Source organism: Elgaria multicarinata, chromosome 6 (genome assembly GCF_023053635.1).
Source record: "Elgaria multicarinata webbii isolate HBS135686 ecotype San Diego chromosome 6, rElgMul1.1.pri, whole genome shotgun sequence".
Lineage (NCBI taxonomy): Eukaryota > Metazoa > Chordata > Lepidosauria > Squamata > Anguidae > Elgaria > Elgaria multicarinata.
The window spans coordinates 101,544,407-101,646,211 of NC_086176.1; the positions used below are offsets into that span (position 1 = coordinate 101,544,407).

The window sequence follows — 101,805 nt, forward strand, 5'->3', positions numbered from 1 at the left end:
GATGGAGAAAAGGAGACCACAAATCGTAGTCAGAAGATGGTGAGAAGTCACTCTGTGATGGAGAGAGCCGCGTGGACGAAGAAGAGGAGGAGGAAGAAGTGGGGCCCCGGCAACAGTGGGGAAGCGTGGGCGGCACACGGCCCGGAGCGGTGTCGAGGGGGGAATCCCCTACGACGGCGGGGAGGGGGCGGTTCCCAGCCGCCATTTTCTCCCTCCCTCGGATGCTTTCCCTGCCCCCTCCCTTTCTTTCCCAACATGGCAGCCTCGGGGCAGCCGCGCCTCCTTCCCCTCCCTCCCTCCCAGCGAGAGGCCGAGTGTGCCCCACAGCCAGCTTTCCCTCCCCCCCGCCCCCTCTTCTCCGGAGCGGGCGGAAGAAGGACACTCCCCCCGCCCCCTCCTTGAGGGACTCGGGCCCCTAGGGCCACAACATGGCGGCCCCAACCGTCCTGCCCCGCCGCGCGAGCGAAAGGAAGGCCCGCGTTTCATTCCCCCCTCCCCTCTAGAAACAGCCCCAAGGAGGAGGAGGAGGAGGGGGCGGCTGTAAGAGCCGCACTCACGTTCCGCTCGGCGCTCGCTGCTCTCAACTGCCTTCCTCTTCTGCCTGCCTCTCGCTTATTCCCTACGCCACTGGAGAAGTGGAAGTGACGTCCGCGCGTTGCCCCCCCCCTCCTTTCCTCCTGCGGCCACGTGAAGGTGCCCGCATAGCCGCGCGCGCTGAAAAGAGGCGGGCGCTCGTAGAGCACGCGAAGCCTGCGCGGCTGCTCCGCTTTTAAAAAGCTGCCGCTGCTGAAGCTCGGTTAAGTAGGACTTCGCGTACCCTGAGCGCTTTGCTTGAGTACTGAGCCGTCTCTAGGCTTTGACGAGCTCTTGGGTAGCAAGTTATCAGCGTCCGTCCCCCCCCCCTTTTTTTTTGAGAGAACGTGGTTTTAAATTTTGTATCTCGAATTTTACTGTTCAGCGTTTTAATCTTTGTAAACCGCTCAGAGAGTTTCGCCTATGGGGCGGTATATATAAATGTAATAAATAAAACATTTATAACAACAACATATGATTAAAGACAATTGTACCTAATGTTTTTATTTTCATTAAGTAATTGAATTTCTATGTTGCCTAACTGTCAGATGACTTCAGGGTGGCTTGCAACCATAAAAAGAACAATAAAATTATCAAAACAGTAAATGCAACAAAATATTAAAATGTTAGTGGTTTTAAAAAGCCGGCAGTAAAAATAATCAGAGCAACAGATTAGAAATTAAATACCTGCTGGAAGAGGAAGTTGTCTAAATGTAAACAGTAAAGATGGCAGGTGGTTCTTGTGAAAAGAATTCCACAGATGGAGGCCACTCTGGAAAAGATTCTTTCTGGTAGCTGCCCATTGTAGGTGATGGCACCTGGAGACGATCCTCTGAAGAGGATCTTTGTAATCCAGCAGGAATACATGGGAGAAGGCACCCAGGCAGACTAGTCCTAAACCGATTAGGGCTGTAAAGTTCAGCACTGCTTTTTGTTTTCTTACCACTGCTTAACAACCCATCACCACAATTTCTGAGATAAGGGGAAGAGAGGCTCCCAAGCAGATGCAAACAGAGACATCCCAAGACATTTCATTGCATGAGACAGCAGCAAATACCCATCCCACCCATTAAAGAGCATATACCCTAGACTGGTTAAATTATTTCATCTCATGAAATAATCCCACAAAGCCCTGGTCCCTCTGTGCCACTATAAATTGTTGTTTATTCGTTCAGTCGCTTCCTACTCTTCATGACTTCATGGACCAGCCCATGCCAGAGCTTTCTGTCGGCCGTCGCCACCCCCAGCTCCCCCAAGGTCAAGTCTGTCACCTCCAGAATATCATCCATCCATCTTGCCCTTGGTCGGCCCCTCTTCCTTTTGCCTTCCACTTTCCCTAGCATCAGCCTCTTCTCCAGGGTATCCTGTCTTCTCATTATGTGGCCAAAGTACTTCAGTTTTGCTTTTAATACCATTCCCTCAAGTGAGCAGCCTGGCTTTATTTCCTGGAGTATGGACTGGTCTGATCTTCTTGCAGTCCAAGGCACTCTCAGAATTTTCCTCCAACACCACAGTTCAAAAGCATCTATCTTCCTTCGCTCAGCTTTCCTTATGGTCCAGCTCTCGCAGCCATAGGTTACTACGGGGAATACCATTGCTTTAACTATGCGGACCTTTGTTGTCAGTGTGGTGTCTCTGCTCTTAACTATTTTATCAAGTTTTGTCATTGCTCTCCTCCCAAGAAGTAAACGTCTTCTGATTTCCTGGCTGCAGTCAGCGTCTGCAGTAATCATTGTGCCCAGAAATACAAAGTCTGTCACTGCCTCCACGTTTTCTCCCTCTATTTGCCAGTTATCAATCAAGCTGGTTGCCATAATCTTGGGGTTTTTTTTAGGTTTAACTGCAACCCAGTTTTTGCACTTTCTTCTTTCACCTTTGTCATAAGGCTCCTCAGCTCCTCCTCTCTTTCAGCCATCATTGTGGTGTCATCTGCATATCTGAGATTGTTAACGTTTCTTCCTGCGATTTTAACTCCAGCCTTGGATTCGTCAAGCCCAGCACGTCGCATGATGTGTTCTGCATACAAGTTGAATAGGTAAGGTGAGAGTATACAACCCTGCCGTACTCCTTTCCCAATCTTAAACCAGTCTGTTGTTCCGTGGTCTGTTCTTACCGTTGCTACTTGCTCGTTATACAGATTCCTCAGGAGGCAGACAAGATGACTTGGTATCCCCATACCACCAAGAACTTGCCACAGTTTGTTATGATCCACACAGTCAAAGGCTTTAGAATAGTCAATAAAACAGAAATAGATGTTTTTCTGGAACTCCCTGGCTTTCTCCATTATCCAGCGGATATTGGCAATTTGGTCTCTAGTTCCTCTGCCTTTTCTAAACCCAGCTTGTACATCTGGCAATTCTCACTCCATGAATTGCTGGAGTCTACCTTGCAGGATCTTGAGCATTACCTTGCTGGCATGTGAAATAAGTGCCACTGTCCGATAGTTTGAACATTCTTTAGTGTTTCCCTTTTTTGGTATGGGGATATAAGTTGATTTTTTCCAGTCTGATGGCCATTCTTGTGTTTTCCAAATTTGCTGGCATATGGCATGCATCACCTCGACAGCATCATCTTGCAATATTTTAAACAGTTCAGCTGGGATACCGTCGTCTCCTGCTGCCTTGTTATTAGCAATGCTTCTTAGGGCCCATTCGACCTCACTCTTCAGGATGTCTGGCTCTAACTCACTGACCACACCGTCTGAGCTATCCCCAATATTATTATCCTTCCTATATAGATCTTCCGTATATTCTTGCCACCATTTCTTGATCTCTTCTGTTTCTGTTAGGTCCTTGTCATCTTTGTTTTTGATCATATCCATTTTTGCCTGGAATTTACCTCCGATGTTGTCCTTCCTATTCTATCGTCTTCTTCCACTTCCGTGCATTGCTTGTTTAAAAGTAATTCCTTATCTCTTCTGGTTAACCTCTGGAATTTTTCATTTAATTGGGCATATCTCCCCCTATCACTGCCTTTTGCTTTCCTTCTTTCTTGGGCTACTTCCAGTGTCTCAGCAGACAGCCATCTTGCCTTCTTGGTTTTCTTTTTCTTTGGGACGTTTTTTGTTGCCACCTCTTGGACAATGTTGCGAACTTCTGTCCATAGTTCTTCCGGGACCCTATCTACTAAATCTAGTCCTTTAAATCTATTCTTCACTTCCACTGGATATTCATTAGGAATATTAGTGAGCTCATATCTAACTGATCTGTGGGTCTTCCCTATTCTCTTTAGTTTGATTCTAAATTGTGCAATAAGAAGTTCGTGATCTGAACTACAGTCAGCTCCAGGTCTTGTTTTTACCGTCTGTATAGATGTCCGCCACCTTTGGCTGCAAAGGATGTAGTCAATCTGATTTCGGTGTCGGCCATCTGGTGAAGTCCATGTATAAAGCCGTCTTTTAGGTTGTTGGAAGAGAGTGTTTGTTATGCACAGTGAGTTGTCCTGGCAGAATTCTATCACCCTATGTCCCGCTTCATTTTGTTCTCCTAGACCATGCTTACCTGTAATTCCAGATGTCATTTGACTACCCACCTTGGCGTTCCAGTCTCCTGTAACGAAAGTAACATCTCTTTTTGGTGTATTATCCAGTAGGTGCTGCAGATCCTCATAGAACTGATCTACTTCTACTTCTTCAGCATCTGTGGTTGGGGCATATATTTGGATCACTGTGATGTTAAATGGCTTACCCTGAATTTGAATTGAGATCATTCTATCATTTTTTGGATTGTATCTAAGCACTGCTTTAGCCACTTTATTATTAATTATGAAGGCTACTCCATTTCTTCTGTGATCCTCTTGTCCACAGTAGTAGATCTGGTGGTGATCCGATGTGAAGTGGCCCATTCCAGTCCATTTCAGTTCACTGACACCCAATATATCTATATTTAATCTTGACATCTCACCAATAACCACATCCAATTTGCCCTGGCTCATAGATCTTACATTCCAGGTTCCTATGGTGTGTTGATCTTTAGAACATCGGATTCGTCGTTCACCACCAGCACTGTTGGCCGCTAGCCGTCCTTTCGGCTTTGAGCTAGCTGCGTCATCACATCTGGGGCTAGTTGAACTTATCCTCTGTTCCTCCCCAGTAGCATTTTGACCATCTTCCGACGTGGGAGTCTCATCTTCCGATGGTATACCGACATATCTCTGGTTGTACTGATCCATTAGTTTTCACGGCAAGAATACCGGGGTGGGTTGCCATTACCTTCCCCAGGGATCGTATTTAGTCTGACCTCTCTACCATGACCTTCCCGTCTTGGGTGTCCCTTCACGGTTTAGCTCATGGCATCCTTGAGGTGCTCAAGCTCCAGCACCACGACAAGGTAACAATCTCCTTTGCTGGAGGCCACTATAAATACAATAGTCATAGTCATAAATAAAATAACTAACAATTTGCTGCCCTTTCACCATACCCAAAATCAGCTGCCTGAGGCTACTGCCTCACTCTGCCCAGGGCTGGCCCTACCATTAGACAGGAAAGTGATCACCTCAGGTGGCAGATGATGTGGGGCAGCAGTAGCTGCCTCTCAGCTGTTCTCTCTGGACTCCAAGCTGTTCTGCTCTGCTGGTGCTGCCTATGCCATTCTAACTTTCCTGACTCCCTAAACTAGTCTTCTGTCCTCAGAGGTGGAGGGTACTAACTCATTGCCAGTGTTGAAGTAAGAGTCAACTGTCAGACCAGCCAGTTCCTGTACACAGGGTCAGATTAAGGCCAGCTGATGTCCTAAGCACAGCCCAATAAAGGTGCCCCCTTGGCTCTTCCATTGCTTAGCCGGCAAGACATTAAGACTCAATAAGTGCTGAAGGTGAAATAAGACATTAAAAACTCAGTTTTCTTCAAGGCCAGAACACACAACTATATTAAATATAAACTGTTTTTTATTATATTTATTTAACACTAAATAGTAGCAAGCAATATAAGCCAATTACTTATAACTAGGGCAACAGAAAAAAAATACAAATTTTCATCACTGTTTTATGCATTTTTTAATAAAGCTGTAATAAGGGGGAAATGCAAATACAAAAATTTATTGAAAACGATTTTTAATCTGGAATTTCTTAAAATTAGATGGCTACAGCTATAGTACTGGTCTGTGGTGCCCCCTTCCCTTGGTGCCCTAAGCACGTGCCTATATTGCTTAAAGGTTAATTCAGGGCTACCTGTACATGAAATGGAGAGAGGGTATTATTTTGTCCTTTGCCTCAGAGCAGAATGTCTTGGGCCAGCCTAGATTCTACCTAATCTAGATGCAAGCTCTAGGTCCTAGGCCTCTCATTGCAGAAGTGTATCTTTAGATATACAGCAAAATGGATCAAATGCAGGCACAGCATACTTGTACCAAAGGTTCCACTTGCTGCTAAATTGTAGGAGATGAACTGAAGTGCCTCATTCAGATGAAGCAATGGTCTGCAGCATTCCATCAAAAGGTCCTTCCTCAACCTGAAGATCTGACTCATCCAACAAAAGCTAATGTTCTGGAGGTATCAGATGCCACCGATACAAATTGCAATCTTCCTATTCAAGGTGATGGTGATGGTTGGAAATTAGGTCCCTCGTTCACGTGTGGAGATGTCCAGTTATACACACCTTTGTAGGTGAAGTTAATTTAGTACTGAAAACCATATATGTTAGATTTTTGTTAAATTATATCCCCATCATATGGATCCTGAAATTTATCACTAGACCACGAACTAGGGAGCCACACATGCATTAGGCACTGCTAAGTGTATGGTACTCCAATACTGAAAAGCGAAGACAGCATCATACACGCAGCAGTGGATTAATGATTTGCACTCCTTACCCCTATTTGAGCTGGTTATGAATTACTGTTAGCATGAAGATAAAGGTGATGATATTTGGTCAGCTGTTCTTGAAACTTAGGCACAACAATGGTCAGTTGAGTGTGCTTGAAACATTATTCCTCTTTTAAAATATTATTTGTATAGGGTTCCCCATTTCCTTACCTCCATAGTCAAGTTGGGAATGGGAATGTTATGAAGGGTATTTTCAATCAATACTTTACTCAGAACTTTGGGGACTAAGAAAGAGCAACAGGGCTGGACGTAGGTAAGGGTGGGGAAAAGAAGTAACTATGAAGTCTCAGGCCATAGCTAGACCTAAGGTTTATCCCTGGATTGTCCAGGGGTCAAACCTGTTCATCTAGGTGACACACAGGGGATCCAGTGCTCAGGCAGGGGAGAACCAGGATAAACCTTAGGTCTAGCTGTGGCCCCAGGGAGTTTTCAAACTGGAAACTGCCTGTACCTGACTAAAATATCTTTGAAGAGTAAAAGAAAAAGAAAGTGCCTTTGAACCAATGACATGAAGACTTCACCAGCCACCACCCTTTCCTCCAGTCCTCACCCACACCCCTTTTTGGATGATATCATGAGTACGTAAGATTGTAAGAGCTAACCTGCTGCTGATGCTTGTGATGCTTCACACTGCAGTAGTCCAGGCATCATCTCAGTAGACAAGACTGGAGAATAATATGATGGATTTCCTATCAGATTTCTGTGAGTAATGCAGCTACGAGTGGGTTGCCTAGAGCAGGAGTGGGCAACTTCCAGGGGCTATACCCATAGGCGTGCACAAAGGGTATGCTGGGTTTTCCCAGGCACACCCTAATGTCTCGAGCAATAAGCGCTGAATTGAGGGGGCCATTGAGTAGGGATCCAGACGCAGTAGAAATGGCCCTCCGGTGCTTCGCTGTACCCAACAGTGTGCCATTGCTCCCAGCAGAAGGAGCGAAAAGGAATCATCATTCTGCCAGAAGCTTCTCTGCCAGGAGCTGCACTTCAAAGAGGCCAGGAGGAGGCCCCACAAAGCTAATATCACCTCATAAGCCCCTCCTCCAGCCAGTGTCACCACAAAGCCCCACCTGAAACAGCCCTCCCACAGTCAGGCAAGCCAAACGCAGAGTAGGCCTCAGTGTCTACAGTGCATAATAAATGAATAAAATAATGTCCTTTATGATTGAGTATTCAATAAATGTTCACCTTTTAAAAAAATATATCCCAGGGTGCATACCCTAATGAAATGTGCTGCGTATGCTTATGACTGCACCCCTCCCTGCCGCTGCCAGTATGAGGAGTGTAAACCTTGTTTTAAAGAGAAATTGCTGTTTTTTTGCCATTGCTGCACTACTGAATTACAGCAGCAAATTGGGCGGGTTTCCCCTGCCCGGCAATACATGGCCAGAGACTTACCAAAAGAAAAGATTGACTGTTAATAGCCCTGTGATGTGTTTTCCATGGGGACTGATTTAGGCTATTTCTCTAACTGAAGCGAAATGGTTGACCTCTCTATAAACACAGCGTCTTTGGTGGGTTTATTGGTGTCACTTGCCTGTTGTTGATACTATTTATTCCGCATGCAGAGGACTAGCAAATAACACTTCAGAAGAATGTATCATTATCTCTGCTATGAAATGGCAGCGCTCCATTCCGCCGCCCATCCCTGCTTCACTAGACTCATGCAATAAGAAGCAACTCTTTGTAACCTTGCTCTCCCTCTGCCCACCCCTTCATGTCCGGCCTTCCTAGTTTTCTCAATGCCATATTGGCTGTCAGTATATTGCCACATTTTTCTAAGTGAGCCACTCATACCAACCCTGATCTAACATCAAGAGTGTGATAGGCTGCATCCATGCAATGAATAGAAGACGACCTTGCTGAAATTATAGTTACGCGAGTGTTTCTTCTTCCACGTGCAGAAAGTGGAAGTGGAGTGAATTCAAAATGAAAAAAGGCGAGTGCAGTCACAAAGTTTCAGTGTTCTCCTTCTTTGCCTCCTTAAAAATTAAGGTCTACCTGAGGAGCAGAACAGGTGAAGCGTAGAAAATTAATAATAGTAATAATAATAACCCAGGGATCCACAGGTGTGGCTTTCCCTGGAATGAAGAAGAAATGGGAAAAGCTAGACCTATTGGTTTTTGCCTTTAATTTATGCAGCTGTTAAAGAGAAGCATCTGTTTATAATAGTTATTCATTTATTCGATTTGTACTCCACCTTTTTACCAAGAAAAACGGCAGTCAAGGCAACTGTAAACCGCCCAGAGAGCTTCGGCTATGGGGCGGTATAATAATAATAATAATAATAATAATAATAATAATAATAATAATAATAATAATAATAATAATAATAATTTTAAGATAGTAGACTTGATGATCAGGAAGGACTCTAGCCTGCCTCGTTTTTTATCTCTGGCATTGCAGAGAACTGTCCAGGATCTTTGCTGTTCGCATATTCCACTTTCTCCGTCCGTTTTTCCTTCGAGTCGCTGATCGCTATGTTTTATACACTGAGTTGCTGGCAACGCAACACCCCCAAGGACTCCCACCCACCAATGCTTCTCCAAGGTAATAAGATACCGTAAGAATGGAGAAAACGGGGGGGGTCGAGACTACATTTCCCGGCAGTCTCCGCACATCCGTCGCACGCGCACTCAGCTGCCTTCTAACCGCGTCGCCACCAAGGGAAAACAACCAAAGCAAAGAACTACATTTCCCATCTCTCCTTTCTCTCTCCACCCACCCCCCACCCCCTCGCAAAGCCGCGCATGCGTAACAACGAGGCCTGGCTTCTCAGTTCGCCGTTGAAACCTTGTCGGTGGATAGTGTGGGAGGGGGAAGGAGAAACGTCTCGGCAATAACGCGCGTGCGACGGCAGCAACAGCGACGACGGGGAGAGAGTGAGCGACAGACGGAGAGTGTTTTAACCGTCGCCATTTCTGTCAGCCCGGACCCATGATTCCCATATGCCCGGTAGTCTCTTTCACCTATGGTGAGTAACGGCCGTGGGCGAGCCGGTAGAAGGCAGGCGGGGGGGGGGGGCGCTGAGGGAAATGGGGAGGGGCGACACATTGCCTCAGGTACTGGTTCTGACTACCCCCCTCTTTCTCCCCCACGCCTCTCTCTCCCTTCCCCCTTCACAACATGTCGCTGCTGCAGTGCCCAGCCGGCTGGGGGAAGATGCCAAAATGGCCACCGGCAACTACTTCGGATTCACCCACACCGGGGCTGCTGCCCAGTATAGGTAAATGGAGGCTGGTGCCGCCGGGTCGTGGAAATTTCCACCTCCTTTCTTGCGAGGAGGGTTTCTGCGGAGGCCTTTGAAAGAAGAAGCGCTTCTCTTTTCTTTCTTTCTCTCTCTCTCTCTCTCCCCCCCCCACCGTTTTCTCTTTACCCCGCCCCATACGCGTGTGTGTATGTTTGCGCGGACATGAATATTTATACGTGTGTGGTTGTGCCACCCTGCTGCCGTGAGAGGGCGGAGCCTGCAGCGTCGGGCCTCCTTACGACCTTGCATTAAAAGGAGCGTTCGAGGTCAAGAGTTGGATCTGCCCCATCCAAACTTAAGAGCCCGCTAGCTGGGCTTCACTCCCCTGCGCCTTTAGTTCTTAGTGCCTTACAGCCCAATCTTATGCATGCATACCCAGGAAAGTGTATGTCCTACAGTGGGGCTCGCTTCTAAGCAACTATGCATAGTTTTAAGGCTGCAGTCCTGTCACACTTAACTAGGAGTAAGCCCCACTGAACTGAACTTCCACTGAGTAACGTGCATAGGATTGTTGCAGTGACTCCTGATTTCACATGCGCATACACACTCGACAACACCCAGAAACAATGGCTGAGTAGGGATGACATGCTAATCAACAGGGTGGTGGTGGTAATAGGAACAGAGTGGGAAACAACCGTTGATTAGCGTGGCCTCTGAACTCAGCCAATGTGTGCTCTGACTTAGTTATCCCACCCTGGCCACCCAGTTCAAAGTGACCTTGTTCTCTGATACATTCTGAACAGATTTGCTACTGCAGTTCTGCCCCCAAAACAACTGCAAACTTAACTTTCTGGAAGTTCATAAATGATCTAAAAGCTTAACAGTAATACATGTCTACTCTGAAGTAAGCCCCATTGAGTTCAGTGAGGACTTATTCCAGTTAAGGATTGCAGCCTTAAGATGGTTTATTATAACTCAGGGCTTGGATCCAAAGGTAAGTTAATATAAGCATGTTTACAGAAGGAAAATTTTCTATCTCCTTCCACTTGCAGCTATCTGCACACCCTGAAAAAACTCTCTGGAGGACTCAGGGCCACTTAAACAATGTGGTGGGTGAGCTGTCTGCCTGATTTGGGACAATTCCTCCCCAGAAAACTTTCCTTTCATCAGCTTTCTTAATTGAACTTATAATATGATCCAAGTTCAGTTAAATACTTGGTGCCCTTCTGTGAGACTGGAAGGTGACTAAGAGAGAGGCTATAGTATCACCTACTATCTTTCATACAACTTCCATCTTCAGTATGTTTTTGTTACTCTTGGAGTCTGCTCTCTTTAACTGGGATAGTCAGTGAGAGAGAGTTAAAAACATCCTTGATCTTAGGGAGTGTTTTCTGGAAGAGGTCTTTCTTTCTACACCTCTCTAGGTTTTCCACCTGTAAGAGAACGAGTGCAGTATGATGTCTTTCTACAAGGTCAACACTTCATACATCTGATGAAGTAGACAGTGTCCATGAAAGCTTATGCCAGAATAAATTTGTTAGTCTTTCAGGTACCAAAAGACTCGACATTATTTTTGGTGCAACAGACTAACATGGCTTCACTTCTGGAAATTTCCATTAAGTTATCCTCAATTTGCATAAGGTTGAATAGCACATAGGCAATAGAAGGGTAGATTCCCCCCACCCCCGTAAATAAATAATGTTTTTGCTGCTTATCATCTTGTATAGCTTGCGCAATAACATTGCATGGCTTTTGAACTATTTCTCAACACTTGTGGTCTTTCATCACAGAACAGTGATGGGAAGTTTTTTGTTAATAGATTTTCCAACCTTCATCAATGAGCACTAGGCGAGCGGGTCCTGTCATTGTAGCCACATCTGGAATTGGGCAACACCCCTTTTCAGACTGACAAAGTGGTGTGACAGTGGAGGCTCCTGTATGACAACCTTCCCCAACCTGGTACCCTCCAGATGTTTTTTTACTTCATCTCCAATCAGATCCAGCCAGCATAGTTAATAGTCAGGAATTCTAGGAGTTGAAGTCTACAACGTTTGAGGGCAGCAGTTTAGGCAAGGCTGCTATATGAGACTAGGGTGGACATAATTTGATTGATTTCTGTAATGCACTATTCTTGTGGCTGCCTGTATATCTAGTTTGGATACTCCAACTGGTGCAAAATATGTCAGCCAGGTTGGACTCTGGGACATCCTGCAGAGATCATATTACACTGGTTTTAAAATCTTTACACTGGCTTCCAATTTGTTTCCAGGCAAAACAAGGTGCTGGTAAGGCCTTACATAGCCTAGGTCCTAGGTACCTCAAGGAGTGTCTCCTCTCCGATGTCCCAGTCCACCACTAAAGGTCCTCTGAGGGGTATCTGCTGTGGCTGCTTAATGTGAAATTGGCAGCCACATGCGAGAGGAGCTTTTCCTTGCCTTTCCTCAGCTGTGGAATGACCTGCTGATTGAAATGCACCAGCTGACCTCTTTGAATGTTTTAAGCAGGAATTAGACTCTATTATTCTGGCAGGCTGTCCCTTTTTAGAATTCTTATTTCTCTTTGCTGATTGTTATATAATGGTTCTAGTTGTACTGTTGTTATTGTAGGTTTTTGTTGTTAAAATGTTTTTAAGTCTGTATGCACCCTAGAGTATTTTGTATATAGGCAGGTTATAAATTGGATTGATGATGAATATGATGATGTCAATGTTTGGGCATAGTAAACAACATTTTCAGTGTCTGTAAACAATTCAGCCTGCCAAATACAGATGGTGAGTATTGTGCAGGTTTGACATGCATTGCTCCCACTTACTAGTCTAGATATTACCTGTAGTTTTGTATGTGTGTATGTCCACAAATTTTTAAAGATGCTAGTTTCTAGTTTTAAATGCTAACTTTAGCTTTTAATCTGAAATAAAAAGATTCAGCTAATTCTTGCTGAATCAGGACCAAATAAACTGAATACAGACAAGACAGAGGCTCAGTTAGTAGGTGGTTCATCTGTCTGGTTAAATGGCTTTCAACCAGCTCTAAATGGGTTGCACTCCCGTAGAATGAGCAAGCCTGTAGTCTGGGGGTGCTTATACGTCCAGCTCTGCCACTTGAGGCCCAAGTGGTGTTAGTGGCATGAAGTGCCTTCTGTCAAGGTTGGGCTGATATACCAGCTACAATCCTACCTCGACAGAGATAGTTGGCTACAGTTATCCATGCACTGGTAACTTCCTGCTTCGTTTATTGCAATGCTTTGATACATTGGGCTACCTCTGAAAATTATTCTGAAACTTCAGTTAGTGCAGAATAAAACAGTGAGGCTGGGACTGTCCCGTTTTGAACATGTTACCCTAATGTTGTATTATCTGCAGTGGTTGCCAATCAGTTTCTGGGCCCAATTCAAAATGTTAGTGCTGACCTTTAAAAAACCTTTAGGACCAGTCTACCTGATGAAGCACCTTTCCCATATGTTTCTATCTCATTGCTAAAATAGTCTTCAGAGGCTGTTCTCTGGATGCTGTCCCCACAATGGTGCATTGGGTGACTCAGTTGTATTTTGATACTTATCTTTTGAAAAGCCAATAATAGGAGCTTTTTTTTAATAAGTTAAAAGAGGAAATCTCTTATCCTTTCAGTCCCTGCTTTAAGCCTTGCCTGAAGAGGAAATGGGCGAGGGATGGCAGTATCAAATACAAGAGAGCAAAAAAAGAGATAAGCCTGAAAATGGTAATAAAAATAATAGGGAAATAGTGAACCTTCCACATAAATACTGAAAGAACAACCAATCATAATTCAAAAAATATAAAAATTCATCACACAAATTGTATGCAACATGCATAATGATGAATTATAAGCAGTCCTTAACTATGCTAGTAATAAAACAAACAATAAGTACTTTGAAGATTAACTCATATAAATGTTTTTTTTAATTGACAATATTTCCTTCATTTTGGGTGCACCTAAACGAATAGTTCAGTGTTCAGTATGCATTTTCCTTCTTTGTCCTCAATGCTGGTAAGATTCCAAACCTGGAGGCTTATGAGTATCCAGAACAGGGCAGGAGGCGCAATGGAGGCGACTGTTGCCTCTGCTGCGCCTCACACTTTGCATTTTAACTAGATGGGCTCATCTGGGATATTGTGGAGGGGTAGAGAAGGGGGTAGGACAGGCTTGGGGATGCAGCGTAACCTGGCCTGTCTAGCTTTTGCAACCTCAGATAGACAATATGGTTTGAGGGGGAGGGTGTGGGGAGCATAGATTCCCAGCCCCAAAGTAGGAGCACTGTCTCCGACCTCAGATTCAGGAATCCTAACTATCCTATCCACCACCACCCCATGCCATCTAGGGGCCTCAAGATTGCCCCTTTAATTATGTGAACAGACAGATAAGTGGAAACTTGAAAATGATTGACTTGAAAGACATGAGAAGTTACTTAACTTCTAAATATGATTTTATGTTTAACACCCTTGCCTACCTTATCTGAAACCATCCTCAGTGAAAGGACGGCATCAATGAACAGCTACTGCTACATCCATCTGTACACAAGTAGACTTCTACTCACTTGAGGGGAGTTTCCTTTATCTTCCTCCCTTCTGTATCCGCCTTTGCACACCCCTGATCTGTTCCAGAAGAAATTTCGATCCACCAGTGATTTCTGTCCCATAGCAAAAAGACAGCACTGGATACAGCCAATAAACTGGAGGGCAGCCCCCCCCCCCAATTAGAATTGAGACATTTTGTTAAGTTATTGACTGGGAAATAGTCCTTCAAAATAACATCGTTGCAATTTTATTGGATCAAAGCTTTAAGATCTTGGCACAATACAAATGAATAGAATGATAGCACTGGTATTAAGTGTTGCTTTATTTGTACATTTACTAGATTAACTTTGGCCTTTTGTAGAATTAGTAATTATCAGAAAATTGCTGCTGTATATTGAAAGCTAATAATTTTCTTACCCTAAATGAATCCCTAAATATAATGCTTTTACTGTTTCTGACTCGCTTACAGATGTTAGGTCACATGGGAAGTGAACTTCTTGTATCTGTTGGGTTTTAACAATTGGGACTGTATTTTATTCACTTGAAGCAGTTGCTTATTCACAGTATACATTTGCGTATTTTGTGGCACTGTTCTCTGGCTCTGATTCAGAGAATTGCAAGTGCAAAGTGCTTCTGTTCATACATAGGATGGGTTCATATGTAATGTTAATGTAGAATCATAGAATAGTAGTGTTGGAAGGGACTTATAAGGCCATCACGTCCAGCTCCCCGGTCAGTGCTTATTTTATCACTGATGCATGCTGTCCAGTTGGTCCAGCTTGGGCTCTCCTGTCAACAGCAGTGGCTAAACTAACTAGCTAGTCACCAGAAAAACGAGTACAAAATGTGCAAGTCCTGGGCATGATTGTAGTTGAAAAGAATCTTTTAAACTGTTGATTCAGTAATGAGTTCTTGCATGTGCATTGAATGGGAGAAGAATGGAGTCAACAAAGAACAGTTTAGGAAGGCATGGATAAATCTGCCATGTCCAGACCAAAGAGTAGAGGTTATTCTCAATGTTACTTTGTTATTTGATGTTCAGCAAGCAGTCTCCTTTTGCATGCCCAGTTTCTGAAAGATAAGTAGAAATTACTAGTTCTTGCTATTGTGCCTAATAGTAAAATTTAGAAGAAGCCTCTGTTCTCAGTCTCGGGTACAGCTATTTCAGTCCTACAATGTTTGAGATCTTGCAAACTCGATCACTGGCTCTGCATGCTGTGGCAGAAGCAAGGGGAACAGGTTTGCTAAAGTAATTATGGTAACAGAACAATAATGGTCTTAGAAATAATAATACTAAGGCTGTTCATTCTGTGCCATAACAATACACATTTTTCTCAAAAGAATCACTTCCAACTATTTCTAAAATACTATATTATTGATTTGCTGCTTATTATGATGCATTTCTTGAGTATTATATAAGCATACTTATCTTGGGCATTCTATTTAAGCATTATAAAAAGAATATAAAGATACAGACTTTATGAAGCAGAGTAACTACCATACCTTTTTTGGAAGGGGAGAGAGGGAAGATCTAGGTATAATTTTTATTACCATTATTTTCAATGTTTCTTGGATCCAGGATAGATGGCGCTTTCAAAAAAACTTGTCTGTTTGGGTTTATTATTGGATAGTTCAGGTCTAAGAGTTGTCACTGACTCCATCTCCCAGCATTCCTGACCATTGGCCAAACTGGCTGGGGTTGAAGGGAGGTGGAAGTCCAAAACGTCAGAACCAGGTTGGGGAAGGCAGATCTATAGACTTACAGTTATATGAATTAATTACAGCAATATGGTGTACACATATATTTTCTCTGTAGGTGTGGGAGCAGGAGATGAAAACATCAGGAAAAACTTCCTGACTGTTAGAGCAGTGCGACGGTGGAATCAGCTACCTAGGGAGGTTGTGGGCTCTCCCACACTAGAGGCATTCAAGAGGCAGCTGGACAACCATCTGTCAGGGATGCTTTAGGGTGGATTCCTGCATTGAGCAGGGGGTTGGACTCGATGGCCTTGTAGGCCCCTTCCAACTCTGCTATTCTATGATTCTATGATTCTATGACCATGCAGCTCTTTAGGAATACTTAAAAAAAATGACCTTCAATTTCCCAGGGGAATTATAGGAATCAATTTCTGATCTGTGTCTATGCTTGGGTATTATTGCACTGCAAAACAACTTGTTAAGAAGTACTTGGTTTACAATTATAGTTTTATATTAGAATGGAGGATGTCAAGTAGTACTGCAATACTTTTCTTAGAAGATTCATATTGCTACAAAGCCTAATAACTGACAATGATCTACAGGTCTGTTTAAATCAGTGCTTGTTTACATACAACTATATCCCTTCAAAATACTGTTGTTGGTTTTATTTAAAATAATGTTGTTTAAAATCAATTAATCCTGGAGGATTAGGTCACACAAAATGGTGGCAAACCATGGGTTAATTAAATAACCTATAATTTGCAAGATTGTGTGCTGGGTAGATGTCTTTCCTGCTTTCGACATGCGACCTCTGATTGGCCTGATCTTACGTTGCTTTGTGATGTGTGAACATGGACCCTATTAGTTATTCATGGGTTAAACAACCCAAAGTTAACCTAAGAACTAATTGTAGGTCTTCAACTTTCCTGTCCTCTCTTCCTCCCCCGCCCCCATGTGCTCCCAAATTTTTTTTGTAGAATCTCCAAGCCTCTGGAGCATATTTAGGCGGTTGTAGGGGGAGGAGTAATCTGCTCCATTGGTGGATGATGTTCTGCTGACAGTCAAACACAACTGGATGTCTCCTTAAGACTCACTTTATACTGTTGTTCAATCAGATTGTGTTTCTAATGTAGTATAACCTTTTTCAAGTCTGCTTAAACCTGGACAGTTTTTAAGAGCTTACCTATTGAGTATCAGACTTCATTATTTCATAGTCATACTTCTTGTCCTCTTCCTGTTACAGCCAGCAGCCAGCTTCAGGTGTAGCTTATTCCCATCCAACTACAGTTGCAAGCTACACTGTCCATCAGGCTCCTGTAGCTGCGCACACAGTTACTGCTGCCTATGCCCCCGCAGCAGCAACAGTTGCAGTAGCCAGGCCTGCTCCAGTGGCTGTTGCAGCTGCTGCAACAGCTGCAGCCTATGGAGGTTACCCTACAGCACACACAGCAACTGACTATGGTTACACACAGAGACAACAAGAAGCTCCGCCGCCGCCACCTCCAGTCACTACACAAAATTACCAGGTAAGTGCATTTAATGGAGAAATGTTCATTTCTTATTTTTGCTGTTCCTTTTCCTCTTGAGAAGTGGTGCGAATAAGATAAGTACAAAATAAGCATGTATATGTATAATCCCCTCAGATATCTGTTTTCTTCTGCATGCAGTTAAGTTAGTAACTAAATTCTGGAAACATGCCAGAGCTAGGATGTGCGTTTTGTTCCAATATTTAGGACCGCATAAGAGATTTTTTGAGTCATCGCATATTCTAATATATCTTTGAAATCAGGGAGGTTAAAAAATGAAAACAAAATTTCTCAAAAGAAACCATATAATACAGCCTTTCTCAACCTGGGGCGCTCCAGATGTGTTGGACTACAACTCCCAGAATGCCCCAGCCAGCTCTGCTGGCTGGGGCATTCTGGGAGATGCAGTCCAACACATCTGGAGCGCCCCAGGTTGAGAAAGGCTGATATAATACATGAAAAATCATAATGAGGGCTGCAGATTGTACAGATGCATTTTGAGTTAGTTGTCTGCTCCACATCTTTTTTTTGAATTCCAGGGCTGAACATGTAAAGTAGGTGTATCTCTGAGTATGCAGAGAGTACTTTTTCCATATCGTTGGCCTCCTTCACTCACCCAGTTCCCAATGAGATTTCATTAAGCATTGCCCTCACTTCTTTTAAGTCTGCCTTAAAGTCCGAAAGAGTTGGGGGCCCAACTTGAACAAGTTTGGATTGCATGTTGAGGCGGGGTGTGGGGGAATAGTCCAAATTTGGGCTTGCATACTGAGATATAATAAGGAAGCGCATAGAAGGGAAGTTTCCCATCCCTGTCTCATCCAGTGCTATTCAGCATTCCAGGGATACTTTTCGGGGATCATAAGTGCCTGTAATGGGGAGAAGAGCAGAGGAAACTCCTTCCATGAACTTTCTTACGTTAACTTATCTTAGGGTCCAAGCCCATATGCTTATGGGAAAAGCTAATGTCCTCAGTTTCCCCCCTTTTATTTCAGGACTCCTATTCGTATGTTAGATCCACGGCCCCAGCTGTAGCTTATGACAGCAAGCAATATTATCAGCAACCCACAGCAACTGCAGCTGCAGTGGCAGCTGCAGCACAACCTCAGCCTTCTGTAGCTGAATCGTACTACCAAACAGGTAGGTTGTGTGCTTGCTTTGAAATCCTTTTAAATACATTTAGTTGTTTTTTCTTCTGTGCAGAACCTAATAAAGAGTTAGAGGAACTACCTTTTAATGGTGAACTCTTAATGTGCTGTAATGCTTGTAAAGCAGTGAAGGACTAGGTTTGCATGTCTTGCATTCCTCAATGTGCAAAAGCCAGGGAAATGCAAACATTTAGCTATTAACTGTGTCTGCTCTTTCATCCCCGGGAAGATGCTAAATATACATAGCAGAGTGGAGACCGTGTAACATAATAACTTCCAGAACAGGGCTGCTTGAACGTCAGGGCCAGGAGTCAAATCCAGCTCTCCTGGGATCCCAGTCAGGCCATCTGGGCTCCTCCTAAGGCTAATGCCACCTTTCCTTTGCCCCAACCCCTTCCCCACAACCACAATCTTTGGGTGGCTTCCTGGCTTTTACACAGTGTTTCCCCCATTCTAAAAGCTTGAAATGCCTCTCTTTAAGCTTAGTTACTAACAAGAGCTTTAAGCTAAATTGTGCTGGTATTTTTAACCCTGCCCTCCAAACCCTGGAATGCAGCCCCTTGCGAGGTTCTTAGAAATGCAATAAAGCTCTTCGGCCGGCAGAGGTTCTGTACCCCTGTCCCAGAATATGGCAGTATGACTCTTAGTCATTCCTTAAATTCATGGCTTGTGATACTTTGCAACTCTACTGCTCATCTCTAAATGCAGTACTGAATCTTTCTTAGAATGCCTGTGTCCACTGTGGACAAGGTGTGCCCTCAGGTAGTTCTTTCTTGATATTCTTGTAAGCATGTTGCTGCACATGTTGCAGCTTTGTCCTTAGATTGGCAAAGCAGAATTGTGTACGATGCTGAGATAGCATCCTATCAGTTTTATAGAACGTCTATAAATAATGAGAAAGTGGTAATGCTCAATTATCAGAAACTTGAGGTTGTATACTGTTATGAAGTGCTTTGAAAATACTACTAGGATCAAAGGACTTGAGTTCAAGATTGACATAAACTGGATTTAGGAGTCTAGGTTCAGATTAGGATGATTAGTTGACAGTTTCTAGTGGCATTTTTTTAAGGAACACAGGCATTGTATTTTTGGAAGCTGAAGTGTCCCGTGTGTTTCCTCTTTAACATGCATAATTGATAAGCAGTTGTAATTACAATAATGTGGTAGAGTTTAACAACAGTTCTCTAAGTTTCTCCTTTGTGGTCCAGCTGTTAACAGTTCGAAAACAAGAAGTATACACTTCACTAGTATAAATGCTATATTCCGATTTAATGTGCAGAGCACACAATACTCAAAACGTTCACCTCAACAGAATGTGAAGTCTTCACAATTGTTGGGTTTTCAGTCTGAATTGTGTGTGTCTATACACACACACACATATAAGTATATATACACATATGTAGACATATATATATACACACACACATTTAGATGTGTGTGTGTGCGTGTATATACATATATATATATATATATATGTATATATACATATATGTGTATTTATTATTATTATTATTATTATTATTTATTCATTTATTTATTCATATAGCACCATACATGGTGCTGTACAATATACGTGTGTGTGTATTTATATTATACTTTTTAAAAACTGGCTGGGATATGTCATTATTGTTTCCCAGCAATTTTGAGATGGCCTGCAGAGTCTCCTCAGTCTATTTTCTTAGCACTCAGTAGGTCAGGCCATTAGTGTAGTACCCACTGAGCTGGAAAGCTTGAGAAGACTTCAATTCATGTTCACCATCTCTAGTGTCATTATCATAAATACAAGACATTCTAAGACTGAGTAAATCATTCTAGACTTTACTAAGCAAAAACAAAGTCCTATTGCGTAGATAGTGAATTGACACAATTATTTATCAAAAAGTATAGCTCTTGTTTTGTTCTCCGTACTTGGGGGTCTGTTTGCTAAGTAAAATCTTCAGCCATTCTAAATTTTAGAATCCTGGAGGCCAAACTTTTCTGTGACTGTGCCATAAAACATGGCCAAAGCATGAGAGAGTTCCAGTCTTATGCACGTTACTTTGCATATGCCTTGGCGCTATTTTGTCTCCAGTCTACTGAAATAAGGAGCAAGAAGCAGGCAGAAGTTCCTCAGGCAGGTGTACACACTTGAGGCTGTCCTGTAGCAGGTGCTTTGAATCTTTGCTCTAGAAAGATAATAGACAGGAGCAAAGATAACATAATTTTTAATAAATTCTTCTAATCCCATTAGTCTAGTGTTTGCAATAATAATGCAGTGTACACTTAAAAACCTATAGAAGTGCCATGTGTGGAACTTAAAGGTAGGGAGAAATTTGTGCCCTTAGTTTCTGCCTTATTAAGTGATAAGATCAGGTAAAAAAATTACATGAAATTGTTTTTTAAATTGCAGTTGTTTATAGAATTATTGAAGATTTCAGTATGTAACTTTGTTCTTTTATCTCAATTAGCTCCAAAAGCTGGATATAGCCAAGGAGCAACACAGTATACTCAAGCCCAGCAAACTCGACAGGTGACAGCCATAAAACCAGCCACTCCAAGTCCGGCTACCACTACTTTCTCCATATATCCCGTATCTTCCACTGTGCAACCAGTTGCAGCTGCAGCTACTGTTGTTCCCTCATATACCCAAAGTGCTACATACAGTACAACAGCGGTTACATACTCGGGTGAGTAATGCTTAAAGAGAGAGTATTGCAGGCTAGAAATACAATTTGGATGTCTCAGTTGATGAGGTTATTGCTGTACTAATACTGTACCAAACATGTATGGATTCTTCAAGATGAGACAGTTGTAGACCTGTCAATGTTGGTGTTCTTCCAGTACAAGAATATGTTACTTTTGTAACTTCCAAGTAACTTACTTATTTATTTATTTATTTATTACATTTCTATACCGCCCAATAGCCAGAGCGCTCTGGACGGTTCACAAAAATTAAAAACATTCGAAGTATAAAACAACAGTATAAAACCATAGTACAAAATACAATATAAAAGCTCAACCAGATAAAAACAGCAGCAATGCAAAATTACAAATTTAAAACACCAAGTTAAAATTTATTTATAGACTGTTAAAATACTGGGAGAATAAAAAAGGTCTTCACCTGGCGTCTAAAAGCATATCACTTCTCTCTGTACTGTCATTGCTTGGCTATCTGGATTGAGATGAAGAAGCTTGGTTTCACATTAAGTACCGATTTTGTGCATATTATGTTAATGCTGAAATACTTCTTATTTAAAGGATAAATTCTAGGCTATATCCAGCATAAGCATTAGGTGCTTAATCTCAATATTTTTGTTGTCTAACTTTAATGCACAAATTCAGATCTTTTCTTTTTTTATCATTTAAAGGTACATCTTACTCTGGCTATGAGGCTGCGGTCTATTCAGCTGCATCATCGTATTATCAACAACAACAGCAGCAGCAGAAACAGGCGGCGGCAGCTGCTGCTGCCGCTGCTGCTACAGCCGCCTGGACAGGGACCACCTTTACTAAAAAGGCACCATTCCAAAATAAACAGTTGAAACCCAAACAACCTCCCAAACCACCCCAGATCCACTATTGTGATGTTTGTAAGATCAGCTGTGCTGGACCACAGGTACCATTATTTTTTTTCCAGCATGAGGTTAATTGTTTTCTAAAATGAAACAATTTCTATATTGCAAATATTGAGGAAGTGTTCAAGGCGTTTTTGGCTCCATGGCTATTTCAGTTAAATTGGATTACAATTGAAGTTGGTTCTTTTAAGTACCAACTGTGCTTGCTTTCAGGGCAGGATCTGAAGAGCTACATTAGACTTGCCCAAGGACTAATGTACACCCAATAGACTTGTTAAAAAAACCAAAAAAACCACACCCCACATGACATGTCACGAAGGACGTTTTGCAACTTTTTTTATATTCAAAGGCCTTTTGCAGTGAAGGGACTCCCAGCAAACAAGACCAAAGCATGTAATTGTCATCACCAGTAGGTTGTACAGAGGGAGATAAGCGGGGAAGCAGGGCCATTCTGCCCGCCCTGCTAAAAGTTTACTTATTTTTTTCCTCTTCCCTTGTTCCTTTTCTCTTGCATGCCGTGTCTTTTTTGTATTTTAAGCCTATGAGCAGGGAGTGTTTTGTTTTACTGATTGCATGTAAGCTGCTCTGGGAGCCTTTTTGGCTGAGGAGCAGAATAAAGATACTTTAAATAATAATAATTAATAATAATAGGAACTATTTATACTGATCTGTGGGTGCTAGGCATTGCTTAGTGTAATGTCAAACATTCTGGGTATTGTTTCTTCCTTAGATCAAATAAATCAACCAGTTGGCCTATAATGCTTAAAGCGGGGGGTGGAGGCACAGTTTTCCACTCCCAACTCCAATTTTAGAGAAAGTAGACTGATGAGGCTCCAAAACAAGTAAATCTACCAAGAAATTTGAATATAATGCAGAGATGGGGTCAGAGCCCCAAAGGGTAAATCACCTATTTCCCTCCCTGCAAACATAACAGAATGCCCATTTTACAGAAGACAAACTGATGATGCTCAAAGAAACACACAAAACACACAGCACACATCCAACAAAAAAACCTCTACACAAAACAGACATGTCAAAACAAGCCAACAACACCCCCTCTACACAACAGTGCACAGCCGAAATACCCTCTTGCTTCCCATGCCTCTTCTAGCCTCCTGGGATGCTCCCTGCCCCCATCTAGCCCCACAGAACACTCTTTTTTCTAGGTGGTTGGACATACTTCAAAACAAAGTACTGGGCTTTAGGCCCCCATTATGGGGCTCAAAGGCATTCTTGGAAATAAATATGGTGCTGGAGGGTAACACTTTGCCTTGCTGCATGCCAGCCTCCCTGTTATATTATTATTATTATTTTATTTATTAAAGCACAAACAGGCACAACTAAATCAGGAAGGGCAGGGATCCTGGTGGGTGTCAAGCGACGAGAATTGTCTACAGGCATGTTGAAGACCCTTGGCTTAAAGCTTTTCCTTAGAAATTATTTGTGATTGTTCTCTTTGTCCAATTTGGAAATGGTTGAATGTAACAGAAGGATATTGAGAAATAACTGAACAGAATAAAATTTAAATTGAACACCTTTTATTTTACTTAACTGTGAATCTACATACATCTTATATGGGCAGGGTTTTAGGATTGGTTCAGTTGGTGTTGTTGGGTTTTCCAAGCTATCAAATCAACTGTAATTATGTGGATGATTAGGAGACATGTATTTTCTGGGTACATTTCTGCCTTTTACTGTTGAAAGACATGATGGATGTAGCTTTTCTTTTTCCCTGGTAAAATTAAGCTGTTAATATCTCTTAAGTCTTGTTTATATGTTTTGCTTTTTCAGTGACATGAATAAGATGACACATGCACTAATTTGCATATTTTATACTTTTTGTGACAATTTAAACAGACTTACAAAGAACATTTGGAGGGACAGAAACATAAAAAGAAAGAAGCGGCGTTGAAAGCATCACAGAACACCACCAGCAACAGTTCTTCTGCTCGTGGAACTCAGAACCAACTACGCTGTGAGCTCTGTGATGTGTCTTGTACGGGAGCTGATGCCTATGCTGCTCATATCCGTGGAGCCAAGCATCAGAAAGTAAGTCCCCACCTGCATCCATCAGTTATTTTTCTAAAAGTTTGTTTGGTTTGGCTAGCAAAAGGTTTTTTTGTCTAGACTTCTTATGACCACAAATGCAATTGGGATGATTTACACTGTGTAAATCATCCCAATTGCACTTGTTAAGGCTTTTAGGTCAGCTTTAGCTGTTGTAGAGGCTACCAATCTGCTGCCATTATGAAGCTGCTTCTTAATGGCAGCAGCTTCACACAAGACTGTAAAATTTCTATTGGATTCGATCATTTTATTAACTATTTTTATTGATGATTCTAGGTGGTTAAGCTGCACACTAAACTTGGTAAACCCATTCCTTCAACTGAACCAAATGTTGTCACCCAGGCTACGTCTGCAGCTTCTTCTTCCAAACCAACGGCTGTCTCTTCAAATATTGCAAGTAGCAGTAGCACTGTGAATTCTTCTGCTGCATCTTTGGCAGTGAAAATTCTCACTCCCTCTGCCAATGTGCTGCTTAGTACAACATCTAACAACAAAGCAACAATAGTTCCAGCTAACATTGCTGTAAAAAAGATATCTACACCCAAAATCAACTTTGTTGGCAAGTATAGAAGTCTTCATTGTGAAAATTAGCAAGCTATATTATATTTATTTGTATCCTGTTTTTCCCCCAATACTGGGACTCATTTTAAACCTATTCATATATAATCTTAGACCTTAGGCATTATGTAACATCTTCACTGTGATGTTGACTGCCAATGGGAATTTGAACCCACCCAACCCTGGAAATCTTTACAAATTATTGTCTCCAGTGTTGTAGTCACACACAGTCTCAAAAGTTGTAGGAAAATATTTTATAAAATCTGCACTGTTTCAACATAATCTTTATTAAAGATAATATTGCGTATGGAGTTGCCATTTAAAACATCTAAAAGTTTGAATAGCATTTTTTCATAGATGTACTGTTGATTAGACCTTGTTCAGTCAGTATTTAAAGCCTTGCACACAATTATTTGACCCCCACTGATAAAAGTCCCAGTGTCATGAATACAGTTTGCAATACTTAAAACATTGACTATTAGTATGTCTCCTGTTAAACTAAATCATACTGTTTTTAAACTTTAGCTGTTGAAAATTTCTTATCTTTATAGAATTAGTGCAAATGTGCTAGGTTTTATTTTAGGTTTTATAATGGATTTACAGAATATCTAAATTACCTTCTTATGATGTAGACCATCCTACACCTATCCAAGTTATGGCAAGAAATAGTTCTAAATGACAGCTTTGGCTTGAAAATATCATGAAAATTAATTTTCACAATTAAATATTTTGTATTAGGTGGCAATAAGTTACAGACAACAGGAAGCAAAGTGGATGAATTAAAAGCAGTAGAAAATATCAAGACTACTCCTTCTGTTGCTGCAGTGCAAACGCAGGAAGTTAAATCCGAAACATCCACAGAACCTGTAACTCCTACTACTCTTGCTGCTTTGCAAAGTGATGTCCAGCCAGTGGGTCATGACTATGTGGAAGAGGTATTATCTGAAAACTTTATTCATGAAATCCAGTTATTTAGCATGGCATAAACTGAGAATGAATGGGTTAAATTAGTTCCTGCGGCTTGAAAATATAAAATCATGCTGATATTTGCAACTTTTTTGCCATTGTATGAGGAAGCTACTTAAGTTCTGGGCACCACACTTCAAGAAGGATGCAGACAAGCTGGAGCGTGTTCAGAGGAGGGCAACACGGATGATCAGGGCTCTGGAAACAAAACCCTATGAGGAGAGACTGAAAGAACTGGACATGTTGAGCCTGGAGAAGAGAAGATTGAGGGGAGGCATGATAGCACTCTTCAAATACTTAAAAGGTTGTCACACAGAGGAGGGCCAGGATCTCTTCTCAATCATCCCAGAGGGCAGGACATGGAATAATGGGCTCAAGTTACAGGTAGCCAGATTCCAGCTGGACATCAGGAAAAACTTCCTGATTGTTAGAGCAGTACGACAATGGAACCAGTTACCTAGGGAGGTCATGGTCTCTCCCACACTAGAGACATTCAAAAGGCAGCTGGACAACCATCTGTCAGGGTTGTTTTAAGGTGGATTCCTGCATTGAGCAGGGGGTTGGACTCGATGGCCTTATCCAAATCTACTGTTCTATTGTCTCCTTTCTACCTCTTAAGTGCCCTTGCTAGATGGGCTGAAAAGCCTTCCTAGTGAAAACAAAACAGAAAACAGGGAGGCAAAGATTGCCTCTGCCGTTCCTACCACTTCGTTGGTTTCAGCCCAGCAGGGCATAGGAATCTCAGAGACCTCCAGGTTTGGAGCCTTCAGAGTACCAAGCCTTAAGCCCGATAGAAGTAGATCCAGAAAACTGGTTTCATCTAAAGGTGACTAGAGTTGATTAGTTAAGCACCTTGCCTACTTATTTTAATATAGGTTTTCAGTTGCTTAATAGCATAGCTCTGAGTGCTTTATGATAAGTGCCAACCAAATTTAACACAAAACAACAAAACCTGTAATGTCACACTGGAAGGAAAATGAGTCAAACTCCTCTACCAGGGAGTTTCACAAGTTGAGCAACAGTAACTGAATTTTATAGCTTAAATTGTAGATGCCTTCACAGGCATGCCTCCTGAGAAAATCTTAAAAGTAGGGGTGCACAACATATCTTCGGAGGGGGGAACTCTCCCCCACCAAGCCCTGGATAGATTTAGGTTTTAAGAAGAGCTGTTCAAAGACGCAGAAGTGCTTCCTTGCTTCTTTTGGCTTTGAGAAGGAAAAGGAAATTTAGTATTCAGAGGTTTCTCTCATCCAGAGCTGGAAGCAGGAGATTTGGAACACTGAGCAGTATCCAGTGCTGGCAATTTTTGAGTGCTGAATACGTTGCGCTAGTGGGAACAACTTTCTGAGAGCTCCTCTGACTTGTCCCATTCCAAAAGCAGTCATTTCAGCTACTTTTCATTGTGCTAGCCAGCACTAGCTTCCTGCTGTGCTAGCAGTCATTCCCACTAGCACAGTGACCAAGTTGGATTCTGCTTAATAATTAACTGGAAAATGGTTGGTTCAACTTTAGTAGCAAAGGTGGGAATAGATTTCTGTCTCAAATATTTGAGCCCAGCCGAACTTTGCTAAGGTTGATTAATATAGGTTTTCTATTGCCAGTAATGTATAAATCGTATGCTAAAACGTATGTTTGTCTGAATTACAGCAAGAATGATTTCAGATGATTATAAAGACCAAGTTGCACTCAGCAACAATTTTTATACTACATTTTCTTTATTCCAAAGGTACGAAACGATGAAGGGAAGGTGATTCGTTTCCATTGCAAACTTTGTGAATGCAGTTTTAATGATCCAAATGCCAAGGAGATGCATCTAAAAGGAAGGCGACATAGATTACAATATAAGGTGAGGTGATATTGGAACGTAAATGGTCTGGTTGTAACTGTATCTGTTTTAGTCCATTTCATGATAGTGGAGTAGTTTCTATTACTTGGTTTCTTCTGGGATGGAACTTTGCTAACCAGGGTTTTCTGCATGTGTGTATGCCCTTCAGTTGTAAAGGCCTGCAAATAACAGTTCTGTATTGTAGATCTGTGTATTTCAATCAATTCTAAATTGCTGACATCAGTTTACATGGATTAGGAATAGAATAGCTGAATATCATGAGGTTATTGCTTGCTTTTCTCAGTTTCTAGCCATTATGCAATTCATGGCTATGGGAATAAAAATAGATAAGTGTGGTATCTGATGATGGCTTAAATAACTGGCCAGGAAATGACAGTGAAATCCTATGCATGTTTACTCAGAAATAAGACCCATAAGTAATCAGTGGAACTTCCTACTAGCAAGTGAGCACTGCCTGAATGCCCTACTTCCTCCCCACTGCCATTAGTGCCACACAGACTGCTCTGTTTTTCCCCAGTGAAGGAGAGAAGGTTGCGACACTGGTAAAGAGTGCATTCGTAGGGCTGGGAGATAGGGGGAAGTTGGGAAGTACATCAGAAAAGCCATGCTGGATCAGACCAAGGATCCATCTAGTCCACACAGTGGCCAGTCCAGGAATCCACAAGCAAGACATGAGAGCAATGGCGCCCTCCTGCCCATGCTCCTTAGCAACTGGTGTACATAGGCATACTGCCTCTGATACTGGACTAGCCTCCATCCTGCCCCCTAGGATGTGTGTTACAGTTTTGATTTTTTGTGATTTATTGGCTCTGGCCATGCAGAATATATCTTAGAGGAAAATAAAATAAAATCACAATCCTTCACTTCTGAAATAGAAAAAAGTAAACCCAGACTTGCAAGTAGAAGTGAAGCCTAGCATCCGGGCAAGGAAGATACAAGAAGAAAAGATGAGAAAGCAGATGCAGAAAGAAGAATATTGGAGAAGGCGTGAAGAAGAGGAGCGGTGGAGAATGGAAATGAGGTAACTAGATTAACCTTCCCAAGCCAGTGGGGTTGCTGTTGACCCCACCAGCTGTTTGGAATATTTATACAACTTATTTAGGAAATCTGAACTACTTTCTACTCAAATATACTTCTCCTTTAATGGGGGTTGGAAAACCCAAGTGGAGGCAGCTAAGCACTTAGCTATAAGATCAGCTAAAACAATATTATCTTATGGAAGACACAAAGGAGGCTCCTTGGTTGCCCCTACCCTGAAGCTTTTTTAGCCAAAGTTCTTCCTCAACTATTGTATGGGGCGGAATTATGGGGTCAAGATTCCTATTTCATCAGTAGAGACTGTACAGAACATGGTGTTGAAGGAACTGTTAGCACTTCCATTAGGGGTCCCTGCTGCCTTATTAAGAATGGGTGTGGATTTGCCCTCCTTCAAGTCAAGAATCCACAAGAGTATTATACTTTATGGGGAAAAGTTAATGAATCTAGATGAAAACAACTTAGCTAAACAATGTTTCATTGAACAGTTGGAAAAGGGTGGGTGGGCTCATAACTGGTTTACCTTGTCCCAGCCCTATACCAAGGAGGTGCAGGAATTGCTAGCAAATAACAAAAGGAGTATTGGTGATAGAATCTATGAGGCCCAGGGAAACGCAATAGCTAGTCAATTACAGGCCTTCTCTCCATGGTTCAGTCTTATTAAGAAAGAACAGTACTTTTCACAATATTTGCTTGACCTATCGTTTCCTGTCCTGAGAAAGGCCTTTACTGCCCTTTGTTTTCAGACAATGCCCTCTGCTTTTTTGGAGGGGAAGTATAAAAAAGTCCCCTATGCCCAGCAGATCTGTTTTTGTGGCTCTGGGGAGATCGAAGACTATTCACTCACTACTTCTTACTCCATGTACTAGTCAACAATAATTGACTAGTACACTCCATGTACTAATCAAACTGTCCTGTGGTGGTTAATCCTCTCCTCTTTTCAAGTTAATAAAATGCATTTAATTTGATGTACTTACCCACCAGGGTTCTGATTTACCACTATTGAAGCATTTTTGTATTCTTTTTTTTCACTGTACATTCCTGTGTGTATATAAAAAAATTACCCTATTACAGAATCCCCTTGGGTTTGTTGGGCCCCAAGAGTAAATTTCAGTTCTCCAAGTTGCTTTATATTGACACAGGTACAGCTGTGATTTCTTCTAATGTTGTTTTGGGACTAAAAAGTCTATTGGAGTGAGGTATATTGGACCACTTCCATTATTTACCATGAGTCTACTATTTATTTCATCGAGGCATATTTTTCCTTTTCTGATAATGAGCCCATTATTTCATTATGCGTTTTAAGATTTTGTTTTGCTTTCTTTCTTCCTTTTTTCTCCTCCAGGGCTTCCTGGTAGCCCAATAAGGAATGTAAATTAATAACATGGGATCCAATGTACCTCAATAGTTTTAGTGTTAAGTTATTGTTTTGGAATGTGGTATCAATAACATTATACTTTAATGTAAAACAGGAGTGATTTTGAAATCAAAATTCCGTTAATTAATTCATACTATATTTTAAAAAAATGATGTGTGAGGGGAGTATATATTATATACTCATGAACTTCTAGCCCATGTAAACTATATTCCTGTGAATGCTTGCCTTGGAGAACTTTGGTTAGACACTAAGCATAGCTAACTTTTAAAAGCGTAAGAATTATTTTCCATGGGTGCAATTCTTCTCCTGCCAGATTCAGTAGCAAAACTCCCATTTATTTAACAGAATGATAGAAGCTGCAACATCTTGTTTCTTTTTAAAAATATTTTTAACATTAACATTGACAACACCTGAAATAATGAATATATAGCAAATAGAAGTATTTTTATATCAACTAAAACCTTAATGTGATTTGATTCATATACTTCAGACGTTATGAGGAGGACATGTACTGGAGGAGAATGGAAGAAGAACAGCATCATTGGGATGATCGCCGTAGAATACCTGATGGAGGATATCCTCATGGACCTCCAGGCCCTCTTGGACTTCTTGGTGTTAGGCCCGGGATGCCACCACAGCCCCAGGGACCAGCTGTGAGTAATTTGAATGGATTTAAAAGCTTGCTCACTGATTACAATCTAATAGTCTACTGACACTTTGTGTATCTTTCCATCTGTTTGAAGGACTATTCCCTACTTGAAGGTCAAAGTTGCAAACTGTTTTGACAGATTTCTTTAGTTAGCTTGCGTGGTCATAAGAGAGCTTCGGCTATTGGTCGGTGCAGAAAAGAAATAAATAAGTCCCAGCCAGTGTGAGGTGTTGCTGTGTAAAATATGTGCAGATCTCCTGGAGCTGATAGCCATATCTTTCCTCATTAAAATGCATGCACGGTGTTCGCTCAAGATACAGCTCTTGCTTTGCCAAAAAACCTTGCTGGCTGGTTAATAAAGAACTATAAACAAAGAAAATACTGGGTGGTGTGTGGACAACATTTGTATCTCTGCAACTATAGCTAGAGTGCTAGAAGGAAAGCAGTCCCGTCAAAGCTAACTTACAAGTTTGTGATGGTAGAGAGTGTGTTCTTTACTTAATAAGGGTTTATATTAAGTGTGTGATTTTATTTTAAGTGCTTACTTGCTATAAGACCATGGTAGCAATAGCAAGCCTATTCTTGAATAAATCATTTTCTCTTTTGTGTGCCTGTGCAATCACACATTTGAGTGTGTGAACACTTAGGCACAAATACAGGAAAGTTCTAGAGATCTGACTGAAGCCAAAGCACTCGTGTCCCCACCTGCTGACAATCAGGCAAGAATCTGTTGCTCAGGTGCTAAAAAGTAGCTAGAGCACTTTCTCTTTTCTTTCCTAAGCACTGCATAGTAAGCATAAGGCTTTTTATTCTGAAATACTTTTGCTTCTAGACCTGCTTTGCTTGCAGATTGGCGAAACCAGCCCCACCCACCCTTTGTCTATTCTTGATGGACGAGTTCAATGTATGGAGCTGGGGAATGAATGAATATATTTACTATGGAGTAAAGGTCCCTACCATTGATATCCACACCTTGTGCCCTCTGCTTGGAAAAGCCATGCATCATAGAAATACGGCAAGAGGATTCAGGCTTCCAAAAAGCACCAAAAAAGAACCAATTTTGGAGGCATTCAAATATAAGTGACACAGATGCCACCACCTGAACGCCCAGCAAAGCCCCTTTAGGAAATAGAGAAGGCAAGTGCCTCTTCCTTGGGGTTGTGGGCAGTTCGATGAAAATGTCAATCCAGTGTGCCAATGCTGTAAAGAAGGCAAACTCCATGTTAGGCATTATTAGAAAAAGAATTGAGACTAAAACTGCCAGTATCATACTGCCTTTATAAAAATCTATGGTGCGACCACACTTAGAATACTGTGTACAGTTCTGGTCACCCCGCTTAAAAAAAAGTTATTGTAGTTTTGGAAAAAGTGCAGCTAAAATGATTAAGGGGCTGGAGCATTCCCCTATGAGGGAAAGTTAAAACAACTGGGATTGTTTAGCTTGGAAAAAAGGAGGCTAAGGGGAGACCTGATAGAGGTGTACAAAATTATGCGTGGTGTGTAGAATGTAGAAAGGAAGGATACAGACAAAATAGTGCACAAGGCACACAACTGCTATAGTATATTAAAGTCAAAGACGGGGTGAACAGTTATAACAAACCAAAGGTTTTATAACAAGAACAAAAATTCATCATTATTATTATAACAAAAACAATCTTTAGCAGATAACATAAAAGTTATAAACAATTGCAATATTGTGCAATTGTAATAATCAATAGTATTGAGACACGGATAGGTTCTCAACTTGGCTCCTGATACAGAAGGGTCAGTGCTTGAGATCAAAGAGACAGTCGCCTTTGAAGAAGAGATGTTCAGTATGTAAGTACACACAGCCCTCCAAAAGCTTAAGAAATCCAGGTCCAGTGTCAGATTTATGGAAGTCTCTCACAGTCCATTACTCCTGATCTGCTTCCACGTTTTTCCTCGAATAGTTTACAATCAATAGAGGGATGTCTCCTTATGGGAGTCCTAAAGTAGATCATTGGCCTGCACTTGGCCAGTCATTCAGGAGTCGAAGTGCAGACATTCCCAGTAGATATTTGGACACTGCTGTTCTCAAATAAATGGGCTTGCTTGCCAAATTGTATTTTGTTCTTTCACAGATTAACCTGCAGCGTCTAAGGAAAGCTCTTGATGCCACCCCAAGCCAAACTTTTAGGCTAGAGCTGCAAACCAACTGCAACAATGGGCTCCACATTTCAGTGCTTGGAGAAAGGTTCTTCATGTACAAATGGACACTGACTTTCTGATTAGCAAGGCTGTGCCATAGAATTAATTCCTTTGCGGGCTTTGCTTCTCTTGAGGCGGCCTAATGGTTCTTGAGGAGGACGTGCAGCTACTAAGAGCAAAAGGCATCATAGAACCAATTCTCCGATCCAAACAAAACAGGATGTTCCACTCTATGTATTAAGCAGTCCTAAAAGGAGAGGGAACTGTCTTGGAGGATGAAAGTCTTCAGTAATATCTTATAGTTCCGGATTGTGCACCCTCTTGTCAGGTGGTGTTGGTTTGCAGTTCTGGGCCTAAAGATGCCTATTTTCACAACTCAAATGTGCTAGCTCACAAGTTTACTACAGAGGGTAGACACTATGTGTATCCAGTTCTGCTGTTTGGTCTCCACAGCACCCAAGTGTCTGGCTGCAAACAAGTTATAATGTGCTACCTTGAATAGGATATCTTCTCCTATTGCCAACATGAATAATGTTTTCCATTGGATTCTGCATCTTGTGAGATCTTGGGTTGGTGGTTAATTTAATGAAGCCCTCCTTTGTACCTTCACAATCCAGTTTGTTGGAGCCATTTGCAGTGCCAAAAGAGGGAAGTAATGTCTGTTCATAAACAGAACACTATTCTGACAATCATCCAAGTGAGAATATTATGTGGCTACTTGGGTTGATGGACTCAACAGCCATTATTCCATATACTTAGTTGCACATGAAGCCTTTGAACAGTCTTCGCCAACCAGGTGCCCACTACATGCTTTGGATTACATTGTCCAGCATTCCTGACCATTGGCCATGCTGGCTGATGCTGATGGGAGTTGAAGTCCAAAACATTTGGAGGGTACCAGTTTGGGGAAGCCGGCCCTAGAAAACATTACTACTATAGTGCAATGACTCTTACGGGATTTGATGATGAGATCCCATCCAGTACGAAGGAAATGCACTTTGCTCCTCCAGTTGCTATTACAATTGGTAACACACCTATACAGCTGGTTGGGGCCGAGTGTTGGGCCATGCTTTATGAGTTAAAGAGTTAATGAGACCTGGGCAAATGCAAGCAGGTGTTTCTGGATATTGGCCTTATTTCAGCCTGTGTTGCTAAGGGGTTGCCGCTATGCAGAATTGTAACTGAAAGCATAGTCATGAAGTACTATATATTAACAAGTGTCAGGAGAAGAGAGAATTGGTAGCCTTCTCGCTGAGCTGAACAGTCTTCCCCTTGTACTAGTGTTTGCAATCTCATCAGTTGCTATCTACATAGCTGCATTGGCATATTCACTGAACAGCAAAAACGTTCTGCTCCACAAACGTTGCTTAATCCCTGATGATTTTTGTTTCATCTTCAGGAAGGGCAGCAGAGAAGAACCAAAGAGTGCAACTGTTCTGTAGCTAAGTGTGATAAAGCCAATGATCCCTGTGGGGTTGAGTGCTTTCATGATGTCTAGGCAGAGATCAAACCTTGAATTTTAGATGCATGCTGATCAGCAACTTTGCCTGGCTTTACACAGCTGCTCTAGTTACTATGAAGGATATACACTGGTAGACACACACACACATACACAAACCTTCTCTACAAGCAAGCAGACAAGGGCATAGAGCTTGATGTAAAGTTTTTCCTCTAGTCCTTTCCAGCTCTTTGTTCAATAGGATTACACATTGCCTAATTTTTAAAAAAAAAAAACACTCAAATTTTCACCTAAAGGGGAACTGTTTTCAAAGATCTGTTGGTTCAAAAGCTGGTGTATAAATCCAAAAATGAAACATATTCTGATACTGGTCCTAACACAGGGAGCTTAAGCCTTTGAACAAGAATCTGTCTGTCTTTTTGTTATCCTTCCTAAGGCCCTGGCCTCCTTTAACATCTACCCTAAATTTATTTTTATTTTATATTTTATTTAACAACTTAATTTTCAAATTATTGTTATTATTAAATTTTTTACTCTGTCAAAGTTCTAAAAGCTTTTTGCATTTGGTCCTGCACATGCATACTTGTGATTGCATATTAGACACTTAGAAAAAAACAGAAGTATTATTATTATTATTACTATTACTATTATTATTATTGAAGTAAGCAGCTTCTATCGCATGAGTGACCAAGTTTGAGTTTGTCTACCTAAATAAATGTTCTGTTTGCCTTTGAAATTGGCACTTTTTGTTAGGAGAAGCAGATCAGTGATGTCTACCTATTTTCTTATGCATTTGCAGCCACAGACTTTGGAGACAGAGGGGACATAGTATGCCAATCAGGGTTCTGCAAATTATGGCTGGGCTTAGTAGCCAAGCATTAGTTTCTAGTAGCCAGGTTTGAAATCAAGTTCCACAATGCAACAATTATATACATGTATCAATATTGTCTGATGAAAAGTATGAATCTTGGCCAATAAGGCGCCTATTTTAATTTTCTGTCTAAGCAACTTTATTACATAAATAAAGAAAAAATGACTAATTTCTCAAAGAGGAATCCTGTTGCACCTTAAAGATTAAACTTCCTTTGTGGCATGACTTCAATCTTGTGCATATTTACTGGAGAATATACTCCATTGAACCCAGTAGTGCTTACGTCTGAGTAAATATGCATAGGTTCAACTTGTAAAATATGCTGGAAAAGTTGCTTAACAAAGGATTTTCTCCTGCTAGCAGTTATGCAACCTTTTGTTTTTAATTAGAAATAAAACAATTTTACAAAGAAGTTTTACCATTCACATTGTTAATCTAACTAGAAACTGGATCAAAAAGGAAATAGATATCTAGCCTATTTGATTACTTTCCTCACTCCCTATTTTGTTTATTTTTGGTGTTTTATTCTGTGCAATTCAAGTTAGTTTGACATGTTAGAGCTGAACGTGTTTTTCCCTTCATTGACTGCCAGAATTGCAGTCCAAAGAGGGAATCTGCCTACATTCCCCCCAACCTTGTTTTTAATCTGAAATCTCTGCTTCTGCCATTTGATTAGCATACGTAAGACTGAACAAACATTATTCTACTGAGAGTCTGGCTCAGATTCCTGTATTTCTACCTTTTGTATTTGAACCAATCTGTGAAAGCCTTAGTCTTTATCACCTCAGCTATTTGCCAGAGCGGGGAGGGCCTGTATTTCCCTGGTGTGTGGTTTTGTGGAAGACTGATGCCAACAACTTAATTTCTTTGTAAGTGCTCTAATTCTGTATATAAGCTCTCTTGATATGCTTTGTTTTAAAAAATCTTGGGGCAATAACTTAAATGAAATAGCAAGGAACAGAAAGCAGTAAAATACAAAGTGTATTAGGGAACATAACTGAATTTAAAAATCACTTTCTTTTTTTTAGCCTCTGCGTCGACCAGATTCATCAGATGACCGTTATGTAATGACCAAACATGCTGCTATCTATCCAACTGAAGAGGAACTCCAAGCAGTTCAGAAGATTGTTTCTATCACTGAGCGTGCACTGAAACTTGTATCTGATAATATGACTGACAATGAAAAAAGCAAGAGCAAGGAAGGAGATGAGAAAAAAGAGGGCAGTAAGGATAGGTATGTTTTGTTGTTGTTTTATTACATCACACTTGTTCCGCATTGAAGTTGAGTTTCCAGCAGTCATTGTGTTCGGACAAGGAATAAGACAAAATGGAGCTATGATTTGGCCTTTACTTCATGTTGCCCTCTTGAATTCCCTGGGCAGTATCCAGCAGGGCTGTTAGCTTACACAATTAACATAGTGCTTGCATAAATGACCTCTACTGCTTCAATTGTATAAGCTGGTGCAGCGGGGTTTCCTAGAAAACCTGTCACACCAGCTTATGCTATTAGCATTGCACTAGAGGTCAGTTACGCTGGTGCTAGGTCAATTGCAGAAGCATAGTAGCCCCGTTGGACATTGCCCAGGAAATTCAGTGTGAGCCTATTATCTAGGCTCTTGGCTTCTATGCTCAGAATAATGAATCCCTCACTGTTTGCCAATGGAAGAGTTCCTTTGTTGGCTGAACATTCTCCAGAAGCAGCCAGGAGAATGAAAAACAGCAACTGCCCTTTTACTCCAATGAAAAGGTATTTCAGCAGAGCAATGGATTCCTGTAGGCTGAATCCATAGTTTTGCTGATGGTGGAGAAGAACTCAGCCCAGAGCCCCACTCAATGCCAGAAGCACCTAGTGGTTGACCAAATGTGTTGTTACCCTACTTAGTTGATTGGTTCTCCCACCCACCCCCCAAAAAACCTGTGTAATCTGCACAAATTCAGAATTTGGTGTGAGATACAAGACATGAAAGAAAGTATTACTTTGCACAGCGCATAGTTAAACTATGAAATTCACTACTACAAGAAATAGTGATGGCTTGAAAAAGGGGGTAGACAAATTAATGGGAATAAGGCTATCAGTGACTATGTATTAACTCCAATATAGAAGGTAGTTTACCTCTGAATACTAATTGTTGGGGAAGTTGAGCAAGAGGTATTGTGCCCAAGTCCTGTTTGTGGCCTTCTCAAAGGCATGTGGTTGGCCACAGTGGGAACGGAATGCTGGATTAGACGGACCTTTGATCTCCAGCAGGGCTCTTTCCCCCCATAACGGTGCCAGTATCTGCACTGTACATACAGCCCTGATAATGATCTAGAGTATTCTATATTGAGATCTTTCATTGCAAAGGGATTGGGTTTTTTTGAAGTAATGATTAAGATTTGAAATACCTGCTCCTCATAGAAACTTCATTTTTATACAGAGCTTTGAAAGGAGTCTTACGAGTGGGAGTGTTGGCTAAAGGCTTGCTTCTCCGGGGAGACCGAAATGTCAATCTTGTCTTGCTATGTGCAGAGAAACCCACAAAGACATTGCTGAGCCGTATTGCTGAAAGTCTGCCCAAGCAACTTGCCGTATGTATGGTCTTGAACTTTGGTCTGTGCCTTTTGAAAGATCAACTCGGTTCTGCCAGTCAAATTTCCTGAATGTCCTAATTTACTTTAAAGTAGGTGTATTAGTTATTAAATACTTTCTAAATACTAGCGGGGACCTGAAAAACAACATTGCAGCTAATCACCCACCTCTAACAAGAATGTTCTTATTCATGGCTCCACCCAGCCTGGAGAACAGGGGATTTGTACTCCTCTTCTGACTCTCCTGAAATCTTCCCCCACTGTGTTATAAAAGTTTTGGTGCTAGGGGATGATGGTGAAGGCTGAAGTTCTGGAGAATGGGAAAGGGAAGTGTTCTTCTTTCTTCCCCCTCTTCTGACCCCCCACCCACCCTAATATACCATGGGAAGAGGAAGCTTTGAACCTCACAATGCTCTTCTAGTAAATTCATATGGGCTCAGATGGAACCTGTTGTTCTCATACTCCATTTTCCTGGCCTCACCCCCTTCCAATTGATGCCCTCAACATTCCTTGAATTTTGAAAGAAAACAGGCTGTCGTTGGGCTGGGTTTTTTAATTACTAACATTTTTTTAAACAAAGTAATATATCTGCATACTTGGGGAGCCCCCTGAGTGTGCAGAAAAAACTACCTTATCTTGGGTGGCCCCAATTCACTTACAAAGATCACTACCCAAATTTGGCATTAGAGGGAATTAATTTGATGTTCCATGGAAAGTTCTCTCCAAGATCCATTGGATAACCAAATTCAGTGCGCAAGTTCAAAACTATTGTGTGTATCATGAAATTGACTCTTTTCTGTTTGGCTATGGTAACTTGTTTTTTGCAGGCTAAATGTGGCTCTCTTATACCTGATTTACTATTACAGCCCATATTAACTCAGGGCAAGGGTGAACGAAAGTAACTATAGAACTGTTTATAACATGTTTGTGCAGGAAGCAAAAATATTTTTCTGCAGTAGAACTAGAAGAATGGCCCAAAAGTTTTCAGTGTAACATTTTGTACTTGTGGATTGGCTTCTGAAGGAATTAAGTGAGCTCCCATACATACAATGACTTGATAATCATTCGTCCCTTTAAAGAAGGAAAGCAAGAACAGTCTGTCAGTAGGTAGTCAGACTGATCTCAGTTTTACATTAGGTCTTGCTACACTTGGAAGCGGATTGACTTTAAAAACAAAATGAAACATTTAGACTGGGGGAAATTCTGCTTCAGAATAAATTCTAACATTCCACTAGGACAGCTGGGGTGGTCCGTTCTAGCAGCAGTAGCAAAAATCTTATGAACTCGAAAGATTTCACAAATTTATTGTGGCTTATGCTGCTGGGCTAGGGCCAAACTACACATTACATAGGATATCAGTGATTGGATTTCGCAACCAACATATTTTTCTTCCAAAAACAGTTGCAAGTGCCTTCGGTTTGGATTGAGGGATGTATAAGACTCCCCCACTTCTGTGCCACGGCCCTGATCCAAATTGCATATTTTTTTCTACCTCCTTCCCCCCTTCTCCCCTTTAGAACTGCTCTTAATCAGGCACAATACTTGTATATCTGTATGTTTTCCCCTCCACACTTCATAGCAACTTGGCAGAGAGTGATTTGAATCAGGGAACCCATGCAGTGCAAAGGGAAAGGGCTAGGATCTCCCACACGGCAGGCCCAATTCAAACTGGGGTACCTCCACAGCTGCTCACAGAAGAAGAATATCATAACATTTACTTCAGACCTTAAGAGTCCAGATCCTCATATGCATGAGGTATTTTTAAAAGTTGATACATACTTACGTATGTGTGTGTGGAGGGGTGGGGGGAAGGGGACAGAGGGAACAGCGTGATTATAATGCAATAGATGTGTTCCAGAGTGTGTATTAATTCAGAGTATGTATTAAATAGTCAGGAATGTGTCCCCCTTGACTTGAAGAGAGAGGTTATAAGGTGTAACCTGACTTGCAGCAACTCCTGATATTGAGGATTAGTCTCTTTACGTTCCCCTTCTTTGTGAAAAAGTTTAGTAGATGCTTCATATCTTCCCTTGTTTAGGTAATAAGCCCTGAGAAATATGAAATAAAGTGTGCTGTACAAGAAGCAGCAATCATCTTGAATTCATGTGTGGAACCGAAAATGCAAGTGACCATCACATTGACATCACCAGTAATTCGGGAAGAGAACATGAGGGATGGAGGTTCGAAATTTGTTAAAAGATGTTGTTTTAGTTGACATAAGCTTTTATTCTGTTCTAAGATGGCATTAAGTCCTGGAAGGCAACATGCTGGCATGTGATATACCTTGAATGGCAATTCAGTCATCACCCAGTCTTGCTAGAGTGTATATTTCCAAAATACTTCTTATTTTAGACTTATTCACTGCAACCAACAACCTCAGATTTCTGGAAAATGTATTTTTTTAAAAAGTACAAAACTCCATTTCTTTGGAAAAGTAGATGTTCTATGGCAAGTACTTACAGGCTGATGATCAAGGAGGATTCCTTCCTAAAAGAAAAGAAAGTGCATCAGGCAATAACACTGTACGTTTGAAACTGGATCAGTCTTGCCATCATTTATATGGCTTTACTGCATATAATCTATAATTGTACAATTGATTTTCAAGTTCAAAGTGATTCTGACACTGCTTCGAGCAAGATGTGTATTTTTTTCCAGTTTTTTGAGGTTGTTTTTTGGTTTGGAGTGCAATACATGGAGCTCCTGGTGTTGATCGGAGTGTTTTAATTGAACAGTACACATGCAGTGTGTTATAGTTAAGAGAGGTAGCTGAGGTCAGTTAAAGTAGACGTTAGAACTCTTTAAAAAAATGTATTTATGACCTGTGCAATCCTACTTGTGCCAGCAGTGTTGCTTTAGGGTCTCTTCTGTAATTATTTGAAAGCTACAAATGTTTTTAAGCCAGCAAGCATGATAATTTAATGTTTGCAGTAAATTGGCTCTTTTTATGGGTCAGATAAAATGAACTTTTGTTTTCTTTCATCTTGTATGTGCAAAAACGTTTATTTTGACAGACACAGTGGTATTACTGGTTAGGAATCTAGCATGGAATGTAAGGCTGTATTAAAATTCTTGATAATGGGGGGAGAGAGAATGGGCGTGTGTATGTATGTACAGCCATAGAATGCATTTTCAGTATTATGCTTTTGGTAATTATTTAAGTATAATTATCCTGGAAGCAAGTTCAGTGTTAAAGAAAACAAAGCTTGGAGATTATCATACATAATATTTTCTTCCTGCTATTTAATGGTTTATATGCACTATATGCTTGAGTTTACATAATACCATTCACTTTTAAATTCTGATATAATCTAAATACCTTTGCTTACTTGCCATGAATTCAATTTATTTACTCAGCTTTACCAAAGAACAGAATCACATTTGTTTCTATGCTACTTGCAAAGATTTAGCCAAAATAAAGGAAACATTATTGATATAAAATCACACGCTACTTATTTTTATACATGAACTTAATGCTTTTTCACTGTGGCAAAACAAATTAATTTTGCTGTTGCTAGAGTATTTGAACTCCGGAAAATTTGTTCTCTGCCTTTAAAAGAAAACAAAACTCTTTTTTTGTCTGACCCAAACTAGAATTAGAGTTGCCATTCTAAGTTTGATTCACTTGCTAAGTATTACCTTGAGGGAAGCAGAGCTTTTATTTTGAATAATTTCCTCAAGACACTGAGCAGCTTAAAATGAATATGCAAAAACGTTTCCTTCTGAAATGTGTAAGTGGTGCTATTAATCTGCAAATTTGCAGTAAACAAGGCTTTATGAAGATCGTTGCTTATTTGCCGCAAAAAATGGTATGCTCTTACTGCAGCGCATAATGCTCGGTGTCTTAACATGGTTGATGGAATCTAGCTGGCTTTTGGAAGTTGAATTTAGGTGACAAGGAAGGCTTTGCTGGAAGAACCCAATTTTAAGTAAACGTACTTTCATTTTCCAATAGAGTTGAATGACATCTTAATCCTATATAATCCTATTCAGTTTCAAACTGAAGGGGAGGGGAGAGGAGGAGAAGGTAAACACAAAACTGTTAACCATGTAGGAATTTTGCTTTACAGTTTTGTGTATCTATCAGAAAATTTTACTGGATTTATTCTGGATATAATAGTGAAGATGCTCTAACCTGTGCTGTGGAATGTGTTTCTTCAGCAAAGTGTATCTCTGTGTTTATGTTTTTTTATCCTTAGCTTCTTAGCCCCGGTCCAAAGCCTTCTAACAGAGATAATTGAATCTGTCAGGGATTGCTGCCAAGACATCGGAAGGATTTTTGACCAAGGTTTTCTAAAGCTCAGTGTCACACCTGCCATATTTGAACAGAGGGGGTTTGGTTGCATAGTCCTAGCATTTACTGTTACTTTTGTGTTCTGTCTTTTTTTCTTGTCTTTGTCTCTCTCTTTCTCTAGAATTAAGCAGTGTTCACACTAGCTTTGAAATAGTTGACTGGGTAGTACTTAATTCACATCTGGAATTTAAAGAGCATGGCATACCTGTTAACTTTTTAATAATGAAATAGTGTGGACACAGCATGTCTTATGGAAGATTAACCCCTTATGTATAGAATGCAAGAAAAGTAACCTGTACTTCAAAAAACCAGTTGAAGCTAATAGGGTGTTCGGCTATTTATTTATTTATTTATTTAGGACTAGTCTTTAAGGGGTTAATCCACTTGGAGTCTTAAAACAGATGCAAAAATCCACAAACAGGAAACCTTCTTTAATGGATATCCAGCCCAGATGTCTTCCCAATTTCTATAGCTGCTTTGGCATCTTCTGATGGCTTCAAGTTTCAAAGTTGTTTCATAATGGATACAATCTATCTCCCACTGAGGTCAATTGCAAAACTCTCATTAATTTTAATGGAGCTAGATCACACCCATAGTCTTACTTGTTACTTATATATGGGTCGCTTTTGATCATTGCTTCTATTTCTTTTTAAATTAGTGCTTTGAAATGCAAATATTTAGTACTGTTATTGTAAAAAAAATATTCAAGACTTCCGTTTAGAGAAACTGGAGTCATTAAAACTATTTGTATGCAAGTATTTTCATGAGAGTATAAATAGTTGGTATGAGACATGAGAACTTTTTTCTCTCAAGCTATTTTAAATAGAATAAATTATCATTGTTTTGTCAGTATTCATTGATATAAACTTTAAATGCTTCAATTATAAAATCATACTGCCGACTTTGGCCTCAGTTGACCCTTTCCCCTTTAAATTTCACTCTCCTTTCCCCTGATATAATATCATCTTTCACTTGCTTTTAAATCTCTAACTTGTGTGACTCATTCTTTACTCTGCTATGTTGGTATAGCCCGTTAAAGTCACCATGTAAAAAATGACATAAATCCCATTGGTAAAATCTTTGTATAAGACTCATAAATGCCACTGGTAAAATATTCATATAAGCAAGAACAAGCACATTTCCTATGAGAGGTGAACAATTTAAATATAACATTCTGATGTAATTGAAATGTTCTGTACACAGATCAAGTGTGACATAAATTAAGGCTTGATGTACCCTTTTGACCTGCTTCTCTTCATGTATACTTTGATGGCTTATTTTCAAGCCTGATCTATTAATTTCTTGGCTTATGTTCTTTTTCTAGTTGCTGTGTTTCATGAGTCTTTGATTTGCTGTTACTAGTATGTTGGCTTACATTAGATCACATTTTAATGTTCAGTCCCGTCTGCTGAATAATCCAGACAAAATCTGATTGCATTATTCCTCATGGCACATTAAACATTTATTGTAACAGCAAATTTATTTTGGCAGAAAATTAAAAACTAGCTAGAAAAAAACTTTAATGATAATCAGCAGTTATAGAATCAGAGGCAGTTAAATCAATCAGTTGTAAAAGTTATAGCTGCCCTAAATATAGGCACAATCATTGTAATTGACAAAATCCTTGTTTAGAAAATCTGAATTTACCAAATGCAGTGTTTTTCTTTCTATCACACTGCTGTTGCTTCTACTCTTTATGGCTTTGGTTTTCCTCTATAACTTCTCTTATTAAGACCTCTCTTTCCAGCTTTCTCTTGGTATTCTTTTGGATGAAATTGGGATGGATATACATGGCATGTACCTTGATGCAATAGGAGCCTACGGAGTTTTAAGAAATATGAAAATATATAGATGGGCTTGACTTGAAATTTTACACAGTATTTCACATTCCTTCAGACTCCATAAATTCAAAATAATCTGGATTGTTTCTAGAAATATATTTTTACCTTGCCTTAACGTAAGGTAGTGCTCAGTAAGAATTTGACCCATTAACTAGGACTATGTCTGAGGTAGCGTGTGGCCATTTTAAGTTGTCCCAACAAACATATAGAGCACAATCCACTGGGAAATTCTTCTGCACAAATTTCATTAAAATGAATGGGTGCTGAATACAAATGCCCATTTATTTCAGTGGGACTTGCACAGGAAAACTTCACTATAGATTTTGCTCACAGTTTGTTGTAACTTCTGCTTCATTCAAGTGGATTTTTGTGTTCCTTCTGTCTTGTGTTTCCTGTGCTGGTGCACTGTGTCCAACCATTCTTCCTTCAACATTTTAATTTTAGGGGGAAATTCATTTTTCCAGAGGATGTTTTTCACAAATAGTTCGGCATAAAAATAAGATTAAGAGCTAACCTTGTATTATGCTCTTGATTGTCTTTCATATTGGGCTCAATGACCTCATACAGCTTAAGGGATATTGCTGACAACACTAATATGTTGGAGACAGGGTTTGCAATATAAATGGCATGTGTGACATGGAAGCTATTTTAAGGAAGTGTCTTGCTCACCTGGTCAAACACCCATTCCTCACTGCATTTTGCCAATTCAATCCATTTTAGATGTAACCTCGGGTATGGTGAAAGACCCACCGGACGTCTTGGACAGGCAAAAATGCCTTGACGCTCTGGCTGCTCTACGCCACGCTAAGTGGTTCCAGGTTCGGAACATCATTTTACTTCCTTCTTGTAGCCTTATGAGAGAGAGTAGTTCAGTTGTTCAGTTGGATGTTAAACTATGTGGAAAAAAGGTTGCCCATAGTAAATATATATGTACACATATATAAAATTAAATGACTAGGGGGGAAATTAATTAATCTTGGAAGATTTGTATAGAAGAACTGCTTTATGCAGTTCTTGCCAATTTGACATCAACTTGTTTTCTGGACATTGAGATAGCGAAGTTAAAAGTTTGACTCGCTTTGGGGGAATCGTATGTTTTGTATTTGTAATGTATTCCATAAGGCTGCAGATTAACTTTGCTTTAAATAACAGAATGTGTGTTTAAAGCTTTGTGTTTTTAGATGTAAGACTTTTACCCTTTATTTCTTTAAGCTCATAAAGTGTAGGGAATGAAAGGTGAGAAACTATTTGGTTCAGTGACTTTGCACTCCAGCAAAGGCACAGCAAAGAGACCAAACAGATTCCCAATAGCCTTTCAATCTCTCTACTTGTTAGCTCTTCACTTTTGTATTTCTATTTTAGGAAGATAATTGTCTTTGCTGTTACAAATGAACTATAGGTCGAAGTGTGCAGGAATTCAAGGGATATTAGTCTTGTATAACCTGTGCACCTTGACTTGTTAAGTTACTAACCTTGGCATAAAATGCTTCTGTAAATGGCAGCTCCTGGAATGTTTTCAAGTGCTTGTTTCTTTTCTGTGTCTGAGCTTCCATTGAACAGTGGCGTTTTAGCTCTAAAAGGCCTCTTTTTCTATTGGTGCTGGGATTGATTAACTTGATTTTGTATTGCTCTCAAGGCTAGAGCTAATGGTCTGCAGTCCTGTGTCATTATCATACGTATTCTTCGTGATCTCTGTCAGCGAGTTCCCACTTGGACTGACTTTCCAAGCTGGGTAAGTAATGCTTTTAAAGCCACAACCATATTGTTACTAATGAAATAATAGATTTCCAATGCTGTATTTTCTCCAAATGCACTCCTCCATATTAACGTAATTTACTTAGTTTCTTTGAATTTGTTAATTTGTTTCAGAAGTGACAGTATCAATAACAATAGGACAAAGGAAAACATTTCTTAAATGTTTTCTCTAAAGAATTATACCTGTAGGAGTGAGAGAAAGAAAGATTCTGTACTAAAGGACCTCAGGATTGTCTTCTTATAATTATGCATGAAATGTCCTGGAATATCCCTGCAACTCTGGGAATTTGTGACCTAATTAAGCAGCTACTATGTAATGTTAAAAAGTATGAGACAGTGGCTTGGATCCAAAGAGCCCCTTGAGCTTGTACAATGGCAGGGGTTATCTCTGATTTCTGCCAATCCCCTGTACTGGGATTGGAGGGTCCTCCAACTTCAGCAGCTTTTTGGAAGCACAAGCGACTATAGTGGAAGGAAAGCCCCAGCATACACACGGAACTCCAAAGTTACGTTAGTAAAATGTGGAAAAGCGTTGTACACAACACTATTTGTTACTTACATAACTTTATGTTTTCAGTAAGCGTAGTTTTGACGTCTAAAGTATTAGGGCAAAATAAGTTAATTTTTTTAGTATGTTACAAATTTGCAATGGGGTGAGAAAAAAGACAGCTATGCAAAAGGCATGAAACAGGTCCAGCATAACTTTTAAAGTTGCTTCCAATAAGGATGTGTTTTTTCATACTTCTTGCTCATCAGTGAGGTCCACCCCAACATCTGTCATAAGAGATGTGTCTATGTAATGTTTGCCATTCTGATCTTGATTTCTATCATGTAGGCATCAGGGTGTGACACTATAGTGCAGAATTCAAAGGGCCTCATGCTAGAGAAGCCCTATGAAGTGAAAGGGGCTGTTGCTATATCCAAAACTGGTAATGGTACTTCACCATAATCCAAGAGTGTTGTCTAATAAACTCACATCAATAGAAGAGCTACTGTCAGTGGAAAGAGGAGGGGGTGATTTATCTTTCCCCTTTCAGCCCCCCATGTACCCTCAAAAATCTTCTCTGGAGGATTAGGAGTCAATTTAAGGGGGAGAGCTTGCAGGGGGAAAAGAGCAGGGGAAACTCCTTATTGCGAGAGCAGAAGTCCACTTATGTGCTGTTGGGTTTCACCCCAAGTATAGGAAACATCCCAAATAGCTATTATTCATTATAAACCATGTATTTTAAATTTCTAACATGATCTGTCCTTCATAGTGTTGGACAGGCTCCACAAAATTCGCTGAGGTCAGCATTGTCTCTAAAGTAGAACACAGCTTTCTGGAAATTGCAGGCTCTTCATCATACGCGATATATATATATATAAAAAGTACATGCTAGGTGGCCATTATTTATGGTTACCACTGACTCCATCCCACCCCCCAAATCTTCTGGTGTGTACAGAGGACTCCAAAGAGCAGAGCTGAGTCACTTATTTCACAGTGGGATTGCACCCAGTATGAGGTGAGGGACCTCTTCCAGTGTACAGAAAACTTCTTGGATGGGAATGGCTCTCCCCTTTTGTGCTAGGCAGCCAAGGACAGGTGGTCACTATAAAAAGATTTGGGCCATCTGTCAAACACATTTGTGGATCCCTGATTACAGAATTTCCTTGGTTTTCTTAAAGTGTGTGTTCACTTTGGCCTAGATACTAATTTCTTGTGAGTGGAACTCAGCTCACATGACGCTTAAGGAGGGAGACAGTTTTTGCTAATTTTCCCTACACCTCCCCCCGCCCAATCTTTTATGAGAGGCTGGAGGACCCCTCCAGCATGAGAGGTAGCACTGAGGGCTGCTGGGGGAAGGGGGGAATAAAAGAAAATTGCCAGTCTCCCTTCCACCAGCAGAAACCTCCAGTAGATCATAGTAACTTCCATGAATGCAGGGAGCCCTTCTGTTCACAGGATCCAAGCCTTTTTATTCCAATTTCTTGTAGTATAATGCTCCTCAGAATTTTATGCAGCATGATCCCATTTTCATGCACCAGATTTCAGCCTTTGTTTATTTTTGTTGTTCATTTATAGGCTGAGTACATTTTGTGGAGTGAAAAAAATCTAGGATCTATTGTGGTGTCTATTGAGATAAACATGGCAGTATGAATGAATACAGGAATGTGAATATTGTCCATGTGGTTTGGCTTTCTGCGTATGTTAACAATTCGTGTATTAGTTTAAGTTTAGTTAATTATTTTTTTCTGAAGCTTTGGCTATGTTACGAGACCACCAGACACCATAAAATTCTTTTGTATTACCTTCCAGCTCTTGGTGGAAACCTACATTTCATGTTTTAAATGTGTAGATTGTGACTTATTTTTGCTTCTCCTTGTTTTATTTAGGCAATGGAGTTATTAGTAGAGAAGGCAATTAGTAGTGCTACTGGACCACAAAGTCCTGGGGATGCCTTAAGAAGAGTGTTTGAGTGTATATCTTCAGGAATTATCCTTAAAGGCAAGTTGACAACACATGAAATTCATAGGTTGTTAAACTGTAACGTTTGTATACTTCAGACATACTTTTCTTGCATTGTAAAAGTTATAAAATAATATCTATATGAAATTAGTAAAATGTTTGTGCTGCTTGTTATAGGAGGTCCTGGCCTTCTTGACCCTTGTGAAAAAGATCCTTTCGATACACTTGCTTTAATGACAGATCAGCAACGAGAAGATATTACCTCAAGCGCACAGGTGATTAAAAGTTCTAATAAAATAATGAAATGTTGTGAATATCTGATACAGGAATAATGAAGATACACAGGCTTAAACAGCTGAGCTGAAAAGTGAATATCTTGCCTAGAGACTATAGTATTTCATACTCCTTTTGAAGTAGAGGGAAAGTGTCCCAGGTTTTTTTGCCAACTTTATATCTTATTTATTTTATAAATTATAGCTTTTCAGTTAAAAAAAAAACCAGAATACTTGAAAAAGTAGGAAATGCCACTCTTAGGTTTCTAAGAAAATATTACTGACTACACTATTAAAAACAAATAAATTAGAGGATGTTCTATGCAAAGGGACCTATTTGCTTCATTATGAAACTATTCAGAGAACTTTTAGAAACTACATCATTAATTAAATTGTGGCACAATTTTCTGAAAAAAAATTATGTGAGCTTTCAGTAATTAAAATTAATAGGTATCTATTGGAAGCTGAAATGTAATAATTCTGATGTTTTCTTTCCCCTCCTCTTCTTGCTACCAGTTTGCATTGAGACTTCTTGCATTCCGTCAAATTCATAAAGTTTTAGGAATGGATCCTTTGCCTCAGATGAACCAGCGCTTCAGTATCCACAACAATCGTAAAAGGAGAAGGGACAGTGATGGAGTTGATGGATTTGAAGCAGAGGGTAAAAAAGATAAGAAGGACTATGATAACTTCTAAAAAAGAAGTGCATATATTCAGTGTTAATGATGATTTGTCAGATTTTTTTTCTTAATGTCTGTCTAAAAACATCCCCCAAAGGTAGAAAAATTACTTTTGTGTGGCATTCACACAGACGAATTATGGTGGAAAGAGATTAAAAATGAAAACTGTATTCTGATTTATTTGTTTTAGCCCACCCTCATTGTTTGTGTTCTAACATATAACTCTTGTTTTCTGTTCTTTACGTTAACTGGTACACTGTGTACTTAAATTGTACTGTATTTAATACAGAGTTATGTGCTTCAGTTGCTTTATGTACTTTACTATTCTACTTAGAATTTTTAGTTACCTTTAACACAAGCTGTAAGTTGTTTTGCATTAGAATTGGTAAATACAGATCCTCCTTCGCTTAATATTTTATAGCAGAACCCTTTTTTGTAAAGTGGGGCTGCAGGATTATTTCTCTTAAATGTGAAGTGTTAACACACACTTATCCTGCTATTTAAGTGCTTTCAATTAAATGTTTCTGCCAATTTCATGGCATTTGTCTCTCTAGTGATATAATGGTGTAATTAAGACAGATTTGTGTTACTCTAATCAGGTTTGTTGTTAGTTACGCATTAGGAATATAAATGCTAAACGTATACAGTATGGACTTGCACCAATTTTAGCAATTGCATAATTGATCAAAAATTGCATGACTTTGTTTTTAATAGAAGGGCTTTTAAGAAGTATTGTTTTAGTTTTCATGCCTAGGTCTTTAATTGACTTTGACATAGCAAGGCCAAAAAATAACTTTCTGAAATTTTGCTGAATATGTAAGCAAGGGCATTTTCTCCATTTGGACAGAGTTGGCTAATTGTTTTCAGAAAGTTTTATCGGTATGGCACTAATGCCATTAGCTCTTACTTAAAATAATTGTTTGCCATATCATTGCCTGTGAGATTGCCCTTTTCGCTGTTTCTGTACAAAATTATTAACAGATTTTCTTTTAAGTCTAAAACCTGAAGGTAGATAACAATATTCCTGATAAATTGAAGGCTATAAAAGAAAATTGCAGAAAATTATTTATGGCCATAGTGTATGCTTATGTCTCCTTCAAACAGCTAAATAGTATAGCAGTGGTGTAATTCAGGTCTACATCTGGCTGTTGATGTATGCTCTGGTACACAGGTGTGATTTGTTACAGCACTACAGTTGAATACACAAATAAAGACTAAAATCTAGTAAGTGACTTAATGTTAATTGTACACCAGGGACATGTTACATTTATATACCGCCCCATAGCCGAAGCTCTCTGGGAGGTTTACATACACCTCATTCAATGTGAGTGGCTTATGCTAGTTTTCAGTGCATGGATTTAACAATGTCATGCTCCTAAACTTGCTTGAGAAATAGAAAATTGCAGCTCAGATTAACTTCTTTAAAATTAGTTTGAGCTTTCCTGGCCCAATTTATCCGAGACTGCCAAGCTCTGGCCCAATTCTTTACATAAATTTGTTTTGATAGTTGCTAATCCTCCAAACTGTGTTTGTTCTTAAATTTATTGCATTCAGAAAGGGTGATATCCTGTGTCATGCTGGCAGAAGGGAATTTGCAGAAGCTGACTTCCCTGCCACCAGAGCTGCTGCCCCATTTCACAGAGGGTCAGGGGCCTTCCTGAATGGGGTGCATAATGGCACAGGGAGTCCCAAAAACTCATGTGGAGGCAACTATCATGAGCAGAGCTTCTGCTTGGTCTGATTTTCATGGTTGCCCTCCTTACAATCCAGGCAGACAAGTGACTCAATCTAATGACTGCCATATTCCAAGAACTCTGTGTTGGATGCAGCTATTTACTTCGTTTACATATTTTGATAAATGCCTTCAAAGGTCTCTCACATTAATTTATATGAATAAGATGATTGGAAAAGAGTTCAAAATTTTTCTCTATTTAATTCCCCCCCACACACAACTCTTACTTCCATATAACTATTTTTATATAGCCATACCATTGCCCGAACATTTTCCTTCATTCTCTACCCAAATGTCTTATCTGGTCTGCTACATGTTTAAAGGCGGGGAAAGGGGTTAGTATTGCAGAGGTATTTGAGGGGGGTCACCAAGTTTTTCATCAGCTGCATGGAACTTCCTGTGCTGATCTGGTATCAGTTGTGTGAACTGTAAGATTAGTATGGTCTGGCATTGTATAAATCTGTATTGTGAGGGTTAGAAACTTTGGAACTGAAATCCCAGTCCCCCAAAGCAGAGTGATGTGAAAGCACCCATGATTACATTAATTTTGTTGCTGATAGAAAATTGATTGATGGGGAGCCCAGAAAATATGAAGTTGAAATGCCTGTTTCTAGAAAGAATCCTTCAAGACATGGATGTGCATACCTCCCATGGATTTAACTCCACATCCAGTTTGCAATATGCCTCTAGCAGTAGCCTTCGAGATGCACTTGCCCTATCGAACTTGGGGGCAGGCAGCTCCAGGTAATGAAACACACAGATCAAGCTATGCTGCAGCGTCCGCCCATGATCCCCCAAAAGGTCAGATGAACCATTTTCTAGGATGGGATCTGGCTGTTGGCTATGGTGAGGTGAAGGTAGTTACTATATGCAGTCATGGGGTATTTGAGGTTTTATCTATGCATCCTAATGCATGTAAACACAAACACACACAGTGATTGGGAGAATTGTACCCTTAGGGACTTGGAGAAAGGGCCCGTTTCCATGACGTCTTAGGCGTAACCTGTTAGTTCTTATTCCCAATCAAAACAAAGTTTATATATATGTTCATATTTACCCTTTTTAGCTTTTGCCTCTGGGGTTTCTCCCCGAATAGTTTCTCCCAATGTCAAATTTAGCTTATAAACTTTTGGGGGGGCAAAGATTTGTATTTTTGCTTATATTATGCTGTAAACCCGTATCCCCATGTATGTAGACAACCTGTTCCCAGCCTGGAGAGAAAGTGCTGTTGAAACATGCTCTTGATATATTATACTGTGCCACTGTCCATCTTATTCTGCTAGTGTGGCTGAAGAAATCTATATAATCTACTAATGGAAACAGCATTCTGCTATATTCAAACAGTCTGATCCACAAGTAAATTAAGTGAATATAGTTCTTAAATACAGATACAGAGAAGTTTAACTGGGCTGTGATGGAGCCAGGCTTATCTTCTGACAGGTTTGGAATAAGACTTCACAGACACATTCCTAGGGACCATCATTCTGGTTGGATGGATGCACACAAAGGGAAGTTACCCTTCAAGGTAATAGATGAAGACAGCTGCCTAGAAAACACTCAAAATGTGTTGTAGGATAAGTTGAACACAGAATATGGAGTTGGGACCTCTACAGTACTCTGCCCTTTATGACTAGAAGAAATTAAGCTGTAGTCCTAATAACCCTTATTTGAAAGTAAGTCCCATTCAACATAGGCAGATGTCTGAATAAATAGGAATAGGCTTAAATGGCAAATCTGTGCACACTTAACATGAAAGTCTGGTTGAACAAAGTGAGATTTTCCTCAAAAATCAGGCACAAGATTGGGTTGAAAATGTTTCAAAGTAGGGAAATAATGCATATTACTGAAATTGATTATATTTAAGCTTTGCCTTTCCACTTTAAAAGTGCTTGAGGTGATATCCAATAAAAATACCAAATACAGACAAGATGGGTTACTTGGATGGGTTTCTTCTTAATGTTTAGACTGCTTTATTGCAGCCGTTTGCCTCAATCAGTGCAAAGCAAATAAATTAAAATGAACAAAACTGAAGATTTGGAATAACTGAAAATATCAGAAGGCTTAAAAATACACAAACGCTGTCAAAAAACCAAAGAAAATGTTTTATGAGTCCCATTCTTCAGGACACACTAGCCTATATACACATCAACTTCGTGGATTCCATGAACTGCTCCACAATGTCTTTATGTGGAAGATTTATTTATTCAAACTATTTTTATGTCACTCCTCAGCCAAAACGGCTCCCATATTGGCTTGTATATAATCAAGTTACCAAGACCTAACAAGCCTGAAGCGTTAAAAACCTAAAAAGGCATGACAAACAAGGAAAAGGGAATGGGGAAGAAAGAGAGGCTGGGAAAGTATTTTAGCAGGGCCTACTTTCCCTCTCATCTCTGTCAGTATGGCCTGCTGGATGGCTGCTGGTGGTGATAGTTGAGGGAGGAGGAGCCTTCATGAGGAAGGCCTTTGGCTGGTGAAAGAGCCCTGCTCTCCTCCTCATCTCCCTTAATCTCTTGCAGGAAATAATATGAGTCTTTTGTTCATGCATTTTAATTGTGCGTGCAAGTTGTTGAGTTTTTCTTTGCACAATATTTGGATTACTTTATTTATTTATTTTATTACATTTATATACCGCCCCCCAGCCGAAGCTCTCTGGGCGGTTTACAACAATTAAAAATAGTAAACATTAAAAGTATACAAAATTTAGGTCAGAACTTTAGGCCAGAATTCTGAATTATTTTTTAACTATAAGAGGATACAAACGCTGTCATACCAATTAGGATTCCCTTGGCAAACTAAGCAATAATTAAGTCATAAGTACACTGTTCCCAAATTCCAGTATAATTAGAGAGCATGGTTTTCACTTTGATGTAACACTTCTGCTAGGAAATTTTCTCTTTCCAGTTAACAACACCGAGCTGTTTTCGTAATCCAGCTACAGGAAGCTGTTTCCCTTGCCTTACTCAGCTACTTTCAGGCATAATGGCTGCTTTCCAGGAAGCCAAAGGCTAGATGTAGCCTACAGTTTACAAAGCAACACTAAGGCTCTACAGCTTTCAACCAAGCGCCAAAAAGCAGGGAAATTGGGAGTTTAGTCTCACAAGCTTTAATGCCACATCCTTCCTAAAGAGGCAGAAAGTGCAAGTAAAATTCTCATTCTCTTCAAGCAGATAAATCATGACAGGATGGAGAATATGATATGCAGAGGTGACTGCGGTCGTGGAAAACTGATGACGAACAACTTAGGGCTACCTACTTCCTTTTTAGAGCATCTTCTCATGTTGAGAGTTGCAACTCATCTGATGGGCACTAGGTTAGGGAACACTGTTTTAGAGCAAGGGGAGGCAGAATGTAGACCTCCAGATGTTTTAAAGTTCAACTCATAAAAGCCCGTACCAGCATGGGCAGTGATGAGGAATGATGGGAGTTGATGTCCAAAACTCAGAATAGATCTATTTTCTGCCCACATCTGTTCCAATATTAAGGTATGTGATCCATCAAGGAACTGCAAAGTGTAAAAAATGCCTTTCCAAAATCAGCTGGGCAGTCTTGTTAACATCTTATCAGCCGTGCAGAACCTCATTCAGTCCAAGGACTGAATTACATTTCTGAGAAATATTTGGAGGGCTGCATTCCAGTGATGGGTGGGGCCAAAGGCAAATGGAGCATTGCCAAAAATACCAGCATTTTAAATAGGGTGACCATATTTTGGAAACCAAAAAGGAGGACAACATGGTCGCCCCAAGGGGGCGTGTCCAGCACCAAGGGGGCGTGCCCACCCAAACATAGCCTTGGTCACATGTCTGATTTTACAGCACACATTTAAGACAAATCTGTTCTACATAACATCTTAATGTTAAAATCACTGAAATAAAGAACAAGTGAGAGATTCAATGTATCTAAAATTAACTTCACTCACTCCTACTTTTGTAGGTTTTGCTGTACTTTGAAGCTTTTGCTACACTCTGTGTGTTACATTCTCCCCTTCCCTCAAATATCTTTTCTGACTGTATCTTCACTCATTGCAAGCTGCTGTTGTTGTTAACAGGGTTTGCTACTGGCCCCAGATCTGTTTCAAATTTGGTATGGCTAAAGCTCTACCTAAATCCTATCATGGTACAAAGTTTCATCTCTTTATCTTTAAAAATGACTATTTTAAAAATAATAATTTTAAAACCTCAATTTTTAAAAAATTCCTAAAAAGTCAATGGATGAACGGATCTGTTTCAAATTTGGTGTGACTAAAGCCCTGTGCCAAGTTTCATGTCTTTATCTTAAAAAATGACAGCGTTATAAGCATTTTTGTTAATTCCCATTAGAGCTGCTCTTTGAAAAATCCGGATTTCCCCTCCTGGATTTGCCATCAAAAACCCGGGCAAATCTGGTCATATGGTCACCCTATTTTAAAGTTTAAAATATTTGAAAGCCAGTTAAGGTAGTAGTTAAGAATGTTGGACTAGGGACTCAGGAGAACTGGGTTCTAGTCCCCACTTGGTCATAAAGCTCACTTGGGGGACTTTGGGTCAGACACCCACTCTCAGCGTAACCACAGCCACTGTAGGGTGGCTGTGAGGATAAAATGGAAAGATGGACTATAAAAGCCACCTAGGGTTCCTTGCATGAGGGGGAAAGGATATCAATCTAACAATACATTTTAAAAAATTCCAGTAATTAAGCCTTCAGAGAAGTATTTCAACCTTTTAGAATGGGAAAAATGCACAAAAGTCAGGGTGGTCAGAAGGTCTATGCCATCTAGGCAACCCTGGAAGCCAGATTTGGCCTCATAGCCTGAGGCTTTCCACCGCCCCTGTCATAGGTAATAGAGGAGGACTATGTACTTGTAAACCTGTCCTTTTTTTCTATTCTGGCTACTCTCAACTTATGTTTTAGCATTTTATTATATGCATCCTGCCACATCCTGTCGATCCAAACCCATTTAGCCATCTCCAACCTCCCCACTGTCAGCAGCATTCTGATTAGATCCTTATGAAGCAGAGATTTATTGTAGCCCTCTAAATATTGGTAGCAAGGCCACCTCCCCACAAAAGCTGAGTCCGAACAGCCCTATACTGGCATGAAACGTGCCAGTATAGTTCTGGCACGTGTTCCCAGAACTTGGCTACCAATAGATGGACAATGCAGCCAAATAGGAACTAATAACCCTCACTTCATTTAGGTTATTGAGAAATGATTGGCAGCTGCGTTAACGTAGGTAGCAGTAGAAGCCGGTGGGTCCGATTTCAGTGGGGCTTGTGAATCCATTCTAGGTTTCAGTCAGAACCAACCAGAACTCAAAAGGAACTATCCGAGGTGTGGAACCCCAATCCCAAAATAGGTTCATCACACTGAACCTATTAGAGTTATGGCTCGTTTTGACTGAAACCCAGAATGGAGTCACAGCCCCACCAAAATCGGAGCCACCCGCCGCCACTGGTAAATGCAGCCTACCACCTAAATTTCCCAGGAAAGAAAAAGCGCTCTCCTTTTAAGCCGACGATCGGTGACGCACAAAGGTTTTCGTTCGCTGATTGGAGAACGAAATTGTCAATTGAGGTTCTGGTTCCGAGGCAGTGACTGGTTCCCTCGATGTGCCCCACCCTCTCCCTGAAAACCAACCGCACGATGGGCCAAACCGCCCACGACCATTCCCTGAAAAGAGGCTGGGTGGTTGGGCGGGGCGCTGTTTTGATTGACGGCGCGCTAGCCCAATGGCGGGATCGGCGGCTAGGAGGCGTTTCCCCAGAAATAGACGTGTAGGGAGAGCTGGGGGGGGCAGAGTCGCATGGAAGGCCAGGACGAGGCTGGTGGCTGTGATGGGAGGGATTAACTACGTGAGACGGAGCAGGGCGGTGTTGCAGCAGGAGGCGGACGACGAAGCGGAGTCCTCCTGGGAGGAGCTGCAGTCGCCGCCCCCCGGCTCCGGCTCGAGCCGGGGCAGCGCCGCCGGGACTTCGTGGGAGGGAGCGATGTTGGGCGCCGGGGGCGGCGCGGGGGCCAAGCCCTCCAAGCCCTCCTTCGTCTCCTACATCAGCCCTGAGGTGAGGCGGAGGAAGGGAGGCGGTTGGCAGTTGGAGTGAGGTGAAAGTGGGCGCGAGGGCGCGGCGCGCGTGAGGGAAGAGCGCGAGGGCGGGGGGGGGAGGGGAGCGCGAGCGCGACTTCTGCAGGTAGGCAGGGAAGGCAGGGAGCGGCGGAGGTGGAAGTCGAGGCTGGCTTCCGTTCAAGGTTGGCTCCCGATTTACGACGTCTCAAAGGAGTTCCTGCCCCTCACGAGTAAACTGTCATGGTTTGGTTAATGAGTCGGTCTTGTTTTAATGCTTTGATGTGTGTCCCTTGCTGACTTTCGTTAGCCCCACCCCACCCCTTGGGGAGGGGTCTACCCTGAAAGGGCGGCGCTACCAGCCAATTCATTTTAATTAAATAAAAAAGTAAACTTGTTGTCGCGGTTGGTGTATTTCCTGGGAAGGAAGAATGGTGTCCCTGTGTGCGAGATTCAGGGTTGTACCCAGTGTTAGCCTAACTTAATTCCCATTAATTTCAATAGGTTTGCTGGACTAATATTGGATGCAGCCCAAAGTCCATGGTGTGTCTTGAGTGTTACCAATATGTGCTTTTGGGGTTGTGAGAAGGGCAGGGCAGGACAGGGAGGGAAGGGTGGGGCGCTCAGAAAGAATACTGAAAAAGAATTTGTATAGATTATATAGCGCCCTCGACGTGCTCGGTGCTTCAGAGTACAACAGGACAGGTCCCTGCCCTGAGAAGCTTACAGTGTGAAACTTGATGCAGGAGAGGAAGAGGAGGCAGAGGCAAGCTGGGGAAGAATTAATGAGGAAGAGTTGTGTTTGTTATTATTAATATCAGAAAGAAAATAGTACAAAACTGTGAATAAAACTAAATGCATAACTAGCAATATTTGAAACATCATAGTTTGTGGTGGCATATGACATTCCCACTCTTGAATAGTCAGAGAAGTAGATGTTTTGTTTTGCAACAAAAGCAAGCCGTTGTGTAGTAGTACTTTCATCATATATCTGATGAAGTGGACTGTACTCCATGAAAGTTTATGCCATAATTTGTTTGTCTTTAAGGTGCTACAAGGCTCTTTGTGTTTACTCTCAAAACAAACTGCTGTGCAGAATAAGGGATTATAAAAAATTGCTGGAGATTAATGAATTCCTCCCTGCTTGCAGTGCCATTTTACGTACTTAATAGAAACTGATCTTCATACCGTAGCTGCAGTAAAGCCCATGTAGCACAGTCCTGTGGCTCTGTACTGGGAAGTACCGGACTTCCTTCCACGGATATGTGCACTGGGCTTTAGTCCACACATAGTGCCTTGATAAATTTGTTCTGGTGGTATGGAAAGTGATTGGGTGCTATCTGTAATGTTCCATGTTAAAAATATGACAATGCTGATTTCCTTAGGATGAAAATGAGTTGGTGCTGCCATAATCTGACAGCTTTAAAAATTTCAAAATAATATGTGTTGCATTCTCAGAATTGGCCAAAGTGTGTGAGGGCGGTACTTAATTTCTGTGAAGTTGTGTGACTGGATCCTGCATGGGATACCCTGTCTTTTGCCTGTTAGGGAACCTCTCTTGCCCTCTAGCTACTAAATTGTGTGTGGAAGCAGGCTAAAGTACTTTGTAGTGAAGGAAAGGACCTTGATAATGCTCAAAATATATTTTATGTGTTTAATATATGTGGCTACTTTAAAACTAAAAAGCCTCTCAAGATAGTTTTCAACAATCAATAAAATATCAGTAATATAAAATTTCAAAACAAAAATATAGTTTATAGTGTTGCTATGATACGTCGAATATTAGTGGAGCTGGAGCAAAGGTTGAATTTTACAAGCACACGCTTTGTGGGAGAGCTGTACTGCCTTTGTTCAGAGATAATGCTTAGGATTTGCTTTCACTGCAATACTGTCTTCAGTTGCATCTTTTTTTAAAGTGAATTGCAGCCATTAATTTATGTATATCAGGGGTCTTCTACAGAATGCCCAGGGGCATCACTGCACCTGCAAAGCCAGGCTGAGGCACCCAACATACTATCCCTCTCATCTGCAAGCAGGGTGGATTCGATTTAAATCAATTTGATTTAAATCACTACTCAGAAAGAATTGATTTAATCATGTTCAGAGGAGGGCAACCAGGATGATCAGGGGTCTGGAAACAAAGCCCTATGAAGAGACTGAAAGAACTGGGCATGTTTAGCCTGGAGAAGAGAAGATTGAGGGGAGACATGATAGCACTCTTCAAATACTTAAAAGGTTGTCACACAGAGGAAGGCCAGGATTTCTTCTCAATCCTCCCAGAGTGCAGGACACGGAATAAAGGGCTCAAGTTAAAGGAAGCCAGATTCCAGCTGGACATCAGGAAAAACTTCCTGACTGTTAGAGCAGTACAACAATGAAATCAATTACCTAGGGAGGTATCAAAAAAGTACTGATTTGGTTATACTATTAGAAACACATCATAGGTAGATAATTATGAAATTATTGCGAGGTGAACTATCTCCAATTTAATAGGTTAATCTTTCATATTTGGGCAACTTTTCTGCTATACTTCATTGAAAGGAGAAAAATAATCTTACAGAAACCTCTGGAAGAGCATGACATTGTGAATGGATTAATGGAATTCATTTACCAAAAAATTTAAACAGCCTTATGCTACATAGTTAAAAACTAATCCTTATTTCATGATGAATAATCTTTAGACTATAATGTATCTTAAATAGAAAACTATCTTTAGATAGATTTTTCCTCAAAAAGCATTTTATTTAAAAAAAACCCAATTTAAATCAAAAAATAAAAATCCGATTTAAATAAAAAAAAATTCCGAAGAGGTTCGTTTTTTGATACCAAGAACTGCAGTTAGAGACCATGGATGCTCTGCATTTTGAGTGGCTACAGGGCCTCCAATATGTGTTTCCTCCCCTTTTTATATTGGCAGGGTCACTTTGCTAGATTTGTATGACGGGGCAGAGATGGCAGTGATATTTGCACGTTGGTCTACGAGGCTCTGGTTTTCAGACTTGATAGACCTCTGTATAAGCCCGCCCTGGAAACTTCCAATCCAGCCAGATCAGATATCTCAAGACCTGATTCTTAACCTGGACCCGATGCTGCACCTGGAGGTTGGGAGGGGGGGAACTCTTAGAGAAGGGGTTTTGGAAAAAGTGGTGAGTATTATTCTGGTATCTTGCAGATCTTCCACAGCAAACATATCAGTTATGATGTGGGAAGTGTTCTGAAGATGGTGCAAAGGTCAGCAAATGCTTTCAGAGCAGGTTAGAATTCCTGATATGCCCATTTTTTCTTTCAGCTAGCTCGAGCAAGGGACTTCCACCAACAATTCTGAGGAGGCAGGTGGTAGTCATAGATAGTGTCCTTAAGACATGTTAGAAGATGTCTGTTTCCAGTCATCCACAACTCAAACACTTCCTCTGATGTTCTGCCCTCTGAAGTTCTGCCCTTCTCTCTCCATCTGTGATCCATAGGTTTCTATCATGGAATTGTCCATTGGTGCTGGAAGCTTTCCATTCCTGTTAAGGAACTCACCTGGAAAGTCACCTTCCTTGGGGCACTGACTTCTGCTGCAAGAGTATAGGATCTAGGCGCACTGCTAGTTCAAGAAGTGCTCTGCTTTTTTCTAACAAACTGACTAGTGTTGAAACTGGACCCATTGCACATATCTAAGGTTATTATCTCTACACTTCACCAAGTTCAAGGATGGTGTTGTGTGATTTTTTTTGTCCATGACCATTTTCTAAGGCAGCAGCACAGGCTTCATTTGCATAGAACACTCTGTATATACATTAGGCGCACACAGGACACAAGGCGTTCAGAAGCTCATATTCTCTTTTTAAAAAAGGAGATCTGAGACAGAAAGCCACCATTAGCTGATAGGTTTGTGAGTGCATCATATCTGCATTCTTGGCGTAATCAAATGCCACCCAAAGGTATAACATTCGGTTAGTTTTTTTAGAACATCAGCAGCACTCCTGACAAACATGTCTTGAGAAGAGATTTGAAGGGTAGCAACATAAGTGTTCCATGTTCATCTTCCAATACAAAATAGACAAGTTTGCTTCCATGGAAGCATTGTTTAGATGTAGAATCCTACATAAGTATTGTAGCATATGCAGTCCAGCTCACCCATAAAAGGACACTGCTTTGGGACATCCCTTTCCTTCCAGCATGGAAAGTTGAATTTACCCATGAAGTGGTGTTCTGGTCAGTGAGGGATGGAGCTGGCAGCACTACCATATTGTAGTTCTGCATACAACATTGTATGTGGTTTTGGTCTGAAGATGAGTGTGTTTTCACGTTCTTGCGGTAGCCCTCTAAAGCTAGCTAGAGGACTCCACTCTGATGTTTATCTCCTTATGGTTGGTTAATTTAGTTAAAAGATCTTTTCCAAGTTCTTTCTGTAAGCTAAAGCAAGAGTGGTGACTGAGAGGGGTTCCTCCTCTTCCAGGTGGATGAAAGTCTGATCTAATTCATAGAATCATAGAATAGCAGAGTTGGAAGGGGCCTACAAGGCCATCGAGTCCAACCCCCTGCTAAGTGCAGGAATCCACCCTAAAGCATCCCTGACAGATGGTTGTCCAGCTGCCTCTTGAAGGCCTCTAGTGTGGGAGCGCCCACAACCTCCCTAGGTAACTGATTCCACCGTCGCACTGCTCTAACAGTTAGGAAGTTTTTCCTGATGTCCAGCCGGAATCTGACTTCCTTTAACTTGAGCCCGTTATTCCGTGTCCTGCACTCTGGGAGAATCGAGAAGAGATCCTGGCCCTCCTCTGTGTGACAACCTTTTAAGTATTTGAAGAGTGCTATCATGTCTCCCCTCAATCTTCTCTTCTCCAGGCTAAACATGCCCAGTTCTTTCAGTCACTCTTCATAGGGCTTTGTTTCTAGACCTCTGATCATCCTGGTTGCCCTCTTCTGAACACGCTCCAGCTTGTCTGCGTCCTTCTTGAATTGTGGAGCCCAGAACTGGACACAATACTCTAGATGAGGCCTAACCAGGGCCGAATAGAGAGGAACCAGTACCTCACGTGATTTGGAAGCTATACTTCTATTAATGCAGCCCAAAATAACATTTGCCTTTCTTGCAGCCATATCGCACTGTTGGCTCATATTCAGCTTGTGATCTACAACAATTCCAAGATCTTTCTCGTTTGTAGTATTGCTGAGCCAAGTGTCCCCCATCTTGTAACTGTGCATTTGGTTTCTATTCCCTAAATGTAGAACTTGGCATTTATCCCTATTAAATTTCTTTCTGTTGTTTTCAGCCCAGCACTCCAGCCTATCCAGATCACTTTGAAGTTTGTTTCTGTCTTCCAGGGTATTAGCTATCCCACCCAATTTTGTGTCATCTGCAAATTTGATCAGCGTTCCCTGCACCTCCTTGTCCAAATCATTAATAAAAATGTTGAAGAGCACTGGGCCCAGGACTGAGCCTTGCGGCACCCCACTCGTTGCCTCTCCCCAGTTTGAGAAGGTTCCATTGATAAGTACTCTTTGAGTCCGATTCTGTAGCCAACTGTGGATCCACCTAATAGTTGTTCCATCTAGCCCACTTTTAGCTAGTTTGTTAATCAGAATGTCATGTGGTACTTTGTCAAAAGCTTTGCTGAAGTCAAGATATATGACATCCACAGCATTCCCACAGTCCACAAGGGAGGTTATCCTATCAAAAAATGAGATCAAATTAGTCTGACAAGATTTGTTCCTGACAAATCCATGTTGGCTTCTAGTAATCACTGCATTGATTTCAAGGTGTTTACAAACTGACTTCTTTATAATCTGCTCCAGAATTTTCCCAGGGATGGATGTCAGACTGACTGGTCTGTAGTTCCCAGGTTCCTCCTTTTTGCCCTTTTTGAAGATAGGGACAACGTTAGCCCTCCTCCAGTCGTCCGGCACCTCACCCGTCTTCCATGATTTTGCAAAGATAATAGACAAAGGTTCTGAGAGTTCTTCCGCTAGCTCCTTCATTACTCTTGGATGCAGTTCATCAGGCCCTGGAGATTTAAACTCATTCAAGGAAATTAGGTGTTCTTTGACCATTTGTTTATCAATCTCAAACTGCAATCCTGCCCCCTCAACTTCTGCTTCACTTTTTCCAGGGGGGTCATAGACCCGCTTTTGGGAGAAGACCGAGGCAAAGTAGGAATTGAGCACTTCAGCCTTTTGTTTGTCGTCTGTTATCAATTTGCCATCCTCATTAAGCAGTTGAACCACCATTTCTTTCCTCTGTCTTTTACTACTCACGTATCTGAAGAAAGCCTTTTTATTGCTTTTAGCATCCCTCGCTAATCTCAGCTCATTCACAGCTTTAGCCTTCCTGACGCCATTTCGGCACTTCTGCGCCACTTGTCTGTCCTCTTCTTTTGTAGCCTGGCCTTCCTTCCACTTCCTATATGTATCCCTTTTTTGTTTTCAGGTCATCTCTAAGCTTTTTGTGGAGCCACATTGGTTTCCTCTGTTGTCTTCTATCTTTTCTCCTTGTTGGAATTGTTTGTAACTGTGCCTTTAAAATTTCATTTTTTTGGTCTTGCCTTCCACAGAAGTGGGAGCTAACCCTTTCCTGCTTGCTCTATCCCTTACTGACTAGAACACCACTTCACAGTAAGTCCAATTTTCTGATTTAGATCCTTCTCAATGCTTTCATTGGCTTGGGGGAAGGGATCAAGTGTGAGTAATGTAGGCTGGAAAGCAGCTGAATACAGGAACTGGGATGAGGAAAGGCAGGAAGCCAAGAGGCCCTTAACGAAGAATTATTGTATTGGGTAACTTTGAGATTCTAGAGTTGGGAATAAGACAGGAAATTCGATTAAATGGAAATGGTGGAAAGAGTGGATTTGGCTGAGAGTAGAGGATATAGGTTTAGTGGGAAGCAAGATAAATTTCTCCATGTGTAGCTTACCCTTTGAAGGGAGAACTGAAATTGTTCAGAATGTATCAGGCTGCCTGATCAGTTGAGCAGGGAGGAAGTGGATCTGCTAGACAATTTTTTTTTAGGTACAATAAAATAAGGGGGCAGTGGTTAGTAGGAAAGTTGTGCCTCTGCACACTCAGGGAGATTTTGTGGTGGGTGTTTGAGTTAATGTTAAGACAATCCTGGATGTCTTGGGTCCCAGATGTGACAGGTGGAAGAAGTCGCTGTTTTCTTTCTTCGCATACGCTGTTGCTGTTTTCTTTCTTCGCATATGCTTACTTTATTTGGAATTGGACAGCTTTCATGAAAACTTCACTATTTTCCTGAATATTTTATTTAGAATATGCAAAGCTCGTCTGTAAATTCTTCAGTAGAAATCCTTGGTTTCTGCAATAAAGAAATACAACCTTTGGGGGTGATAGTACTATTGGGTCTAACTTTATTGAAGACCTTGAAAGAAACTACTTTTGAAAATAGGTACTCTGCTTTCTTTTGACTCAGCCAGAAAGCATAAACAAAGCTTTGCTTGTTGAAGCATACTTGACAAAGAAGTGATACTTGAACTTGCCCTTCGGGCCAGCTCCATACTGGTTCTACTTGTTTTTTAGTTTCATTCTGCTTTATTAATTGAAGAACATTAAAAAATGACTTTAACATCCCAAATTATTGTTTAATGTAAAAACAAACAAACTCCAGCACCAGTATTCTTTAGTGAATACTAAAGAATTTAGTATTCTTTATACTGTTAGTTTTACCCTACCCTGTGCCTGCTTACCCTACCCTGTGTCTGTTTGCATTCTCTTCCCCTCCTTATTGTTTTACTATGATTTTATTAGATTGTAAGCCTATGCGGCAGAGTCTTGCTATTTACTGTTTTACTCTGTACAGCACCATGTACATTGATGGTGCTATATAAATAAATAATAATAATAATAATAATAATAATAATAATGGAAATTTCATGTTAATTTTTAGTAGAACAAAGAACATTTAGCAAAACATATTTAGATGGAGGAACCAGATATCTAGTGCCATGTCTTTATCACAGAAATAATTTGCCCAAACCTTACCGTAAAGCTCGGGTGAGATGAAGATTACTCTGGGGTAACACTATTATGTCCAGCTTTCTGTGTAGTGTGCAGGGAATTCCAGAGTAAAATTTTGTTCATTAAAATGGAAGCAAGGTGGTGCTTAGGGAAAACCCAGGGATTAGAATGTTGTCAAACAGCTCTTGCTTGGAACACCTTTGTGTTAATCTCCACCTGAGCTAACTGTGGAATTGTGAAGCAAATAAAGTAACTCCATAAACTTCGGAGTTACTTCCTCCTAGGAGTTCAGGTGGTATGTGTCTCTGCTTCCCATTTATTTTCATAACAACCATATGGAGATATTGGACAAAGAGAAATTGACTGGTTCATAGTTGAACAGAGATCTGTACCCGGATTTCCTTGCCCAAAGTGCAACACAGAGAAACTTGCCCTATGTAATTTTTGGGTAACTTTGCAAAGCGAACTTGCTTTGTTGTGCTGATTAATTGTTACTTTTACTGGAGTGTTCTTGGTCTGGCTAAATTTCAGTTTTGAGTGCTGATGTACAGTTGGCCTGTTGTATAATAATCATTAAGAGATGAGTTATGCTGTATGATTGCATGCTCGCACTCCTGAGTACAGATTCTTTCTACCCTTCTACTTAAGGTTTTAATCATTAAAAGGAATGATGTCACCAGGGTCACTTGATTTAAAACCAGCTTCAAAAGACAGTTTCAAATCCTAGTTAAGATGAAGGCCTGGTTGGCATTTACAATAGTTAATAGTGGATGGCAGGAAATGTTTGGTCAGTTTTGCATTCCATATCCTTTTACTTGTTTCTAGTTGGCAAAGAACTGGCTAACTATTTACTATGGTAAAATTAGTTTTTTGTGTTGTATCCTGTCATCTTTAAAAGAAAATTGAAGTGTAGTAACTTCAGGGAATTGCATTTTCTCTGGAGTAGATACTGTTAAGGTTAAACTGTCACTTATTTTCCCACAATATGCAACTCACTGGTATGCAAAGTTCAGTGTTGACAGCATCTATATTTGGCTGATTTCCTGTTGGCTCATATCTGGACAATTGTCAAGGGATTTTTTGTGCAATGCACAAAAATGTTTCTAAAACCAGCTAAGTCTTTCCTCAAAAGTAAGGAGCAACTGATGATGCAGGCAGATACTGACTCCAGCATATGTTGAGCTTAACTATCTATACAAGATATAAATCCAACTTTCTGGTAGTGTATGTCATATCATCAGGTTATATCATCAGGTCAAATCTGTCCAAATGATACTGAACAATTGCTTGTTCTAAAAATCTCCAAAGTGGTGGAAACAATATTATCAATGTGTGAACCAGTACCTACTAGCTTTAGTTAATCATGCTGAGTAAAAAGTAACTTGCTGTTGATTTTAATATGTAGATTAGATTGTGGATTTTGTATTAAAATGCTTCCTTGCGCACAAACCACATGGGCGCATATGGAAAATATGTATGTCTGAGAGGGAAAATTTAGCGTTCTGGACTGTGTCTTCGCACAGGGATTTTTTAAAATTGGGGAGCTCCTTCCATTTGCAGTCTGAAAAGTATAGCTCAGAGGACATGGCACTTTGTGTATTTTCCCCACTGATTAAAATACATGAGAATAGCACAGACTTAAATAAAGGGAACATGGTATGCAGGTGCATATAGCTCAGTTATCCTTTGTTATATTTATCATTAAGAGTATTTCCTTCCAAAAGATAAAAGATTTTAATGCTTTACTAGTATAAACATCAGCTAAAATGTGATTATAGACAAACATACTTCTGGAAAGTACACACTTGCTTTTTGCAATTACGCATTTCAATTGCTATGCAACTTTCCTTATTTCAACAGGTCAACACGGAGTCGCTTTAGCTGTAGCATCCTGTTTTCTACGGAACCTTAATTACTAACTCAGCTTTTAGTTCAGAGCTCAGCACAATATTAGAGATTTAATTGTGTTTCCAAATGACATTTAATTTTCAAGCTAGGTTCTATTAATAGCATTCAAAATATCTACCGTTTGGTGTTGATGCAGTATTCAAATTCTTGCCTTTAATTGTGTGTGTGTTTTAACACAAGACACATGTGAATTTAACACAAGACACATGTGAGGCCTTCAAGAGGCAGCTGGACAACCATCTGTCAGGGATGCTTTAGGGTGGATTCCTGCATTGAGCAGGGAGTTGGACTCGATGGCCTTGTAGGCCCTTTCCAACTCTGCTATTCTATGATTCAATGATTTGCCCTAGTAAGTTTTCTAAACTACTTGAATGGCAGAATTGTTGCTAGTAAGATTACTCTGGACTACTCCATACATGTTTGGTTCCAGAACTTAGCTGGGCTGATTTTTCCTCAGCCAAAACTTACCTGGGAATGAGCAGTTGTTGTCTTCAGTGTCTGTCATGACTTTACACTTGGGCAGATCCTGCTTTGTGAATATCCAGAACCCCTTTTCTCACTATGGATGCCTCTCCTAGTTTACGTTGTTTGTTTGCCAACTTGCTATTTGTTATAGTAATGCAAATGTTATGTTATAAGATAAGTGGCTGGGTAGGGATTGAGATTTATTAATTTTTGAATATTGCAGAAGAAAAACAACCATTAAACAAAAGGAAATATTCAGGAAGCAAATTTAGGTATACCAGAGAGTAAAAGCATTCTAACTACAGTGGATTGTACTCTGGTAACCCATTTTGAAGGATCTGAATCGACTGGTATTCACTTTCAAGCCCAATCCAAGGTGCTTGTTCTTTCTTTAAAGTCCTTGACAGTTTGAGACTCAAATATCAGCAGAAGCTCTTCTCCCATGCTTTACAATAGTTTGGTAGGTTCTTCTCCAAGTAACATTGGTACATTATGTGACAAGAAGGGAGAAAGTCTTCTATATTGTGGTGCCCTGATTGTGGAACATCCTCCCAAAGCCAATATTATATTCTTTAGGATGCCAGTTCATAACCTGTTTGCCCAGGCATTTTAAATTGCTTTCTTACGCTGGTTAAGTGGTCTGCCTTACATATTTCCTGTCTTTGGTTGCTGCAGCTGATGTGTTATTTTTATTGTACATTATATTGGGATTTTTTTATTGCATGTTATATACTATCCTGGTATTGTGAGATAAAGAACAGTATAAAATACTTTTAAATAGCTACTGCTCTAATTTTTATTAATTTATTACATTTATATACCTCCCCATAGCCAAAGCTTAAAAAGATTGCATTAAAAAGTCTGAACATTAAAAATCAATATACAAAATTTAAAAACATAAAAAAGTTAACATTTAAAACAGATTTTAAACACTCAGCCAGGGCAAAGCTAATAGCTTTTAGATGTTGGATAGTAAATGGGAGTCATGATTCATATTTAAAAATCTTACCATGTTAGTTCTGTTAGGTTTTGCCCATCTTAACTTTTTATCTTGTTCAGGATTAGCAATTCCCAGAAAGAGCTAATCAAGCTTTTCTAAGAAGTAGAAAAATACTGAATACTGCAGTATATCTAACAAGTCTGGTAATTTTGCAATGATTTTGCCATGATAAAGGAGCAAACCTCCATGTGAGTGTAAATCTAAAGGATGCTATTAATGTTGGTTTACCTTAGTATCTGAGAATGAAACAATGAAGACTGCTTTCATCTTTAGAGAAAACAATTGCCTGTCTCAAATTGAGATTAATTTCTGTTTGAGGTAAAATGCTAGAAAAATATAATAACATAAGAACTCTGCTAGATCAGATCAAAGGCCTAACTAATCCAGCATCCTCTCTTCCACAATTGCTAACCAGATACTCTATACCACCCAATAGCCAAAGCTCTCTGCATGCTTCACAAAAATTAAAACCTGAGAAGCCCACATAAAACATTAAGGCAGTTGCTCTTACTGTTATTATTATCTAAGCAGCTCACACAAACACACACACACACACAAAATAAACTTTATTGTCTATTTTTGAATGCACAAAAGAACAGGAAGTAGCTTACACATCATTATAGTTTCATTTTTCTGTTACAAATTTCAACTGTAAAATAACTGCAATAGCAGTCAGTACAAGTATACTTAGATCGCCAATGAAAGATAAACTAATGATGACATTTTCTAAATTTGCACAAATGGGAGGTGGTGTATACCTGTTTTTTTATATGTTCATGAAAGAAATAAAAGGGTGTCAAATCATATAAAATGCATCTGGGCTTGTTTGTTCTTTTAGAAGCCTAAGTTGCTATATTAGCTTCTCAGACCAGCCATGTGCCAAACCTTTTCCTAAGCAACTGATATTGAGGCAGTATGTTAATTGAACTAACTTGAAACCCTTTAATTTTTAACACTAAATAGCATCTGATAAGTGCTGCAGGATTCATAGTTACATAATGTATTACTCCTTGAAGGAAACAATTGAGCATTCAGCTGACATAAGTATTACTGGAGTTACTGTGTCTTCGACATTAGATATACTTGCTAGGAAGTAAAGACCACTGAAGAAACTTTGTTAATAGCAAACTGTATTTCCTAATGTGCAAGGAAATGCGGAGATATAGGGCTTAAACCTGAGTGCCCTTTCAGTACAAGTCCATGAGAAATACTATGAAACTGCAGTCCAGATAAGTTGACAACAGTGGAAGGAGGTTTGTTCTTCACTTCCGTTTCAATGTTTGTTATTTTTATGGCATTATTGACCCATTTCTGTAATACTTTGCTATGTTGGCATTTACTAATATATAAACATGTAACTATAAAAGTAGAAGTTAGAATGAGCTGACACATACATTGAAGAGATATCAAAACTTATTTGCTAAAATAGAAGCTCTTTTCACTTCAGTAGGTGTGAACAAGGGATGTTCATGGTTTTCCTGTTAACAGCAACTTGTACTATTCCATGTATATAAAGCAACTTTGCAGATAAATCCATAAGATGTTTACTAGACTGCCTATTCACCTAGCTGTGATCTCGAGTTACTGTATAACTTTGACAGTTTTATTTTCTTATCAGTATAGCACTGATAAAGTGATTTGCCTTTAAAATATGCTCTTACAACTTGGAACACAGAGCTTTTTTCCTTAACTCTTGACTAATGCAATGCCCTCATTTCTTATAGGAGGTATATGTACGGGAACCCATAGAAAAGGAGGTTGATCCTCATTTGTTGCCAGGTAATGTTAAACAAACATTTTAATGTTGGTTGCTGCTATTGCTGTATTTTGTACAACACACACCTTAAACAAGGTGACCTGAGCGCTAAAATAAAGAACAAGTGTCACAGTTGGTCTAACTGCATTTTTACAGTTTTGCAGGATGCCTCCTCTATTTCTGTCACATGAAAACCCTCCTAGGTTTGGGAGGTAGACAACCTTGCTCTTGAAGGGACTGTCACTTTCATTCAAATAACCAAACCTCTTAAAAGTGGAGATAGAAAGACTGGCTAGATATATGTTCGAATACTGGGAAAGAAGAGATTTGAGCCTTTAAAGAATGATGGTGGGGATAGGACTTAAAGATTCATTGCTGAAGCTTCCTCTCTGCTACGAGCCAAGAACAGTCTAGACATTTGGGGAGAAAGTGCCAAACTAAAGGTACCCTCACATGGTTGCAGTGATTCATGTAGGAATTGATTACAAAATGTGGACACCAGCATTACTTTGTTCAAGAAGATTCGCATAGGTTGGGGATGAGTATTCCTTTACCTTTAATAGGTGTGTAGAAAGATTCTTAGCTAGTGTAGCTTCTGCATCATGAACTGAATCTGCCCTCCCCCCTGCAAAAAAAAAATCCCTCTATACACCTATTAAGGTATAGGAGCCCTGTCATCTGCATCTGGCCAAGTGGATGTCATATGTTGGGTTTAAAGGTGGGTTCCAGATGTAAAGTCCAATAAATATGATTATGGAGAAGTAGTGGGAAACTCAGCTATACATAGAGCAACTAGGTCTCAAGCAGTCGTTGTGGCTTCGAGTATTAGCATCCTTGCTGCTGCTTCTAATCAAGATGAATTGTGCAGAGACCCTTTAGAATGTTCTCTTAGCTAGCTTTCAGACCAAGGCTGACAATTATATAATGGGTTTAGTTTTAAAAGTGGATTTTAAAGGGTACTAGCAATTCAGTTTAGAGCAAAAATACTAGCAGCTGGTTGCTAATTTGAATACCGTGTTTGTGTGTGTGTGTAGTTTTTTATATCCTGCATCTATAGTGAAGTGTAATTTGAGAAGCTTTGAATATAAGAACTGGAATGCTTCATTACACTATGCTAAGAAGCCTATTAATTTCCATCAGGTGAACTGCTGCTTTGTGAAGCAAACATGGTTTTGAAGTATATAAAAGACGATGGATCAAATCGTGGCGTTTATGGGAAACTTATTTGCACAAACTTCAAGATTTCATTCCTTGGTGAAGAATCGGCTTTGGAGGATGTGAGAAATGAAAGCTAACCTTTGTCCATTTTCATTACATGGTGGCAGGATACTTCATCTTCTACTCATCTCTGAGTATTATAGCTATTGACAGGAAATCTTGTGCAGGGCTATCAGGATGATCAACTACTGCTCTCCTATAATGTCGATGAAATTAGTAAAGATCATGTGGTAAAACAAAATATTTAAGTTCTGTACATACTAGGGTGGTTTATGATAGTGTAGAATTTGGCCCAGGGAAAATTGAGTTCTACTCTCAGTTAAATCATGCTGACATTGGGTGGTCATCTGAAAGTGACAGATTAGTAGATCACCAATTTGAGGGCAGGGAAAACAAAAGTGACAAAAGATGAATGACGAGAATATGGTGGGTGAATAGGATTAGAAAAATCTATGCTCTTAGTAATTTTAAATTGGTTCGTACTCTGCCATTTTTTTCATTGACTGTAAGTGGATGACACTATTACAAATTTGCTTTGATAATACAGTGAGGACATGAAATGGTTTAAAGCTGCAATCCTATGCACACATGCCCAGAAGTACCCTCTTGAACACAACCCATGTATAATTTAAAATTTAAAATTTTAATTTTAATTTTTAATACTGCAATTCAAGATTCTGCAGCAGCATACAACTAAAGACAAAGTTGTCAAGGTAATGAAACAAAGTAAATTCAGAATTAAATAAGCAGCAAATCAAAAGAGTGGTATTCTTAATGACTGTAATATGGTAAGGCATAAATGGATGGCAGATCTTAAATCAGAATTGTCTAGTAAAAGCAATCTGAAAGTTTTAAAGTTGTTGCGTAAATAAAAGCAATCTGAACGTTTTAAAGTTGTTGCATAAATAAAAGCGATCTGAAAGTTTTAAAGTTGTTGCATAAATACATTAGAATGCTTTGTGGATCTCACTTGATATAACAGTCACAGAATGTTCTTGAACTCTCTTCCAAGTAGGCTCTGATTTTAGTAGCGGACAATATAGTTAACACAAAGTAGCACTCAGAGCAGGACATCTTTAATAATAATAATAATATATTTATTTATTTCTTACCCGCCTCTCCCTTTGGATCAAGGCGGGGAACAACATTAGAACAGGAATCAATACATCTTAAAAATTCTTGATTTTACATTGATCTGGATAGGCCTGCCGGAAAAGGCTAGTCTTTAAGGCTGCCTTAAAATCACACAGAGTTAATTTTACGAATTTCCTCTGGCAGGCCATTCCACAATCTGGGGGTGACAGAAGAAAAGGTTCTCTGGGAAACTGATATCAGCCTAGTTTTAGTTGACTGAAATAAGTTCACCCCAGAGACCTGAGTGTGCAGGTAACCTGGACCCAAACCATTTAGGGCTTTAAAGGTAATGACCAACACTTTGTACTTTGCCCGGAAACTAATAGGCAGCCAGTGGAGTGATTTTAATGTTGGGGTAATATGCTCACCCCTAGATGTACCGGTGACCAACCTGGCTGCCATATTTTGAACTAGTTGAAGTTTCCGAACTAGGTACAATGGTAGCCATTTGTAGAGCGCATTGCAGAAGTCAAGCCTTGAGGTTACCAGCGCGTGCACTACTGTCTTTAGGTCTTCTGACTTTAAGAAGGGGCACAGCTGGCGTATCAGCCAAAGCTGATAGTAGGCACTCCTGGCTGTCACATCTATCTGGGCTGTCATTTGGTGCAACGGATCCAGGAGCACCCCCAAACTGCGAACACAGTCTTTCAGGGGGAGTGTAGCCCCATCCAGAACTGGTTGACACACCTCCAAACCTAGGTCAGAGCCCTTGACAGCAAGCACCTCAGTTTTGTCTGGATTCAGCTTCAGTTTGTTTTTCCTCATCCATTACCGCCTCCAAGCATTCATTCAGAGGAGACACACTATCCTTAGCTGATGCTGTTATTGAAGGCATAGAGAAATATATTTGGTTGTCATCAGCATACTGATAGCACCCCTACCCATGCCTCCGGATGATCTCTCCCAGCAGTTTCATGTAGATGTTAAACAGCATTGGGGATAGGATGGCACCTTGTGGTACGCCATACAACAGCTCCTTTTTTGAGGAGCAACTATCCCCAAGCATCACCATTTGGAATCTACCTGAGAGGTAGGACCGGAACCACCGGAGCACAGCGCCCCCGATTCCCAAATCCCTCAGGCGTTCCAGAAGGATACCATGGTCGATGGTATCGAAAGCCGCTGAAAGATCCAAAAGTACCAGCAGGGACACACTCCTCCTGTCAATACTCATGCGGAGATCGTCTACTAAGGCGACCATAGCTATCTCAACTCCATATCCTAAGCTAGGTTGAAATGGGTCTAGAAAATCTGTATCATCCAAGACTGATTGGAGTTGGAAAGCAACTGCCCTCTCAATCACCTTGCCCCAAAATGGAAGATTTGATACTGGTCTGTCCAGGGAGGGCTTTTTTAGAAGAGGCCATACCACTGCTTCTTTTAAACATGGTGGAAAACTCCCCTCCCTGAGAGATGCATTAATAATATGTTGTAGTTGTAGTCTAACTGCATCTCCTCCCTGGGTGACCAGCCAAGAAGGACAGGGATCGAAAGGACAAGTTGTCCTCCTTACTCGTCCAGGCAGCTTGTCCACATCATCAGTACTCACCAACTGAAACTGATCCAGTGTAATCCTACTCACAGAGTTGCTGGACACTTCAGCTTCAGTTATCACGATGGCATCTAAATTGGCTCTTATCCGAGAGATTTTATCTGTGAAATGATCATTAAATGCATCACAGCAAACTACCGAAGGCTCTAAAACTGAGTTCAGGGGAGGAGGTGCCTGAGTTAGACCCCTCACCACCCTAAACAGTTCTGCTGGATGTGAATTCGCAGACGCAATGCGGTCAGAGAAGAAAGCTTTCTTCGCTGCACGTATTGCCACCCCATATGAACAAAGATGTTCTCTATGACGTGCCTTGTCGGATATGAGACGAGTTTTCCTCCATCGGCGCTCCAGTCGTCGACCTTCCCGCTTCAACTTCCTGAGATCTTCTGTGTACTAAGGTGCCCTATTGGAAGCAGGTCGGAGAGGACGTTTGGGGGCAATTGTGTCGATAGCCCTAGTTAGGTCTTGATTCCATCTATTGACCAGGGCTTCAACAGGATCGTCGACAATACCAGCCAAAGCACCCTCTAAGGCTTTCTGGAATCCAAGAGGATCCATCAGCTTTCGAGGGCGGACCATCTTAAGAGGTCCACCACCCCTGCACGGGTGGATGGTGGCCATGATATTAACCCTGACCAGAAAATGGTCTGTCCATGACAACGCAGAGGTATTTATCACCTCCGCCCACAGATCTGTCTGTTCGGAACTGAAAACAGCATCGAGGGTGCAACCTGCTGAATGTGTGGGTCCAGAGATCAATTAGGATAGGCCCATGTTTGTCATGGATGCCATGAACTCCCAAGCTGCACCTGACAAACCATTCCCGAAAGGGATGTTGAAGTCGCCCAGGACCAAAAGCCTGGGCGACTGCAACACCAACTCCGACACCAGTTCCGTGAGCTCAGCCAGGGAGTCTGATAGGCAGCGGGGTGGCCGGTACACTAACAGAATCCCAAGTCTATCCCTGGTCTTTAGATTCAGGTACACACACTCGATGTGATGAATTAGCAACTAGTACAAATGCTTCAAATTAGGTGATATATGTAAAAGTTGGTGCAAACCTGTTAATAGGCAGGCTGCTGCATTTTGTACTAGTTAAACTTTCTGAACAGTCTTTGAAGAGTCCAATATAGAAGTCATCAAAACATGAATGACAGTGGCCAGGTCCATATATTATTTATTTACTGTATTTCTTCGATTGTAAGACGCCATCGATTGTAAGACGTACACTAATTTCAGTACCACCAACAGGAAAAAAACAACCCTAAGACACACCCACGATTCTAAGACACACCCCATTTTTAGAGATGTTTATATGGGGGGAAAAGTGCGTCTTAGAATTGAAGAAATAGGGTATTTAGAATATTTATATACCACTCCCCATTGAAAAATTTCGGAGCAGTGTACAAGATAAAATGAAAATAAAAACAATAAAACAGTTAAAACAAAATTTAAAAGAAGCAAAAACAGAAATCCAAGGCTGCATATTAAGGAAAGGCTTCTTGGAATAAAGATGTTTTCAGGAGGCGCCGAAAGGAGTACAAGGTTGGCGCCTGCCTGACCTCCAGAGGCAGGGAATTCCACAGGAGGGGCGCCACCATGCTGAAGGTTCTTCCCCTGGTGGATTCCAATCGGAGGATGGATCTAGGTGGAACCACCAGGAGCAGGCCCTCGGATGACCTCAGTGACCGGACAGGTTGGTAAGGGACAAGGCGCTTTCTCAGGTATCCTGGTCCCAAGTTCTTTAGGGCTTTGTACACAAGTACAAGAACCTTAAACCTGGCCCGGTAGTGAATAGGCAGCCAGTGCAGTATTATATCTAAAAATAATGCAAATTTAAATCTATATTTAGTTGTGCTTTAAAACGGAGATGTTTGAGAACACGGAAATTGTTCAGACTTTCAAATATTAAGGAAAGTGAAAGCAATGGTAGTGACTAGTCTTGTGTTGATCCAAAAATATAATCTCATCACACACATACAGTGGCACCACATTAGAATTCGATTTGTAAGCATCATTGGAAAATAATGTAAAGGGTTCTCGCAAAGCCCTGGGGAAGAATAGAACCTTGAAAGTAGAAACATTAAAACTGCAGCTAAAATTCAGTCGCGTTTATTACCCTAAATTATTTTAGTTAACTGCTTTATTCATTTGTCAGAGGTCTAGTAATACGTAGCTAAGAGAAGTAAAACTTATTCATTGAATATACAGTTTGTAAATGAGAAGTCTTGTTATGTTTTCAAGTGTCGTGTTAAATGAACTCTAAGGCATTTCCCCTCCTTCAGGAACCACAATTCAAGAACACAATTGTTGGAGAAAATGACATCACGCTTCAATGTGTCGACCAACTTTATGGAGGTAGGCTAGCTGTTGTAACTACTTGATGGCAACTAAACCATTGTTTCAGTTGGTGCTCCTAAACTAAAGTTCAGCTTCATGTAACTTTATTGGAGATCTAATGTTTAAATTTAGCAAAGTTAGCTATACTGTTTTCCATATTGCACTAAGTGCTTGTAGTGAATCTCAAGCATGAAAGAAATCAAAGGACCTTCTATTTCCTTGGGCTCTTCAGTCTTATCAAACTGCAGACTAGAATTCTGGAAAACATTGTCTAGAGGAAAGCAGGAGGTTGAGAAACCCACCAAATTGTTTCAGGGGAAGTATGCTATAGGCTCAAACCAGGAATGGGTTAGAGATGTAAAATGTCTGGAAATTTTGAGGCTATGGAAAACAATTTTTCTTTACTTTCATTTTGAACATAAGTGACCTTTCCTTCATACAAGAATTGTGGGAGATAAATAAAAAAAAAGCATACACAAGAACAAGATTGTGACTGATACGGTGGTGCAAGAGAAGCAATGCTAATCACATCATTGGTAACCCAGACCAGAAATTTACATAGTCTTCTACCAAGGGGTTTCTGATCATTCTGATGAACTCTTTGCTCATTATGAAACATCTTGAATTGTAATAGTTTCTGAGCCTCTTTGGTTTTCCATTCCCTGTATCAAGATCATGGTATTTTTCTCTTCAGGTCCAACTATGGTCACTACAATTTTAATCTAAATTGAGGGGAGTGGATACATTTCACTCTTCAGATTGGTTTTTGTGTATGTATCTATCTTACTGGTTGACTGGATAAGGCTGTCAGATGACTCTCTGCCTGAAAAAAATGTTACAAATTAACATAGTTTTTCTTACAGTTTATGATGAGAAAAAGAAATCACTATATGGTCAACTGAGAAAATACCCGGAGACAATAATAATTTACTGCAAAGATCTTAGAGTGTTTCACTTCTGTTTGAGATACACCAAGGAGGAAGAAGTTAAAAGGGTAACTATAGCCTCACTTAATTCCCCCTTTAAAAAAACAAACCTTTGACTGCAGGTATGTCCATGAATAGGATGACTAATGTTCTCGCCTTCCATTAATAAGGAGAAAGACATAAGGACACATTTGCATGGGGCAATTGATGGGGGTGGGGAATATGTTTAACCCTTCTGTCTCAAGGCTATTTTTAATTCCCCCACTGGGCTCAAACACAAAGTAAACCTAGCTGAGGGAAAAACAGGCTGTGGGAAGCAATCTGAGCACAGGAGAGGCTTATCTTTTCCTGCCCCATCTACCAATTCCATGTTAAGTGCCCTCTGTCCCACATTCCTATTGTCTCTGCAAAGTTGAAACTTGTGCTGAAGAACATTTCAAGTTCTGCCGATAAGGTAATGTGGTGTTGTTCCTGAGCAAATTCCTATTGGAAGAAGTAATCAAGCTAAGTCTAAATTATGGAAGCCATCTTTTCTACACCATTTTTAGATACCTTAAGTCAGGGTTACTGGAGATAAACGTTGTGCAGCCACACCGAAATGCCTAGGCTCTGTAATTCATGGGGAAAATTTTCATTCTCAAATGCAAGAATATATTTGCTGAAGTTTTATATTAACTTGGTCAGTTAAAAGTGCCATATAATTTTTGACTCCTTTGGAGACTAGTCATAGAAACACCTCAATAACAAACACCTCAATAACGTAATGTATGAAGTTAAGCCCATTCTAAAGTAGTTGTACTCTATTGATAGGGAGATTTGGGTGGGGAGGAAGCAGTCCCAACTCCCACTTCCTGTATTGGCTGCTGACAAAAGAGAGTATATGTAGCAGTGGGATTGATTCATGTCTTTGCCTGAAATTCTGACAAATCTCCAGTTGAAAGAAACTAGAGAGCATCTTTACTTACTGGATTCTAATTATTAATTGGTTTCTCAAATCTTCCTTTTTAATTTTTTCCCTTCAGAATTGTCCTTGTGCATGCCTCAAGTGACAGTTCTCTAACTTATTTTGTATCTACATAATGGTGAAACTTGCTTTCTGTGATTTCTGTACTTCTGTCCTCCTGTGGCCATACTTCAATCTTGTGTCTGAACTATTTTGGCCTCATAGCTCATACATTATTTGGATGTCACGAATGTGCTGCAGACTTGCACCAGTTCTTTCCACAGCTCCTAGTTTGCAGTGACCATGAGTTGCCTGATTTGGATGTCCTTTCTGCAAACCAAAAAGTAGATGGAAGAAGAGGGAGTGTAACTAGCATGCAACATGTTCTCAGCTAAACTATGGCTTGCCTTTGGCCCCTATCAATGTGGGCAGTAGCTAGGATTTCTGATGTACTCTTAAATCTGTTGCTAACATAGCAATACAATATACTCTTATTAAAAGCATATGGGTGGTTATTGGCTTAATCTGTTGTAAAATGTTGATTATTTATTTTAGAATTTTTATCCAGCCCTTTATCCAAAAAGGCGGCTTACAAAAATATTTCTTAAGACAGTCCCTGCCCACAGGCTTACAATCTAAAAAACATGACACAAAAGGAAAGGGGATTGGGGTGGGGGTGGGGGAGAAAAGCAAATTCCGGCACTAGATTCTTAGTTGCAAAGTTCAGCAGTGACAGTTGGTAACAGAAGGGAGGGGGCTCTCAGCTGGAGTTGGACCCAGGCACAATGGAGAGGTACCTGGCTGCTGCTTCCTCCCCCACTCAATTACATAGCATTGATCTGTGCTACTGCATAATTCCATATGTGATACATTTCTCAGAGTCTGCTCTACAAGGAACTGTCCATACTGATGAGGGAGGGTATAGAGAGAGTGTTCAGGTTTACTCTTATACAAGACTGAGAAATGATCTTGGTTTAGCAGAACGTGTGGCAGTCTTGTGAGATCTTAAATGTTCAACTCTTTTAGTTAATGTTATGATTTATTAATATGTTTATTTGTTGATCCTTTCTTAGATCGTCAGTGGCATAGTTCATCAAACACAGACTCCTAAGCTATTTAAACGCCTCTTTCTGTTTTCTTATGCAGCGGCAGTACCAAATGCTATAGGTAAGCATATTCAATGTATTTCTCTTCATAGTGATTTGGTTTTTAATAGAATGGCTATTGTCCATTTCAACAAACTTGCTTGCAAATATGCTTGGTTTTTGTAGACTTTAACAAAAGGCTCTGAGGCCATATAGAAGACCAAACTATCATAGGGTAAGCTCTTAACTTGTTTAGCTTGATCATCTATATCAGCGGTTCTCAACCTGTGGGTTGGGACCCCTTTTGGGGGTCGAATGACCCTTTTACAGGGGTCGCCTAAGACCATCGGAAAACACATATTTCCGATGGTCTTAGGAAACTGTATTGACTGAACTATGTCATGTATCATCTTTTGTATTATTAAAGCTATTGTTATGTATTATTTTCATTAGCAAACCATCCCATGACAATGGATCGTGTAGAGAAGAACGAAAATAATTTTATGGTTGGGGGTCACCACAACATGAGGAACTATATTAAAGGGTCGCGGCATTAGGAAGGTTGAGAACCACTGATCTATATCATCTTGTCAAGTAGTAAGGGGGATTTTATTATGAATTTTGTGCAGATGTGAAATAAAATGCCTGTATGGGATTGAAGATATGAGCTTAAGTAGACATCTGCATAAGGTTCTTCAGCACTTAGTTGGAGAGAGAGAAAATCTTTGATTAAAAGAATACATTAGTAAGATAATGTAGTTTACTGCAGGTGTGAGTTGCCTGGCTTTTTCTTAGAAGTATTTTGAACCTGAGGGGGAATAGCAGCACTCATTGGGAGGGTTTGGATGACACTTTAGGCAACTGAGGGGGGGGAAAGGCAACTCACCGTGCATTATTGCACCAGTATTCCCCACACAACATGTTGCCCCGCCCCCATCGTGCAGCTGAAACTCCTGTCATCCTTCTGGCCTGCCGTTGTTCTGCCCTCCCTCACCCCAGGGCTATCCCATCAGCTTTTATTATTATTATTGTTAAAGCATTTTTATAGCGCCACCTCACCATTTCTGGTATCGTGGCGCTTTACAATCACATATAAAACAATTCCATTAAAAACCCTCATCCTCAATCCATCAAAAGCCATTAAAAGTTCTGTCAGCTGTAGAGGAGTGGCTGGGGCACTTCTGGCACTCCTGCTGGAGAACTCGAAATAACGCACACAACACGGGAAAATCAGCCACGGAGGCTGCCACGCGACATAATTACCAACGGGTCTCCGGATAAACAACAGAGCAGCCCGTTGTTTTTCTCCATTGCTTAATTCCAGAAATTAGCGCACTGTGAGTTGTTTGTGTGGCCTCCCCAGGCGACACAATAAGCAACGCAACAGACCGTTGACTCTTTACCCCCTGTTGCATATCGTGTCGTGTAAACCCAGCCACTATTTATGCTCGGATCTCTTACCTAGTAAATAACTGGAAGTGGCTGTTTTGAGACTGATAATGGTTTGCCTTGTTCAGCTGGAGAATAACTCTGGAGGAAACTGGCAGTTTCGTTAGCTGCTAAGCTGATTTAATTATAGTATTGGAGAGGTGTAATTGCTCCTGCCACTTGATCAAAACAAAGAAAATGTAGCTTTTCACTTTATTGAGATCAGACTAACCAGCATAGGGGGATAAAGATTTATTTTATTTATTTGTTAAATTTATGTTCCACCCATTGGCAAAAGCTCTCGGGTGATGAAAGCTTTTGGGGTAGTGTGTTAGTATCCAAGGTTTCAAATTATATACCCAAACACCATATATAAGCTATGCCAAAACATTATTCTACTTACATGTTACATAGGGATGTGCCAAGTCTCTGCCCACAAATTTTCAGGACAAAAGAAGGGACTTGGGGGGATTAAACATTCATTCCTTGATTGAGCTTTTCCACACACTATTGCAGCTGTGGAATTCCCCAATCTGAAGCTTTGATGCCATTTTTAAATCTTCCTGAAGTTATCCTAGCCAGAGTTGGCTTTGTTTATGTTGTCACAGATCCATGAGTAAGGGATGTCCTGCTTAGTCTAGCTATGAATAGGTAGACATCTCGGCCACTCCGGAAATTGTCAAAACAGATGCTTCGTGGTTATGTCAAATGCTTCCACTTTGTTTCAGACTGGCCCTAGCCATACTTTGTTCTTGTATTTTATTCTCCTTGCCACTTGGTTTATAACCTTTTTGTCTGTAAACACTGGTTTGAAGGAAAGACAAGATTAATCTGTTAGAATTCTAAGGACAGCTTTTTTTAACTTCATAGATCATGTCTCTTCACGATTTTCATGCCCCTATGATTGATCCTTGTTACATTTACCAGTGTCCTGTTATGTATTGGGACATGGCAGTTTCTTAATCTTTGTTCTTGTGGCAAAACAAATGCCCTGCATTTCATAAGTAATGGCAAGTATACTCTTTCCACGTGAGGATTATTTCACTGTAAGGAAAGAGTCAGATATGAAGCAACCATAAGGTATCTCTTCCCAGACTTTTGGCAGGCCAGTGTCTGATAAATGCATGTGTATTTCCATGTAATTTTACGAGTAGATTGAATTGATGCATTCTAGTGCTATAGTGAATCAACATTGTAGTTGAAGAAATGATTTTGATATGTTGACCATCTCTTATCAACTGACCTTGATGTACTTGTGGCTGTGCTGTCTGAGAATTTTGATTCAGGTTTTTATACTTCCACTGCTATTTTGTGGAAGTGTTTCATCAAATTGTGCTTACTCTTCTGTTGCGGATAACTGCAGGAAGATCCATATTATGAATATCTGGAAACTAGTTCAGATTAAAGCGATTGCATATACACACTTGAATAAAATCAAAGCCTCATTTTAAAGTTTGTAGTGTTTATCCAATTCTCAAAAATGTACCATAAACTATAGTACAAAGAAACACATGTGCACCTGCATTTTTGAGAGTTTACTTTTTAGAATGCTCCCTCTGTGAAATCCCAAAACTATTCCTCAAACTGCCCTGAGTTCAAAAGTAGTTTGCTGTACAGTGCACAGGTAGTATTTTCCCTTTAAACTTCACAAAAAATTGGGAGCTTGAGTCTCCCTTTGGGCTGTGGACATAGTCTGAAGTGATGTCTTTGTGGAAACATCTCAAGGCTAATTTGTACTTTCAAATAGCAGAACTTAAATCAGCCAACCATGTCAGTAAACATTTTAGTAGATTAATGCTACCAAAATAAATATGCCCTTGTCAAGTTTTTGGTCGAGACATAAAACCCGCTTGAAGTATTAAAAATGGTTAGATCTAATCATTTTTATTTTTTTTTAACAGAAATAAAGAATCAAACTGTGATGTTTGATTCTATTAAAGACTGGCGTCAAGAGTTGGAGCGTACCAAAGGAAACCTAAATTTCAAAGCAATGAGTGCCAATGAAGTCTACAAAATCTCTAAAAAGTGAGAACACATTCCTTATTTGTATAGTTTACATATTTACTGTGTCCTGTTATAAACAGGTCCATTTGAATATAAATCTTTGGGAATTGACAAGGTTGTTTCTGTTGGTGTCAGTAATTATTAGACTGTTAGAACAAAGGCATTAAAAAACACAGCATTTCCAAGGCTATTTTCCTTGTCTCAACACTTTATCCTTTCAGTGTGCCCATTATATCAGCAAGTCAGAAGGTGTGTTGCAGCAGCTGGATGTGCAGAATTAATATTGATAGTATAATACCTTTGATTAAAATCATGAAGTGTGCCTATGCACGTTTGGACAGAAAAAAAGTCCTACAACTCTCAGCCTTCCCCAACTAGCCATAATGATTTAAGTGCAAAACATATAAACAAGTGAATGTTACTGAAATACTGGTAAAGCTTTTTGAGGCTTTGTAGTGTTGTACATGGTATGTCCTACTTCAGTGCAGAGGCTTAGAATGAATTGCCTTCAGAACCAGGTCCCTTCCAGTTGATCAGTAGGCTTGTGTGTTGTCGTCAGCTGTGAGAATCACTGCTGAAAATGGAGAAATGTCTAGTACTGCATATACACGAAGTGTCTCATATACATGACTTTTGTCTGGCCCTTCTGGCTAAGGCAAAAAGTGTAATTGTCAGCTCCCTGCTGCCTCTCCTAAGGGGAAGCAGTCTGTTTCCAGTCCATGTTAGTATTCATGAAACTGTTCTGTCCTATTTCTGCCTCAAACTGCAAATTTAAAAACAAACAAACACAAAAATATGCAGAGAATTGTGTTGCAAAATTCAGAGAAGAGTGAAAATGAAAAGGTAACTGCATTGCAATCTGCATATTAGTTTGAGAAGTGCAAATTGGGTTAGTCTGCATCAATGCAGATTAAACAACCCTGGGAATTAGCCCCACCCCATCTCATTTGAGTAGGCAAATACATCTGGAAATCCCAGGTGCAGGGAGGAAGCAGCAGGGCCGTATCTGATTCTTCACTGCAACACACTTCATTACTACTTTTGAGTCAAACAGTGTTTATTTAATACAGAGTGATCCCACAACAAAGCAAATAGCCATAACCGTTCCAGTCTTCAACTGATTTTTCCAACTCTCACCGTTCCCTCCTACTTCACTCTCTCTCTCTCTCTCTCTCTCTCTCTCTCTCTCTCTCTGCCTCCCCCGCCCTCGGTCATTATGTGGAGATAGGAACAAGGGCAAGCATTGTACTGAAGGAAAATCTGTTTTAAAATGTAAAACTCCCATAACCTTCAGTTTCATAAGTGCAAGATGCACCTTAAATCTATTAAATTACCTTGTTTTAGGTTGCCAGCATACTTTGTTGTTCCCATGGCTGTCTCTGAAGAGAGCATTTTGCAGTATCAAGGAAGAGGAATTCCTGTGAGTATATTTGTAGGCAAGTTTGAATACATTTCTAAAAATCTAGTTCTATAAGGAGTCTAAGGCTTTCTCTAGCACAACTGAGAATCTGAGTAATAAATCAAAAGGTTGTATTTTTAAGAATAGAGGCCAATCACCATAGGAGACGAACTAAACAGAACTGAATATTAGGACATGTGTCTTTAATTTTTAATTTTATTCATTTCTGTCTACTTGTGGAAGCATGAACTTGGAATTACTGAATCTTGGAATTACTGAATCTGGAAAGTGACATCTGTCTATATTCAATAGGAGAAGAAAATCTGGTTGCGTTTTCAGTTGTGGTTTGGTGACAAACTATAGCTCTATTCAGATGTTCTCCTTCAGTGCAGAATCTATTTTATTGTAGGGGGAGAGTGGGGATGGGTACATTAGCTTGCCCTCCCCTGCCCCATTGCTGTCCCCCTCATCCTGCACAAATTGGAGGGATAACTTCGGCAGCAGGAAACCGTCTCTCCTCATAGCAGTTCCCCACTAAAGATGTTTGCCTCCAACTCATAAAGGGCAATAAAAATAGTAATGGGAGAGGGGGTGTAGGAGAGCTAGTGTGTTTATCCCTGCTCTCCCACTAATAGTTACAAAAATAGAACACTGAAATGGGCTTGCACAAACATGGAAGTGGAGGGGGGAGGCACCACGTGAGCCAGAGGCACCATGTGATCCTCCAAATCATCATTTAAATTGACTCATATCTAGAAACTATTGCAGTTTTGTGTCGGCTGCTCCAAAGAGGGTAACTTTATCCATGCTAACTGATCTGATAATCACTCTTACTAGTTTGCTGTATGATGCAGTTTCTCTTCATAACAAAATGAATGTCCCTGAAGTATAACTGACTATTTCCTGTAAATATATGTTGTAGATCTGGTGTTGGTCTTGTCATAATGGTGCTGCCCTTCTTAAGATGTCATCCTTCCCCAAAGAGCAAGATGACAACACTTCACAAATGCATAAACTCTTCTTGGATGGGTCAGTAATAGCTGTTCTGTCTTCACTACTCAAAAAAGTGGTTGGTGAGGACCTTCTCATCAAGCTTCATTTCACTTGTGCTTTATATGCATAATCATCTGAAAACATTTGGTTGTGCTATGAACTGCACATCACTTCCTAACAACTAGTGACTTACGCTGATTATTTGCCATAGAAAACAATTATGCATACTAGACAAAATAGTCTTAATTTCCCACCACTTTAAATCAATTGTTGAGGTTCTCAAAGAACAGAAAGTCTGACTGCAGAAAGCTAACTGGGTCAGCCTAGTCAGGCCTAGTGTATCACTTGGTCCTCAGAGTCAGTTCTGTAAGCTATCTTGGCTTTGAGGGAGGAATGTACAAATACACAAACTAGCTGGGCAGACCTTCAATGGAATTATTGCCTTGGCTATTATAATACTATAAAAGGTAACCTAGAGGAGGACTGCAACATGTACTTAATCATCCTGTTGTTCTCTAACTGTTTAAAACATGAACTACAGCAGTATCTAATTTTCTCAGCACATAGCAGAATCTGACTTGGGCAGGAAATTGGCTAGAAAGTTATTTATGTGTTAAAAGTTCAGGGTGCTAAATCAACTATCGAAATGTGCTTTGGAAGCAGTGATCGTAAACTTACAGGTCAACTGCAACAGTGCAAGCTGATCGCCCCTCGTCACTCTCATTTCCAACTGTAGTGTTTGAAGATCATGTTTAAGAACTTGAGGTGGTTTCTAGCTCAGAAGCTATGACTTAACAGTTAAAGTTAAGTCATAAATGCTTGAGATTATTAGCCTATATAGTGGTTTATAACCAGGTTCAGAAACCGTGGTTTGATCTTAGCTTAGATCATAAGGATCATGCTGGATCTGACCAAGGGTCCATTGAGTCCAGCATTCTGTTCACACAGTGGCCAGCCAGCTGCCCACAGGGAACGCAGAAGCAGGACACAAGTGCAACAGCACACTCCTGCCCATGTTGCCCAGCAACTAGTGTACATAGTTGAACATCAGAGGCAGTAAACCTATGTTCAAACTATTTTTTATTGAACTACAGTTTGGCTTAGGTCAGATGTAATGACAACTCATGATTTAAGAAAGGAAGCAAATGCTTTCAACTTCCTCCATCTGGAGCATACCAGAGAAAGAGAAGGGAGTGGGGAGCGCTCAAGTAGGATTGTCCATGTAGCACTAAGCTACGGTTTAGTGTTATGCCCAAACTAGGCTTATGTGTTTATATGTACAGTGCTGGATTGCAAGCTTATTTCCTTTAATTTAAAAATAGTTGCTGATAATCCTTCCAAAGCAAAAACTTTAATGTGTTCTGTTTGTTCAGAATGTGTAAGACCATTGATAAGCCTCCTTATGAACCCATGAAAGCAGAGGACCTTTCAAGCAGTCTTCCATCTCTGCAGGAGATACAAGTTGCATACACTAAATTTAAGCAGCTGTTTTTAATAGGTGAGTGGAAACTATATTACAGACTTCCTGAAGTGAGAAGATCATGTGTTTTATCTAGATAACCACAGCACTGGCGAAGAAAAATCCATGGGGATTTGAAATTTGGCACTGAGCTACTATTTGCTCTTGATACATGAAGGAACTTCTTTAGAAAAACTAGCAATTTGCAGAAGTGTGATTTGTGTGGTGTATCTTAAACCATGTTTCAACAATCCTTTTAGTATTAAGAGCCATATCAGAGCATCACTTCATAAAAGAGCAACATCTAACCAGTAGTCCAAGACCTTCCTTCAGCTGATACTACTACTTATTCTGTTCTCTCTCTCTCTCTCTCTCTCTCTCTCTCTCTCTTAATTATCTTTCATCCTGGCTTGATGTTTCATGTAGGGTGTTTTTTTAAAATGTATAAATTCTACTTGCTGTTTGTGCCCAATGTCCAGTTCCCAGCCCTCTACCTCATGTCATTCTGCCTTTATCACTTACATTGATGACTTATTGTTATACTTCAAATTTTGGCCAGCAGCTATCACTGGATTATCTGAGACACAACAATGCCTTGTGCTAAGCTTTATACTGCTACCAGTAATAGATAAATTATTTTAATTTTCAGATAACAGTGCAGACTTTTGGGATACTGATGTAAAATGGTTTTCATTGTTGGAGAGTACAAATTGGCTGGAAATCATAAGGTTGGTTAAATTCCTGCTTAATAATCTGCATGTTTAGGTCCACCTTTGAAAGGTTATACTATAATAAACCAGATAGCCTTTAAGATGCCATAGGACTTTTTAAATGTGTGTCTACAGATTTTAATGCCAACTTAAGTCTAAGAAATATTAGCTTTGAGCTATAGGCAACTGTGTAGGATCCTTAAATAATAGCACGACTTCACAGCATAATTAAATCCTTTCACCTTAGGTAATTATGTTAAAGCCTTTATTCTTCCATCTTCTAGGCGGTGTCTGAGAAAAGTAGTAGAGGTTATTGAGTCACTGGAAGCACAGAATGCAAATGTTCTCCTTATAGGTAAGTCAAGGGATACATCTTTTTTCCTGTGTGCCTTCCTCGCAGCTGTTTCTATGCAGGTGACATACAACAGTTCTCAACTCTATATAAAAAGAAAAGGATGTAGGTGATTCATGAACTGTATGCTATTTTGAGAGCTGTCCTGAAATCTATTTTAAAGTTACAGAACTCCAAGATAGCTATACTGCTGTTACATTCTCTGAGGAATTTAAAGAGGAAAGGTTGAATAATTCAAGACTCACAGCTGAGTCAACTGCTCAGTTAATGCTTTAAAATATATTTAGTTGATCATAAAGTTAACGTATTTGAATCTTGTCCCCATAGTATATATGGAGCCTAATCAAACCAAAATGCAGCACTTAAGTTCCTTGATTTCAATGGTAGATACATGCTGAAACCAATAAAACAATGCTTGACTTTGGATGGTACCCTCCTTTGCGGTTTTCGATGTGAGCTGCTAATGACACTGCTGGATCAGTAACCATGCTCATACTGCAAACCTGATGCTTCAAGGGGAGTTCAACCCCATGTAGAAGAGGCTAAGTGCTATTCAACCAACTAGATGAATCACCGAACAGAACCTCTTTCTTGTCTGGATTGATTTTGTTTTTTTGCCCTCATCCTATCCATTACTGCATCCAAGAACTAGTTTGGGAGAGCAACAGCCTCACCTGCATCTGCTAAATAGATAAAGCTGAGGTGACACTTCAGACCAAATTTCCAGATCTTTCTCAGCAATTCCATATAGATGTTAAATAGCATGGAGAAAGAACAGAACCTTGCAGAACCCCAAAGCATGACTTTGAAGGGGTTGAACAGTAATTTCTTGGGACTACCTTCTGGAAATGACTCTCCAAATAAGAACAGAATGACTGCCAAGTGGTGCCTCCTATACACAACCAAGACAACCTAACTAGAAAGATACATACCATGCTTGATTGTATCAAAAGCCATGGAGAAGTCCAGGGGAATCCACAGAGTTTCTTTGCCTCTGTCTTCTTTCTTTTTTTTTTACAAGGTCATCCCACAGCACAACCATGGCATATATTGTCCCCAAACCAGGCCTGAAAACCGTTTGAAATGAATCTAGGTAGTCCTGTTTCATCCAAAAGTGGAGACGGCTGGCAACCATTCTTGATCACCTTGCCCAGGAAGGGAATGTTAGCCCCTGGCCTATAGTTGTTAATATTGTCCAGGTTCAGGCTGGGTTTCTTCAAGAGCAGCTGAAATATAGCTTCTTTTAAAGAGACTAGAGCTGTTTCCTAACTCAGTACAGAGGCTTACACTCTAAGTCATATGATGTCTCGGGTCTTCATTCATATAGGAGATTTATAAGCCGGGATTTAAGGACCTTGCATTCAAAACAAACATACCAGTCAGATTGTTGGATTTTTCTCTGTTTCAAAAGCAGTTTACCTTCTGCCTATTCTGGTTGTACAGTTTCCTAGATCCAGATCGAAATACACCAATTCTGTGTAACTTTTACTTAGTCCCTTCCACTGAGAAGCCCACTTGCAGCACCTGAATAAGGAATCAGTATTGCTGCTTGGCAAGTTAATAGCAGACTTTGAGACACTAAAGTTTACTTAATCTACTTCTACAGGCCATATTTGGAAAAATTAAATTTTGAGACAGAGCACTCTATTTCCTGCCTTAATTTCCTTACTTTCCATCTGTGCTTGTTTCCTCTGGCTTTGTACACAGAATGTGGATGTGGGCATATGCACGTCATGACTTTTATTCTATTCCTTTGGGACATCTCTGTAGGAGAAGGCTGGACTCCACCCCTTCACTGTATTTGTCTTTAGCTTACAGATTCAGAAGAAATAGGCTAAGCCTCTCCTTTGGTGGTTGAGTCTGTATACCTTCGTTGGTCTTTCGCATAGTGGTGGGCTCTTGAAATGTGGCCCTAGTTGGAGGTACCATGTAGCATGTTACTTCAACTGACTTTGGCTAGACACCTGCATCTTCTCTCTCTCTCATCTCCTTGTTTTCCTTTCAGTGAAGACCCTGTCTTCTGCTGTCACATTTTTCTCCACCTGTGAGTAGTCCTGTTGGCTAGTCTACAGATGGGTAGTTTAGAGGGGTTGGTGTTTAGCATGGCTATTGTTCTTCAGTCATATTGTTGCTCAGCAAGCTCAAAGCTGGAACAACATATTTGCTGCCTCTGATGCCCTTGGATAAACCTAGAGTTTCCATGCTTCAGCAGTGGGCAACTTGTAGGCTTAAACATCCGGAGGGCCACAACAACTTCCATCAGTACTAGTCAGCATAGCTGTTGGCTAAGAGATCATGGGAATTGTGGATGGTGGATGTTTTGGCCTACAAGTTGCCCACCCCTGCCATACTTGGTTCCTCTGCACAACTGTGTTCTTGCCACATGCTCCACTAGTATATAATAGGTTCTCCCACCTTGTACTTATTGCTGCGTGTGATGTTGGTGTGGTATACAGTCCTTTTGTCTGCCTTGACCACTGTGAAATGTTGCTTCTCTGCATGCTGCTTTTTGGAATTATTGTCCTGGTTTACTTAACCATAATATGGAAGCACAACTGAAAACAATAGGAAAAATATATTTGTGCAAAAATACTACACGTTTCTGGCAAAGTAACATTTTGATTGCTACTACTAGTTCTTGTGACAGTTCTTAATCTTAATCTTTTTTCAGTTTGTGAAAGACTTCTTAACAAAAAGGTGTGGAGTTAAGGGTGTTTCAGCAAACTCTTCAAGAGTGCTGAAGTGGCCAATACTTTATTGTAGGCATCAAGGTTTTTCTAAGAAAGGGGCTTTTAGCAACAATATGTTTCCTTAATGTAGTCAATTAACGTATCCATAATGCTTTCATTTGTGTCTCTTATCTTCAGAGGAGAATGCTTCTGACTTGTGTTGTGTGATCTCCTCTCTGGTTCAAGTTATGATGGATTCATACTGCCGAACAAAGCTGGGATTTCAGAGCCTTATTCAGAAAGAATGGATTATGGGAGGACATGCTTTCTTAGATCGATGTAACCATTTGCGGCAAAGTGATAAAGAGGAGGTATAACAATCTAATAACAAACAAATTCCACAAGTGTTTTGAGCAAAAGCATATGGAGTGTACTTTCTAAAGGGGAAAAGAAGCTAAGAATGACACTGGAAATCCTGGATGAGCTCTTCAACTTTAACAAAATAGTTGATCTGTTCTTTTTTATTATTATTATTTATTTATTTATTTTAAATTTTTTATTTAATACTTAAACAATACACCAATACAAAATAAAACAATACTACATAATACACAATAATATAAAATAAACAGTTGATCTGTTCTTTAAGAACTAGCAAATACTGACCCCATGTCAGTATTTAAAATTACCAGTATTTTGGGTTCTGTATTGGAGAATATGGTTCTCTGTGTGTTCATTGCCATTGAAGACTTCCCACTCATAGGATGAAGCTGCTTTTCTTTCCATTGTGAATGAAATGGGCTAAGCCAAGGGAGAGTGGAGGTTCTTGTTATAGAAACTGGAGAGGGGAGACTAAGTAAAGCCCTTGCCCCTGTAGATTGTTTTTCTCATAGCAGTGTCAAGTGTCCAGGCCAATTCATTCGCTTGTTCACAGTAGCATCAGCATCACAATTGATGGGATGCTGCAAGAAAAGGAAGCAAGACTTCTTATTTCTTGGTCACACTAGGGCTTGGTATCGGGCAACTCTCCCTGGGGAGAGTATTCCAGAGATGGTGCACCACATTATAAAAGGCCCTATCCTTAGTCACCTCCTTTTCTTCCAAAAGCATGGAGACTCAGAAGGGCTTCTGAGAATAATCTTATTACCCACTCATTATTGTTTGGGAGAAAGGAAGTACCTTAATTCCAGGCTGTTCAGGTTTTTAAGAAACAGCACATTGAATTTCTGCTTAGAGCTGGTAGAGATGTGGGTTCAGCATGGCAAAGTGATCCATATGTATTGTATTTTGGACCTATGAAGGCTTCTTAGCAGTCTTACAGCAAGGTACAATAATCTAGGTGGGATATTAGCAGAGTGTGGATAAACATGCTAGGTTGAAATATATTTGTGGGATGGATCCCAGTGGCATTGACAGTGTTAACTTTTAAGTGTTTACTACTAATTGTGTGTGATTGTAGTTGTTTATATGTTTAAATTGATGTGTGAGCCATTCAGGGAAAACTTGTGGTTAAAGAGGGGGCCGGAAATTTGTGCAATAAATGTAAAAAGGCTGAGTCTCTATTTCATAGCTATAGCTAAAGCTGGTGCCATTGACTTCAATGGTGATATTAGAAAATAGCCTTCTTATACTTATTGTTGAGCAACTGGCCTTCATATACATGCAAACTAATTGTAAATGCAGCAATTGAATAAGTATCAATATTATTAGCATTTTTATCCTGCTTTTCTGTGATCATGCTAAAGGTTATGCAAAACATAACATCATAAACTTAAAATAAATCAAACATAAACATAATGGTGGCAGTATCATGACCTCATGCTGTGTGACTAAAACCTAGGCTTTAAGAAGCCTGTCTGAATAATATGATCTTGAGAGCCCATTTAAAAATGGGTAAACAATACAAGATGAATTTCCCTTGGGAATTGTTCTATAGTTTGGGAGCTGAAGCTGAAAAACACTCTTGTCCCCACCAACCATACTTCTGATAAGCCTGTGAGCAAGGAACATAGAAACCAAATGCAGATCCTGGGTAGGTTCAATCCTTATAAATGCAACAATGAATTATTCAGGGTAATCTATCCCATAATTTCTAGATTTCCTTACTTTTTCTCCTTAGGCACCAGTTTTCTTGTTGTTCTTGGATTGTGTATGGCAGTTGGTTCAACAGTATCCACCAGCGTTTGAGTTTACAGAGACTTATCTAACTGTCTTGTCAGATAGCCTATACATACCCATATTTAGCACCTTCTTCTTTAATTCTCAACATCAGAGAGACACTACCACGGTAAGAGAACAGTTGGGGCTTTGGGGCATTATAGAAATACTCTTGGCTGCTACTTGAATTTCTTATTGGTTTTATAAAAGCAGTAAATTTGAGTAGCAATAACCTTGATTCTGTACCAATTATAGTAAATATGCGAGTTTGTTTGCTTCAGTGCATAACCCCATTCCTTGCCCCTCCTGTTTGAAACCTCCTTGGCCTTCGTCTGGCTTCTGATACTTCACCAAACAGCCTCTTCACAGCCATAAAGTTTAGAAAGGTGTTCTTTAATCAAAACAAGAGGATCAGATATTAGAGTCAGATACTAGATCCTATGTGCACAGAATTGTATATTTCCAAGATTGTCTTTGCAATTTCAATGTCTTCATCTGATATAGAAAACCTTGAAGTGTGACTTTTATCCAGGGAAGGATGTGCACATGTTCACAACTAAGGCTGTGCAGTCCAGGGATTTCATTAGGCAATTTGAAATCTCTGAAGTAAAGAGGTCATATGTCATAAAGTGTGAAATGATGTATATTGGACAAATCACAGTTCTAGATTCTAATTCCAGCCTGTTCTTCTTTGACAGTATGGCGGAAGCCTTGATTCACAAGGGAGCAAACTTAATTTTCTTTCAGTTTGGGATTGGTCTGTGCAGTTTGAACCTGAAGCACAAACTTTGCTTAGTAACCCTCTTTATGCAGAGAAGCCAAAAATAGATAAAAATCAGAGGAAAACCACGCGTTTCAAGGTAAGATGTCCACCTCTTAAAGCTCTAAATCATTTTTTCTGCCTCTGTGTAAATCATTGAAACCTGTAGCAGAGATGGTGGCTGACAACAAAGTCCCACCCACTGCTCAGTTAAGCAGGAATATGTGGGTTTAAGCAACTATAGTTTTATCAGAGTGCCAAGATCAAAAGAATGGTTTAAAACCACACAATTCTGCATAGACATCCAGCAAACTAAATCCTTCACACACAGTTGCATACTCCTGGTCATCCTGTGCAGAAAGGATCAAACCTGACTCTAGTGCTACGCTTTGGCATTGTTCTTGAGGTAGTGAAATAGTCATATTTATTCACTCATCATCTCTGTACAGACAGAACTACCCTCCCTCAGAGGAGTCCACCCCATATTTTCTGTATGACACACTGTTCTGACCTTGCCTCCATTGAGCGCAGGGAATTCCATTGCAACTCTCATGCTTGTTGCTTTATTTTATACCTTGATATATGGTTCTCACAGCAGTGTAAAATAGCACTAATATCCATTTCTTGAATTGGATAATGCACTTTCACTGTCTTTTGGATTAATTTTGAATACAAACCGTATCCTAAACTATAATGCAACCCATTGACCAAAAAGGATGTGTCAGCTTATGATGAATGTGTCTTCAAATGACATTTTGCCATGTGAAAACCAGCTACTAAAGAATTTGTAATCTTAAGCATGCTGTGTGAATGTGAAAGTATGCTTTCCATAATATGATGGAGTAGGAAGTTCTTAACCAGAGCTCTGTGTGACTTTTTTTTGAAGCAGAACAGATAGTGATTTATTTATTTATATTTATTTATTTATCATACTTATACCCCGCTCCTCAGCCAAAAAAGGCTCTCGGAGCAGCTTACACTTGGCAAAAAAAGACATTTATTTTAATGAGATTTAAAACAATGATATTTAAACATGCCTGACTAGTGTGCATTTTGAATATGCAATTATTTAGTTGCAGAGATTTGACTGGACGTCTTTACTAGTTATTGAAATACAAAAGAGCCAGTGTGGTGTAGTGGCTAAAGTATTGGACTGGGAGTCGGGAGATCTGGGTTCTAATCCCCACTTGGCCATGGAAACCCACTTGGTGACTTTGGGCCAGTCACAGACTCTCAACCCAACCTACCTCACAGGGTTGTTGTTGTGAGGATAAAAATAGAGAGGAGGAGGATTATGTACGCCACCTTGGGTTCCTTTGAGGAAAAAATGCAGGATATAAACGCAATAAATAAATAAATAAAAGATGTGGCCAGTTACTTGACTCCATTCATGCTGCTTTTGCTTGACTACTTCTAATGCAGATTGACCTTCTGGTGCGAAGCAGTACAAACACTACATAAGTAAAAGTGCCTGATACAGTCAATTACTAAGTTTTCGGTATATAAAAATGCATAACATTTTTTTCTATGAAAATGAAGTGATCCCCTTGAAATCAGTGAGATGAATTGTGCTTGGCCTCTCTTCTTCTGTAATAGCTGCATTGTGTCTTACTAAAATCCCCCTGTGTGTTTTGGATCTCTTATCACTGATTACTTAGCCCAGAAACTGAGCTGGAACTGTGTTAAGGACATTTTCAATTTGTCTTTTAAATTTCTTAAACTGTTTACTTTTTTCTCTTTAAAGCATCATCGACAGCTTTCTTTGCCACTGACACAAACAAAGCCTCCTCCAAAAAGAGGGTTTTTTAAGGAAGAAACAGATCAGTTAATTAAAAATCTTCTAGGCAAAAGAATAAGCAGGTTGATAACTTCTTCTGATGAGCTTCAGAATAACTCTAGAGAGTTCTATGATAGTTGGCACAGTAAACCTGTTGACCTCCATGGACTCCTGCTACCACGTCTAGAAGGGCCAGAAATCAAAGTGTGGGCACAGAGGTATTTACGATGGATCCCTGAAGCTCAGCTCCCTGGTGGCGGCACAGTTGCTACTGCAACAAAAATCTTGGATGTGATGGAGGATGTGCGCAGCTTGCAGAAGAAAACAGAGGAAAAACAAAGTCAGATTGTCTCTGAAGAAGATGCCGAAACATCTCCCTTCCAGAGAAATCCTGCTCGCTTGTCATCCTTATTTCCATTTGCGATGCTTCAAAGACATTCCCTCAAACCAGTTTTACCTACCAGCACTTGGAAAGACTTGGAAGGTGAGGAAGACTTGGCCAGGAGAGATGACGAGTATGTGGATATAAGTGGTGATTGTGACACTTCCCAACTGTAGAAATGAAAGAACTGGCACACTTCTATCTAAATGCCTGCATAAAATTGATTTCCTAGCGGCGGGCTTTTCCTCTTGGCTGTATTCTGGCTATTGCTGACTGGAGAAACTTTAACCATAGGAAGATCCGCTCCGCACTTGAACACAAATATATTTTTCAGATGCATTTTGATCAAGCATTTTAATCGATCCTTACTCCCATGGTTAATGGCATATAGCTGTGTTTTGTGTGACCCAATTGAAAAATAAAGTAAAACAATCCAGATTTTCCTGCTGGAGGAATGGTTGGGGTGGGGGGATGATTTTTGCAGATTGCAGGAGGAAGGGGAATTGGCAAAAATGGCCTCTTCTCCTTCCTCCCGCAGGAGCTTCTGAATCAACCTCGAAAATACAAGATCATGGGGGTAAATAAAGTATTGGGGCACAGAAAGTATAAGAGCCTGCTTGCTCAAGTATTAAAGGCTGGTGTTCTCAGAAATATCCACTTGTATTGGAAAATGGCCTAGAGATGGATATAGACTGTTCTTGTTGTGTCTTAAAATGCATAGAAAGAGTTGCACTATTTGGTAAAACAGAACTTTCTAATCAGATCGTTTTTAAAAGACTTGAATTTGCCATGTTCATGTCTTTTTCCTTTTTAAATTCAATCTGGAGAAAGAATTTGAATCTATCATGCATCCTACTTGTTCTGATCATCCATTTTCTGCAGAATTATAACTCATAGCGATAGCTTAATGAAGCTGGTTGTCTTAAGCTCTTAGTGTTGGCAATTTAAGGTCACAATCTCTTCTCTGCCTTATTAGTCTATTTTTCCATCATATCTATTTGGCTGGCTTGGTATATGAAGTCTTTACTGCCAGGTATAAGAAGGGGTAGAACTTTTGAATAGGTTGCTCATACTGACCTTCCTCACTAATGCCAGTAACTTGCACTGAGTATCAAGTCCTGTTAAAAAGGGCAACTAAAGAGCTGTATTCAGCTGTGAAACTGGATTTGTCATCCAGTACTACTGCTTTTTATAAGCATGGTGTTAAAGCTAACTATGAATATAAGAAGTTTGAGAATTGGAATTGGGTTGGCATAAGAGCACCTCAGTTATAAAAGCCATATGGAAAATGTCTATTAAATCTTGTCTGCCTATTCTAAACCAATTATCTACTCTGAAAATAGACTTAATATGCATAAAGCCTGAAGTTGCCCACAAATTTGACTCGAACAAGCCTTCCTTTTTGGAGGGTTGGAACTTAATTGATATAGTGTGTAACTGATTATTGAACTGCCTACCTGTGAGTCTGGGTGTAATTCTTAAGCATTGCCCTGGATTAGATCCAGGTGTGGCAAGTTAAATCTGCTTGTTCTTCAAGTTGTATTGGGAGCTAAGATTAGTGTCCCAATACAAATTGGTATAGATGAATGCCAAATGGAAACCTCCAAAGTCCATGTTGCCTTATGAATTTTGCTACTGTGAGCTCCTTGAGCTTTCCGTATTTTTGAAACACAATACTTGTATGAGCCTCCTGAAAGTTAGCATTACACACACTTTTTTCCTTCAAATGTCTTTAGCATGTAATTTCTTTATAGTTCAGATACTTTATAACTGCTTGGATTAGGATTTAAATTCACCTTTAAAAAACACTAACAATGCAGAGGCTTTTTAAAGCATTGTTTTCTTTGCTAGCTAAACTGTTGTAAATATATTGATCATGAAAATATATTTATATTTAAGCTATCAAGTATTGTGTATCTAAAGGAAACTCAGATGGATATATGGAAGGATTTTTATGATAATTTATGGAATTGCTCTACGCTTACAAGAACAGGCATGGTATTAAGATGATTATCAGAATGCAGCTCTGTATGAATGGAAATATATTTAATTTACTGTACTGATTTTTTCAGGAATTCTGTTTATACCTCCCAGTTTTTACACTGAATTACAAGCTTTGCTTTAATAATACTTAAGGAAAAATCTTCCTGTTTAACTCTTAATAGACTATTTGGACTAATGTATTTGTTAATAAAAGTACTTTTACTATTTTTAACATGGAAAATCATCTTTGAATCAAAACGGTTGAAAGTGCTGTGTTCCTTGCTTGTTCTTGTGGTACAATGCCTTTGTGACCAGCTTCAGTGTCATTCCTTATCACAATAATGAAATAGAAGCAGAGATCCATGGGAACATAAGAAGCAGTCTTCCGCTGAGTAAGTCAGTCCATTGAATCCAGCTAACCCAGTACCATCTACTATCTATCCAAGATCTCTTGCTAGAAATCCCAGGGATTGAACCTAGGAACTCGTGCATTCAAAGTATGTGCTCTACCACCGAGCTATGGCTTCTCCCACATTGTCAGAATCACATTGCACGAAGAAAAATACCTCACCTCAGAAGAATAAAATGTACGGAACACTTAGATGGGCTCTTTGAAGAAACTGACCATACTATATATATTCCTGAGGATTGCAGAATGCCCTTCTCACATTTCTATAATGGTATACCTCAACAGATTACATTAGTTTGCAAAGAATCTATTCTATTGCTCATATAGCAATGTTTAATTCTGTTTATTAACTTAGTTCTGTTGCAACTTCTTACTTGTACTGGGCACAATACACCAATTTCTCCTCTTAAGCTAGGCCCACTGAAGTTCTAGTAGCTTGGCATGGCTTCTATTGTTATATACCTATTTTGACTTTTAAAAGATTGAGAAACAATTATAGATCAATAGAATTTTCGAGATAAATTTCAAAATATGCCAAAATTAAACCTGTTGAACTGCGTATTTTTTGCAATTGAAATGTAAACCCCAAAATATGCCAAAATTAAACCTGTTGAACTGCGTATTTTTTGCAATTGAAATGTAAACCCCTATACTAATATATTTAGCATTAGATGTGTCATGCTAACTATTTCCCAGTTTAAGTATAATTACATTAAGGATCACAAACGGTGTGTTAAGTAGGGCTGTGCAGGATTTGGATTACAAAAGCATGGTGGCCACTTTGTGTGCAATCCACCATTTTCTGCACAGCCCTAGTATGAAGAGAGAAAAAGGTCCTACAGCTCCCAGCATGCATTGCAGTAGGGGTGTGCACGGACCCCCCGATCCGCTTCTCTTCCAGATCCGCAATTTGCTGATCGGGCCGCTTTGCTCCGCCCCGGATCTGGATTGGAGCTCCGCTTTTCCCCCCCATAGGCTTGCATTGAAATCCAAAAAAGTCTACAACTTTTTTTCTGTTAGAAACCTCAAGTTTAGCACCATGACACCTCATGGACATATACACATGCATGCCAAGCCTCAAGCCGATCCAAGCGTCCCCTGATTTTTGGGGAATTTATGAAAATCGGACAACCCAGTATCTCAGGGATTTAAAGCTGCAGACAGGGGGCATTTCAAAGGAAATCCCAACATGCCATTAATTGGGAAGTAGATAAACCTATATGAATCTTCTTCCACACTTGAAAAATTGATTTGGAACTTCCAAAAGTCTAAGTGAGCGCAGGAAGGACTTATCCCCTGAGTCAAAGCAAGACACACAAAAACCATCCCTGAGAGGTGGGCAGGGGAGGAGGAAGGGAAGGCAGGCAGGCAGCAGACATTTCTGGGGGCACAAGGAAGTGAGCCAAGGATAGTTTCAAAGCCAGTAATGCAAACCAACCCTGTGAGGAGGGAGCAGCACAGAGAGATGCCTTTTCTTTTGCATCCCATAACTAGGAGGCTAGGGGGATAAGAATAAAGCTTTGTGATCCTTGCTTCAGAGTTGATTGACTGCACTGTGATCACAGCCATTATTAAACAACAACAACAACAATAGTAACGTTAATAATAGCAGTACTAATTAATATTAATAGCAATAATAATAACAACAATAAGGAGTTGAACCACAATGAAAGCCTGCCTGACTTCACTGAAGAGGAAAAGCCAGGAGAGCTTGGGCTATGGGGTGTAAATATAAAATGGAATAAATAAATAAATAAATAAACAAAGGAGGGGTGGAATTAAAAGCAGCAGTGGTGCTGAATAAACAACAAGAATAATTTTTTTTAAAAGGCTATATCTGTCTTTTACCAGTAAGAGGGAAGTGGATGTGCCCAGGGGGAGGGGGAATTAATTATGCCAATTTGACTGTCTCTGTCTAGGGACCAGTCTTTAAGAAGCGACCTGCCACTTCAACTCATGACAGGCATTAGCTTCAGTCTCTCTCCACTGGGTTACACTTTGGAGGGCTCTGATGACCCTCCAGGGTGGGAAAGTGTGTGCACTGGGCACATCCACATGCCCTAGGGGACCTCATCCTCTTGCACCACATCTATTCAGTTGTTCACCAAGGTTAGGGTGGGTAGCAGTGCTGTGTTTCCTATCTGTTATTTATTTGCTTAGTATATGATTTCAGGTTGTGTTTGTGCATTTGGTGGGGCTACTGTTTTAAAAAACACTGGGAAAAGTCCGTTCACAGACTAAGAAAGAAGTTTCCCAATATCCCAAGTTACCCATTTTGCCTATCCCCTCCTCCAACTTTGGGATCATGTGATCATGACTCTGCCTCTCAGCACTTCAAAAAGGTACCTCTCCCGCTTTTTTTACCCGATTTTTCCAAAAATTATAGCAAGCGAGCCGCACCACGCAGAGAGCTGAGAGTAGGCTCAAAATGACCCCCAGCCACAACTCTCTAAGCACAAGAAGTTTCAGAAAGATAGCTTAAAAACAACACAGTTATCCCCTATTCTTTTCCGCAATGCAATCCTATGGGCGAAATTTTTCAAAATGGCGATCGGAGCGCTCCGTGAAAAGAGAAGCACTCCGCCTATGGGCGCTTCTCTTCACCTTGCTTCTAAGGGTCCGCGGTCCGCTTCTACTCCGCCTCTGGACAAGGTGGAGCAGGCCAATTCGCTTCTGATTCTCTGATGCTAATCGGAGCGGAGCACATGCCTACATTGCAGCTAATCAGAGGGCAGCATTTTCTTCTCCATGACAATAATTGGCAAAGCTGTGAATGGGCTGTGCAGAAAATGGCAAATCACACAAAAAATGGCCGCCGTGCTTCAGAATTCTGAATCTTGCACAGCTCTAGTGTTAAGATGTTAATTATGGTTTAGTGAGCTGTGGAAGAGCTTAGCCTCCCCCATGTTTATGCACTTCACACTCCCTCTCCCAGAATGAGTTCAGAAGTTTTCACTTCAGCCTTTGGTTAAGCATAGCCTGCTGTCTGACCTTAGCGAACTAGTTAACTGCAACTGTAGTTTGTGTCCAGCCAGCTTCAAATCATGGTTTATGATTTGATAGCCATAGTTATTCTGCCTGGGGGAAGCTAGGCTCATTCAGATCTTGTTTAAACCATAGCTTCTGAATCTCTGTTTAGCATGATATCCAAGCACAGGTGTGTATATCGGTGTGGTGAACACCTTGCATGTCTTTTACTGATACTTTCAGTCTTGAAATATGTTTGAGATTGTATCAATGGCATAAGTTATCTCATTGCAAACAAAGGCAAGGGCCTCAATAGGATTGCTGACTAAACCTATTGGAAAATCCCCTAGAGACCCTAGAAATCTGTCTTGATTTATTAGTCTTCAGGGACAGAGCACAGAGTTCAGTCCCCCAACCCTGCAGAAGGTTACAGGTAACCTGAAACCACACCTGATCAGTAATGATCTGTCCATGCCAACAGTCTCCTACCAACAGACCATTTCCCCTAAAACCAGTTTCTGAGGTCGAGGTTCCGTGCAGGCGCAGAGCCCATATGTGTGAATGCACAGATGACCACTCAAAGAATGACAGTTAACAGGTAAGCAACCTGTCTTATTTAAATATCACCCCATTTTATTTACCAGCAACCCTTGGGGTGATGTAAACTATGCGAGCAGAGTTCATGCAGGAGTGAAACGGGTGAAGGAGAGAAATTCGGACCTCAAACTAGTATGCAATGCCTCCAACCCACCAGGATTCCTGTTCCCTGAAAGGGGTGGGGTGGGGAACCAGTGAGTAACTTATAAATAATAACTAGGATTCATTTAACAAGGAAGGGGAAAGGGGTGGCGGAAGCAAAAAAGGAACGTTCAAATGAATAAACAGTATAAAGTAAGTCTCTAAACAATAACATGGAAGGAGTGGACTTCAATAGTTATATGGCCTACAAATGTGGGTTATTATTTTTAAAGACCTGTCTAGCTGTCCTGTTCAGGAGGACCTAGAGGTAACTTAGGCCTCAGTTACTGACAGTTATGGGGGCACTGGTAATGGGGAAGGGCAGAATGGTGCTGCTGCTCCCTTCCCTAGTCTCTTCTCAGCTTTCTCAGTACCCCTCTTTTCTGCCTCCCCCTCTTCACAGTTTCTCCCTCTTCACAGTTGCCTCTTAGAGCATCATCAGACCGGGGGGGGGGGGAGGGGGGAATCGCGTTTCCCTACCTTTGCTTTGCCTCCAGCTGCTGCCCCACAATAGCGACAAACAGCGTCCTCTTTTTTCACACGGAAGAAAGAGGAAGCAGCAACAACCACATGGCCCATTCAGTGGGTATTTTTATCACGCTTCTGCACACAGCAAGTTTCACTATTGCCCCCAAAATGGGATTTTCTCTGTCTTATTTTATGACGGAAAAAAGGCCAGAA

The 101,805-nt window shown here is 40.3% G+C and overlaps 3 protein-coding genes and 1 non-coding gene across 9 annotated transcripts in view; 3 read left to right on the forward strand and 1 right to left on the reverse strand.

Moving 5' to 3' along the window:
• SUB1 (SUB1 regulator of transcription) overlaps window positions 1-661 on the reverse strand; it is an 11,095-nt gene extending 10,434 nt beyond the window's left edge. The window contains exon 1 of the mRNA XM_063128172.1: window positions 558-661. The gene's annotated coding sequence lies outside the window, so the exon portion shown is untranslated. The remainder of the gene's footprint in view (window positions 1-557) is intronic.
• Window positions 662-9,130: 8,469 nt separating this feature from the next.
• ZFR (zinc finger RNA binding protein) lies at window positions 9,131-50,109 on the forward strand. Of its 2 annotated transcripts, XM_063128173.1 has the most exons (20): window positions 9,131-9,364; window positions 9,532-9,616; window positions 17,053-17,335; window positions 18,328-18,472; window positions 20,928-21,146; window positions 21,828-22,075; window positions 23,892-24,083; window positions 24,378-24,660; window positions 25,398-25,594; window positions 27,352-27,471; window positions 28,347-28,492; window positions 30,375-30,537; window positions 36,061-36,266; window positions 37,450-37,600; window positions 39,639-39,780; window positions 44,453-44,550; window positions 45,369-45,464; window positions 47,861-47,972; window positions 48,111-48,208; window positions 48,722-50,109. In XM_063128173.1, the coding sequence occupies exons 1-20, from the start codon at window positions 9,328-9,330 to the stop codon at window positions 48,899-48,901; spliced, it is 3,201 nt and encodes a 1,066-aa protein (XP_062984243.1). In that variant the 5' UTR covers window positions 9,131-9,327; the 3' UTR covers window positions 48,902-50,109. The 2 variants fall into 2 exon arrangements, with proteins under 2 accessions (XP_062984243.1, XP_062984244.1); XM_063128174.1 differs by lacking the exons at window positions 44,453-44,550; window positions 47,861-47,972; window positions 48,111-48,208; window positions 48,722-50,109 and having other exon boundaries at window positions 45,369-45,455.
• LOC134400989 (small nucleolar RNA SNORA66) lies at window positions 15,299-15,435 on the forward strand. Its single transcript, XR_010025621.1, has one exon. It is a non-coding gene; the product is annotated as a small nucleolar RNA SNORA66 (small nucleolar RNA).
• A 6,410-nt stretch (window positions 50,110-56,519) lies between the features above and the next one.
• MTMR12 (myotubularin related protein 12) lies at window positions 56,520-95,604 on the forward strand. 5 transcript variants are annotated; one of them, XM_063128175.1, is made up of 16 exons: window positions 56,520-56,655; window positions 69,708-69,762; window positions 70,880-71,016; window positions 75,929-76,001; window positions 76,847-76,977; window positions 78,926-79,019; window positions 82,267-82,390; window positions 83,714-83,789; window positions 84,691-84,797; window positions 86,135-86,259; window positions 86,870-86,948; window positions 87,215-87,285; window positions 90,150-90,322; window positions 92,071-92,238; window positions 92,807-92,968; window positions 94,613-95,604. In XM_063128175.1, exons 1-16 carry the CDS (start codon window positions 56,584-56,586, stop codon window positions 95,201-95,203), a joined length of 2,238 nt encoding a protein of 745 aa, XP_062984245.1. In that variant the 5' UTR covers window positions 56,520-56,583; the 3' UTR covers window positions 95,204-95,604. The 5 variants fall into 5 exon arrangements, with proteins under 5 accessions (XP_062984245.1, XP_062984248.1, XP_062984249.1 ...); XM_063128178.1 differs by lacking the exon at window positions 56,520-56,655 and adding an exon at window positions 63,167-63,254; XM_063128179.1 differs by lacking the exon at window positions 56,520-56,655 and adding an exon at window positions 68,283-68,301.
• The last annotated feature ends 6,201 nt before the right edge of the window (window positions 95,605-101,805 follow it).

What these genes read in the sequence shown, in the direction of transcription:
- ZFR (XM_063128173.1), top strand. Translation starts at nt 9,328, where the DNA reads ATGATTCCCATATGCCCGGTAGTCTCTTTCACCTATG. An exon ending in ACCCAAAATCAACTTTGTTG is followed by an intron (nt 24,661 to 25,397) that starts GCAAGTATAGAA and finishes ATTTTGTATTAG; the next exon opens with GTGGCAATAAGTTACAGACA. An exon ending in GCCACGCTAAGTGGTTCCAG is followed by an intron (nt 44,551 to 45,368) that starts GTTCGGAACATC and finishes ATTGCTCTCAAG; the next exon opens with GCTAGAGCTAATGGTCTGCA.
- MTMR12 (XM_063128175.1), top strand. Translation starts at nt 56,584, where the DNA reads ATGTTGGGCGCCGGGGGCGGCGCGGGGGCCAAGCCCTCCAAGCCCTCC. An exon ending in CATAAACTCTTCTTGGATGG is followed by an intron (nt 84,798 to 86,134) that starts GTCAGTAATAGC and finishes CTGTTTGTTCAG; the next exon opens with AATGTGTAAGACCATTGATA. An exon ending in ATCAGAGAGACACTACCACG is followed by an intron (nt 92,239 to 92,806) that starts GTAAGAGAACAG and finishes CTTCTTTGACAG; the next exon opens with TATGGCGGAAGCCTTGATTC.